The following is a 101820-nucleotide window of genomic DNA, read 5'->3' as shown; positions in this document are numbered from 1 at the left end:
GTTCAGTTGCTAAGTTGTGTCCGACTCTTTGCAATGCCATGGACTGCAGCACGCCAGGTTTCCCTGTCCTTCACTATCTTCTGGAGTTCACAGAAACTCATGTCCGCTGAACTGGTGATGCTATCGAACCATCTTATCCTCTGCCGCCCCCTTCTCTTTTTGCCTTCAATCTTTCCCAGCATCAAGGTCTTTTCCAATGAGTTGGTTCTTTGCATCAGGTGGCCAAAGTATTGGAGCTTCAGCGTCAGTCCTTCCAATGAATATTCAGGACCGAGTTCCTTTAGGATTAACTGGTTGGATCTCCTTGCAGTCCAAGGGAGTCAAGAGTCTTCTCCAACACCAAAGTTCAAAAGCATCAATTCTTCGGTGCTCAGCTTTCTTTATAGTCCAACTCTCACATCCATAAATGACTACTGGAAAAACCATAGCTTTGACTAGATGGACCTTTGTCAGCAAAGCGATAGCTCTGCTTTTTATTTTTATTTATTTATTTATCTTTAATTTTTACTTTACAATACTGTATTGGTTTTGCCATACATTGACGTGAATCCACCACGGGTGTACATGCGATCCCAATCATGAACCCCCCCCCACCTCCCTCTCTGCTTTTTAATATGCTGTTTAGGTCTTTCGTCCAAAGAAAAAGCGTCTTTTAATCTCATGGCTGCAGTCACCGTCCACAGTGATTTTGGAGCCCAAGAAAATAAAGCCTGTCACTGTTTCCATTGTTTCCCCATCTATTTGCCGTGCAGTGATGGGACTGAATGCCAGGATCTTAGTTTTTCTGAATGTTGAGTTTTTTAAACCAGCATTTTCACTCTCCTCTTTCAATTTCGTCAGGAGGCTTTTTAGTTCCTCTTAGCTTTCTGCCATCAGAGTGGTATTATCTGCATATCTGAGGTTATTAATATTTCTCCTTGTAACCTCAATTCCAGCTTGAGCTTCATTCAGCCCAGCATTTCACATGATGTATTCTGTATATAAGTTAAATAAGCAAGGTGACAATATACAGCCTTGGTGTACTCCTTTCCCAATTTTGAACCAGCTATTGTTCCATGTCCGGTTTTATTGCTTCTCGACCTTCAAACAGGTTTCTCAGGAGGCAGGTTAGGTGGTCAGGTATTCCCATCTCTTTAAGAATTTTCCAGTTTGTTGTGATCCACACAAAGGCTTTAGCATAATCAGTAAAGTGGAAGTAGTTGTTTTGTCTGAAATTCACTTGATGATCCAATGGATGTTGGCAATTTGATCTCTGGTTCCTCAGCCTTTTCTAAATTCAGCTAGTACATCTGGAAGTTCTCGGTTTACGTATTGTTGTAGCCTAACTTGATGGATTTTGAGCATTACCTTGCTAGAATGCAAAGCAATGAATGGTAGCTTGAGCATTCTTTGGCATTGTCCTTCTTTGAGATTGGAATGAAAACTGACCTTTTCCAGTCCTGTGGCCACTGCTGAGTTTTCCAAATTTGCTGGCATATTGAGTGCAGCACTTTCATAGCATCATCTTTTAGGATTTTAAACAGCTCAGCTGGAATTCCATCACCTCCACTAGCTTTGCTTGTAGTGATGCTTCCTAAGGCCCACTCAACTTCACCCTCCAGGATGTCTGGCTGTAGGTGAGTGAACACACCATCGTGGTTATCCGGGTCATTAAGGCCTTTCTTGTGTAGTTCTCCTGTGTATTCTTGCCACCTCTTCTTAAAATCTCTTCTGCTTCTGTTAGGTATTTGCCATTTCTGTCCTTTGTTGTGCCCATCTGTACAGGAAACACTCCCTCGATCTAATTTTCTTGCAGAGAGCTCTGGTCTGTCATTCTGCTGTTCTCTCTGTCTTTGCTACTCATTAGAGAAGCCTTTCTTATCTCTTCTTGCTTTTCTTTGGAACTCTGCAGTTGGCTATATCTTTCCCTTTCTCCTTTGCCTTTCACTTCTCTTCTCAGCTGTTTGTAAGGCCTCCACAGACAACCACTTTGCCTTCTTGCATTTGTTTTTCTTGGGGATGATTTTGTTCAGCACCTCCTGTACAGTGTTAGAAACCTCCATCCATAGTTTTCCAGGCACTCTGTCTACCAGATCTAATCCTTTGATCTATTTGTCACTTCTACTGTAAAATCATAAGGGGTTTGATTTAGGTCATACCTGAAAGGCCTAGTGGTTTTCCTTACTTTCTTCAACTTAAGTCTGCATTTTGCAATAAGGAGCTGATGATCTGAGTCAGGTCTTGTTTTTGCTGACTGTATAGAGCTTCTCTATTTTTGGTTGCAATGAGTATAATCAACCTTATTTCCGTATTGACCATCTGGTGATGTCCATGTGTAGAGTCATCTCTTGTGTTGTTGGAAGGTGTTTGCTATGACCAGTGTGTTCTCTGTTAGCCTTTGCCCTGCTTCATTTTGAACTCCAAGGCCAAAGTTAGCTGTTACTCCAGATATCTCCTGAGTTCCTACTTTTGTATTCCAGTCCTATGAAGAATCAGACATCTTTTTTTTGGTGTTAGTTCTAGAAGGTCCTTTAGGTCATCATAGAACCATTCATTCAACTTCAGCTTCTTCAGCATTAGTGGTTGGGGCACAGACTTGGATTACTGTGATATTGAATGGTTTGCTTTGGAAACGAACCAAAATCGTTCTGTTGTTTTTGAGATTGCACACGAGAACTGCATTTCAGACTCTTTTGTTGACTATGAGGGCTACTCCATTTCTTCTAAGGGATTCTTGCCCACAGTAGGAGATATAATGGTCATCTGAATTAAATTCGCCCATTCCTATTCATTTTAGTTCACTGATTCCTAAAATGACAGTGTTCAGTCTTGCCATCTCTTGTTTGACCACATCGTTTGCCTTGATTCATGGACCTAACATTCCAGGTTCCTATGCAATATTGTTCTTTACAGCATCGGACCTTGCCACATCCACACCCGGGCGTTGTTCCTGCTTTGGCTCCGCCTCTTCATTCTTTCTGGAGCTATTTCTCCACTCCTCTCCAGTGGCAGTAGCTACATTTTGATGAGGTCTAATTTGTCAGTTTTTCCTTTTATGGATTGTGCTTCTGATGTCATATCTACGGTTCCTTTACCTAGCTCTGGACATTAAAGATTCTCTATTTTTTCCTAAAGTTTTATATTTTACATGATAGATTTTGAGTTAATTTTTACATAACTTATGGGGATTTTAGGGGCTTCCCAGGTGGTACTAATGATAAAGAATCCGCCTGCCAATGCAGGAGATGTAAGAGGTGCCGTTAGATCCCTGAGTCGGAAAGAACCCCCAGAGTTGGAAATAAATGGCAACCTGCTGCAGTATTCTTGCCTGGGGAATCCTATGGACAGAGGAGCCTGATGGGCTACAGTCCATGGGGTCGCAAGGAGTTGGTCATGACTCAGCAACTGAAGACACAGACATACACACAAATGGTACCATATATTTTATTTTGGTTTTCATTTTTTGTTGAAAACTGGACATTTTAGCTAATATATTGTAGTAACTGTGGATTCTGATTCCCCACCCCCCTCAACCCCGAGGCTGATGTTATTGTTTCACTGTTAGTAAATAGCCTATACTCAATTTGTAGAAACTATCTTCTCCATGGTATGTAACCCATGATGTCTCTGCTCAGTTTAACTTATATTTTGTTTTTTTGTAAAATAAAACCTCCGAAGAGATTGCCCTTAGGTCTACATAGCACAGACGTCAGGCAATGCCCGGTTAGAGGTTCTGCTCAAACATCTTGACCTTTGCCTATAGCGCTGGGGGCAAGTGGGGAAGTCTATTCAAAATTCAGTGTGTTTTCAAGTCTATCCCAACTTCTGATACTTTCCAGGACAGACCTCGGGTCTCCCCCGTGTGTGTGCATGTGGCCTCCTGTTCTACCAGGGATGTGTGGAACCTCTGGTTTTTTCCAGGAGTTCCTTGGTAAATTTCTCTAGAGGCTGCCACCCACCCCAAGCTTTCTCCTTTCTTGTTCTATCAAGTTTGCTATTTTGCAAACAATGCCACTGAACAAGAGTTTTTCACCTTTCCCTCCAGAGCAAGCCCAACAATGAAGCTGCTAGCTTTTAAAGACACCTTCACCCTGGTAGCACTCTAAGGTAGGAATGAGGGAGAAAATGGAAGCAGCTCCAGGAAAAATGCTTCGTGTTCTTTCTGGAAGTGCAGCCATCTTTCCATACACAGTTGCATCTCAGTTTTTTTTACCTGCCTTGGGTCAACTTTCAGAGCCCTGAAGTGGTTGTCTTGACAATTTCATCCTATTTTACAGTTGCCCGACACTTTGCCAGAAATACTCAGACACCCTGAAACCTTTCTCACCCGTGGACACAGCTGAGGATGCACTGGGGACCCAGACTCCAACCTCCTAGCTTCAGCCCCAGTGGAAGAACCTGGCTTCCTAAGGTCGACCTCCTTCCGCTGGTGAGGGAAGACTCAGAAGCTTTCGGGTCGAACTCGCAGGACCAGAACTCAGTACATAACTATAATTAGCAGCCTCCGACATCACCCCCCCTGCAATCCAAGGCACCTGCTTCTATCAGTGGGCACTCACGATTGCAGATGAGTCCTAGCCTCTCCCTCCTCCATCAGAGCTCATGAGGAATGTCGACTTTCATATAGTTCAATGGACCAGATCACTAGTCAAGTTGCTCCATTAACCTTTAACTTTTCCAGGGATCAAAGTAGGGAGGGGTGAATAGGACAGTAGGTGGGGCTTGCGGGCTCAGCTCTGGTCTTGTTTCTCCCAACTCACCCCCAAGTGCTGGACTCCACGCCTCCACCGCTTTCTCTGCACGGTGGGATCTAAGTAAGAGGGCTGACTCCAGGCCTCCACAACTATAACATTTATCATCTATCTCTGCTGCTGACCAATGGAAGTCGCTCAGTCGTGTCTGACTCTTTGTGACTCAATAGACTGTAGCCAGACAGGCTCCTCTGTCCATGGAATTCACCAGGCAAGAATACTGGGTATTCTTGGGTAGCCATTCCCTTCTCCAGGGAATATTCCTGACCCACGGATTGAACCTGGGTCTCCCGCACTGCAGGCAGATGCTATAGGCTCCACATATTTTGATTCACTGAATCTTCACAACGCTAGGAAGTAGATGCTATTACTCCTCATTTTTACAGGTGAAAAAAATGAAGGCAGAGAGTGTAAGTTAAATTTGCCCAAGGCTTTCCAAGAGAAAAGTTGGCAGTGCCAGAATTTGAACCCAGACAATCCAATTCCTGATCCTAAACCCAGACTCCTAAACACAAGCTACTATCTGTTCACAATCTGGCCACTGCTATTGCTGGCACTAGAACAGGGCTTTTAAAATAGCAGGCTGCCTTCCTTGAAGTTGGCCATGCAATCGATTTAGTGGTTAAGCCCAGTTTTTCAATTAGATAGAAGAAACTAAAAATGTTAAATAGCAGTGCACGTCCTATGTGATAAGCATGGTTTTCATTTCATGAAATGTGTTATATATACTCGCTTTGCGCATCAGTTCTCATCAGATGATAGGAACCCGCTGCAAGGGCAGTACCGCTGTTGACGAAGACTAGAACTTGGGGGAGATCTCTTTGCTTTGCTAGCTCTCACCTACCAAACCAGAGGTGACCCACCAGCCTCACTCTTAGACACCACCCCTCCAACACACACTTCATTATAATGTTTACATTATACACTGTTCCACTGTTAATCTGCTCAGTCCTCACTATATTCAAGTGGCTACGGTTATCCTTACTTTACAGACAGGAAATGGACACGGAGAGATTAAACCACTCAGCCTAAGTGACACGGCCTGTTGTCCATTGGGGCCGGGGCTTAGCCCTGCCACACTGGCTCTGAGAACACCCTGCAGAGACCAGATGGCCCTAAGACATCTCCCTGCATAGACTGCGGGGCCGTCCCGGCAGCAGCCTGGAGGCTTGTCCTCTGGTGGGAAGACAGATCCCTGTGGGACTCCGTTCTCCACCCATCGTAAGCCAGGGTCCTGGGAGCAGTCTCTGCCCTCTGCCTGGAATGCCCCAGGCCAGCACTTCCTGCTCTGTGTGTGACTTCAAAGCATACCTCTTTTCAAGATGCCTCCTGTGATCACCACAGCTGAGGCATCACAGCCCTCATCCTCTGTCCCAAGAACCTTTATCTCATCACTGGCTGCCATTAGATCAGAAATATACTTCTGCGTTTATGCAATGTCTCCCCCACCAGAAGAGAGCACCCAGAGGGCAAGCATCTTGTCTGTGGGCTGCTGCGCCTCTAGTTCCTAGATGGACGACGGCACTTAAGAACCCCAGAAAAATGTGTTCTTGGGTGAGCAAGGGTCTGGAGTAAAGAGGGTAACATGGAAAGCAAGACCTAATCTCCTCACCCCCTGGACAAGACACTGTCAACTTGACGTCTGTTCTTGCAATGGTCAGACCGCTGCTGTTCATCCACCAGCAACACCTAGCTGGTATAAGGAGCTTGGGGCCTTCGGAGGGAAAACCAGATGGGCAAAGGTTTGTTCAAGACAGGAAGTAAGTTCACAAGCTGGACTGGACTCCGCAATGCACCTTGGGTCTGTGCATTCACTCTGCTTCTCCCGAAATCTGCAGAGACGGTCCTGAGTGTCTGAGACTCACCGGGACAAGGAGATGCTTATAAAAGCACTATCTCTAATGGACTTGTGGACTGGGTCTATGTCAGATTTTACAGATGATGAGAGAGGGAAGACGCAAGCCCTTATTCTCCAAGGGCTTCTGCACTGTGATGGAGAGGAGCCACCACAAAGCACGGCAAGCTGTGCTCTGCTCGCTAAAGAGAGGGCCAGGCGAAGGTGGCAGACACAAGCGCTCCCAACCATGCACCGGAGGCTGAGCCCTCCCTGCCTGCCACCTGCAGGGACTGAGGAAGGGCAGACCCACAGAACCCCAGTCTACCGGGAAAGGGGAAGAATTCACATCGGTGAGCACACTGCCCTTCACAGCTACAGGTAACTGCGGAGGATGCCTTTCCTGACAAAGCAGGGCTGGCCTGTGTGGTAGCTCTGTACCAGGGAGTCAGGACCAGCTCTGGTACCTCGGGACGAGAGCACACGGAGAGCGCGTGGGACTGAGACGGGTGTCTGTAAACCCCATCCCCATTCAAACACTCCTACTGCTATCTCTGCCTCCTTCCGGGCAGGAGTTGGGCAGGTCTGCGAGCACTTGTGGGTCCAGCACACTAAGGTTCTGTACTCTGGGGGAGAAGACCTGGGTGCTTGGTGGAGCCCGCTTGGTAGCTAATAGTGCCCGCCCCTCATCCTGACGACAGCTGACACTTAAGAACAGCTTGCACAACATCCCCACTGACTTATCGTGTATGTTTTTCCCTTAGAAAACACCCAGCAGACAGGAGGAAATGGAGACACAGCGAATAAATTCAGACGTTTTATTCTGGAAAGCACATGTGCACAGAGTTTCAACACAGAAAATTAACCTGGGAGTGAATGCCGGACAGATCGGCTACCATCATGCAGCAAGGTGAGTGACACGGACCCGCTGGCCCTCGGAACCCCACGGTGCCTGCAGGAGGGTGAAAAACCAGGAGACTGAACCCCGATACACTGCCCAAGAGAACGCAACACAAGTGGCAGGTTCCTAATGACGAGAAAAACTTACAAATAGAATCAAAACTGATTCAAGTCATACAGTGAAAGGACAAAAGGAAAAGGGAAAGAGATCAATATGATCTGAAACAACTGTTTTAATAGTAAGTTGCTGACCTTTTGTTGGACTCCAGTCCAAGATGCCTGAGGACGGGCCAGTGCTTCTGCACGGGGTCGCCCCTGGAGGGGAGACAGGCCCTGTCTACGACCCTCTTTTCATCCTGAGGTCCCCCGCCCTCCCAGTGAGAGACAGTGGAGGACAGGACCTTGTCTGCCCGTGCCCGGATAGTAACGGGTCCTCTGGACTGGCTGGGGGTCGGTGGACCCAGCACCCCTGGCATCCCCAGCCTGCCTTTGTACACCTGACTGGGTTTCTGTAAGATCTGAGATCACCTGCAAGGGGAGAATGCTGGGTTTTAATGTGTGTTTCTGTCCTGGCCTCGTGACAAGTCATACTGTCCAGGCATTTTTGGCACTTCCCTTCCTTGTGCCTAACAGAGTCCCTCCTCCCCTACCAGCAGATGCCAGCCAGTCCCTGTAATTAACACAAGGGTCATTAATATTAGCAACAAGCTGGACCCAACGAACCAGTGAAACTGACTTTTTTCACCTGTCTTCCTTTTATATTACTCTGCCAGTTAATAATCTATTCCTGTAACTCTACTTCCTTGGGATTTTATTAATTCAGTAGCAGCTTCATCTAAAGTCTGTTGGTCTTAATGATACTGATGTTTCTAAAGGCCAAGCAAATGGCTTTTTCTCAATCTCATCTTGTAAGTCTCAAAGTCTCTAAAGAGAAAACTAAATTAACTGGTTAGCTATGCATCAGGTAAGCAACTCATATCATTAAAAAAACGGATACACAAGTCTGATTATTGTGCTTGAAATGTACTAAAAGGAAAAAAAAAAGTATTAACATATCAAGTTACTATGATGATTATTTTAATAACCTTCAGTAAAAGCCCACAAATGTTTTCCATTCAAGAATGCCTGGGATAAAAAAAAAAAAAAAAACTTGGGATAAAATGTTCTAGGCCAATATATTTCAGACTGCAGGGCTGGTTCTAATTTAGAACTGACTACAGACCTGGAGTTAAGGGAAAGAAGTGCTGGCAGTCACACCCAAGACTGGTAACTGCCTTTTTGCTCTGTCACTGCTTGGGAGAACTCTCAGAAAACATTAATGACTGTAAGTCAGGAAGGCAAAAAGCTGTGAAGAAAAATGGTAATAACATAAGTGATAAAGGGCTAGAAAAGATGCACAACCGTCTTAAAATGAAAATGACTTGGAAGGAAAAAGGGATAAAATAAGTAGATCATCAGAACGTTATAAGAAAAAAAAATGCTTTTGGTTTTCCTGATAAACGGCAAATCAGAATCATTTTCCCTCAGATTTCACAGCCAACGTTTTCTTAATGTTGTACCTATAAGTTGCCATTTCCTTCCAAGTATGTTAACTGCATAAAAATGAAATACCTCCCATAAAACACCAGGGAAAGAAAAATCCACTACCTCCTCAAAGAAAACAAGAAACCCTTTCATGAATATTAGACCGAACCATCACCCTCTCCTTTCCTGTCATCTGCATTGCAGAAAAGAGAATGGCTCGTTTTCACTCTAGAGCCATTTGTACTTCATTTTTGAAGCCCTTTGGAGTGAGGAAGCTGTTTCAACTTTCATATTGGAGGTAAGGGACAGCAGAGAAGAAAAAGGACAGTGGAGCACTCTGAGCCAGCTCAAGTCAAACAAGACCAGACTCCTCACTGTCCACGTGGAAAATGAAACTTTGATCTTTACCAAGTAAGTGACTTTTAAATATTTAACTTTTTACTCAAGATAAAAGCACAAATCTCTCCTAACTAGAGTAGTATTAAAATGTGACTATTTTCTCTTCAAAGGGAAAAAGAGGGGGATTAAAAAAAAAAAACTTAGAAAGGTATGTTTCCTTGCAAGCAAAACAGAGAAAAAGATGTTATTGTTGTTACTATAATTATTAAGCCACAGACACATAAAATCCACAAACTGGATTGGGGTGGCTTTGGAAATGCAGTATATCAAAGGTGCAGACTGTTTTGAACATTCTGTACAGATCGCGCTGAGCAAGAACCAAAGGTAACCTCCCCCACGGCGGTGAAACGCCTCGGGCCCCGGGGAAAGACAGCAGGGCCTGCTCTGGCAGCGAGGTCGAGAGTCCTTGGGCGCCGCGTGGGCCATCCTGCCGAGTCCACAGGTGAGGCTGAAGGGTTCTGGCGGCACCCAGTGCGAAGCACGTGCATCACTGGACCAATTTCTGAATGGACTTTTATAAATATATACAAATCAGTTACAGGCACTTGAAATGTCTTTGGCTGGAATAACCCAACATTGCAAGATAATGTATTCACAGAGTGTCCAGGCCCAGGCTGGCTTCAGCAGGCGATGATTATGGTTCTTTCAGTCTCTCTCGAAAACGGCAGCTGTGGGATTAGGCGTCTGCCAGAGCCACCTAGGAGAGAGCAAGACGGCCAACCGGTCACGCAGCGATGAGCAGGTAACTCAGCCCCACCAGCTCTCCTACTGGGGGCCTGGGCCCAGCCCCAAACCCAGGGAGCCACGCGCACGCATCTGCCAGGCAGCGGAACGATTCAATGCTAAAAAGATCAAGCTCATCTAGGAGGTAATGAATAGAAATCAGCTGATCTCATGAAGCGCTGAGCTGAGATGGGGGCAAGTTTCAGCGCTCTGGGAAGTGACCAGCACACTGACCTCAGTGGAACGGAGGCAGCCCTCAGGGTTAGCTGTTCTCCAGCGGGGAACATTTTTTTTAAATACAGAATTTTTAAAGTAGTTTTTTAAAAAAATATTTTATTTGGCTGGACCAGGGCTCAATGGCAGCATGTGGGACCCAGTTCCCTGATCAGGGAGCGAACCCAGCACCCCTGCACCGGGAGTGCAGTCTAGCCACTGGGCTACCAGGGAAGTCCCTGATTTGTAATTTGTTGATGATCTAATTTTCATTTTGCTTGTTTTGTTTTTTGGCCACACGGTGTAGCACGTGGCATCTTAGTTCGCTGACCAGGACACTGGAAGGACAGAGTCCAGCAGCAGCTGGGACTTCTCGAGGGAAGTCCCTCCACTGGGGATGTGAGAACGGTTTTTTCCCACCAAAGACTTGGGTGTATGGTTGAAAATGCAACACTACATTATAGGCTGAGGGGCAATGGCTGCTGACAGGAACCAAGACTCACCCACAGTAAGTGGAAATAGGACTAACTAGGACTTTACCCAGAGACCTCTAGAGCAGTCCTGGGCCAGACCCACCCACCGCTCACCTTCTCGGGACAGAATTCAGGATTGCTCTGACGCAGTTTGCTGGGTCTGCCTTTGATAACCGCGTAGCAAAACATCGTTATCACCATCACAAAGAGGAAGTAACTGGTGTGCATGAGGTGCAGGTTTATTAACGAGCGGTCATCCTAAACAAAGAGAACCAACCAGAGACATCCACACTGAGTCACTGAGATTTTAAGGCTGGCTTCCTAAAATCAGGGGGCACAACCTCTAGGCTTGCCTCAGCGTTCCTTCTCACATGGGAACAGAAGGTTCTCTATCTTCTCAACGAGGAAAGCCGGAGCTTGTGGTGTTCCAGATACCACCCACACGCTCCCTTCCTAAACCAGTACTCTGCTCAAACTCCCCCCGGAGCCTTTAACCCCTGCCCTTCCCTTTATTTTCTTGTTCTCACAGCCCTCAAGCTGCACAGCTGACCCCCCCAAGTCAGTGTTCCTAACCCCTTGCTACTCCTCCCCAGGGAGGCTGCGGCCTTTCCCCACATCGATGAGCCCCTGGCTGCAAACGCCAGCCGTGACTCACGCCTTTGAGTGCCACAGGCAACCGGCCACCAGGCCCGGCCAGGTGTTGAGATCCCAGCCAGGCCTCCACTCCTGTTCCTTCTCACAGCTCCAGGCCTCCTCAGGCTCCATCCCATTTCATGTATCAGGGGGGCAGACCAGTCTTCCTGACACACTGCTTTACAAATTTCCTACAACCCAAACGCAGGCAGTGCTGGCCTCCTCCTCCGAGATCTCAACGCCTCAGTGCGGCCCAAAGGGCCTTCAGGAACCTGGCCCCTGCCCACCACACAGTCTCAGCTACACTGCTCACTCCTGCAGGCCCTGGTGTTCCAACGCCCACAACTTGATAAAAGTGAGACATAAGGAAAGAGAGGCACCAGGCAAGAAGAAAAGAAATCCACCTGGCATGGACTGACAGAGAGAAGAACATTTACAAAAATTCAGTGCAGTCTTTTAAAAGCGGGCTCCAGTCTGAGGAGCAAACAAAACCGGCAAATCTCCCACTAGCTCAGAGGACAGGGCCTCCCGCCGTCTTCCCTTTGTAACGTCAAAGCCCATGCAGGCGTCAGTCTCCAGCCAGTCCTCTCCTGTTTCCACCCGCCTGAGTCCCACACCGTGTCCTGCTGCTACTGCCACTGACCACAGGCGCTTCAGCGAGGGGCATGTGCAGGAGGAAGACGGACCAGCCTCTCCGGCAGCCCCTCGGAGTCAGGCACACAGCCGCAATCAATACATAACTGCTGCTGGACAAAGTGGACAACGAACAACAGAAGCAATTTCCTTAACCAAAGGGGTGGTGTGTTTTGGCAAGTCTCCAGCCTCCCCCAACCTGGCCTCCCTACCCAGCCGGACATCGAGAATGGCAGGAGCTAAGCTAACCCAAGAAAGGAGGTAAGCAGGGCCTGCTCTAAGTTTTGGGACACACACTGGCGCACAGGATTCTTCTCACTTACATCTGGGACAATAACTGTAAGCTTGGGGTTTAAAGCATGGTAGACTTTTCCAATGGCCCCCTTGTAACACCAGAAAGGGTTGTAGTCTTGAGCGTATTTTGTGTTGGCATCCCTGGCCGTGGTGAAGATCTTATACCAGAGCGTGGCGTTGCTGTAGGTGTCAGGAACGCAGTGCGGCGGCTGTCTGCAAGAGAAGGAGGCGAGACACAGCGCTGAGCAGGGCCTCTTGTGGGGAAGGAGAAATCGGAGACAGCTGTATTCTCTTGAGATAAGGCCTATTATGTTTTTAGTTCAGTGATTTTTTTTAAAATTAATAAACACGACAGAATAAGAACTAGGCACCAACACTTGAGAGTTTGGGTGTTAGATTTTTGCTTTTGGAAATCAATCCTAGGTCCTATCACCAGAAAGGAGTCACTCCTTGTAAGCCCATTTTCTCAAATAAGCTAAACTTTTAGTCACCACTGAAGTTCTCCATACAAACTTCTCTATCAGCTGTTACAACCAATAGCAAATAATGCTGAATTTGGCCTACAAACCTCCGAACATCTAAAACAGATTAATCCCAGGATAATTATCTGAAAAGGACTCAGCCTAAGATCCTTAAATAGGCTCCACCTTGTGTATTTCACGTATTTACAGATTACCTCCTTTACAGAGAAAGCAGAGGCAAGAACAGGCTTAAAGGCAAAGCAGTTAACACTGACAGGTGCTCAAAAAAAAATAAAAGAAGCAGAAGGTTCAGCAACAGTAACTATTTCATGGAAAATGAGGCTCAATTTGTACTATCAATTTAAAACGTAAGTCTTCCTGGATAATGGAGATGAACAAAATGCCGCTCAGAAGCCGTCATCACGGTCATCACGGTCACAGGATCAGCTCATATGCGTCTCTGCTGTGGCTTCTTCTACCAACAGGAAAGGAAGTCTAAAACCTGCAAACACAACCCGATGCTTTTACGACCTTACTGAAACACTAACCCTCTGATATCTATATGCAGAAGTTTTACCTCAGAAAAGCAAATTAAACTGAAATAATCCTATAGACAAGTCCCTGCAATGACAATTCCACAAGGTAATGCGACGCCAGCTGTCCTGAGAATTTGCTGCTAATGCATCCTAGTCAAGTTCACGGTAAACAGCTTCTCACATACATCCATGGGGGTCAGGGCGCACTTACACGGTGACGGGGAACACGCCGGGGTGAGCTGTGAGGGTCATGCAGGCTGTGAACACCACCTGCTCACAATGCCCGTGAAGGGCACAGTCGTCCGAGCTCCAGGATGTGGGCAGGGTGAAGGTAATGTTTATCTCCTCCTGGGCTTCCCTGCCTGGAAAGAGAAATCAGTGTTTTGGTAAATAAGGCAAGAAATCATACATTTATGATTCTCTGGGATTTGACTGAATCCTGAAATCAAACCCACCCAAGAATCCCATCAACCCAGGGAGGTGTGACCCCTGCCTTTGCGGGGTTTCGAGAATAACAGTGCTTGTTCCAAGCCAGACTCTGAGGCCTGCTCACTGGGCAGACCCACGGTGTGGCAAACACAGCCAGGCCGCTTTTGGCCGCCGCCTGGAGAGGCCACGCCAGGGCCCAGCCATGCCTGGGTGGGAAAGCTGGGGCTGCGTGAGTCCGCACCGTTGGCAGAGCGTATGTATTGCTTCACCCAGTGGACCACTATCCCATGAACAAGACCGAAGAAGTGTTACTGTAACCCTTTCACATATAAGCAGACTGAGGATCAGCAGGTTAGACCTAAGAAAGGTCATGGGACAGGTGAGAGATAAAGTGCAAATGAGCACCAAGGTATTAAACATCACAGCAAAAGAAAAAGGTCCACCTGCCCCGTGGAAAACCCAGCCGTTGCCCTTACCGCCTTACACGGGAACACCTCTCACCAGGAGCAGCCAGCAGGGGGCTGCCAGGCACTCCCCAGTTCCTTTAAGGACTTTAAAAGGTTCTTGGTAACCAAAGATGATTCTTCTGAGGCTCAAGTCTCTGGCACAAAGCCCCTCCTGACTATTCCAGCTCCCATGACTTCAACCTTCTCCTGATTCACCTACAGTCTGTCATGGGTTTAGTACTAGTCCAAGGGCAGCGCTCAATGTTCTACAGGTGTTTAATATTATTTAACAAGCATTTATACAGCATTTCCTGTCTGCCAGGAACTACTCTTGAGTGCCTGATGAATATTAACTTACGTTATGCTTGTCTCTTCCATATCCCAAAATTGCAAAGGGAAGAGACCAGATCTGGGACTTTTTCTAATTCCTAGCATTTAGCCCAGTGCATTAAAAAAAACAAACAAACAAACTTAAGACTAACAGCAATATCTGTAGTATGTACTGAAAACTCCAACATGATGAACCAGAATTTAAACAATCTGTGCTTAACAGACTCACAGATACAGAGAACAGACCTGTGCTTGCCTCTGCTAATCCCAAACTCCCAATCCTTCCCTCCCCTCCGGCAGACTATTAGATAGAACTGATAGACAACAAGGCCCTACTGCACAGTACAAGGAGCTACATTCACTATTCTGCGGCAAACCATAATGGGAAAGAATATGATGAAGTGTGTATCTCCACCTGAGTTACCCCGCTGTACAGCAGACACTAACACGACACTGTAAATCAACTGTACTTCAATCAAATTTAAAAAACACAAATTAAAAAATGTATTCAAAAATGTTAAGACCATAAATAGGCCTTATAGTTTCTTCCCAGTCTCCCACTTGCAAGCTTTCATTGAGCACCTACTGCATACCAAGCACCCGAGTAAGTGGAGATGCAGTACAAGTGCTTCCTCCCTGACTTTGTTGGTTCAAACTCAACAAAAGGGAGGACACACACCAAGACTCAGCAAGTTTGAGGAGGGAAACCGGACACTCAATACTCTGTGTGGTAACAGCTGTGGCCAGAGAAAGCCTGGGGAGCTGGCGGCCACTCCCGTACCCGACAGGCCGATCTGATGCCCGAGGATGGTGGAGTACAGATGGGTGACGTTGCGCGAGTACCCGCCGAAGGGTTTGAGTGGGTCCAGGGTGAGGGTGATGGCTACAGAGATGTTCAGTGGGCCCGCATCCTCCAGGGGCTGCGGGGACTGCGTGGACGTCCTGGCCTGGCCGCTGGTCACTGTGCTTTCCGGAGCTGCGGTGTCGTTTGTGAGATGCTTTAACGTTTCATTCTCTGAGACACACAAGTCCAAGTCATTAAACCGCAGGAGAAAAGTATTCCAGTCCTTTGGTAAAACGAAAGAGAAGCAAGGGTAAGGCGTCTGAGTGCCACCGGCGCCATGGCACAGTCACAGCCCGCGGTGTGGCGTCCGAGCCAGTGCTGCAGAGCGACGGCGCGGGCGCAGCCTGCAGCTTCCTGCGCGGGCGTAACTGTGAAAACTCCAAACACTCTCACATTCAAAATCTACAGCATGAACTCCTCATTGGCATGGCCTAGTAAATCAGCTGAGTTGAAACAACTCAGGAAAATATGTGAAGAGGAAAAAGGATACTATACTTACAGAAAATCATCTAGCCTCAGAATCAAATTTGAAAAGACGGCTTGAACAGAAGTAGTAAAACATTCAAAGTATTAATCTAAACTCATTTAGCAGTTACAACGAGCTATTTTTATCATTTTATTTCTAATTGGAGGATAACTGCTTTGCCACGCTGTGCTGGTTTCTGCCATACAAGAGTGTGAATGAGTCATAAGTATACACGTCCCCTCCTTCCTAAACCTCCCTCTCACACCCCCCACCCCTCTGGGTACCATTAGCTATTTTTTAAAAATAAAGGCTGCCTTAAAATATTTTCTTATAAGGTCACTTTTCTACACCGAGCTCTCTCTCTTGAGAACATGAAACTACAGTAAATACCCACCCTGGTGTTAATACTTTCTCCCCCTAGTCATGGACCCTGGGTGCCACTTTATGACAGAAACAATTTCAAAAGGGAGGAGAAAAGATGTTCTCAAGCTTCTCTTTATATCTGTACTGATGGTTTAAACTATAAACAGTTTTAAAACGGATACCAACATAGTAAATTATCCACCAGGGTGTTTTTTCATTTGAGCAGAAACTCAAAGATGAACTCAGGCTAGAATGGCAACAACAAATCAACCTAGGCTGTTCCACACTCCTTTCTCCCAAGTAACATTATCTACAGAAAGCTGCCAAATGTCAAGACAAACCAAATGCACATCCAGGAACTCTAACATTAATTAAAGATGCCATTCAAGTAATCCCCAAGTGGCCAAGTCGGCCTCTGCAGCCCCAGTGTATCAGAACTGGGCATTAGTAAGAGGGCAACCAGCAACTTCAAATTACACTCTCCCTGACACCTGAAAACTCAGCAGACCATTTAAGAACATTAGAGCTGAGAATGAACATTCTAGTCTCACCCTTTCATATTCCAGACATGAGCAAACTGAGACCCAGAGCAAAGTGGGGACTCTCCAACTCCAGCTGAGGTGAGAGCAGGCAGAATCAGAATTAAGTTTTCTGATTCAGTCACAAACTTTCCCTATCTACCCAGGCTCCTCATGTGAAAATAAAATCCCTAAATTAAATCATAAAGTTCTGCAGCGTCCTGCAGCTCTGCTTTCCTGCAGAGCTCGAGTCCATTTTGAACAGCTGGCCAAGGCCAAGATCAGGCTCCATTCTGCTTATCAAGGGCTAATTATCCAGGCTACATCTTAACCTCTGGCCCTGGCTGAGCATTCAACATGGACTTGAGCTTGGAGGGAGAGCAATGCCAGGATGCTGCAGAACTTTGGCTGTGGCTAGAATGTTCATTTTCAGCCCTAAAGACTCAGGCAGGGTCAGAAAAGGGAGAATTAAGCCAGCCAGTACGTCTCCTGGTAAGAAACTCTTTGGTAGGGTTTAGCGGGAGAAGTAGCTCAAGCTTGTTGCTCTGTGTCAGAGAAGGTGGTTCCTCTTGCCAAGATCATCTATAATCCAGAACGGCGCAGGGCACAGGAGCGAGTGCCATCCCCACCACTGAGCGGAGCTCTGCTCCATCACGAGGTGCACACACTGTGACAGCAACGCAATCCTGCCCCCACCCCCATCCCCACCAAGGAACACACCCAAGAAGACAAAGTGCAGGGGGCACTCACAGAAGCTACTGAGATGGAAACTAAGCTGTCCCAAAGGAAACTTATCCACCAGGAAATTCACCGTATCAGTGGTTCAGCATAATGTACACTTACTAACAGGTATACAGTCATTCACCCCTATCAAACGAGATTGCGGACACTACTGTTTTCTGATATGTAAGAACACGCTTTCTGGGGTGGGCAGGGGAGCTCTGTGCTGCATGGCTTGTGGGATTTTTGTTCTCCGACCAGAGACTGAACCCAGGCCCTTGGCATTCAAATCACTGAGTCAACCGCTGGACCCCTAGAGAATTTCCAAAAACATACAAAATCTGTATTATGACTGTTCAAAAACTATTACATACCTAGATTAGCAATTAAAGAGCAATGCCCAAATAATTCATTTAAACTGACCAAAAAACAAATCTATAAGGCAAGTTTGTAGATAACTAGAGTTTTCCTTGATAAGAGAAATGTATTTGGAAATAAAATCCTGCTTTCTAATATTTTACAATTCTTTCTTCCCAATTAAAAGGCTTTCAGTACAGTATGAAACTCCATGACAATATATGGTTTTAAAATAAATGCTTATGGTTTTTTTAAATTGCAATTAGCTAATTTAATGTGAATAGCAAAAAGTTAGTTCTCGAACTTCTTGACACAGACATTTTACAAATGCACTTTCTAAAATACATGCTTCAGCAGGATATAGGATGCTTGGGGCTGGTGCACTGGGATGACCCAGGGGATGGTACAGGGAGGGAGGTGGGAGAGGGGTTCAGAATGGGGAACACGTGTACACCCGTGGTGGATTCATGTTGATGTATGGCAAAACCAATACAATATTGTAAAGTAATTAGCCTCCAATTAAAATAAATAAATTTAAATTTAAAAAAATAATTAAAAAAAATAAAAGATAAAAAATAAAATATATGCTTCATTGCTGAAACAGTCTCACTAAAGCTGGTAGCATTATTTAAATCAATAATTATCTGACTAGGTTATTTCCTACCAAAGTGAGTCACTGCAAGATGGAAGACCAAAAATTCTCAATAAATATGACTCCTTCTCACTGGGATAAATAAGTCACAAACCAAAGAAAGGCAAGTGGAGAGCCAAAGGTGCTTCCCCACCCTACAAAGGCCCAGCCCACCCGAGAGGAGGACTGAGAGTTTACCGTACCTCTGCCATTTCTGGTGACTTGATCTCCTTGATTTTGAAGAAATAGCCCAAGGTCAGGAAAGCTATCGCCATGGCGCTGACACTGATCATGAACACCACCAGGGGGGGCCGGCTGCTGATGTACAGCTTCAGGTTCTCCAGGGGGCTGATGCTGAACATTATTCTGATCAGCTTCACCTGGAAGGAATTCATCAGCATCACTGACAGACTTGCCGAAAGAAAACAAACGACTCCCTTGTTTCTTTAATGGGGTTGGCGGGTGAGGAGGTCACACGTTATTGAACTTGAGAACTGTCTGATCATAATCCATTCAAAAAGACTAGAAGGGGGGGGGAAACAAACACTAAATATTAACTGTCATTATTTCCAAATGGTAGGATTTTGAAAGACAGACATTCTTTCGGTTGGAATTTTCTTAATTATTCTTTAAGGAACGTTTGCTACCTCCACGTTACTTAAGAAATCAGGTAAGTCAGTCAGTGACACGACACAAATACATGCCAACATGTACAAAAATAAGCTGAGGGTGCTCTCATTTCCTACCACCGAAGAGCGGAATTCTATTTATTCACGTTCCATCCTGTTCACCACCACACTCCTGCCCGTTCCAGCACCTGGCAGAGGCAAATCCTGAATTTCATCACTCCCCTGCTTAAAGCTGAGCCTTCCTGTCAAGGCCCACAGGGTGTCATGATCCAGAAGCCCCGCCAGCCTCGGTAACTCATCTCCACCAACATTCCCTCCCCCATTCACTGGGCGCTGGCCACACGCATCTTTCTCAGCAGCAGCTCTCAGTCTCTACAGGGAAGTCACCTGAACCTGCAGATCAGTCTTTAACGGTATTTGTCTTCCAGTCCCCGAACCTGGGGTGCCTCTCCACTGATTTATGTTCTCTTTATTTCAGTATTTTGCAGTTCTCAAAGCACATGTTTGCACTCCTTTTGCTAAACTTATTCCTATTTTATCCTTGGAATTTTTGAACATATCCTACCTGAAGACTTCTACCTCTGCCTCAAGTCCTTCCGCCTTAAATTTCCACATACTTGCTCTTCTTCAAAAGCAGGTCTCTGCTCAGTAGTCAGCTCCTCAGAGAGCCCCTCCGTGACTACCTCCACCCCCGATCTCCCAGAACCCCGCCTCAATTCCTTTCACACTGTTCAGTTAAATTTCTACTTGTTTACAGTCTTAGCATCCCTCTTTCGTGACTCCATGAGAGCAGAGACGCTGCCCATCTTGTTCACTGCTACAGCCCCGGCTCCCGGCCCCGATAACTGCAGAGGCACGTAATAAGTTCTTGTATGTATGATCAGGCGACAATACTAAAAACTATTTTTTAAATATGTGCCAGCTTTTAAAGTTGAGAGAGAAAAAGACGCATCAACAGCACCTAAGAACAAACAGCAACTACTTGCAACAAGCCAGGCTGCGTACCTGTTTTCACAAGGCTTTGACTCAACCTTCTGTTTTTGAGACATAATCTGTTGACCCAATCCACTGGTTTTACCTGCTGTGCACGATGCAACTGTATCATAGTTGAGTTATCTCGGGTTCTTCCCACTGTGTCACTCACAAAGGACACCTCAGCAGGCACAAGAGTGGTTCTAACACAAAGAGGTCACCAGTAGGCCCATCTGCAACCTGACTGTCAGACTCTCCGAGGAAGTTGTCCCAGTTTATACTCCTCTCCCCAGCCCCCTACCTGCAAGGAAAGCACTCGCTCCATTTCCCAACATTCATGCCAACATTTGATATTCTACGTGAAACTGTATCTCACCATTATTTTAAATTACATCTCCCTGAAAAGAGTATCTTTTTACTTCTTTATCAGCCATAAAGATTCTTTGTAGGTGAACTGCCTGAATCTTTGGCCATTCACCAGTAGGATGTTTGCCTATGTCTTATCAACATTCAAAAGTTTTTTGTTTTCGGATATTTTAGACACTGGACCTTTTTTCCAATTTTTTCTAAACATTATATATAACTACTCCAAGTCTGGGTTTTTCTTAAATATGGTTTATGGTATTTTTGGCCCTATGACAGGTTCTTAATTTTTTAATGGCTTTATTAAGATAAAATTCGCACACCATGTAATCCACTCATTTAAAGTATACAATTCAATTCATAGATTGGAAAACCATCACCATAATCAATTTTCAAACATTTTCATCGTTTTCTAAAGAAACCTCATATCCTCTAGCAGTAAATGTCTATTTGGGTCCACTTTCTTTTTCAACAGTTTTTTTTTTTTTAATTTTCTCTTAATCATCTTGTTGGATTGATTCAAAGATCATTTATACAACTACCATTGACAGTATCTTCTAAAAATTATGTTTTCCATTGTTATTAGTTTATACAGCAGCAATAGACTTTTGTATATTGATCTCAATTTCAGACACTTGGCTACAATCTTTCAAATTTGAATTAGACTGTAGCTTCTCTTGACAGTAACTCCACAAGCAGTAACAGAGTTTCTTTCCAACCCTTGTTTCATCTTTTTTTTTTCTCTTACTACTTTGACTAGAACCTTCAGTGAAATGAACAGAAGCAGCAATAATAGGAATCCTTGCCTCATTCTTGACTTTAAAGGAAATGCTTCTAACGCTTCACTAATAAATACGGTATATGTTAAAGATTTCTCACAGAAATTCCTCATCAGGTTAAGGAAGTACCCTCTATTTCAAGTTTGCAAAGAGAATTTCATTATAACTGTTACATTTTAATGAATGCTTTATCTGCAACCTCTGAATAATCAATTTTTCTCCTTTAATCTGTTAACATGAACTATGCTCATTGATTTTTTTCTCACGATTTATTTGCATTTCTTGAATAATATAATCATGACCTTTTAAAACTATATTGCTGACTTATGTACGCTAAATTTTACTCTGAATTTCCACATCTATTCACAAGTGAGATAAAAAAAATGATAAGCCAAAATCATTCTCTCCTTAGCTATATATACTCCCTGACTAGTATGGTTAGGTCATTCTAATATCATAGGATTAACTGACTGTGTTCACTCATTTATTTTCTAGAACAACATATGTAAGATATTTGCTTCTTTCTCTGGGAAGCTTGACAGAGTGAAAATCAGTTGGACATCACTTAGTCATGTCCAACTCTTTGCAACCCCATGGATTATACAGCCCTATTCTTTAGGCCAGAATACTGGAGTGAGGAGCCTTTCCCTTCCCCAGGGGATTTTCCCAACCCACAGATCAAACCCAGGTCTCCCGTCTTGCAGGCGGATTCTTTGAGTCACAAGCGAAGCCCCAAAGTTTGATAGACCTTGACCAAAAAAACATCTGGACTCGTTTTTTTAGTTTTGTATTTTGACGGGCTGTCTTAACTACTTACTCATGCTTTAAATAAGCTGGACTTCCCTGGTAGTCCAGTGGTTGGAATCTGCCTGCCAATGAAGAGGACACAGGTTCGATCCCTGGTCTGGGAAGATTCCACATGCCTTGGGACAACTAAACCCACGCGCCACAGCTATTTGAGCCCATGTGCTGCAACTACTGAAGCCCTCACACCCTAGAGCCCCCGTTCTGAACAAGAAGCCCTCGCACTGAAACGAGAGTAGCCTCTGCTCACTGCAATTAGAGAAAGCCCGCTTGTAGCAACAGAGACCCAGCACAGCCAAAAATAAATAAATAATTTTTTAAAAATCTATGTCTTCTATTTCTAGTAATTTTGATAAGACATATTATTCTAGCAAATTGCCCATGTTATACTGGTTTTTAACATTTCTGGCACAGTATTATCTTGTGATTTGTCTAATTTTTAATTGTGAAAGTGAAAGCATTAGTTGCTCAGTCATGTCTGAGTCTTTATGACCCCATGGACTGTAGCCCGCCAGGCTCCTCTGTCCATGGGATTCTCCAGGCAAGAATACTGGAGTGGGTAGCCATTCCATTCTCCAGGGGACCTTTCTGATCCGAGTCTCCTGCAATGCAGGCAGATCCTGTTCTGTCTGAGCCACCAGGGAAACCAGTATTATCTGGTGATTTGTTCAATTTTTACTTGTAGTCCTGTTCTTTTTCATTACAAATGTTGTGACGTGTTTGTCTTCTTCTCTCTCCTTTTAATCAGCCTTACCAGAGCTGTATTGTATTTGTGTTTTCAAAAAAAGCAGTATTTGGGTTTACAGATTACATCTAGATAATTTCTTTTCTTTTTTAGTACTTTCTCCATTTAAAAAAAAAATTATTTTTCTGCACTGGCCTTCTTTGGGTTAGCTCGGCTTGGTTTTTCTAACCTCTGCAGCTGGAATCTTATCTCAGATTTTTGTATTCATTTTTAGTGGAAGCATTTCAAAATGTAAACTTTCCTCAACCTTCTCATTTACCTGTATGACTTTCTCTCACCACTATCATCAATTTAATCCATCACCAAATCTTGTGGATTTTCTTCCCAAAATGTTATCTCGGATCTACCTGCTCTGCCCATCTTCTTAAGATGATGGAGACTGACACTGCATCCGTCCTCCACATGTCCCACCGCCCCAAGACCTCTGTATCTCAGCGCCCACTGACTACCCCTGTACTTAATACATTCTACAACATGTCGAAAACTGAACTAACCTGCACTCCTGCCCAATCTGACCCTTCCTCTTGCCCATCTCAACCTAGACCGTTGGAGAACATCCTAGACTACTGCTGCCCCATACCCAAGCAACTACTAAGCGCTACAGACTCTATTTCTTGGCTTCCCTGGCGGCCCAGTGGTTAAGAATCCACCTTGCAATGCAGGGGACACGAGTTTGATCCTTGGTCCAGGAAGATCCCACATGCTGTGGGGCAACTAAGCCCGTGTGCCACAACTGCTAAAGCCCGTGACCCTGGAGCCTGTGCTCCGCAACGAGAGAAGCCACTGCAGTGAGAAGGAGCCCGCGACGAGAGGGCGGCCGCTGCTGCACGGCTAGAGAGTGCCAGCAGGAGACAACGAAGACCCAGCACGGCCCAAAGTAAATGAATACTGAAAAAAAAGATTCTATTTCTTCAACGTCTCTTACTTCTGACTCTTCTTTTCCACACTCCTCTGATACTCCCCTTAGTTCAGGCCCTTATCATCTTCACTTGCTATTCTGAGTCTCAACTGGATCTTCCTGCAGTGGGTTAAATAATTCACCTTCCTGTGACTTTTTTCAAATGCAAATCTAATCTTGCCACTGCTTTATCTCAGAGCTCCAAATGACCTAGGAATAAAGTCCAAGTTCCTTATAATCACCATAAACTACGTCTTGTCTGCTTCTTAATGGTTGACTGCTGCTGCTAAGTTGCTTCGGTCGTGTCCGACTCTGTGCAACCCCATAGACCGCAGCCCACCAGGCTCCCCTGTCCCTGGGATTCTCCAGGCAGGAACACTGGATGGGGTTGCCATTTCCTTCTCCAATGCATGAAAGTGAAAAGTGAAAGTGAAGCTGCTCAGTCGTGTCCGACTCTTAGCGACCCCATGGACTGCAGCCTACCAGGCTCCTCCGTCCATGGGATTTGCCAGGCAAGAGTACTGGAGTGGGGTGCCGTTGCCTACAATTCCTAGAACACATTAGACAATACTACAGTTGCAGGCCTTTGAGTCCAGAGGTCCTCCTGACCGTCATACGCCATTTCTCACTACTTCAACTTCCCTCTTTCAAGTCCCGGCTGAAGGGTTACCTCATCCTATGAAACATTTCCCACCCCTAGCAGTCCCTCAGGGAGAAGTGACTTTCACCTTTATGTCCCCACTATACGCCAAAACCTTCTCACACAGAATGAAATACCTTACTGCAGCTGCCTGTGTACATGTCTACCCCAACCAAGCTGTAAGCCTCTTGCTGGTAGACACAACATCTTATTGTCTCTACTTTATCAATAGCTAAACACCAAGTAGGTAATTTTAAAATATAAGTTTATTAAATGAATCAAATGAATCCAGACTTACACTGAAAAATAAATTAGTAATTTCAGTAAGATTGCAGAATACAAGGCTGATATACAAAAGCCAGTTGCTCTTCTATGTTCCAACAAGGAACAAGCTGAGTTCGAAATTAAAAACCACAGTATCATTTATATTAGCACTCCCCTTGCCACATACTTAAGTATAAATCTAACAAATATGTACAAGGTCTATATGAGGAAAACTTCAAAACTCTCATGAACAAAATTAAAGAACTAAATAAATGGAGAGATGTTTCCTGTTCATCAATACAATGATTCAGTATGTCACGATGCCAGTTCCTCCCAACTCGACCTACAGATTCAACACAATCCCAATCAAAATCCCAGCAAACTATTTTGTGGGTATCAACAAACTTCCTCTCAGTTTATATCGAGAGGTAAAAAACCAAAACAGTTAATATTGAAGGAGAAGAACAAAGTGGGAGGGCTGACTCTACTTGACTTCAAGACTTTCTATTAAGCTACGTAATCAAGACGGTGTGGTACTGGCAAAAGAACAACTGGATCAATGAAACAGAACGGAGAACTCAGAAACAGACCAACATAAACACAGTCAGCTGATCTTCGACAAAGGACCAAAGTCAATACAATGACGCAGACAAGTCTTTCAACAAATACTGCGGGAACAACTGGACATACGCACGCCAAAACAGATGAATCTAGGCAGACTTTACACTCTCAACAAAAGCGAACTCAGAATGGATCACAGACCCGACAGTAAATGCGAAACTACAAAACTTCTAGCAGGTACACTGGGGAAAACCCTGAGTTTGGTGATGATTTTTTAGATAAGGATATCAAAAGCACCATTCATGAAAAAAGGAAGTGGTAAGCTAGACTTCATTAAAATGAAGGATTTCTGCTCTACAAAAGACACTGTCAAGAGAATGAGAAGACAAGCACAGACTGGGATAAAATATTTGCAGAAGACATCTGATAAAGGACTGTTCTCCAAAACGTGCAAAGAACCATTAAAACTCAACAACAAGAAAATAAACAACACAATTTAAAAATTAGCCAAAGTGCTTAACCGACATTTCAACAAAGATTTTTCAGGTGGCAAAGAAGCATATGAAAAGATGCTCTCACATATCATCAGGAAATGCAAATTAAAACAAGGTACCAGGACACATTTATTAGTAAGGCCAAAACTCAGAACACTGACAATACCAAATACTGTCAAGGATGCTGAGCAATAGAACTCTCTATTCATTAAACAGGCTTCAAACAACAAATGTTGGCAAGGATGTAGAGAAAAGGGAACTCTAGTAAACTGTTGGTGGGAATGTAAATTGATGCAGTCGTTATGGAAAACAGTACAGAGTTCCTCAAAAAACTAAAAATAGAACTACCAATATGATCCACCAATTCCACTCCTGGGTATATATCCGAAGAAAACAAAACTAATAATTAAAAAAGATACACACACCCCAATGTTCATAGCAGCACTGTTTACAATAGCCAGGACAGGGAAGCAACCTATGTTCTGAGTGTCCATCAACAGATGAACGAATAAAGGAAAATATTCCATATACATATAATGGATTATTACTCAGCTATGAAAAAGAATGAATCTTGACACTCGCAACAACACAGATGGACCTGGAGGGTCTTATATTTAGTGAAATAAGTCAGAGAAAGACAAATACTGTATTTTATCACTTATAGGTACAATCTAAAAAATGAAAGAAACAAATGAATATAACAAAACTGAAACAGACTCACAGATACACCAGACTAGTGGTTACCAGTGGGAAGAGAGAAGGGGAGAGGAGCAAAACAGCAGTAGAGGGTTAAGAGGCACAAATCACCATCTATGAATAAGCTACAAAGGTGTAATGGACAGTGTATAGGGTACAGCCAATATTTTATAAGACTTCTAAAGAGAGTGTAATCTATAAAAGTATTAAATCGCTATGTTGTACACCTAAAACTAATATTGTAAATCACCTATACTTCAATTAAAAAAATATTAGTAGGTTTCAGAAACAAAAATGTCAACAGTAAATCAGAGCTCCATTTATTAAGAAAACAATGAAATCTGAATTGCATATAAAATAATTAGGAACTATGCACCACCTGGAACTACAATAATGAAATATTTAGAAAAACAAAAAAATTTGAATTCCCTTCTAGATAAAGCTAGCATTAAAACCATATCACTCTAGAATATAAATAAACACACATATACATATAAACATGTATATATATCTCAACATAAATAACCACAAATTAGCAAGCAATGTCAACATACACCAATTTAATTAGAGCAAGTTCCAGAGGAGGCCTATTGGATTCACTTAAAAAGTAAAAGCATTTTTGTGGGTTTTTTAGTGAAATTATTAAAAGCCCAAATACCTCATAAAGTTAAAATTCCTTTCCACCATTTACAAGTGTTTTCAAAGATGAATTAACGAGCTAAACAAATTTATTTCCCCTGCAAAGAATTACAAGTAAATTTCCGTCATCCTCTCAACAGTAAATGTCTCACTTTTAATTAAAAATAAGGTAAGCTCTATGGGGAGGAGAAAGCACACCAGCTGACCTCCCTCCTACACTCGTGCATCCCAACCCCAAGTGCATCCCAACCCCAATCGGAGACGTTCACCAGGATAAAGATAAGAAATGACCTGGGCTCTGGACCCGCCTCTCTGCAAAGCCTAGGGAGGTAAAGCACTCAGAACAGTCAAGAGCCAACTTCCCAAGCGTGAGCGCACACAGCTAAAGTCCATCGATTCAGTACCTGGAGCTCTGAGACAAGCTCAATGACAACATTAAACACCAGGCTGCAGCTTTTAAGTAAGTAAGAGGCAATGCTGAGATTATCCTAGGGTTAACTCCAGCAAGCCACAAGTTAGGAGGTCCTCAAAAGGGGGAGAGAAGAGACTGCTACAAGCTTTCTGGATTCCAGCCTGGCCATGCATGCCAACAGCACTAAAGCTCAGCACACACTTACTTCTGTGATTCTGCCTCTAACAAGTTAACCTGAGAAAACCCTCCCTGCTGAAAACAAAGACTTAACTACTACGACAGTCTTCTCAGGAGTATATAAAATTTTAAGAACTGGAAAAGCAGATATCTAACAATAGTAGGGAAGTGGTTAAAGTATAACACAGCCCCAGTAGGAAAACTATGTAGCCACTAACACAGATCTAAAACACATAAAATGCGGTTATTTCAGGTTTTTAAAGCATGAGAGCTACACAAGCACCAATATGGGAAAAAAAAACACATAACACACCCTCAAATGTAAACAAGGGTGGTTACTTTTAGGTGGTGAGATTATATGTCTGTCTTTAACATTTCCATCATGAGAATGTATTTCTTTCTTTTATAATAATTTCTAACTAAAATTTACAAATGACTGTCAATTGACCCTGCTGGTCTCCTGGTCCAAATAAAATTTCACTAAACCTTAATTCCATTCATTCTCTTCATTAATAAAGGCAATAAACAAGAAAGAAAATTTGTTAAACCCACCTAGAGAGAAAAAAAAACCACACAAAACAGAAAACAGGACAGCTGTTTAATATGTTCTTGTGCTAAAGAAAGGCAAAGCTCAACTTGTGGCGATCTGTGTTTGGATTTGTGAGAGACGAAAACTAGAATCAGAACGTCGACTAGACTCCTCCAGACAACCCAGTGCCGCGCGCTCCTAGGGCAGGTGGTGCAGAGAGCCTCCCCAGACAAGCGGGGGCTCCTCCATCAGGGCAGAGGCTGGGAGAGCCTGGGGTTGCGATGGGGTGGCCTTGAGCTAAACAGGTGCCCAGGATGGTCAAAGGTCCTACAAGGCATAGGAGAAGAGTGTCAAGGAGGAGGAAGTATCAGCCAAATATTGCTGAGAAGTGACCCAGCATTAGCAGTAACAAAAGAAAGGGTCTCTGAGCTTCCTGGTGTTTTAGAAAGTACTCAGGTAAACTTGAGCTTGCATAAACACAATCCTCCCCCTGGAGAGATCACTGGGGATCCCTGAAATCTCACTCTAGTTGGGGGGATCAGGCCATTAAGAAATGATAACAGTTCACTGGTTCAATGAGAGGGAGGAAGGGCCGTGGGGGTCACGAGAAGTGAGGAAACCAACACATCCACAGGCAGAGAGCGAGCCAGTGAAAGAGGAAGGCCTCCCGAGGGAACCGTGAAGGCAGAAATAGATAAGTTAGCAATTATGATATTTTATTGGAAAGGAAGTAAATTAACACTCATCACGCTGATACGCAGTCCTCTGTGCATCTCTCTGCCCCTCTCCACAGCCCACATACTTTAAAGTACACCACGTGGCGACTTGTTCCAGTTTAAAACTAGAATCTCTGCACAGGACGGGGATTCCACACTCTCAGATGATATTTCCTAAACAGTTCCTGACTCATTTTAAGTTACACTAAACCACTACTTGTGACCCAGATCAAAAAGTGCACTTCACATGAACAACAAAACCACCATTTTATTAAACTGAATTTTTGACCTTAGGCTAAATGAGAAATTCCTTAAAACTCTCTTATAAAGTCACACCCTTTTCAAAGTTCTGAGGAGACTAGGAGTCAGGGAAGTGGTGCAAGAGCCCACAGGGGGACTGTGTGGGGAGGGTGAGGGAGGCAAGCTGGTTCTAACGCCCACTGCGGGAAATATGCTGGCCTTATGCTAAGAGAAAAGGCCAGGCAGTCACCTTGATGTGGGAGAGGCTCATCCTGAGTGTAAAAATTAAAGTAGCCTTCTCAAATATCCTGTGATGTTTAAGATAGTCAAAGGGCTTTAAGGCTGGTTGCTATAAACCCTAAGGCTAATAAAGAATATTAATGGATGCGATGCCGGATTATCTAAGACTCAGCAGAGATGAGGACACTGGCTCGTCTCACAGAAACTCAGGGCCATGTCAACACCCAGCTCTCCAGCACTGAGAAATCACCTCCCTCCTCCACAAAAAAAGTGAATACAGATGGAAAAGACCCTCAGAGAAGCAAATGCAGAGCAACAAAGTCTAAGAAAAACGTCAAGGTCTCCACAAAGGTCTCGACACTGAAGCCGAGGTCTGGGTCCCTATCACCTCCCGGTGGCAATGGACACCAAGGGCAACCCCACCTCCCAGCTGCCAGGACCTCCCTCTCCTGGCTGCTCTTCCTTCTCACTCTTCTTCAAAACTTGGGGTTCCCCCCTGGGCTCCGCTGGCCCGCTGCTCAAGGTGGACACACTCATTCACAGCTTCCTGTCAATTTCACCTACTTCTTCACTCCAGATGGAAACATCCATCTACTGGAACATTCCACATAGAGGACCCACAGGCACCTCGAACCACCCATCCAGGTCAAAGCCTATCCAAAGCCTCCACATCAGCTCCTCCTCGTAAAGAAGGCCAGCTCTCTACCCAGGGACCCCTGCCAGCCATTACACCCCAGCAGTTACCAGTTACCAGCCCCGCGGCTCCCACGGCTGCAGCGTCTCTCAGCAGTGGCTTTTCTCCAGCCCCACTGCCTCCTTCAGCCCAGCTGAACTCCAAACGCATCCTGCGCCTGTGGGCTCTCATTTCTGTGACGCCGTCTCTGCACACCTCCTCCCTCGGGCAGGACCTGGCGCTGGGAAGGTGCTCAACAGTAACATCTAACATTACCACCCACTTTGATGAGTGAAGCACGATGTTCTAAGAGTTCTGCACACATTTTATCCTCATGACATCTGTACTTTACAGATGAGGAAATTCAGGCATAAGGAAGTTGGCTAAGCTGCACGAAGTCCTAAATGAACCTGGATTCAAGTCCAGTTAGACTCCAGGGCCTGGACATTACCAAGTGCTCCACTGCCTCCCAGGAGATGTTACAGGTTTGAATACAGAGTCCACCCCATCAAATGAGATACACACTGAGTAGCAGTCATACAGCTTTGCAATTAAGACATCAACGGTGATATAAGCAGAAACCTCTCTCTTTAGGGGTTAAGGGTCATTTTTAATAGCCACCATTTAAAATGTGCTGGGGCTAGGCTCCGTGACAAGTGCTTTACATACATATTTCCTAATCCTCACGACACTGCTAAGTAAATATGCCTATCCTCATTTTACCCAAGAGGAAACGGAAATCAAAAGGGGTTAATTTATACAACGTTATATTACAAAAAAGTCACAGGAAGTACTCAATTAAGATTCTGACTTAATTCACCTGACCTCCAAACCTGTGCCACCAATCACAACACCAGGGTTGATAAGTAGGTTTCAAGTCAAATGCCTGATAGGAAAAAAAAAAAATGCACATACTACTGATAGTGTATTTTAGCTGACTTCAATATAAGCACAATTAAGACTGATTTTTTCTGAAGTTTAACACAGTTACCTTATTTCCCATCTCTTTAGCAAGGCAACTCCCACTTCAGCACTTTCACCAGGGTATGAAGCAAAGATGAGTGGAATACCGTGCCAATAGTTTCTTGTTGCTTAATTGAATACAACTTACAATGCAGAAGAGACTCTCAAAAACTTGTTTCACCCAACAAGTTTAAATGATCAAAAGGGAAAAAACAGAAAGCATAAAGTTTCAGTTGCTAAATGTGCATTTTAGGCAATAACAGTACTCAAATAAAGACAAAAGGAAAACAATGTGGGCTGATATAATTTCATGACTTATTTTCCAAAATTCAGACTTTGGTTGTATTTCTACTTACTTGTAACTACTTAATGCACTGCTCCGTTTTCAAAATCAAGACATAAAATCATGGGAATTTCCAACATGATCCCTCTTTTTAACAAATAAATTTATCTTTTTAGTCCCAAAATTGAAAATAACTCATCTCTTTGTTCTTAGTTTTTTTAACTGCTGACCTACTTAAAAACCAAACTGAGAGTATCTTTGGATTGAGATGTAATGATTTGGGGTTTAATTAACAGATACTTAAGAAAACAAATCATGCGTGATGACAAGATTAAATGAACACAACATGGAATCATAACATCTGAACACAGTGTAAAGACTGGGATATGTTCTGAAAACAGCATTTTAAAACAAATAGCACAAAATGGCAAATGACAGTACTCTGCAAACTATAACCATCAGACATTGCTCTACATTCCCCAGGTTTATAATTATACACAGAAAGAGTGGCATACCTCTGGTATGGAAAAGATAATTTAAGGATTTCTACATTTACCAAACAAATGCTAAATGGAAATTTAATATGCTAAAAACTCTTATCATCTTTCCTTCATTACCTTTTTTTCATTTTAATTGGAATGTCTCAGTGAAAAAAATTTTTTTAACTTTTCTTAAAAAATTCTAAAGCCCTCTCACAAGTCAGTATCACTTTGTAGCAGGTTAACAGTGACAAAAACATCCCATAGCTCTGCCATCCCTGTTAGGACCACTCTTTTTCAGACACTTGACTGTAACCAGGAGGAGACAGAGCAGTGGGGAGAGAGGGAAGAAGAGTCAAAAAGGAGGAGCAAAAAGTTAAGCTGGTCCCTGTGTGTTTAAAGAAAAGCTACGGCTGAAGCCAGTGAGGTCCTAAGACTAACCATAACATTCCAGGGTGTCCTGTTTGAACAGCCTCAACAGTTCTTCAACAACTGGGTGACAGAAACAAACAGCATCTCTGTGAAGTGAACTAAGTGTCCTTAAAAACACTAAGGTGATGGCTAAAAGTCCGCCATTTATCACTCGGCTGCAGCCAGAGTGGCAGAGATGTTACTAGATCTGTGCTCCCGCAAACTAAACACAGGCACATAAACCACTAGAGGACAGCAAATTTAATTTCCTGATTGTTAATACCAGACAGGAATTACAATCAGCATCTTTTCTCATTGTCTTTAAAATGAGTTAAGCACTGCTTCGTGTCATTGGCTGTTTAACAAAACAAGACACATACATCAAATGCAAACAATTCTCTGTATCCCAGAAAACCACCAGAAGTCAGACTCGGTAGCCTGTGTTTTTCTGAAGCAGAAAAGCATTCAACCCTTAACCAGCTGTCTCTGCGAATACTTCCAGTCACCTACTGCCTAGCCACCTAGACCGGGTGCCCTTCCACCAAAGGCCCAAGCTTTTTCATTTCCCAGAAAACCTAGAATGACCCAAACCTTCCCCATCCTTCAAGGTCCACCTCAAAAGTCACTTCCTTCAAGGTCCACCTCAAAAGTCACTTCCTTCAAGGTTATGTGGCAGCCAGGATGGGACGGAGCTAGAGGGAGAATGGATACATGTATATGTATGCCTGAGTCCCTTCACTGTTCCTCTGAAACTATCACAACATAGTTTGTTAATCAGCTGTACCACAACAAAAAAAATTAAAAAGTTTTTTTCAAAAAGTCACTTCCTTTAGGAAAGTTTTCCGATTCTAATCAAAAGGAAATCTCTAATAGCTGGTATCTCTATATGGCAATTAAGTCCTGCCCCGTTTTATCCCCCATCCCCTTCTCTAATTAAGTCCCTTGCCAGCAAAAACTATATTTGCACTTAGGTCTGTCTTGCTTCCCTGCAGCAGCTGCAGCTCCCGCTCCAACAGAGCAGGTGCGCTCCATCAGCATTTGTGATCCTAGAACCCGGACACCCTCCGCAGCCCTGATTCCAGTCCATCTCAATTAGGCCACAGAAATTCTTCCCCAACCTTTACTAGGAAGTCAACACACTGCCTCCTTACTCCTAGAGTAAACAGGCTTGGAGTCATAAAGTGTATCTCAGCTGTATAACAGGTCTATTTCCTTTGAGACTTCTTAGATGCAGTAAGGAGCAGGAAGGTGCTTTTATCATTCAAGCCTTAACGGAGAACTATCTACACATGGGATACAAAAAGCTCAGACTGCAAGCTCACCAAAAAGAGTGCTACAGGGACAAACCAACAGTCATCACCAACCCTGGGGTCGTGCCTCCCACTACGTCCCGGGAGGGCTCATCTTTGAGGCGGGAAAGTAGCAATTCAGCAACCACAAGCTTTCCTGCTTTCAGGCAGACCGCAAAGCAGCTCATCATTCAACACTCAGCCAAGGCTGTCATCGGCTGAGAACTAAACTACAGACACCGGATTCTTCAACAAAGGCCCCCTCACCAGCTGTCCACCGATTATGGTGTTTACACGGTTGAAAGCAGCACAACAGGCCTAGTCTTATTCCAGAGGGTGCCTATCAAGGGAACTAAAATTACCGGCCTCCAGATTACCTTGAAGCCACTCAATCTAGTTTATTAAAATATGAGTGAGGATGATAATCCACCCCCGCTCTGGATAGTTACCAAGCTTGACACACAAAAAAATACCACTAGTTCACGTCAAGTGTCTGCACATACGCAAGTCTCTCCCTCCCATCTTGAAATGTGTATCCTTCGCAAACGGAATAACGCAAACGCGACCCAAAGTCAACAAAGGCAAACTACCAACACGTTCCCCGTGCCAAATCCAAATTATCCAGGCCTCGGCTCCAGACGTGGGAAGTCCTGCCACCTCGAGGGCCTCCAGGGAACGCGGGCACCGGGGACGCGAGTGGACAAACCCCGGTGGCGGGCGACCCAGGCCGAGGCCACCAGCCTAGGCCGGACCAGGACCAACCCCCATCGGCAGCTGGAGCGGGCGCTGCAGCCCGAGACGTGAGGGCGAAACCCAGCCGATTCACCCCCTCCCGGCCCTCGTCAGCCCCGGCCGAGCCCTGACCCCCGCCCGCCCTGGCTCACCCCGCCCCGGTGGGCAGCGGCGCGCCCCGGGCCCGGCCGGGCCAGCTGCTCGCCGGACGCCCGCGGCCGCTCGGAGCTCACTAGCGGCGGCGCGCGGCCGGCCCGGGGCCGCTCGGCACCATTCTCCCCGCCGCGCCGGGGGCAGCGTCCGGCTCCGCGGGGCCGACGCGAGGACCAGAGGCCAGTCGGGCTCCCGCCGCCGCGACACGGTCTCGTCACCAGGTCCGGCTTCCGTGGTTTCCGGGTAGAAAAAAACGCCACGGCCAACGCCGCCTTGACCTCCGACACCTGGCGTCCGACGGCGGCGCGGCGGGGACAAGACTTCTCAGTCGCTGGAGGCGGAGGCCATGCTTCCTGGCTGGGTCACGTGGGGGGCTCGCACAGGAGTACGTGGTCTGCGTGCGTGCCAGCGTGGAGTGCGGGACGTTCTTTTGCGTGTTGTGTGTAAGAGTGGTGTGTAGTGAGAGTGATTGCGCGGAGTATGCATGAGTGGTCCGTGTTTGTTTGTGGTGCATACATGTTTGTGGATTTCTGTGTGTCCGTGCGCTTTTTGTACGAGGCTGCAGGCGGTGCATGTATATGATGTTTAGTGTTTGATGGGTGTGTGTGTAAAGTGTGTGCATGCGTGTAAATGGTGTGCGGGTGTGCGTGTGTCTGTGTGTCTCTCTGCTCCAGGATTAATCTCTGCTGATAAAAGTATCCCTTGCTGCAATCAAAATTATGAAATGAATTTGTAAAATAAATTGGCATTGTCCCGTAAACTTGAAGGTATACATTATTTCCGGAGAATGTTACCTTGGAGAAACACTTGCACGTCTGCACAAATTGACCTAGTAACGTTTATAGCACCACTATTTTTTTGTTCGTTATTTGTGTTGGTTGTTGTTGGGCTATAATTGCTTTATAGTGAATTAGGCATATGTATGCATACATATATCCCTTCCCTCTTGAGTCTCCCTCCCACCGCCCCACCTCAGACCACTATTTGTAATCACTAAGAATTAAGGGGAAGGGAGAAACAAATGCTCATACAGTCAAATGCAAGCCTGTAAACCTTAGGTATATTCATATATAATCAAATACAATACAAAAGAGCAGTGAAAATAATTGAAAACTGCTGACACAGCAAAGCTCAACTCAGGGAGCAAGTCACACAATGATATATTGAAGAATAATTCCATTGTAAAAAATTTCCAAACATGCTAATATAATGGACATGTTTAGAGATGCATACATAATTGATAGAACTCTGACAAAAAGCATGAGAAAAAGATGCACAGGACTTCCCTGGTGGCGCAGTAGGTAAGAATCTGCCTGCCAATGCAGGTGACACCGGTTTGATCCCTCGTCTGGGAAGATTAAGATTCCACATGCCACGTGGCAGCTAAGCCATAACTACGGAGGCTTTGCTCTAAAGCCTGAGAGCCTCAACTACTGAAATCTGCATGCTGCAACTGCTGAAGTCCATGCTCCACAACAAGAGAAACCACTGCAATGAGAAGCCTGTGCACTGCAATGAAGAGTAACCCCCGCTCACTGCAACTAGAGAAAGCTGGCACAAAGCAACGAAGACCCAGAACAACCAAAAATAAAATTAAATAAAAACTTTAAACAATCATTAAGAAAAAGATGCACAATCTTCAGGCTAAATGTTAAAATGCTGGACTGGGGGAAGAGTGCACAAGCCAATTCAAAGGTAATGGGAATGTTCCCTATCTTTAAAAGGGTTATGAGCACACAGCTATTTAACAAATTTAATTTATTGTTTATATTTTATTCATAACTTAAAATTTTTATTTTGTATCCACTAGATAGCTAATAAAAATGGAAAACACTGTGATTCACCATTGAACTAGAAAGTTGTTGAGTATGAAGATGGTTTATCATGTGACAAAGGCAGCAGAAGCTGCTAAGTATCTTAAAGTAGGTCAAACCTAGGAGATGCCGCTGTGAAGTCATTCAAGAGTCGTGAAACAGAATGACTGTACCCTGAAACACTTATCTTTGACCAAAGGTATTAATAGCTTTCAGCTGGCTTTCAAAAGAAGCTGCTTAACTTCCAGTAGAAAATAACTAAAACAAAGATATTTTAATCCTCAAGATTATACCTTCAACCTTAAAGATGGTAAAGTCAATCAAATTACAAGTGGAGGCTTTGACAAGCATGCCAATGCAAGCAATGAATAGCTACAAGTGGTCGTAGGTTCTTTAAATCAGCTGGTAAATATGAATTAAACTTAAGCCTGGATTGTGAAAGTGAACAGCAGTGTGGTAGGTCATTGTGTCAGGATAAATATATGCTGTTATAAATTAAAAATAAGTTATGTCAATTCTGTGCATTGAAGTCCAAAAAGAAATAAAAAACATTTTAACTCCACTATTTTCATACACACTTTTGTAATTCTTTTTCTGAAAAGCTGTCATTGAATCAATGAACATCTTACATTCAATGAAATATCAGAATCAATAAATAGTTGTTGCATAAGTGAAAGAAGAGTAAACATTTAATAAAAGAAGAAATATGAATTCCAACAGATAGAAAAGGATGTCATTGGTGATAATGATGGGGGACTCACTGAGGATAAACAATTTGCTGGGAGGGAAGGTAAATACCTCGGCTGCAGGAAGGAGGGCTGGAGACTCTGGTTGGAGGTGGGATTTTGGGTCTAGTCCTGGCTTTGCTGTTCACTGTGTGGATCCCGTTGAGTAAGTCACAAACACTCCGAACCTCAGGCTCTTCATTTCTAAGGTGGAGAAGATAACATCCACTTACTCAAGTCGAAGACCATAAAGAAAACTGAGCACTGAAGAATTGATGCTTTCAAACTGTGGTGTTGGAGAAGACTCTTGAGAGTCCCTTGGACTGCAAGGAGATCAAACCAGTCAATCCTAAAGGAAACCAACCCTGAATATTCATTAGAAGGACTGATGCTGAAGCTGAAGCTCCAATACTTTAGCCACTTGATGCAAAGAGCCAACTCACTGGAAAAGACCCTGATGCTGGGAAAGATTGAGGGCAGGAGAAAAAAGGGGTGGCAGAGGATGAGATGGCTGGATGGCATCACAGACGCAATGGACATGAGTTTCGGCAAACTCTGGGAGATGGTGAAGGACAGGAAAACCTGGCGTGCTGCAGTCCATGGGGTCACAAAAGAGTCAGACACAACTTAGCGACTGAACAACAACAAAAATCCTCCAAATGTTCTGTAAACTGTAAAATGCTGTCCAAAGATAAAATATGTGCTGTGACAGTTAACCATGGTAAGACCACAACAAACTTTAACTGTTCTGTGAAAGTTCAGGCAGGATCCCAACCTCTGATCATCATACTGATGAAATGTTGCTTTGTAACCCTTGGGTTCAAGGAGCTTTAGAATAGTTTATGTCAGCTTCTCAGCATTATTTATTGATAATAATCAGACTGATAATTTACACCTGGTCTTATTGAGGCCCCACAGCGGGCTCTGCCATTGAGGAATGTGCCTATGTGACCGGCAAGATCTTTAAAGGACTCTGCTTTGGGCTCCCTGTTCCAAAGTTTTCATGTACACATTGATGGTTCCTGATCCAAGAGAAAAAGTGATTTCTGTCTTGGTTCTTATAAAAAATGGACAATAGGACCTGGTCTTTCCAGACCTTTTGCTATGGAATAGCCTTTGACTATAATGCATGTCCTACTTTAACACTGTTGCTATTTATTTTTTTCCTGTAATAAACTGTAGCATTGCCCTACGAGTTGCCTGAGCAACTGAACCCTGTTAAGTGAAAGTGAAAGTCTCTCAGTCGTGTCCGACTCTTTGCGACCCCATGGACTATAGTCCATGGACTTCTCCAGGCCAGAATACTGGAGTGGGAAGCCTTTCCCTTCTCCAGGGGATCTTCCCAACCCAAGGATTGAACCCAGGTCTCCCACATTGCAGGCAGATTCTTCGCCAGCTGAGCCACAGGGAAGCCCCAAAACACTGGAGTGGGTAGCCTATCCCTTCTCCTTCTTAATTGCCACCATTCATGCGGCTGGTGTCTGAAGTAGGACTTATGGAAAGCCTCCTCATTCTTAATGGCTAAGGCATTATTTTAAAAGAAAAAGGATAGGACTTCCCTGGTGGTCCGGTGGTTAGGAACCTGCCTTGCAATGTAGGGGACTCGGATTCAATCCCTGGTCAGGGAAATAAGATCCCACATGCCACTGGGCAACTAACCCACGACTAGAGAGACCGGTCACTGCATGAGACAACAAAGATCCCGCAAGCTGCAGCTGAGGCCAGATGCGGCCAAATAATAAATAATAACAATAATAAATAAACAAACACAGCTCCTAAAAAAAGATAATTCTGATAAAGCAGATGAAAATGAACAAGCCATCCTTGGTTTGAAATAGCACAGATTTTGAAATGAGATACTTATTAATAATAAAACTATCCAGTGAAATCTGGAAATGAAAGAATCCAAATTCCAGGAGCTTAAATGGATCAGAAGGGAAATGCAAACCGATATCAAGTCAGCTACAAATTCAGTCCCATGGTTGCTGCTTTGAGCAGTAGCCAAATGAAAACAAGCTCAGAATCTCCATGGGTTGAGTTCTGCCCTCTCTGGCTGGCGCTATAGTTTTTGATGAATCAGCTAAGCCTGTGACACCCATGACGACTCAGAAGATAATTCAAGTGGGGCAAGATTAGAGTGGAGGGCAGGAAGCCATGGAAATAAGGGATTATTCAGTAAAGGAATGGAGACATTTTGTAGATCATCACAGACATCGTCCTAATAAACGTCTGTGGAAATGACCCTCTCAAGACCTTTGAAATTAGGTCTCTGTCCCTGCTTTGAAGTCTGCTAGCCAGAGGGGGAGTATCTGGGCCACTCCCACCCCATCGTCTGTTGGCTAATACCTTTGTGAGGATGGTTCATGAGGAAGCCCCTAGATAAACGGAATGGATAAAGAAAAGGATATCCAGAGAAGGGTGGGTAACTTTATTGCCCCTCCCTTTATCCACACAAACTGAGATGCCAAAACCCTGCAGGCGCAGCCAGGATTGGGCTATGTATATAATTATGGATCCGAGTCACCCAGGCTGTGATCAAAACCATAATGGAAGGAATCTCGCCAGCACTGGCACCATCTAATACTTTACTATTGAGTCCACGGAGAATGTGAAAGAAGCAGCCTTAAAGCCTTTATCCCAGTGACCCCATGGGGGATTTTTTTAAGTTACATGGGGTAGCCACTTAGGAAAACAGATTGGCAATTCTTCAAAAAGTTAAGCATTGAGTTTTTTTAAAAAATTTTTTATTTTTACTTTATTTTACTTTACAATACTATATTGGTTTTGCCATACATTGACATGAATCCACCATGGGTGTACATGCATTCCCAAACATGAACCCCCCTCCCACTTCCCTCCCCATAACATCTCTCTGGGTCATCACTGTGCACCAGCCCCAAGCAAGGCATTGAGTTTGTATTTGACCCTGTAATTCCACTCCTAGAGACTCAACAGAACGGAAGACACGTCGACACAAAAAGATGTACACAGATGTTGACAACAGCGATATCATAGACCAAAAGTGGAAACAGCTCAAATGTTCACCACATGATGAGTGGATAAACAAAATGGGCTATATCCATGCAATGGAATATTCAGTTCAGTTCAGTCCCTCACTTGTGTCCATCTCTTTGTGACCCCATGAACCACAGCACACCAGGCCTCCCTGTCCATCACCAACTCCCAGAGTCCACCCAAACCCATACCCATTGAGTTGATGATGCCATCCAACCATCTCCTCCTCTGTTTTCCCCTTCTCCTCCTGACCTCAATCTTTCCCAGCATCAGGGTCTTTTCAAATGAGTCAGCTCTTCGCATCAGGTGGCCAAAGGACTGGACTTTCAGCTTCAACATCAGTCCTTCCAATGAACACCCAGGACTGATCTCCTTTAGGATGGACTGGTTGGATCTCCTTGCAGTCCAAGGGTCTCAAGAGTCTTCTCCAACATAACAGTTCAAAAGCATCAATTCTTCAGGGCTCAGCTTTCTTTATAGTCCAACTCTCACATCCATACATGACTACTGGAAAAACCATAGCCTTGACTAGATGGACTTTTGTTGGCAAAGTAATGTCTCTGCTTTTGAATATGCTGTCTAGGTTGTCATAACTTTCCTTCCAAGGAGTAAGCGTCTTTTAATTTCATGGCTGCAATCACCATCTGCAGTGATTTTGGAGCCCCCCAAAATAAAGTCTGACACTGTTTCCAGTGTTTCCCCATCTATTTGCATGAAGTAATGGGACCGGATGCCATGATGTTAGTTTTCTGAAAGTTGAGCTTTAAGCCAACTTTTTCACTCTCCTCTTTCACTTTCATCAAAAGGCTCTTTAGTTCCTCTTCACTTTCTGCCAGAAGGGTGGTGTTGTCTGCATATCTGAGGTTATTGATATTTCTCCTGGCAATCTTGATTCCAGCTTGTGCTTCATCCAGCCCAGCGTTTCTCATGATGTACTCTGCATATAAGTTAAATAAGCGGGTGACAATATACAGCCTTGACGTACTCCTTTTCCTATTTGGAACCAGTCTGTTCCATGTACAGTTCTAACTGTTCCTTCCTGACCTGCATACAGGTTTCTCAAGAGGCAAGCAAGGTAGTCTAGTATTCCCATCTCTTTCAGAATTTTCCACAGTTGATTGTGATCCACACAGTCAAAGGCTTTGGCATAGTCAATAAAGCAGAAATAGATGTTTTTCTGGAACTCTCTTGCTTTTTCCATGATCCAGCAGATGTTGGCAATTTGATCTCTGGTTTCTCTGCCTTTTCTAAAACCAGCTTGAACATCTGGAAGTTCACAGTTCACATATTGCTGAAGCCTGGCTTGGAGACTTTGAGCATTACTTTACTAGCATGTGAGATGAGTGCAATTGTGCGGTAGATTGAGCATTCTTTGGCATTGCCTTTCTTTGGGATTGGAATGAAAACTGACTTTTCCAGTCCTGTGGCCACTGCTGAGTTTTCCAAATGTGCTGGCATATTGAGTGCAGCACTTTCACAGCATCATCTTTCAGGATTTGTAATAGCTCATCTGGAATTCCATCACCTTTACTAGCTTTGTTCATAGTGATGCTTTCTAAGGCCCACTTGACTTCACATTCCAGGATGTCTGGCTCTAGGTGAGTGATCACACCATTGTGATTGATCACACCATTGTGATCGGCTTGGTCATGAAGATCTTTCTCGTATAGTTCTTCTGTGTATTCTTGCCACCTCTTCTTAATATCTTCTGCTTCTGTTAGGTCCATTCTGTTAGGACCATTTCTGTCCTTTATCAAGTCCATCTTTGCATGAAATGTTCCCTTGGTGTCTCTAATTTTCTTGAAGAGATCTCTAGTCTTTCCCATTCTATTGTTTTCCTCTATTTCTTTGCATTGATCGCTGAGGAAGGCTTTCTTATCTCTTCTTGCTATTCTCTGGAACTCTATTCTTTGGAATTCTTTAAAAAATAAAAGTCTCATTAAATGTTGGAATATATGATTTTTTAAAAAGTACACTGTGCTGGTGTCTCCCTTATCACTATGCTCTTACAGTGAAACTAGGGTTAAAGGATGACAGAGAAACTTCAGAATCTTCCCTGCTATACCCCAGTTTATTGAACATTTTCATATTGAAAAAGTTTTCTTCTTCAATATCGGACCTGGTTGTCTCTGTGCTGGAACTATAGTTAAGGGCTCCAGAGGCTGGAATATTTCCTCACAAGATACCACTTCTATTAATTCAGACCTAACTGCAAGAATTCCAAATGATTGATGAAACTCACGGTCCTTTCCCCACACTCTGCCACACTGGAGCTGACAACAGAGAGTGTTTTGTTGCCTAGTAGTTTGGATAGATGCAGAGAAATACAACTGTCCCATCAGAACCTCAGAATGAAATGACGTGGAGGCCTGTCCGAGTCCCCTCCTGTTTCCATACAACTTGCCCAGTGGGGAACCAGAAGGTCCTGCTTCAAAGAGGGGGAAATGGATTGAAATTAATGATATATGGAAGAAGATGAGCTTGCTGCTGAAGGAGAGGGAGAGAATAAATTGTTGATAATGTGGATGCTTTTTGAGGAGCTTAGAACAAGGGAATAAATGTCTCTCAGTTCTGACTCACACAATCCGTGGGGGCAAAGTACATGTTTGCCAAAACCTTTTCCTCTTTTGAACAGCCAACAGAGTGATCTGACTGATGTGGAAAACAGTTTGGCCTCAGAAAGTTAAACATAGAATTATCGTTTGACCAACAAATCTCTTCTGAGCTACACACTCAAAAGAATTAAAGGCAGGAACTAAAACATCCTTGTGTAACAATGTTCACTGCACCATTATTTGCAAGAACTAAAAGGCAGTGAAACCCAAAAATCCACCAACAGGTGCATCAACAAAATGATATAAACATCAGTTCAGTTCAGTTCAGTTGCTCTGTCGTGTCCAACTCTTTGTGACCCCATGGACTGCAGCACGCCAGGCTTCCATGTCCATCACCAACTCCCTAAGCTTACTCAAATTCATGTCCATCAAGTCGGTGAGGCCATCCAACCATCTCATCCTCTGTCGTCCCCTTCTCCTCTTGCTTTCAATTTTTCCCAGCATCAGGGTCTTTTCAAATGTGTCAGCTCTTTGCATCAGGTGGCCAAAGGATTGGACTTTCAGCTTCAACATCAATCCTTCCAATGAACACCCAGAACTGATCTCCTTTAGGATGGACTCGTTGGATCTCCTTGCAGTTCAAGGGACTGTCAAGAGTCTTCTCCAACACCACAGTTCAAATGCATCAATTCTTCAGTGCTCAGCTTTCTTTATAGTCCAACTCTCACATCCACACATGACCACTGGAAAAACCACAGCCTCGACTAGACGGACCTTTGTTGACAATGTCTCTGCTTTATAATATGCTGTCTGAGTGAGTGAGTGGGTAAAGTTGCTCAGTCGTGTCCGACTCTTTGCGGACTGTAGCCCATCAGGATCCTCCATCCATGGGATTTTCCCGGCAAAAATACTAGAGTGGGTTGCCATTTCCTTCTCCAGGAGATCTTCCCAACCCAGGGATTGAACCCAGGTCTCCTGCATTGTAGGCAGATGCTTTACCGTCTGAGCCACAGTCTAGGTTGGTCATAACTTACCTTCCAAGGAGTAAGTGTCTTTTAATTTCATGGCTGCAATCACCATCTGCAGTGATTTTGGAGCCCAGAAAAATAGTCTGACACTGTTTCCACTGTTTTCCCATCTATTTGCCATGAAGTAATGGGACCGGATGCCATGATGTTAGTTTTCTGAAAGTTGAGCTTTAAGCCAATTTTTTCACTCTCCTCTTTCACTTTCATCAAGAAGTTCTTTAGTTCTTCTTCACTTTCTGCCATAAGGGTGGTGTCATCTGCATATCTGAGGTTATTGATATTTCTCCTGGCAATCTTGATTCCAGCTTGTGCTTCATCCAGCCCAGCATTTCTCATGATGTACTCTGCATATAAGTTAAATAAGCAGGGTGACAATATACAGCCTTAATGTACTCCTTGCCCTATTTGGAACCCATCTATTGTTCCATGTCCAGTTCTAACTGTTGCTTCTTGATCTGTGTACAGAATTCTCAGGAGGCAGGTAAGGTGGTCTGGCATTCCCGTCTCTTTAAGAATTTTCCACAGTTTGTTATGATCCACACAGTCAAAGGCTTGGCATGGCCAATAAAGCAGAAGTAGACGTTTTTCTGGAACTCTCTTGCTTTTTCCATGATCCAATGGATGCTGGCAATTTGATCTCTGCTTCCTCTCCCTTTCCTAAATCCAGCTTGAACATCTGGAATTTCATGGTTCATGTACTGTTGAAGCCCGGCTTGGAGAATTTTGAGCATTACTTTGCTAGTGTGTGAGACTGAGTGCCGTTATATGGTAGTTTGAGCATTCTTTGGCATTGCCTTTCTTTGGGGTTGGAATGAAAACTGACCTTTTCCAGTCCTGTGGCCCTTGCTGAGTTTTTCAAATTTGCTGGCATACTGAGTACAGCACTTTCACAGCATCATCTTTTAGGATTTGAAATAGGTCAACTGGAGTTCTATCACCTCCACTGGCTTTGTTAGTAGTGATGCTTTCTAAGGCCCACTTGACTGCATTTCAGGATGTCTGGCTCCAGGTGAGTGATCGCACCATCATGATTATCTGGGTCGTGAAGATCTTTTTTGTATAGTTCTGTTTTGTTGCCGCCTCTTCTGAGTATCTTCTGCTTCTGTTAGGTCCATACCATTTCTGTCCCTTATTGAGCCCATCTTTGCATGAAATGTTCCCTTGGCATCTTTAATTTTCTTGAAGAGATCTGTAGTCTTTCCCATTCTATTGTTTTCCTCTATTCCTTTGCACTGATCACTGAAGAAGTCTTTCTTATCTCTCCTTGCTATTCTTTGGAGCTCTGCATTCAAATGGGTATATCTTTCTTTTTTTCCTTTGCCTTTCACTTCTCTTCGTTTCTTAGCTATTTGTAAGGCCTCCTCAGACAACCATTTTGCCTTTTTGCATTTCTTTTTCTTGGGGATGGTCTTGATCACTGCCTCCTGTACAACTTCATGAACCTCAGTCCATAGTTCTTCAGGCACTCTGTCTATCAAATCTAATCCTGTGAATCTGTTTGTCACTTCCACTGTATCATCATAAGGGATTTGATTCAGGTCATACCTGAATGGTCTAGTGGTTTTCCTACTTTCTTCAATTTAAGTCTGACTTTTTAAAGTCTGATATATACACAGAATGGAATTTAATCTTAAAAAGGAAAGAAATTATGATACTTGCAACAGCAAGGATTAGCCTTGAAAACATTATGATCAATGAAATAAGTCAGAAACAAAAGATTATATAGTATGATTTCCCTTACACAAAGGAGCTAGAATAGGCAAATTGATTAGGACAGAAAGTGGAATAGAGGTTACTGGGAACTGTTGGGGTTGGGGAGTGAGGAGTTATGTTCAGTGGGTACCAATTTCTGCCTGGGATGATGAACAAACTCTAGAAATGTATAGTGGCACAACATTTGTGAATGTGCTTTAATGACACTGAATTGTACACTTGAAAATGGTCAATTTTATGTTACATACAGTCCACCAATTTTTTTTTTAAGTGAGCCGACAGCCTGGTACCTAGTGAACTTCTAGGCGTGGTCTATGTCCTCACAACAGACAAACAGGTGGAAGGTCTGACCACGTAACTGTCTGGACCAGGACAAACATGGCTATGCCTTCAGGTTCCCATTTCCTTTATTTATGTAAGTAGAGATGATCTATGTTCAGACATTTCTCTCATATCCAACTGAGGACACATGGGCCTTGTTGAGAGATTACTCTTGCTGGGAACCAATATCTGTCAAAGTACACGACCCAAGGAAAGAAGTCTGGTTATATTCCCAAGATGTTTTGAACCTGAAACAATAAGAGACAAAGCCTTAAACCTATATTCCCATGAGAAATAATATACGGTACATGAGAAAAGGTACATTTTATTGGGAGGGGCAAAAAAAAATCAGTGATAGATTACTTATGGTTTAATCAGTCAAAAGAAATACCCTCAAAAGCATAGATTGTTATTGATCAGGGAGGAAAAGAACTGTCAAATATTTAAAAAGTCTGTGCTGGTGGTACTGGATGGAGCAGCTGTCGGTTTCAGTGAATACCAACCCTCAAATGACTGCAAACACTGGGAATATGTGTGCACATCTAGATTCTCTACACGAACAGGTCCTGTTCCCAGGTGTTCTGTGCACATAGGGTGACAGCCTTTGGCTGCGATACCGTTCCTTACATTAACGGTGTTGCTATCTTGTACCCTTTTCATGAGATAAACTCTGGATTTGTAAGCATTGTCATATGGAATCCTGACCTTTGTGTGTCTTCAGCAATTCAAACCTGTTTACCATTGGGGTAGTTTTCCTGCATTAACAATCAGTCTCCTGATGGGGGCGCTGACAAGGACATAGCTCCTCTTTGGTACTCCCGCCCCTAAAACACAAGTCCTGTTGTTCAGTCGCTTAGTTGTATCTGACTCTTTGAGACCCCATGGACTGCAGCCAGGCTTCCCTGTCCTTCACTATCTCATGGAGTTTGGTCAAACTCATGTCCATTCAATCAATGTTGCCATCCAACCATCTCATCCTCTGTCGCCCCCTTCTCCTCCTGCCCTCAATCTTCCCCAGAATCAGAGTCTTTTCCAGTGAGTTGGCTCTTCACATCAGGTGGCCAAAGGATTGCAGCTTCAGCTTCAGCATCAGTCCTTCTAGTGAACACTCGCATCTAGTCACCATGAAATGATCAAACAAATCCCAGATGAGCGACGTTCTCTAAACATCAAGCCCACCCTCTACATATATATACCAATGTCATGAAAAACAAAACTCCTCATGTACACATTAAATTTCACAATCATCCTCATGTACACATTAAACATCCTACAGTTTTGTCAACTATGTCAATAAAGCTGAAAAAACATACCCAAACAAAATAAGGCTGGCAATTATTTAAAGACTAAAAAGACATGACCAACAAATGTGGTAATTAATCCTGCACATGAAACTGGATTTTACCAAAAAAAAAATCTATTAATTTGGTCTGTTTATTGCCTCAAAGTTAAATTTTCATTGTTATGTAAAACACTGTCCTTATTCTTAGGAGATATATATCTAATGTATTTAGGGATATAAAATTATGATATCTGCACCTAACAAGTACTGCAGCCAGAGTGGGAGGAGGGGCAGGGGAGAAAGAAAAAGAGGGAGGGCAAGAGAGAAAAAGCAAATGTGGCAAAATGTTAAGGATTAGATCAAGGAGAAGGGCATATAGGTTGTTCATTATTCTTCTAATATTTCTGTAGATTTGATATTTTTCAAAATAAAAAATTTCAGAGGAAAAACTAACAATCACTGTACTACATTAGACCAGAGGTCGACAAACTTCTGCAAAAAATATTGTAGGTTTTACAGGCCACAGGAACTCTATTCTAACTATTCATCTCTGCCACGTGGTATGAAAGCAACAGAATGAATGGGAGTGGCAGTGTACTGATAAAACTTTATTTACGAAAGCAGGGGGTGGACCAGATTTGGCTGCTGGTCATACTTTTTGACCCCTAATTTTGGCTGTGAGCAACTCAAGGCTGCACCCTAGGGTGGACTGGAAATTTATGGCTGGAATTGATAAAATTCTTAAAACATGAATCAAATACTGTAGCTTGAAATGCTATAATCCTAGTTGCCTAATAACAAAAACAGCCACACCCCATTTCAAACCTCTCCTCTTTTTCATCTTATCTCTAATAAAAACTCTTCAAATTTCATTATCTTCCTGAAGCCCCAAAACTCTTTCTTTACCAACCTCTCTCTTCTCAGTTCTCTGAGATCTTGGGGAGAGTTGATATAAAATGGTGCTTTGAAGTGGAGACTCTGTGGGAATGTAAAATGGTACAATTGCTATGAAAAACAGTATGGTAGCTCCCAAAAATTAACAAGAGACCCGCCATATGATCCAGCACTTCCAGGAATATATCCAACAGAACAGAATCAGGATGAATGGAAGTCTGCACTCTGTGTTCACTGCAACACTAGTCACAGTTGCTGAGAGGTGGGAAAAAACCTGAATGTCCAAGAGATGACTGGATAAAGAAAATGTGTATACATATGATGGAAAGTGACTCGGCCTTTAAAAAAAATAAGGAAATTCTGAGACTTCCCTGCTGGTCCAATGGTTAAGACTCTGTACTTCCACTGCAAGGGGCTTAAGTTTAATCTCTGGTTGGGGAACTAAAGACCCTGCATGCTGAGCAGCCTGGCCAAAATATTAAAAAATAATTAAGAGAATTTTTTGCAAGTTATTATATACGAGATGGATTAACAACAAGGTCCTACTCTATAGTACAGGGAACTGTATTCAACAACTTGTGATAAACCACAATGGAAAAGAATATGAAAAAAAATGTATATATATGCGTCTAACTGAATCACTCTGCTGTACAGTAGACATTAACACAGCATTATAAACCAACTATACTTCAATAAAATACATTTAGAAGATTTTTTTAAAGGAAATAAAAATTTTATTGCAGAATTCTGCAATATGAAACATGGATGGACCTTAAGGACATTAGGCTAAGTGAAATAAGCCAGCATGGAAAGACATGTACTGCCTAATTCCAGTTCCAGGAGGTATCTGAAATAGCCAAATTCACAAAATCAAAGATAGGAAATGGCGGTTACCAGGGGCTGGGGAAACGGGAGATGGGATTATTCATCAGTAGGCATAAAGTTTCAGTTAAACAAGATGAATAAGCTCTAGAGATCTGCTGTGCAACATTGTACCTAGAGCCAACAATCCTGTACAAAATTTAACCCAAAATTAAACACACAGAAAATTCAGAGGATAGCTCTCACATTAAGAGAATAGATCTCATTTTAAGTGTTCTTACCCTTGTAGCTCAGTCGGTAAAAAAATCCGCCTGCAGTGAAGGAGACCTGGGTTCAATCCCTGGGTTGGGAAGATCCCCTAAAGGAAATGGCAACCCACTCGAGTATACTTGCCTGGAAAATCTCATGGACAGAGGAGCCTGGTGGGCTGCAGTCCATGGGATCGCAAAGAGTCGGGCACAACTGAACGACTAACACTTACTTACCCCGATACAAAGTAAAAATAGAACAAGAAGAGTGCGGCTCTGGAGCTAGACAGCCAGGGTTTGAATCCCGGTTCCCCACTTCAGCTCTGTGATCTTGGGCAAGACACTCACATCTTGGTGCAGCAGCCTCATTTCTGTGCCTCGGAATAACAGTAATACTTCCCTGCAGGTTCCCTGAGAAGGCTCAATGCATGTCGTTGTGGGAAGCACTTAGCACAATGCCTAGCGTGTATATGCACTAATTAAGTCTACCTATTATTATTCCTGTTAGTCCAGGTTTATTAGGGCATCCCCTGTGGCTCAATGATAAAGAAGCCACCTGCCCATGCAGGAGACAAGGGTTCAATCCCTGGTCCAGGAAGATCCCACACACTGCGGAGCACACCAAACCCATGCACCTCAACTAAGGAGCCTGTGCTCTAGAGCCCAGGAGCCACAGCTACTGAGGCCCGCATGCCGCAACCACCGAAACCTGCGCACAGTAGAGCCCACGCTCCACAACGAGAAGCCACTACAATGAGAAGCCAGCTCACTGCAACTAGAGAAAAGCCCTCATGGCAATGAAGATTCAGCACAGCCCCTTACTTTATTGTAAGTAAGCTAAAGTCAAAGTCCAGGCCATGTTACCTTTTCACGGTCCCTCCAGCACCATTCTTCATATGTAGTCTGGGCTCCACATATATTTAGGGCAGAAAATTAGTACATTTTAAAGACGCTTCTGCAGACCACCTTGTCCAACCCCTCACTAATCAGTTCACCCAAATACCCACAAAGGGCTCATTTCAGAACGAGTCACTCTTACTTTGGGGAGGAGAAAGTTTCCACTTGAAATAGTGACCATGTCCATCCGCCCCTCTCATTTCCCAAATCAGGAGAAAAATGACCAAATGCCTCCCGCAACCCACCTCTCCACCACCCAGAGCAGATGCCACTGGAATTTCAGCTTAATTCCGACAACAGACTCATCCTAGTGCTTAGAGGAGAGGCCTCCACATTTAAGAATGCTTACCAGTGTTCTGGCTGCTACCTCAAATCCAAGAAACTAGCTTTCTTTCAGCTTCATTGACTTTTTACTAAGGGAGCAAGCGATTTTCTTCTGGCAGGGAAACCATTCGACAGGTGCATACTCCTGTGGAGGAAATTTAAGCCAGACACCTACCCCTGCAGACAACTCATTATTCTTTTAAAGCGGGGCAGGCCAGCCAAGAGCTTGATTCCACCCCTAGAGGTGGCATTCTGTATTGGCAACCACCGAGAGGTTGCCTGGGAAACCCTGCTCAGAGACAGCTGTGTCACTTTTAAAACAAACTTCTCCCTTTAAGAGCTAATGTGTGCTAATCCAATTCTGTCATGCAGTAGTTTGAAGCTTTTGTTTTTATACTCTGAGAATATTTTTTTTCTGTTTTCTGATGATAAAACTACCATGCCATTGTATAAAGTTAAGACCAAGGAAATACCAAAAAGGAAAATTAAAACCATCTATAACCCTCAAACCCAATGGTAATTACTGATGAGATTTTGTTTTTCTCTAGCACTGCTTGGAATTTTAAAACAGATTTGGAACTATGCTTAATACTGTATGAGGATAGCTTTCTGCATAATTATTCTCTAATTGAAACATCCCCCTCTACACAATTTAAACATTGAATTTTTAAACTTCTATACTTAATGTTTTTATATAACTTTTAAAACTACTTTCTTGGGCTTCCCCAATGGCTCAGAGGGTAAAGAATCCACTTGCAGAACTCAAACAGGGCTCTGTAACCACCTTAGATGGGTGGGATGAGGAGGGAAGGGGGAGGGAGGCTCAAAAGGAAGCAGACATAAGCATACCTATGGCTGATTCATGTTGATGTTTGGCAGACACCAACACAATATTGTAAAACAATTATCCTTCAACTTAAAAAATAAATTTAAAAAAAGAGAATCTGCCTGCAATGCAGAAGACACAGGAGACTCGGGTTCAGTCCATGGGTGGGGAAGATCCTCTGGAGGAGATGACAACTCACTCCAGTATTCTCACCTGAAAGATCCCATGGACAGAAGAGCCTGATTGGCTACAGTTCACAGGGTTGCAGAGCTGGACAAGATTGAGCGACTAAGCACAAGCACATTTTCTTAGCATTGCTAATTATAGAAATAGGGTTACTGTGCCATTAAAGTAAAAAGATTTTTAAGGCTCTTGACACACAGCCCTGATCTGCTGTCTGGAAATCTTATAATCTGCGCTTTCATCAGTGAGGCACATTTCTCTATACACTCATAAAGTGCTATTTCTGCCATAAGATGTTCACCTTTGCCAATGTGACAAAAAAAATTGTTACTGAATTACATTCTATTTCTTTGGTTACTAATGACGTTGAGTATTTTTCATCTGGTGTCCATTTAAAAAAATTTATGATCACTTTTTAACAAACTTTTATATATAATTGGCAGAGTGGTGAGTGCCATCGATGTTTCTGATCTCTCAAAGCACATCTCTTCATATTCAAAACTATGCAAGCAGGTGAAACGCCAAGAAAATCTAACATGTTGCGATGCTTTCTTAGTCACAAGAAATCTTGAACACTTCAGGGAAAACAAAGAACATTCCCAGATAAATCGCTGTCCATTTTTAAGTCTATATGGTGAACTGTTCACGTCCTTTGTAGTATTTTTAAACGTTCAAAGTTTTACAGTTCTTTATTTGAAAAAGTACTTAAATTTTTTTTTCATATTTGATTTGTCTTTCTTGTTTTTCTCCCAGCTTTATGGTGTATGCTCATTTTCATGTGACTCTCTGCCGCCTGCCAGGCTCCTCTGCCTATGGAATTCTCCAGACAATACTGGAGTGGGTGGCCATTTCCTTCTCCAGGGGATCTTCAGTCCAGGGATTGAACTGGACTTTTCTTGCACTGGTAGGTGGATTCTATACCACTGTACCAATTGGGAAGCCCAGCTTTATGGTGATATTGACATCTCACTGTTTAAGCTGTACATTTTGACTTCGTACAACATAAACATTGTGGAATGATTACCACAATATACTTGACACATTCATCACTTTACCTAATGACTTTCTCTTTCTGGTGAGAAATTTAACATCTACTATCTCACCAACTTTAAACAGTACTTACAGAAAGTTTTTGTTAAGTATTGAAAAAATATTTTCTTAAAACATTTACTTATTTGGCCGCACCAGATCTTAGTCACAGCACAATACGTGGGATCTTCTATCTTCACTGCAGCATGAAGGATCTTTAGTTGCAGCATGCAAACTCTTAGTTGCAGTATGTGGGATCTAGTTCCCTGACCAGGGATTGAACCCAGGTCCCTTGCTTTGGGAGCAAAGGACTCACCAGCTGGGAAGTCCTTCTTGTTCTTGATTTTAATTAATGTCTGTTTCATTTTTAAGTACGATAATGACTGCTGTGGTTTAAAAGGGAAACCTTTATAACATGAGAATATTAATACTGTCTATTTTCCTAAGATGAAGAACCAAAAATCGACCTATTGGGAAGAGGAATGGATTAGGAAACTTTATTGATAAGGGCTTCTGTTCCAGTCACATTTATAGTACATAAAATGCCAGTATTTTCTGGTTGAGAAAACAGAAACCCTGGCTATGATATTGATGCTGACTTAAAGAGAAACTGTAAGGCAAGAGTCCAAATAAGAATTCAACCAATATGAGACATGCTTAAAAAAAAAAAACACAGTTCAACAATTTACACACAGGTTAGAAGTCAAAAGAAGACAGCTTTTTTTGGGAGGCTGATATGCACATTTTATTTAATAAACATAATGTACAATGACTAGAAGAACGGTATATTCCCAGGAGAAGTAAGAGTGTGTATGTATACCTGGATTAGCACCTAGAAAGTACATAGAAAAGAAAAAAAGGGAAAACTCTCTACAAAGACCATCTGGGCCCAGGTTTCTATGAGCACATTCTCCAGACACTTGATGGTAATATTCCAAGTGAGCTTGGCGATCAGCTGACTCAGCTGATTGCTTCATGTCTTCAGTGCTTTAGGACAACAGATGTATCAATGTGATGCATTTTAGATGTTAATTTAAGAAAAGGGCAACAAGTTTTATACCCACCCTAGTTTTATTCCAAAACTATTGCACTACACATCTGTGGTACACCATGAGGAAGATACTTGAAACGCAAAGGAAGCTTTCTTAACTGCTTGTGTGATGTGATCTTGTGCAAAAATGGTGCCCTGGGAATTACAATTTCCCAGGTACTCCGAGAGTCTGCAGACATCACTGATAGGGAGGAGAATCACGATGGTGTATTTAGTTGTGAAAGGCTCCACCAGGATTAGAAAAGGCTCCACACTCCCAGGGACTGGAGAGCTTTACCGAATGAGCTCGGAGTTCACATTTCACTGTACATTTGGTGCCATTTTCTTTGGTTACGTCATATTAGCCATCAGGAGGAAAACGCCTTTGCTTACAAAGCAGATCAGCAGTCCCTAACTGGAGGCAGAACGGGAGACATTTGGCAATGTCTGGAGACGACTTTTCACAACTGGGGGGCTGCTACTGGTGTCTAGTGGGCATAGAGGCCAGGGACACCACTAAATACAATACACAAGGTGGCGCCCAAATAAAAATGTCCTCAGGCTCCGAACAGTACTGACGTTGAGAAACCCTGAAAGAGGCTTATGTGACATGTGACTGGACTGTCCATAAAGTCACAAGTACACTATGGAAGCAGAGATGCCCCTCTCCCTTGCCTCTGCATTTTAAAGCTCAGAGAGATGTTCCATCAGCTCTCACCTGCAGAGACCTGTTCTTTCCTGGCTTCTGACTCGGCCCCAGGGCAACTGCCCTGACCAAGAGCTCAGGGAACATTTGCTGAATGGAAGGAGGTCAGAGGCGCTGGAAGCACGGTTCAGCCTCCAGTCTGTACTGAACAGTAACTTCACAAGACTGAAAACGTGATTCAATGGGGTCACGTTCTCTGACTGAACAGGACCTCGAAGTCAGGGCTAACACATTGTTAAAGCTGGAGCCAACATTTCAGGGAGAGTATGTCTAAGTATTTCTGCATTCATTTTAGTGGGGCAAACCAAATAAAACAATGTTAAAAGGCAAATATTCAATATACTTCATTTCCAACCAAAAAAAAAAAAAAGAAACGGAGTTAACACATGAAATGCCATGCACAACAGACACCATTCCTTCTTTTTTTTTTTAACATATTTACAATTTTACATATTTACTTAGCAATATATCTTCTATCTTTACAATTATAAAATTATGTCAAACTGTAGGAACAGTGGTACCACATACATTTTTTGTAGCATTCGTTTTCTCCTTTAAAAGGCAATTATTTAACCAAATCCAAAAACACACTGAATGCCACAGAGGAAGCACATAGGAAAACCATGGAGAAAAAATAGATTTATAGACAAACTTTTCATACAAGCCTTAAATGAATCTATTTCAGTGACTCAATAAATAGTACTTTATTATTTACTAAGCCTCCCTTGACAGAAAAACAAAACAAAACGAACAAAACAATCCCCACAAACTGTACCTTTAAAAATGCTGATATTTCTAAGCAATTAAGTTATACTCTAGACCCCAATCAGTGGACTGCAGGAAGGGCTGGCTACAATTCAGGCTCAAATAAATACTATCTATGTTAAGTTTTCATCATCCTGCGTAAACTTGAGGTTGCAACGGTGGAGGAAGTTTATCATTTTCAACATTTTCAGAGTCAATAGCTGCTACAGATTGATTTGGGGGTCTAATTTCAAGTGGGTATTTCTCAACAATGTCTTGAACCTCTTTTGCGATTCCATCCGTCCAATCTATGAGGTCTTTCTCAAGTTTCTTGGCTTCATTCATAATCCTTTCCTGTCGTTCATTCAACTGAGACAGGAGGTCCAAATTCTTATACATCTGCTTCACACCTAAGCAAGCATCAGGAGACCAACTCTCAGATTCCTGCTTCCTGGGAGAAGTCTGGCCAGACATGTATCGATCAAAATCTTCCTGACTTAAATTCAAAGACTGAGCATCTAATTTCTCAATGAAAGCCACGGCACAGCACTATAAAAAGAAGAGAATGTCATTTATTATAGTTATATAGGAGAGCTACAAACATTCGAAGAGAAGGTAAAAAAAATCCTTTTATTACAAAGAATTTAAATAGAATCAAAACTTGACAAGATAATCTCATGAACCTCCATGGACTGCAGCTTCAAAAATTACCATGGCCATTCATGTTGTTTCCTTTATACTCCCATCTGCAATAATGCATTTCTTCCTTTAAAAAAAATTAAATCTAACTGCCAAGTTCACTGAGCCAGAAATTCAGTCCTCTCCTTGGGTGGTTCGAAGGTCCTAGGGTCTTGTACAGAATGAAATATATGAAGAGGTACCTTTAGTATTCATTCCACAATGGTTATCACAGAGCTTCCTGTGTGTTTCCTTGAAGTCACAGGTGCTCTGCTTCCCTGCCACGCTGTGGGGCAGAGGAATCACAGTGTGGCCTGGAGCTCCAGGGCCACGCCCCACAAGGCCCTTCCCTGCGGAGAGGCCTTCCCAGCTCTGCCATTGAGCTCTGCCACGGCCTGCCACTAAGCATGTCCGCAGGTACTTGTGTGCACACAGACCACTGGTCCTCAAGATACTTTAATGTCACAACAGTTAAAATAATGCACTTTGACACCAGACAATCTGAGTGAAATGTCACCTCTGTCAACTGACAGCCCAGAGCTGTGTGACCCTAGAAAAGTTACCTAAGCCCTCTGCGGTTCCCACATTTGTAAAATGAGGGAAATACCACCCAGATTTATTGTGAGAATTAAACAACATAGCACATGTCTCACAGGTCTGTAGTAAGCAATGAATAAATGGTAGCAATTATTAGCACAGAAATGCTGGGGGAAATGCTGAGTGACACAGACATCTTAGTTATACCCTCAACTAATTTTTTCTAGAAGGAGCACATACCATTTTCATACTTTTTTTTTTAATAAAGTATTTTCATGAGGAAAACATGAAAAACATCACAGGAGAAAATAGACAGCTCTCAGGATTTCTTTTCAGAAATTTGTTCACAGGATCTTACCTTGTTATTCATAAAAAAGCGAATCTCCTTAAAGAAGATTTAGCAAATCTATTTCAACAGCCTCATCTGACAAGAACGTGCCTGTCTGACCCTTACCCACCGGCTTACACTATGTGTGTGGAATCAGTGCAGCCTAGTTTCTGGAAAGAAGAGGCCTCTAAGATGGTTCTGACATTCCTGGTCTAGGCGAGTAGATACACAGTACTGCCACTAATGGAAACAGTACATAATGGAAAAGAAAGAAACATATTATGGTAAAGTGGCTTCAGTTTTGAACAGATTAAGTCTGAAGCATAATAAATTAGCTGGGAAGCTCAGAGTGAGGTCAAAACAGGTGACCTGCAGGTCATCATTACAGGTGACCAGCAGCGCTAGGACCAGAGGAGACGGTCTAGGGAGAGAGATGCACGGAGGACAGAGCCCCCAGGGAGTGACACATTCAAGGGGACAAGGAGGACACCAGGCCCACAAAGAGCCCAGGGAGATGGAGGGGAATCGTGGACGCTGAGGCACATGAGAAGTTCCAGAAGGAAGGCGTCACCAGGAGTGTTAAAGGAATGAAGTGAAGCAGAGTTCCTAAGGCATGTGGCAACTGGCCAATTTTTTACTTTTGCCACAGCGGTTGCACTGGGGCTGTGACTCTGAGTCTGGCAAGAAGAGGATGAAGAAAAAAGATGTGCACACAGTTAAGGCTGTGGGTCAGGGGGCCAGGAAGAGCTACAGAATGCAGGCGATTCAAGGATCCGTCTTTTTAGACAATTTACCAGAAATGCTTCCTTATGTAACCTGGCCTCCCCTCCCTACTTAATACCCTGAACAGCTTCCTGCACAGGAAACAAAGAACATAAGGTGTCTTGAGACTGAAATTCATGAATGAGACAATAAATCTAGTCTAACGCAAACAAGGAGAAGTCCAGCGGTCAGTAAAAGGAAGTATGTGGCTTCAGGCCTTAGATGTGTGTACCTCACAACTGTCCCGCCTAGTGTTAATTAGTACTGTAAAAAAACAGGAGCTGAAAATCACTGCACACCCTCTATGCATCGGCATCTCAGTATTCAGTTTTAAGAGGGAATTTGTAGAAATGAAACAAAAAATAAACATTAAGTCTTTTAATAAAGGAATCAGCCCAAGATCTCATTTATTCATGGTTAAAACAACCAAGTAAATGAGCGGCTCTTACAGCCGGGACTCCGGGGAGCGACAGCCAACAGCACCAAAGACACTCAACGCGGCCATCGTGTGTCCTGTAGGGGAACCACAATGGCTAAGTCCTGGGAGGTGGTATGTGTGCCTGGCCTGGTCACATGTGCTCTGTGATACCAAGCAAACATCCTCAGCTATGCTGACCCCTCAACTCCAGAGCACGAACACGTCACAGGCCTGTGAGAGCCCTGTCACATCCTTAAAATGAATACCTCTGGGTTCCTCTCCACAACACCAGCAAGTCAAGTCCTTACCAGATTGGTGAAATAGTAGCCATCCTCGCCCGTCATCAGTCGGCTTGGGTTGCAGAAGCGGGTGATGTACTGGATGTTGGACTGAAGGCGTGGGGGGTTGCCCTTCAAGACAATGTAGATGAGTGTGGGTAAGAAGTCATCGGCTGAAGCCGGCTCGTTCTTGGTGATCTTGATGGCATTGAAGATGTGCTTGCTGCACTTGGTGATGCAGGCCAACTTATCCCGGGGCACGCGCTTCGAATCCATCTCGATGATATCTACAAAGGAGAAGAGATGCTGCTTCCAGTGAGGAGACAGTTACATCAAAGAGGCGTCGGGATCATCGTATTTCGTCTCTTAAGTTACAGAGGTGCCCTCGCTAACCCCTTCTCCACTAGTTAACTTAGCGTATGAGAAAGCCTGCAACAACAGCAGACATTAGCTCACACTTGGGCACAGGTGCCCATCAGCCAGGCCCTACACTGCGTGCTCTACAAGCATAATCTCTCCATCCCCAGGGTATGCACGTGCACTATTAAGGGAGCTGAGGTTCAGAGAGGGTCAATGATTTGCCCAAGATTATACAATAAAAAGGCTCATAGCAGGGATCTGAAGCCAAGCCTATCTAAGTCTAAAGCGCATTCTTCAAGTCATGATGTAAAATGCTTATGAGCTCCCCAGAGAAATAAGCAGAGTTTTTGTTCCTTGTAAATACATCATAAAACTCAGTTCAGAAGGCCTCATTTGCATACAGCTTTTTAGAAGTGCGGCTATTTTACAAGGCATCTCTGAGCTGGTTATCAAAGTGCAAGCGGCTGAAATCCATCACACAGAGGTCCACAGTGGCCAATCCTCGTGGCATATAAATCTCCCACTAGCAACAAGTATCTAATAAGAACTTTATGACACTTATAACCTGCTGGGTAGCAGAGGGGATGAGCATAGGTATTATTTAATCTCATAAACAATACTTTATTTCTCTCAGAAGCAAAATTATTTCACTGCCCTTCACTACCAAGAAGTCCAACTAGCAGGCTCTTATAAGTTCACATTCTCTGTCACAAGGACTAGGAGGCAATGAGGAATGATCAAGTTTGAACTCTGCACTGTCAGAATCACACAAAAGGAGGGCAGGTGGGTGCCTCTGGACAGATACACCTCCTTACAGTCTAGAACACCATGAAAGAAAAGAGCTGAAGTGGTTTGACACCAATTTCTTGCCATTAGCAGAAATAAAAGTTTCAGATTTAGGTGGTTCGGTGGTACATGCCAGAGTTTTTTTTCTGCTCTCAGCTCTTATCCCCGGGGTCAGCTACCTGGCGAAGTTCTCACAGGACCACCAGCCGTGGAAGACTAACGTGTGGGAGACAGGAACACTGCACAGTGCTGAGACCTTATTTTAATTTACTCATACTTCCCCCGCCACTACTTACCTGTCTACTGTATGAATTATATAATTGTTTTATTGTTCAAATTTTTAATTCTGGGTTTTAATTACTGTTACTATGTCTCAGCCTATTTATTTTTCTTTTTCTATTTAAATACAACTTATTAACAAAAAGATTTGGGGGAATGTCCACATATATATATATATATATATATGTAATTTTTTTTTAACCATTTTCACCCTATTTAGCATTCTGCCTTTTACTGTTAGTTTTCATTCTCCATTTCAAACATTTAACCGTGTTCTCATTAATCTTTATTCCTTAAGTTTTAAAATAAATTAAAAGTGAATTACAGGCACATATTTTATTGTACTTCACAGATACTGCAGTTTTTTGTTTTTTTGTTTCTTTACAGATTGAAGGTTTGCAGCAACCTATGTTGAGTATCTCTCAGCACCATTTTTCCAACACCATTTGCTTATTAGTTACTCTCTGTCTCCGTGTCACATTTTGGTATTTCCTGCATATTTCAAACCTTTTCATTATTATTATATGTTACCATGATCTGAGATCTTTAATGTTACCATGGTAATTGCTTTGGCATTTTAAGCAATAAAGCCTTTTTAAAATAAGGTATGCATATTGCTCTTTAGACACAATGCTACTGCACACTGAAGAAACTACAGTACCATGTAATATAACTTATCAGCACTGGGAAACCAAAACGTCCGTGTGGCTCACTTTACCACAGTGTCTGTTTTATTGCAGTGATTGGGAACCAAACCCATAGAATCTCTGAGGCATGCCTATATTTTCTATCTGGACGCATTTGTAGCTGCCCTGCCAAGGAGCAAGGTCAGGAGTGTAAAATAGAAGAGAAGAAAAAGGAAAATAAAGGGGAAAACAAAACCCAAGGGACTTCTCCCACACTCTCCATCTGGTAGTGAACCCCACTCTTCCCAGTATCTTTGAGTCTGAGAAAAGTTTCTTTTTGCTTTTAGACCACCCATCCCCAGGAGCAGTTCCATGATTTCTGCTGCCCTGAAGTCTAAACTAGGAGATGTGGAAAGAAAAGTAAACAACGCAGGAAACACGACTGCATTAGCTGTTCCTCCAGTAAGGACTTCCCTTCCCAACCTGCCTGCTATGACTTACTTTTCAGAGTCCTCAGACACTGCTTTGTGTTTTCTGTTCAGGGCTTTTGAAAAAAGTGAAAGCATTAGTCTCTCAGTCATGTCCGACTCTTTGTGACCTCATGGACTGTGGCCTGCCCAGCTCCCTTGTCCATGGGATTCTGCAGGCAAGAATACTGGAGTGGATTGCTACTCCCTTCTCCAGGGGATCTTCCCAACCCAGGGATCGAACCCGGGTCTCCTGCACTGCAGGCCAATTCTTTACTGTCTAGCCACGAGGGGCCAGGAGGAAAGACAGGGCTGAGGGTGGGGACTCTATCTTAGCAGATGTCCAGACTTATCTTTAATGCGGTTTTGAAAGCAGAATAGGTGGTACTCCCAGGTCAGTCAAATTGGGTGCTAGTGACATTTTGGCCAGATGATTCTGCTGCAGGGACTGTCCTGCACACTGAAGGGTGTTCAGCAGCACTCGGGGGTTCTACCCACTAGACGACGGATGCCAATTCAAGTGGCACAGGCCTCAGTGCAGTGTATTTATAAACAAAAAGGACGGTCCTGATTAGAAGCAGACAGTGATTTAGAGAAAGTTCACTGATTATCTCCACATTTAAGACTATTGTTAGAGACTGTCCTTTTGAAGGCTGACAAGTTCATAGAGTAGGAAGAAAGTGATCATATCAGCTCTGGTCCTCAGAGGCAGAATGTGCCTGCTCTTGGACTGGCAAGAAGAGGGGGCTAAGATGAGACCGTAAGAAGGCTTTTAAAATTTTGTGGCTATACTTTTACTATCAAAAGATCTCTTCAAACTTAGATGCCAAGAGAGTAAAGTCCCACAGCTCAAATTCTGTTAACAAACTGCTAATATACTGACATCTACTTTCTTATTTTTATTTTTCAGTAAACAATGATTTGGCACTTGTAGTTTCTGGTTTTATAAGGTCTGTCCTGTGGCTTTTTAGAAAAGAGTCCCCAACATAAATTCCTGTGAAGTACTTTAAATGGAAACCAGTTGATCTTGAACTTACTAGTAAGAGTCTTTGGGGAAAACGTAAGTATACAGGCTTTACTTTCAATCTCTTATGGATATCCCCTGAGCAAAAGGCAGGGGTTGGGGTTGGGCCTTGACCCAAAATAGTCATTCATGGGACCCATGAGGAGCTTAGCAGAAAAGCTCTGAGCAACAAAGAGGACGGTATTTAGTGAGGACAATTAAACTCTACACAGGGAGTTACAGAAATTAATACATTTTATACCAAGAGCTGAAATGTGAAAAAGTACAAAGAGAAGCAGAACATGAGAAAGTGGAAGAATCATGTTAGCCAGAAGACAATTCAGTCCCTGAAGGGGCCTTGAAGCTAAGTTTCTGTAACGGCCTCACCTCCTTTCCAACCCTGATAATATCTTAAGCAAACCCTCATTTCTTACTGTAACTCGACTCTCTGGTTCTTATAACCAAAGGAGACTACTTAATGGCCCACCTCTAGCACTGCTAACATCAGCTGACACACTTTCCTTCCCAGTAGAATGTCATTAAAAATCTCTAAATTGGCAATCTCTTTCCAACTCTTCTCCTTAATTAAGGAGAAGTTGGGCAAGTTGGATGTCTTCTCCACCAGTTTTGTTTTAAAACTTTTGTGTTGCACTTCTGCTGGGTTATTCTTTGATTAAGAAACAGAAACATTAGGTGACTGGACCTGTCCAGAATGTAAGAGCCACACTGATTTAGGGCACTTCATTTACTTCTCCAACTAACCAGAAAAGAAACTCAAAGCACATCTCTGATTAACAACCAACTAGAAGCATCATTTTAATATATAATTCTAGCTTGGGGATAACCATGCCTCACCAATTTCATCCCTCAAAATTATTCTGATACATAAATGCAGTTGAGTTTTAAGAAATTTACCAAAAAAAAAAAAAAAAAAAGAAATTTACCTAGTTAACTTTAGTTTCAATGCTCAAGAAATAAGAAACAGTCATGGAAAATAAAGGGGGAGAGTGGTTTAGTTGCTGATCTGAAACCTAACACTCTTAAATCACTTTTTACCACATTCCAGTATAGCTTTGGCAATCTGCATTTTAGAAGTATTTTAGAAATACTATCTTTTTGCTCACTGATATAAGTACAGATTTATAAAGCAAAATGCTAACTTCAAGCGGAAAAGATCCAAATACAGAAGTTCTTAGTGTCACTGACCTGTAATTGCTTTCACCACCATATCAGACACTTCTGGAATTTCTTCATTAACAGGGACACAAAGCATCTGAGGTGTAACCCAGTGCAGGGCTCTACCGAGAGAAAGAGAGAGACAGTGAAAAAAAAGGTCCAAGGATGGACTGTAATCATTTATCATGGTATTTCCTCAGTGACAGAAAAAGATGGGGCACAGCTGGCTCATCAGGCAGTCCCAGCCCATGCACGTACTAGCAGCTCAGCTGATGTGCCAGGCAACTGGAATCCTACGATGAGGCTTCTCTTCTGCACTTATCACAAGAAAGCAGAAGACAATTTTTCCGGTTGAAATGAAATTGTACTACATTGGGAAAGCAATGGATATTTGAGAATGAAGATCTGGGAAGAACCTGCTGCTCCCTGTCCTCACTGCCCACCTTTTAGGCTCTGCCCTCGACTTCTGAAGCACACTAGAGCCCGAGTCAGAGATCATCAGGCGTGTGTCGCTTCCACCTGAACTACTGAGGTTTCTGGTCACATGGTAATTCCACTCGTGAAATTCTGCTGCCAACCCTCACCACCTGCTTGACTAATGCTCTCACCCTGCACCTCAGTCTAAAGCCCACCGAGTTACTTCTGACTTCATCCCTTATCTTCCCAAGATCAATTCCACACTTCCGATGAGACATCATCAAGTTCAGAGCTACCGATTACTAGCCCCGCTGTCTGGGAACCCCACTTGTGATCCGAGGCTCCCTCTCCTTCAGAAACGCCTCTTCAGGCTCAGGCCTGGCCCTGTTCCCACCTGTCAACGGCCTCTTTCCCCAGTGCTCTGCTGCCACTAGAATGCACAGCATGGGGACTCGCTTACTGGCCATGGAGCAGTGGGTGCGCTGCACAGTGTTAGCAACCAGGGCCAGTGGAACGATCCAGCAGGAATGGCTGAGTCACCCCTGGGAGTAACAAAGACAGACAATACACACTGCCTTTCTACGGATGTTCACAGCTTCCTGCCTGACAAGATAGTTAGTGCAGTGAAATGAGAACACAGTGAAATTTCCTCTTGTTCCTTGGAAATTCTGGAGATCTGAACAGTCTCAAATACCAGGCACAGTTCTCATCTAAAGCTGCCTGGATTCAAACAGATGCACAAGATGGAGACCTGAGTCTTCTCCTCTTGTCAGTTTGCCACATTCCTCTTCTTTCTGACATCACAAAGGAGTTTACATGCTAAGGATGGCAGACACCTTAGCCGTTACTTGCACCCAAGGTCTGAAACTCAAGGGCCCTGTTTTCTCGGATGTGTTCTTCCAACAGGAGGTAGTAAATACAACAAGGAAAAGCAGAACAACCAACTACCTGATCCTCTTCTGAATAGCAAGATCTTTCTTCTCATCATCAGTAGTTTCTGGACAGAACACGTATTTATAGAGACGAGTCATGATGTACTTTTCAATCTGATCCATTATCTTCTCAACTCTTTCTGGAGGCACTGAAATATTCAAAAGGATATTTGAATGAAGGATGAACAGTTGAAATGAAGAGTAATGTCTTCATAGTACTTTCAATGTAGCAGAAAACTAATTTAACAGAAATACATTAAAAACACTCAAACAAAAGTATAAGGTATTAAAAAATACTCTAAAAAAATTACCCTAACTTTTGGGGCTGCCTTTTACAGAATTCCTACTTCTAACTTAAGCTGTCTGGCAGGACCTAATAGGTGTACACCCTGCTTAATGAGAAGACCTTACCATGGTGCTACATTAGAAAAGCACTTGAAATTTCCAAGACTGGTATGTGCTGGCAAGACTCACTCTTTCACTTTTCAGAGGTCTACTATCTGACCTTAGAGGTCACTCTAAAGTAAACAAATGGGGCAGATTTCTCACCAAGATGGCAATTCTGAGATGGGGGTTTTATTTAGAAGCCTCCCAAGGGGTTTTACCTGTCTCTATTCCCAATGAAATTATGAAATATTGCTCAAGAAATTATCCAATTGCCTGATTATCTTGCAATGACATACATGGTGGTATTCAAAGATACTGCTAAGTATAAAACCAACTACCTGAATGTTATTGGAGTAAGCTACAGAACAGAGCAGGCAAACCAACAAAGACTTTTGAGAAAGAGAGAAACTACTAAGAGACTCAGCAGGAGGCCTGTGCAAATACCAGCAGTCCCTTGGAGGCGGGCTAACACAGGATTACCTTTTCCACGAGTCTGCATTCTTTCAGCCACATTCTGGTAAAAATCCTGAGTACACTCTGACTGCTCCTCAATGCTTAAGTCCTGAAACAAAGGGACAAAGAGGCTGCTAAGTAACTGAAAGATAAGGAGGAAAGCTCTAAATTTTACAAAACTTACTCCTTGAATTAATCCCAAAAGTATTTACAAATTCAATTACTGCTGTAGGGAAGAAAAGCCTGTCCTTTAATATTCTTTACCACATTCCATGACTTCTCATTTCTTTCTTCTGCAGACACATATTCTTACATGGGTATAATGCATATTTTTATAATTTACATGCATATGTACATTCTGACTTACCTAGTCTACTTAATCTTTTGATGCCTTTATAATATTCCATTATATTAGCCAATTTAACTATCTTCTACCACTGTGTGCCATGGATTCTTAACCTTTTTTCACTATATATTGCAGCTATAAACAACTGTGTGAAGATAGTTTATTTGGGGTTATTTCTTTGTGATTCATTTACAAAAGTGGCCTTAACTGCTTAAAAAACATGAACAACTTACTACAGTTCTAAATATCTGTTGCTAGACACAATCTTCAGAAACTCCAAGTACAGACATTAGCCATGTATGTGTGCTTATTTCTCCACAGCCCCTCCAACACTGAGCATCGTAATTTTTATTTAAGTTTTACTGATTTTACAGGTGTAACACATATATTAGTATTTATTCCCCACTTTCTTCCAAAGAATATTTGAAGTCTATATGAAAGATAAACCCAGCTCAGCGCAACCTAGAAAAATGAAGAAACAAGACAAAACATGGAGAGAAACAGAAAGTAGAGCTGGAAAGATAACACTAAAATGTCTTCCTTGAAGATACAGAAGTTAGTAAATTTTGTCTCCAAAATCAGGAATTTCTCCAAGGGTTCTCATGAAGATGTCATCATAGGAGGGCATGGATATGGCGCAAGACAAATTCCATAGGGCTGCTTCTCACAGACCACCTCTGCACGGGCAAATGACGTGGGTCAATAAAGCCCCGATGAAGCACACAGTCCCTGACGCCCTGGCTGATTCAGAAGAGATGGCCTGGGGCGAGGGACAGTGAGCAAACCTTGCCCACCTGCCTTCACAATGTCTCGTCCACCCTCCCTGGTTTGGGTTCTCATTACCTCTCCCCTGGAGTTCAGCTGCTCTTCCCACTTTTGATCTTTCTCTTTTCAACTGATCATCTTAGGTCACGATCTGGTCCTCACGTTCCCTGCTAGGTTTCCTATTGTTGAGAATCTGCATTTAGCTTTCCCGCCTCTCTAACAATGTAAAATTATTCTCTGTCCAGATTACTTCTGCTCCTCTCCAGTCCTCCAGAAGCTGCCCAAGGAAGTCCCACAGGGTCTCATTCAAGGCTCAGTCCCCGTCTCGCCTCCTCTGCGAAGATGTCCCCTCCATTCCCTTGGTCAAAATAACCTTGCAGGCCTTACAGCACTCAACAGCGCTCTGTCATACCTTAACTGTTGCACTCCTTAACTGCCTGAACGTTTAATACCATTAAACCCTTTTCCTGATTAAGAACAATTTTCAACAGTTCCAAGTTTAGCTCCTCTCTATAGATGAAATAAGTACCTTAATCTGTTTTCTTCTAATGTTTTTCATTCTTAGCTATTTTATTTGGTGGGCATGTAAGGTTCATATCAAACACAGACCTTAAATAATCTGCACACAAACTTCCCTGTCTTCTTCAGCAGCAATTAGTAAAAAGCAATCCTGTTCCCCCTTGTTTTTCTAATTCTCATATAATTTGCTCCTGAGAAACTGAATTTATTTCTGGAATCCCTGGTTTATTTCACCATTCTCTCTCTTTTCTCTCTATATATGAAAATCATATCTAGTTGTGGTAACTTTCATTTTAGTATATTCTGAAGTGTCTGCTATATTTAGAAACTTCCCCTCCCAAACTCCTGCTACCTTTTACTAGAATAAACAACGTAACATTGTAATTTAATATTTTAAGTGTTCATACTGACCTGAAAGGTATTTGTAAATTTATCTTTTTGTTTTCCTCAGTTAGATCCAAGATATCTGTACTTCCTCAGCTAAATCCAAGATAAAATCCAGAAACAGTCTTTTAATTCTTTGAATAAACTTCTGTATTAGATTAAGTTATCATTTAATATTTAATCTTTTTATCGCTATCATCTTTAAAAACTGCTCTTTTTTAAAAGTCTGCTAGGCTCTCTAGCTTTCTATCTCTGGCATCTTGTACTGTAACTGAATTTTGTGGATTTATCTCACCATGTTGCTAAATTTATCTCTATTGGTATTCTGTTTTTTCTCAGATTTTCCGATAAGATTACTTCCCCCCAATTTCCAGAAAATTATATTTCTATTCATTCTGAAAACATTTATTACATGGCTAATAGAATTCTAGCCACTGTACCAGGCAATTACATAAAAAATAACATTCTCAGAGAGCATTCAGATTGAACAGGAAGACTGAATGCAAATAATTTAGTACTTTCTGCAACAGATTATCTCCTTAGGTAGCTCAGAGGAAGAGACAGACAATAAACTAATTTATAATGTATAACATGGCTAACTTTCATTTGCATCAAATCTTAACAGTAAGAACACATTTCATTCTTAAGACTATTACCAGTACTCACTCCTAACTAGAAACTATGGCCTCCCTTTAAAGGCCTAAATGGCCTGTTTTATAGGTGGCAATAGATCACCTAATTCCTCCCCCAGCTCCACACAATCGTTATAATTTTGTTACAGTTCAGAAAACTCCATTTTCTATTTCTACTGCACAGATTTACACTTTAGCACAGTGTTTATTTTGCAATGTGAATTAACCTGCCACTCTGTTTTCTTATCCTGCTTTAGATTCTTCAGAGGACTTACCACAGTTGTATATTATAAATTAGTTTATTGCCTATCTCCTGCACTAAAATGTCAGTTCCCGGAGGGTACTATTTACTTTTGCGTCCTTGGAGGCTACAACAGAGCCAGGCATAGAAAGAAAGAATGCAAGGGGACATGCCTATGGCTGATTCACGCTGATGTAAGGCAGAAACCAACACAATATTGTAGAGCAATTATCCTCCAATTAAAAATAAATAACTTTTTAAAAAAAGAATGCAAGTGGCCATTTATTACTACTCTTTATACTATTGTAAAGACACAGGGAAACAGTTCTTTGTTGATCTCTCTTATTTCTGCATCTTGTGAGGAGACACTGGCAGCCTTTGTTCTGCACCCTTTTCCAGGATAGCTGTATAGTGGACAGGCCGTGAAAACAGGGGTAGGGCCCAACTCAAGTGAAAGGGTAGGCTGTTCACTGTCTAATATAATAAGGTTTCTTTCTGGAGCAAAAGTCAGGCAGGCTCACAGCCCTATAGAAGATCCTCTTCTTTAGCCTAACTCACTGCCTGTACAGGGATTACCTGGTTGATATACTCTGGCCACTGCTAATGCTGTCATAAACTGGCTTCTTTTTTTTTTCTGACCCAGGAAGCTTGTCTTCTGCCAGTATTCATGGAATTATGAAAGTGAAAGCATTAGTTGCTCAGTCGTGTTCAACTCTTTGCAACCCCATTGACTGTAGCCCTCCAGGCTCTTATGTTCATGGAATTCTGCAAGCAAGAATACTGGAGAGGATAGCCATTCCCTTCTCCAGGGGATCTTCTCGACCCAGGGATCAAACATGGGTCTCCTGCATTGCAGATGGATTCTTTACCACCTGAGCCACCAGGGAAGACCACGAAACTATGGCAGGCTAACTTTTAACTTGCAAGCAGATTACATCTCAGATCCTTCAAAGTTCTTCCCAAAGGAGCTAAGTGACACAACAGCATGTTTGTGCTGGTAAATTCTTTCAGGTTTTATAAAATTCCAAAAGGTTTTTCATAATTTTCTAAGAAAAAGCACAGTCTAGTAGTGTAAATTACTTCTTTTCTTTAAGCATTCTTTAACCAATCCCTGGGATAGTCTTTTCTATAATGTCTGTATAAAGCCATTTTATTTCCTAAAAAAAAAAAATGTCTGGCTGAAGTCTTTTTTCCACCTCTAGCTTTCAAAATCTTTGCCTATTTCCTTAATTATGTTTTGTGTATTTTATCTTTTGAAACTAGATCTCCATGACCTATTTTCTAGATTAAGTTTCTTTTGTACTACAGTTAACTGTTTGATCTACTTAGGTTTTAACTTAACTTTTAATGTTCATTTGTATCACTAGACTCTGCTGCCTTCAACAATTTTCTTTTCCAGGAAACTAAACATATTAGGGCTTTACGCCTTCTATATACATGTTTAATTTTAAGTTTTAAAGTATGTCGCCAAGCATGTAGTCCTCACATTTTAAGATAATCCACCTTACAAGAGAATATACCCTGTGGTCTTGAAGCTAGCTGATTTTTGTCAAATTCAATTACTGGCAAAATGAAGGTGGTAAGCACTGCCAAGGCACGTGAGTTCACTTCCTCACTCTAAGGAAAAGCCAGTAGTAGTCAGTCACTTCCAGGAGCTAGATAGTTACTAACGACAAACTACTCAAATGCGCTTTTCACAAACATTGCCACGTAATTTTTCAGCAAGAGAAATGTTTAGACTTTTGCCTTTGCTTCAGTGAATGAAATGTGTAAGGGTTAAGTGTTCCAGTAACTCACATTCTGAGACAGAAGGGACAGTGCAGTTGGAGGACCAGGTAGCCAAATTCTGCAGAATTCCCAAAGATGTTACATTCATTTAAAACACTGAGGGCACCAGAGTTTGAGCACATAAAATGTTATTCATGACACTCAGGGGTCCAGTAGTGTCCTGCCAGTGACTTCTGCAAGTACCTGATATTACTAAACATACAGTCTTAAAAATCAATGAACAGACTCCTGAATTAGAGTTCACTGATGCAACTGTACATTTAGCCATTGGCTACCTGAGTTTTCCAACAAGGTTTAGGAAAAGATCAAAAGTATTCACAGATGAGTAAAGTGAACCAGGCTTTTCAAGCAGTATAGCACTAGTTTTTTAAAAAAAATCTCTTTAAGCATTACTTTGCAATACTTCAGTGTGTGGGAATTATGCAGGTGCTGAATGAAATTTTAGCCTAAAGAGGTACATTTTGGGGATGAGGAATTATTTTTAAAAACTCTCAGTGCAGATATAAAGTATGTCCTGATAAACATAAAATGGCTGAAAAAAATTTTAATGCAATTCTGAAACTACTTAATTTTTCTGGACTCGACCTCTATGTGGAAAAAAGGTTGCTCATCACTGGCATACTCTAGGAGTGGAGAAGATAGGAACGAAGAGGAAAAAGGTGTGGGCAAGAGTGGTTCACTGTTGAAACTATGGGTTAGAAATTACAGGGTAAAGACACACTTGGAGAGGACACAAGCTGTTATCCAAGTGACCCTGGATAAGTCACTCATCCTCACTGGCTCTCAACTTCCCTACCTGTACAATAAATGGACAGAAGTTGCTAAGGTCCTTTTCAATGTCTAAATTTTAGCTTTCGCTTCTCTACCTGAGCAAGGACAGGAAAATTAAAAATCAAAATACAAAACCAAACCAAACCAAAAAAAAAAAAATCCTAAATGATTATTCTTGGTCTAATGATTATTACTTAAGAGTTCAAGGTCTACTATGACCCTCTTGGCAGCTTACTATTTATAAGGTGACAAGTTAGGAAGGCTTATTACTAAAGGACACAGTATAAGTGGCTTTGATGCCAGACTTTCCACATGAAGATGATCCAAATACCATTGAGTTGCAGTGGAAAAGTATTAGCCTTAGAGTCATGTTTAACTTGGTTCAGTGACATTTCTCAGGTAAGTGACAACATTTCTGGATCTTTATTTTCTCAGTTGGAAATTGACAAAGTTTCACTAGATTATCTCTAAGACCTTTCCTAAAACCAAAACTCTACATTTCTAGGTGGTTCTCAACCTACCCTTTTGTAATGCATTGCTTCCAAAAACAGCTTGGTCTGCTTATAGATTTCTTGGCCTGTCTTGTGGAAGGTCTTGAGAAATTCTATGAACTCTTTAGACACTCTATCCGTTTCAATGCTGGTTTGCCGGTTTATGGAAGGACTGGGAGCTTTTGCTTCCTGAATTTCTGCTGGGAAAATTAAACATAGTAAGTTTCATTACACGAAGATCCATGCATGGAATTACTTTAAGTACCTAACCTTAGATTATTTAAATTATGCTAAATCAAAGTTAAACTTGAATTTAAGTTATTTTATGTTTAAATATTTGGATTCTCCTTGTTTGTTTAATCGCTAAGTCATGTCTGACTCTTTTACAACCCCATGAACTGTAGCCCACTAGGCTCCTCTGTCCCTGGGATTTCCCAGGCAAGTATACTGGAGTGGGTTGCCATTTCCTTCTCCAGGGGATCTTCCCAACCCAGGAATCAAACCCCTGTCCCTGCACTGTAGGCAGATTCTTTACCCCTGAGCCAGCAGGGAAGCCCATGCACCCAGTAACACAGCTTTAAAACACATGAAACATAAACTAAAGAGAAGAAATTTAAAAATCCATAATTTTAATAAGAGAGTTATTAAAGGTAATCCCCTCTTGGTAATCAATATTATAGGTAATACAAAAAAGTCAATAAGGACAGAATACCTGAACAATGCTATCAGACAACTTGAATTAATTGATATTTATAGAACACTCCACCCAACAAAAACAGAATACACATGCAATCTGACAAACTAACAGTGGTAATAGTTTACATACAGCAAATGCTTATTATGTGCTAAGTACTTTTCCAACGCTTTGTTGTATAATCCTCACAACTCTATAAGCTAAGGCTTGAGAACGTTAATTAACTTGAATGATGCTGCAGCTATTTAAGTGGCACAAGCTGGAATCTGAACCCAGGACTCTGTGCCTTAACTCTGTAGCCTGAGCTCCTTACTATGCAGTATCTGCCTCAGCATGTCAGAGTGGACTGAGGACTCTTTCCAGGGGACACCATGCCCTGAGACTCTGCGGATCTGTAAGCCAGCCAAGGGCAGGGAAACTCTAGCCATCTCTTTTATTGCCTTACTTGTGCACACTCTCTCCCTTCAACAAATACTATTTTCCAAAGACAGATGATTTTGATTTTTAAAAAATACTCTTTCAAAATGCTAATGAAAGTAAAGATACTCTGTATGATACTATAATGGTAAATACATATTATTATACAATTGTCCAAATCAACCGAATGTACAATGCCAAGAATGAATCCTTATATAAACTACATACTTCTGAAAGTCATGTGTCAATGTAGGTTCAGCAACTGTAACACAAATGGCCCACTCTGGTGGGGGATGCTGATGCTGGAGGAGACTGTGCATGTGTGAAGGCATAGCACATATGGGAAATCTCTGCATCATCCTTTCAATTTTATGTGAACCTAAAACTACTTTAAAAAAACTTAAAAGAAAAAAAAAGATGAACTGCATTCACCAGTTATGAATTAGTATGTGCATGCATGCTAAGTCACTTCAGTTGTGTCTGACTCTTTGTGACTCTATGGATCACAGCTCACCAGAATCCTCTGTCCATGGAATTCTCCCAAAGAATCCCTTTCTACCCATTATCTAGAGTCACAAAATTTTAACATTTTGCTCCATGTCTGTGTGCAATTTTTTCTAAATTTTTTCAGAGTAGATGGTATGTATCATGTTCTTTATCCCTTAGTTTGAGTATTTCTTAGCAACAAGGATATTCTGTTGCTAACTATAGTTACTGAAAAATTAGCATTTTTTTTTTAAACACAGGATCAAACTGAGGGTCACACAAACTGAGGAGACTGGTCATACAGTCCCTTCTAACCTGGAAATGTGTCTTTGTTTTTTTCATGACACTGACAATTTTGAAGAATACGAGCCAGTTATTTTTACTGAATGTACCTCAACTTGTGTTTCTCTACTGTTGCCTCATGACTAGATGTCAGGTTATAAATTTTCAGCTTAAATATTACGTAATTGATATTGTGTTCTTCTCAAATTATCATATCCAGAGGCACAGAAGGTCCATTTCCCATGTTGTAATACAGCTATCATTTCTTTATTTGTAATCAGTAAATAAGCTGTGGGAGTTAACCTGAATCATGGTTCACAACTTGTTCCTCAGGAAACTCCCTCCTCTCACCCTAGATTCAGCATCCACTGGTGAAACCTGTCTGAACCAGTTCCTACCAGGATAACTATAAAATGGTGATTTTTCTGTCTCCATCACTCCTATATTTGTTAGTCAACATTCTATGGTAAGCAAGAGTTTTCTTCCCTTCTTCATTTATCTATTTTATTAGTTGGATGGACTAATGGATTGTTGTTTTATTCATCTGCAGTCCATTTATATCTTTATTTGTTTTGATATCCAAATTTGGTCAGTGGGAACCCATTCAAGCTGACCTCTGGGTGTTTGACATGTCCCCAACATTTCTGAGGGGCCCTCCTTTCCCAGCTCCAGTTCCAGAATCAGTCAATTCTCCAAGGAACCCGAATTCACTTCAGTGTAGGATAGTATTTAGAATCTAAGGTCTAAGCAGAAAGATTGGCATTTTAATTCTAAAAAAAAAAGGACAGCCTTCCTTAATCCCTCCTTAGAGCATAACTTTTAGATTATTTGTAAAAGATGAACACAAGATTCTACTCAGGGTGACATTTATTTGACCGCTAAAGAAAAAGAGCATTTTAGAATGTATGAGCAAGTATTTCAACTTGGCTGACCCACTGTGATTTACTCTAAACTACAGCTCACTCAACCCTGCTTTGGAGATTAAAAAACTGAAAGTAAATTCTCTGAGTCTTTACAGTCAAACTGTCCCATTAATCTTCTCTGAAGACACAGCCAACTCTAACAGGAAGTTAAAATATTTTTCAAATCCCTTAGAAGGTTATTTGTGTTCTACGTACCACCAACCTGCCCTGGCTTAAGAGCTTTCTTTTGTACCACCAAGAGAAGCAAGTAAAATGTCAAGAGCAAGGACATCTTGTATTAACAAGGTGAAATAAAGAACACAGAACATAAAAGGCCTATTGTAGTTGACTCAATAAATGAAAACTGCACTTAGTATAGGCTAACTTCATCCACATGCAAAGGCCAAAAAAATAATCACCCTGAAATGTAGAGTTCATTTAGCAGAGTTACATAAGCAATCTGTGAAACAAAGATCCAACAGCATCTTCTTTTCTAATACACACACATCAATTTTTTCCCCAACACTCTGAAGTCTTTCTCATCACATGCTTTCTACAGACATAAAACAGCTAAAGATTAAAAAAAAAAAACTATCATTCTAAAGAAATTTTAAAAATTACAAACTATTTCACATGCAAGTTTTTAAGATTAAAAATCACCTGAAATTTTTCTTTTAAAGTACAAATCTTCCTTTCATAATACAATGTATACTGTATAGAAGCTCCTAGGACATGATTTTTAAAAGTGCCAAGTATAGTCATAAATATGTGTGACTATTATGCACTTATCTATCTACATAGATACAGACACAGATATAGTTATAGGTGAACACATACATATTTGAGGTCAAGGGATATAAGGGGAAAAAGCTTAACCAGGACTTAAAGGAGACCTGAGCTCTAATACAGCAACTCATTATATGACCTTGGGTAAATCAGTTCACCTTATGGGCTTTCATACTGTCATCTGTAAAATGTGACAGAGCTGATGATTTTATAATTCTTTACTATTTCACTTGTTGTCATATATCATTTCACCAGACATCTATAAATGCATAAGGTTAATCAGACTTCCCCAAAACAGGAAACAGAATGCAAACTAAACAGGAAAGAATGGCTTTGATCAATACCTCCGAGTTCCTTACCAGCAGGTTTTCCTATCAAAAAAACAACATGCATTTAAAAATAGCTAACATGTATTGGACACCTACTATGTGTGTCAGGTACTGCGCTAAAACTCTGTACACACATTAGCTCATTTACTCCTCAAGACATGTCAATGACAGGTATTACTATCCCTCAGAATAGACAGGGCTTAAAGAGATCAGCCTGCTTAAGGTCACACAGCTAGCAAACTGCAAAGCTGAGGCTCAAACCAGGGTGACTCCAAAGTATACACTTTTAATCACCCTACTACACTACCTCCTCATAAATAAATCATGAACCAAATACATTCTTATCAAACACATCTAATCTGTAACAAGTATTGATTATTCCCCCTTCTTACTGCTGTAGAGAAAACTGCTGACAGAGGGCCAAGCAAGAACAATTCCAAATGGATCATGTGAATGAAAAGATGGTTTAAAGGTTTGCGTTTATTAAAGAGAAGTGCTGTATTTTTGGATAAACAATCGTTCCTTCTAATAAACAAAAAACAATAGTCATTAAATCTGAAAAGATTAGCAAAGATCTTTAGCTGTGATACTATTATTTCCCTTCCTGCAGGCAGACCAAAAACCTAACAACAATTATCCCAGGTTGGGGTGGAGGGAGTGGAGGGAAGTGTCCAAGAGAACGGCTCTCTGACAGCATCAGTGTTGGTTATCAACACAGAGGTAGAGAGACTAAGGTCTAACAAGAGACATTCTTTCTTGCTTCCTGCTGGGTCATTTCAACTAGCTTATCAGCTCACAGGGAGAACAAGTGTGACTTTAGCGAGAATTTTCCTGCTGGTTATAATGTGGAATTTTAAACAGTAGGATGAAAAAGGTCAAGCACATACAAAAGTGAGCCTTTCCTACATGTTCTCTAAATAGTATTTCCTATCTAGACACAAGCTGCCTCTCAAGCTTTCAGAAAACTTCTCTTTTAGACAACTTTAAGATAACTTGAAACAGTCATTTCTGATAAGGTATGGATAGTGAAGATATTAAAAACAAAGGAGAATAAACCAATATTCAAAAATTGAAGGCACAAAAAATAGAACATAAAAGCAGATACAATGGGTATAAATTTTATAAACAAAACTATATGTTTCAACTATCTTTATTCCTCTGATAAAGTAAAAATAAGTTTTCTTAAACACAATGTCCTCCAACCAATGAGATTTCATTTGTCATCTGCACCTCCAACCCAACATCTCAAGTCTGCGATGATATCTCTGAATGCTTACAGAATTAATAAAGCTGAGCTCACACACATTCTGTGTCTCATTGGACACAAAAGGAAAAAGAGAATCAGAAAAATTACCCTTCTTTGCTCCAACCCGGGATGAAGCACTGAAGAATTTCTTCACTGTGGTAACCTTGCGGGTCTTCTCATTGGTTTTCTTCTCTTCAAACTTGGAAAAAGTGAGGGATTGGGCCCCTTGGCTGCTCTGACTGCTGGCAAAGGCCTCTTCTTCCTCCCGCTGCAGTCTGTAATTCAACAAGAGATTTTTCCTTGCATCTACAGGTAACAACTCAAAGAACTGGGAGCTAAAACGTTCAGAATTAGAGGTTAAATACCAAAGAGGTCTGAGGTCTCTGACAGCAAACTATCCTATGTGCCACTACAAACTTCAAAAGGGACTTCCTCTGTGGATCAAGTTCATTCAGCAGCTGTCTGAGGATTACACAAAAGAAATACAGTCTAGTCCTCTTCCCTGACAACCTCAAGGGTGGAAGAAAGAAAGAGCTAAGTCAATAACTACCACATAATGCGACAGCGCCTACAGTAGACAGCAAAACCCTAGTGCTATGAGAATACAGGGGGGAAAAACCTAAATCTGCTGGAAGAGTCCAAGGTTTTTTGTTTTAAATTTATTTTGTTCTTTTTGCCTGTGCCAGGTCTTTGTTACTACTATGTGCAGGCTTTCTTTAGTTGCAACAAGCAGCGGCTACTCTCTAGTTGTGGTACACGGGCTTTTCACTGCAGTGGTTTCTCCTTTTGCAGAGCATGCAGGGCATAGGCTTCAACAGCCAGGGTACACAGGGTTAGATGCCCCACTGCATGTGCAGTCTTCCCAGATGAGGGATTGAACCCGCATCCCCTGCACTGGCAGACAGATTATTAGCCACTGGACCACCAGGGAAGTCCCAAGAAAGTCTTTATAATGATATTCAGGCCAGTCTTAGAAGGATCAAGAGGATTCCAAGTGAAAGAGCATTCCAGAAAGAAGGTACTACTACAAATGAGAAGGATGTCACTTGCGTTGAGGACCACGTTCATTCAATGTAGTCAGGTCACTGACGACGTGATGGACTCTGATGTTGGATGTACAGGTAGGCGCCAGGTGGTAAGAAACCTTGCCTGCCAAGCCTGCTATAATCCTGGACTTCATCATGTGGTAGGGAATCAAGAAAAGACTATAATCCAATACCATCATCTGATCTGTGCTTTAAACATAATGCAGGTAGCTGTGTGACACCTGGAGGGGCAGACAGACTAGGGACAGAGACAGTAATTAAGAACAGAGTACACAGATTTAAGAGAGAGAAATAAGAACCTGGAAACAGGAGAGGATGGAATTCAAAAGGCCCTCTGAGCTGAAATAAGCAGAACATGCTCAATTAGTTGCAACCAGTGTGTGGGGGGGAAGGAGAAATTTAGAGTGACTGATGTCTTTTAGTCAACTGAATAAAGAGTGATGTCATTAACTGGATACAAGAGGAGGGACAGGAGGAACTGCTGGGAGTGGGGATGAGAGTAAATAAAAGCAAGAAATCTGGCCTTGGGCCAGCTGAATTTGAGGTATTCATAACAAATCTCAAAAGTTATCCATAGAACTATGATTCACAACGTGTGATTCCTCAGATAGCAGCGTCAGCATCACCTGGGAACAATCTAAATCTACCAAACCTGGTGGTCCAGCAGTGTTATTCATGGCATTTTATTAGCTCCTATGCTCACTAGACATTCTATGTTTTAATTTTTATCATAGTCATTTTCCTGGACAATACTAACAAATGCCATTTTTTAAGGAAAAGTTAAACTTCTGTACTTTCAGGATCATGGATACAAATCAACAGGTTTCTACTATTGTGTGCTTATCACTGTGCCAGATGTCATGCTGGGTATATTAAAAGAATGAGGAAAATAATGCTTGATCAAAGTCATAAGCCAAGCCCTGAGCACTCATATCTATAACCTCACTTAATCTTCACCATGAAGTATGCTTATCTTCATTCAAAGGAGCTAACTGTCTATGTCAGAGAACGAAGACTTAACTCATCCCAAACACAAAACAATTAAAAGTTAAGACAAAGTGAAGAAATCACTGAAAGCTATTCATTAAGTGGTAAATGAAAGAAAATATCCATTTCTCTTAAAATTAAGCTGACTTGCTTAATTAGCTCAAAACAGAAGAGAAAAATGTATTCTGCCAAGCTGTGTATCCAGTTACATCATTGTCTAAACACCCCAAGTTAAGTCCTTTTACCGCTCTGCCAGTTCCCAATCCTCCTGAATCTGCTTCTGCCTGGCTTTGTGATACTCCTCTCTCCAGCACTTGGAGCAGAAACCCTGCCAAGCAGGGTTGCCGTAGTAACCACATCCTTTCTTGCATAGCAGCTCTGACTGATCCACATGAATTCCTCGGCGTTCAGACTTAAGGCTCATCTTCCTCCTGCTAATCAAAGAGCAAACAAGAAAGTGCTGTTGAAAATGAATTCACTGTCATTCTGCTCACAGCAAAGCAAATAAGAAAAAAAAAATGAATGAGTTTATCAACTTCATGCTGTAAGAGAAAGAAGGGGAGGAAGAGGGGAAAAGAAGGTTTCAGTATGGCAAATTCCTGTCATACTAAAGAACAAACTTCTTATTCCTGCCCAATAATAAAGCATACTTTAAGAAAGGACTGATTGGATTAAATACCTAAACATAAATCATGAAACTATAAAACTCCTAGAACAAAATATAGGAGGAAAACTTTACAACACTGGATTTAGTGACAATTTCTTGGAATATGACACCAAAAGCATAATAAACGAGCAAAAACAGACAAATGGGACTATATCAAACTTAAAAACTTCTGCACAGAAAAGCAATCAACAGAGTGAAAAGGCAACCTATGGAATGGGATAAAATATTTGCAAACCATTTATCTGATAAGAGCTTAATATTCAGAATATGTAAAGAACTAAAACTCAACAACAATAAAAATCCAATTAAAAATCAGCAAAGGCTGTGAACAGACAATTCCCCAAAGAAGATATGTGTGTTAGTGTTAGTTGCTCAGCCGTGTCCAACTTTTTGCGGCCCCATGGACTGTAGCCAACCAGGCTCCTCTGTCCATAGAATTCTCCAGGCAAGAATACTGGAGTGGGCTGCCATTTCCTTCTCTGGGGGATCTTCCTGACCCAGGGATTGAACCCGGGTCTCCTGCATTGCAGGCAGATTCTTGGCCATCTGAGCCATGGGGAATACAAACAGCCAACTAACATGTGAAAAGATGTTTAACATCACTAATTACTAGGTAAATGCAAACCCAAACCACAATGACATATCACCACATGCCTGTCAGAATGGCTACCATCAAAAAGAACACAAACAACAAGTGCTGACAAGGGTGTAAAGAAATTGGAACCCTTGTGTACAGTTGGTGGGAAGGTAAAATGACACAGTCACTGCGGCAAACAGTATGGAGAGTCCTAAAAAAATCAGAAATAAAATTATCATATGATCCAGCAATCTCACTTCTGGGTATATTCCCCAAAGAACTGAAAACAGGATCTTGAAGAGATATCTGCACACTCATGCTCACTGAGCATTATTCATAGTAGCCAAGAGCTAGAAGCAATCTAAATATCCATCCAGGGATGAATGGATAAACACAGGATGAATGGATGAAGAAATGTGGTATACACAATGGAATATTATTCAGCCTCCAAAAGGGAAGAAATTCTATCATATGCTACAACATGGATGAAGTTTGAGGACATTATGTCAAGTACAATTAGTCAATCACAAAAAGACAAATCAAAGACATGATCCCACCTACATGAGCTATCTAAGTAAGTCAGACTCTTCAAACCGGAAAGTAGAATGGTTGTTGCCAGGGGGTAGGGGGAGGGAGGCAAAGAGGAGTTGCTGTTCCATGGAAGAGACTTTCAGTTTTGCTAGACAAAAAGGTTCTAGAGATCTGTTGCACAAAGTACCCAGAGTTAACACTTCTGTATTATACATTTTGAAAATGGTTAAGATGGGGCTTCCCTGGAAGCACAGTAATAAAGAATCTGCCTGCCAATGCAGGGGACATGGGTTCGATCCCTGGTCCAGGAAGAGCCCACATGTGGCGGGACAGCTAAGCCCAACTACTACAGCTACTGAAGCCCGTGCACCCTAAAGCCGAGCTTCGCCACAAGAGAAACCACTGCACAGAGAAGCCCGTGCACCACAGCTAAAGAGGCAGGCACTAGGCATTACTCCTGAGGACTCTCAAAGGCAAAAGGGAGGAGGGGAATTACGGAAGAAGACCAGAACTCACTGTATCACTGAACCCCCGTCAGGTTACCCTTTCTCCCCTCCAGTATCACCAAGTCAACCCAGACATGAACGCCAGGGCACAGAGAGAACTCCTTCAGTTCTGGCTCAAAGAATGAGAATAGGAACTCCTAACACTGAGAGGAAATATGAAAATCCCTCCATTTTCTTGTTTTTTTCCCCCTTCTCTTGAGCCACTGCCAATCATACGATGTCCACAGAAGCGACTGGAATGAGAGACTGTGGGAGCTACCCTCTGAGCAAGGGGGTACTCATTTTTCCCTCTCTCGACTCTCCCAGACAGTGATGGGAGTACAAGATAGAACAGGGCAACTACTTCCACAGCTTTCCACCCAGAAGAGAGAAGACAAGCCCCGAGGGAACTTAAAAAACACAGAAGGAATCACTGAGGCGAATTCAAGAGAGCAAGCTGTGAACACCCTAGCCCATGCATGCACACATAGGTCTGATGCTATTCAGGACCAAAGACCAAAAACCACACTAACAGAGACCACTGCACAAGGCTTCAGACTGGCACCACCAAGAAACAGGGTGAAACAGCACTGGGGAGCCTCTGAAAAGTGAACTGACACGGGAACCACGGCTCACAGAAGCAGGGTTGGAACCAGCAGCCTGAACTTGTTAGCAAAACTAAAAACACTTGCTCTGCAAATGACACTGCGAGAAAAATGAAAATACAAACTACAGACTGGGAGAAAATACTGGCCAATCATATATCTGACAAAGGACTTGCACCCAGGATATGTATAACTCTCAAAACTCAACAGAAAGGAAAACCATCTGATTTTTTTTTAATGGGCAAAAGACTTGAACAGACTTATCCAAAGAAGAGAAACACACAGGAGATGATTCTCCATGGTTTCTCACATTTCTGTACAAGGGGCCTTTGTAATTAAGACTATCTCTTCAAGAAGGTTTGCATATCTAACATTCTCAGAAGGAAGTAATCACTGCTTCCCTTCAGAGCAGAAGACAAGTTTGTTTACTCTCAAGTAAAATAGAATATTACATTCCAGGTCAAAAGTCAGGTGGCTTTGTTTGCTGCCCATTGTTAATAATTTGAGTTCCTTAAGCTTAGGTTCCTCGGCTGTGACACCAGCCCTGTGGGGCTTGGGACCAAAGGTAGCCCACGTGAGATGAAGCTTATTTTATTTATGTCCTGTGAATAATGAACTCCTTTGTCTTCGACTCCAGAGTCTCATGACTTCTGCCAGCATCTATGAAACTGGCAGGCTAACTGGTTACATTTCAGAAGGTAAGAACCCATGTCAGTCACATCACCTTGACAACGTGGCAGCTAAGCACATGAAAAGTAGTTCAACATTATCATCCGTCAGAGAAATGCAAATTGAAATCACCATGAGACATCAATTCACACATACTAGAAAGGCTAAAACTAAGGCCAATACCAAGTGGAAGCAAGGATGCGGAGCAACTAGAACCCTCCTGCTGCTGCTGCTAAGTCGCTTTATGACCAGTTAAAAAATGGAAACAACCAAAATATCCTTCAGTAGATGAATGAATGAACAAACTGTGTAGTACATCCATGCAATGGAATGCTACTTAGAAAAAAAAAGTAAGTGATGCTATACCAAACAACTTGGGATGAATTCCCAAATGCTTTATGCTGAGTGAATGAAGCCAGTTTAAAAAATTTATTTACTGTATAATCAGTGTGTTAGAAACTGATGTTAGGGCAGGAGTCTATAAATGAACAGCACAAAAAATTTTTTTAGAGGTAATAGAACTGTACTGAGATATATTATGGAGGTGTTTACATAAATCTTTTTTTTTTTTCTGGCTTCCCAGGCAGCTCAGTGATAAAGAAACCACCTGTCAATGCAATGAGCCACAGAAATGCAGGTTAGATCCCTGGGTTGGGAAGATGCCCTGGAGAAGAAAATGGCAACCCAGTCCAGTATTCTTGCCTGGGAAATCCCATGGACAGCAGAGCCTGGCAGGCTATAGGGTCCCAAGAGTCAGACATGACTTGGCAGCTAACCCATCACCACCAGCAAGGACAGACAGGATTTAGATTTATCGTACTTATCATTTAGTAAATGAGGCTGAGCTAGAAAGAAGGTTAACCAAGTCTAGTCAAGATTCTAGAATGTTAAATTGAGAAATTTTAAAGACTATCTACTTTCTTCTATTATAATACAGATAAAGACACTGAGACTGCAAACCTATAATCTGTTCAGTCAAAAAGGATGACCCAGAGAGATGTTATGGGGAGGGAGGTGGAGTGGGGTTCACGTTTGGGAACGCATGTACACCCGTGGTGGATTCATGTCAATGTACGGCAAAACCAATACAGTATTATAAAGTAAAAAAAAAAAAAAAAAAAGGTAGTAAGTAGCAGGGACATCACAAAAGCCTAAACTTGTACTATGTCCTGAGTTCCATCAAACTATTTTGAGAGCCTGAGCTAAACTCATCATCATCACCCTGCGGTCCTTCAATTTCAAGAGAAGTAGGCAAAAAGAAATATCTACTTTTTTCCTTACATTGATTCAGTAAGCTTAGAAGTTTTTATACTACAAAGACGATAGCACAGCTGTCTGTTACTAAAATGAACATATTTAAGGGAGGCTACCTAACATAGGTGTCAGCAACTTCCCCTTCCTTGGGGAAGTGTTCCCCAAATGTAAATCTCTAAATCTACTGGTTGCCATGTTTGTGTACGTGCAGCTCCCCTCCCTCCAACTTCAGGGCCACAGTTGATGGAACCAGAGGGAGATACGTGACCCAAAATGAAGTTCTGGAAATGAGACTGAGTCTGGATTGTTCTTCTGAATGATGGAGAAGCTGAGGCAGGACCACCTTCCAACAAGCGGTCTGAGTACCAGGATAATCAATCTGCAGACTGAAATAGACACACAAGAAGCAGCAGAGAAAAGAGGTAGAAGGAAAATATTCTCTAGGTCCCGAGGGGCTTCCATTTCTCAGTTCCAACCCTTTGCTAAGGTTTGGCTGCTTGCCTATCTTCAGATTCTGAAACACACCCCTTGATCCCTGACTGCTTTTTCCTTTTGTCAACTCCAGTACAGCCTATTTGCACCCAAAGACTTGCCCAAGTACTATGCTAGAGCTCAAAAAATGTAACTGTGAAGACTACTTCACATATACTAAGGGCTCAACAGGTTAACATGAAAACAACAATAATAGCTATGAGTCTATGAAGACCAACTTGATGTATACATGAGAACATGGAGACCGGTCAAATATGCACTCAAATCCCAGCTCTGCAATGTGACTTTGGACAAAATATTTCTGAAACTTCCATTCATACCCCTCTGTCCAACTTCTGCGCCTACCGTTCTCTACCTTTTCACAATCTAAGCCTCACAGGCCTTGTGCTCCCGTGACGTTCACTCTGTTGTTAACCTGTGATTATGCTATCTCAGATGACCAAAAAAAAACCCAAAACTTTCCAGATAATTAAGATTACTAATCAGTTGACCTTGAAACAGAGATGATCTTGATTTTCCAGGTGTACCTAACATAAGCACATGAACCTTAAACGCTGAAGACAGGAACCCAGAAGAGTCAAAACAATCTTGAAAAAGAATGTAGGAAGACGTAAGTTACCAATTTCAAAACTTACTACAAATCCATGATAATCAAAACAGCATGGAACTGGCACAAGGACAGACACATGGATCAATGGGATAGAACTGAGTCCAGAAATAAACTCACCAAAATATGGTCACAACTATCAAATGGAAGAGTCTTCTCAACAAATGATGCTGAGATACCACGCATATAGAATGAGGTCAGACCTTTGCCTTATACCATACACAGAAATTAAAAATTGATTAAAGAGCTACATGCAGGGACTACCTTGGTGGTCCAGTAGCTGAGACTCTGTGCTCCCAATGCAAGGGGCCCAGGTTCAATCCTCAGTCAGGGAACTAGATCCCGTGTGCCACAATTAAGGGTTGGCACGTGCAACTAAAGATCCCACATGCTGCAACAAAGACTGAAGATCCCATGTGCCACAATTAAGAACCAGTGCAGCCAAAATAAAGAAATAAGTGAACAAATTTATTTTCAAAAAAGACCTAAATGCAAAAACAAAAACTCTTGAGAAAAAGCATAGGTAAAATTTCATAATTTTAAATTTGGCAAAGATTCTTAGATGACACCAAAAGCATAAACAAAAGAAAAGATAGACAAATTGTACCTTATGAGAACTAAAAGCTTCTATGTTTCCACGGACCCCATCAAGGGAGTGAAAAGACAACCCACAGAATGGGAGAAAATATTTGCAAATCATGAATCTGATAATGTGTATCCAGAATATATAAGGAACTGTTACAACTCAATATTTTAAAAGATAAATACTCCAGCTATCAAAATGGGTAAAAAAGCTGAATAGACACTTCTTCAAGGAAGACATACCAATGGTCAATAAGCACATTAAATGACTTCTGACATCATTAGTAATTAGGAAAACGAAAAACCACTTCACACTCAATTAGATGGCTAGTATTAAAAAGCGAGATAATAACAACTGTTGATAAGTATGTGGAGAAACCGAAACATTCATACACTGCTGATGGGAATGTAAAATGGTGCAGCTGCTTTTGGAAACCATCTGACAGTTTCTCAAATGATTGTAATTAGAGTTACTGAGCAATTCCACTCCAAGGTATATGCCCAAGAGAAATGAACACATATGTCCACATAAAAACCTGTATATGAATGTTTATGTCAGCAATTCCCATAATAGTCTAATGATGTTGAAACAACCCAAATGTCCACCAACTGATAAATTGACGAAATGTAGTATATTCACACAATGAAGTATCAATATTATTCGGCCATGAAGAGGAATTAAGTACTTGACACACGCCACAACAGGACTAACCTTGAAAACATTTGCTAACTGAAAGAGCCAGTCATTAAAAGACAACACACTATATGATCCCATTCGTATGAATGTTCAGAACAGGGAAGTCTGGAGAGAAAGCAGAATAATGGTTGCTTTAGAACTCAGGGGGAGAGAGAGAGAGAAAATGAAAAAAGGAGATAGCTAAAGGGCATGGAGTTTCTTTCTGAGGTGATGAAAATGTTCTAAAGTTGGTGTGGTCAAGGCTGCTTTTGAATTGTGCTCTTTAAATGGGTGAATCCTATGGTATGTAAACTGTATTTCAAGAAAACTGTTTTTAAAATATAAAGCAGAAGAGGAGGACAGAGAAGTCAAAGAGAGTCAAAGAACCCTTCTTGGGTTTGAGGAGAAATATAAGAAATGTGGGTGGCTTCTAGAAGCTGAGAAAGACCCCTGGCTGACAACCAAGGAAATTACAACCTCGGTCATAAAACTTTATTGAACTCAATTCTACCAACATTTGAGTATGCCTAGAAGCAGATTCTCCCCAGAACCTCCAGGTAAGAGCCCAGATCACATGACATCTTAATTCTGACCTCTTGAGAACCTTCACAGAGCACCAGCTGAGCTGGCCAGGAGTTCTGACTTACAGAACTTTGGGTGCTGTTTTAAGCTGCTGAGTTTGTGGTAATTCATTATGGCAACAACAGAAAGCTAATATAGGACTCCTTTCAAGTTCTCTCTTCTGGGGACCTTTGCAAGTATGTTCTAATGCCTAGAAGCTGTGACTCTGTTCATTAGGTAATTTCCCTCTCATCAGTTAGGTCTCAGCTTTCACTCTTTCTAAAGTAGTACCTACCCCAACCAACCCAAACCTCACCTCCACCCCCGGCCCACAATTATTTCTCCATATCCTATTTCTAACAAGGGAGGGTAAGGAAAGGTATGCAGAAGAGTTAACCAAGCAGGCCTGAGCTGCTCAAATCATGCACGCTCTCATTTTCAGAAGGGCCTGCTCGTGTGGCTGAGTCTTGGCCAGCTCCTGGGAACCGAGGTCTTAGGAGTGCCCTTCCAGACTAACTGGTAAGGGTGTTCTGTGTGCTTGGAGTCTTGATCCACATTGTGCCAACCTGTCTGAACAGTTTGTGCAGACTGTGCACTGTATGCTGTGTGCTGTGCAAGGTCCGGTGAATACTGCTTTCTTTCTGGGGGTCAGTCATAAAGGTGCTTGTGCCTGTGTGACCAGCCTCCAATAAAAACCCTGGAATCTTAGTCTTACGCGAACTTCCCCAACAGAAAACTTCACACCTGGTGCTAGAGTTTGCTGCTGAGGGATTAAAAGCATCCTGTCAAGCACTGGGAGACAGCTTTTGGAAGCTCACGTCTGGTATCCTCCAAATTCTGCTCAACGCACTGTTTTCCTTCATCGATCCCGTTTCACTGTTTCCTTTCACTGTAATAAAACAACCAGCAATACAGGAGTTCTTCAAGTGCTTCTGTGAATTACAAGACCTGGGGAGCAGTCCTAGGGTCTACCCATACAGGATGTGATTACAAAGGGGTAGCATAAGGGAGCTCTTAGTAATAGTTCAGTATTTTGACTGTAGTGGTGGTTATAGGAATCTACGTATGTAATAAAATGGCATAGAACTATAATACACATTAAAGATGTCAACTTACTACAACTGTACTACAGCTAGCTATGTAAGACATAACCACTGGGGCAAACTAGGTGAAAAGAATACAGGACCTCTCTAGATTATTTTTGCAACTTCCTGTTAATCTGTAATTTCAAATTAAAACCAAAAAAAATTCCACTTAAAATCTATTAAATAAAAACACCTATGACTGAACAGGGAAGCCTGGCGTGCTGCAGTCCATGGGGTCACAAAGAGTCGGACACGACTGGGCGACTGAACAACAACATGATTGAACCAATGTGTATCAGACAGTTGTACATAGCACTTAGATCACTTCTGTTACTAAGTATGGAAAACAAAGCAAGCAAGTAAGCCACCAAAAAGAACGTACATCCCATGATCTGAAGGTTGTGCAGTGGTAATGAAGCTGTTCTGATGGGCAAAGCACGTACAGTCAGCACACTCAGGTTAGACATCAGAGCTACAGAGACCCCATACCCTCTTCAGCTAGGGAGAAACACAGGGGATCAATTCTGAGACTCAGTTCTGTCTTTCCTGGGCAGAAAGACCTATCCCTTCCCAGACGGGCCACAACCCAGAGGTAAGCTACCATCAGTACTGCACCCAGGAGGGAGGTCAGGGGGACCACACCCAGCTCCTTTCTGAGCTCTGCACACCAACAAGTAGACTTTTACTGAGCAACCTAGGCATAGAAAATGCGTAATTCAACTGGCCTACTCATACCAGGGAGGATGGAGCAAGAATGATCTCTACTGCTGAGACAGCCAAGACTGCTGTGAGTTCTGCCACAGGGCTGGGACTCTGGACTGAGGTATCCTGAAAAGAGCCAGGAGTCGAGTCCACAGATGTGTGTCTGTTCTTCCTTAAGGCTCTGCATGCAAACCAGGTTCATTTCATAAAACCAAACCAAAAAATACTCTGTAGATCTGAGTAGCTTCCCACTATCTTCCTTGTGAGAGGCCTGCTTCCTTTTCTTAGGTTCAATGTCTTGTCCTCACAGATCATTCCTCTGGGATTTACAGAAAACATCCAATCAACTCTACTAAAACAATAAACTATCCTTGAACCTCAGTTAAGAAACGGAATTTAAAGTTAAGCTTTTCCCCTTAAATTTGTTTTGTTTTTCTAGTTACAGAACTAAAAGATGGTTACTCTGAAAAACCTAAGATATATACACCCATAGAAAATAAAGAAAACATTACTCCAAGACAGTCACTATGTTCTCATAGTGCTTTCTCTACTCATCATGACCTCATTTATTTATTCAACAAATATTTACATACTGATTTATACTATGTGACAGGCACTTAGGATACAAATAAAAGTAAAAATAATGTTTCAGTTCTCATAGCACTTACTGTCTAGAAAATGTGACTATATACCTAAAAGCCCTGAAAGAAGAAATGAAAACACTATGAACATTGAGGAATTAATTTTAAAATTACTAAATTTCATAAAAGAATTTTTATTTATATGAAAAAGCTATATTTGTGTACATGAAATCTATAAAACTCTTATAATAACCTAACTATAAATTAGGAAATATAAAGAGATCTCATTCCCAATAGTATCAAAATGTTAAAACTTCTAGGAACTAGTTTAATAAGAAAATTAGGGACTTTCCCTGGAGGTGCAGTGGTTAAGACTCTGTGCTTTCACTGTGTGTGTGTAGGGGGGGTGGATGGGTTGGGGGGAGTCAATCCCTGCTTGAGGAACTAATATCCTGCATGTCGCACGGCTTGCTGTGTGTGTGTGTGTGTGTGTGTAATAAAAGTAATTATTTATCTGCATAAAAATACTGGGATATAGAGAAGCCTTAAGTAGTTGGCAAGACATACCAAGACACAGTATGAGAAAATTAAATATTTTATAAATGAGCAAATGTTTCCAAATTTTTAAGTTTTCTATAAATAACAATAAAATTCCAAAAGACTCTTTTGAACTTGACAAAATTATTCCATATTTGGGGACTTCCCAGCAGTTAGGACTCCACGTTTCCACCGTCCACTACACAGGGTGAGCGACAAATCCTCGTCAGGGAACGAAGATTCTACATACCAAATAACACAGTCAAAAAAAAATTCCATGTTCTATCAGCAATAATACATAGGCAAGAATTTTTTTAAATATTCTAAATTAATTCATTTACTGAATTTTAATTTCCTGCAAACTAGTTGAAACAGTGTGAACTTAGGAACAGAACTAGCACAGTTGAATTCACAAATGAATTACTAAAATTACATAATTTATTACTAATATAATATAATATTTAATATATTCTATGCCTCTAATATAATAATTAGAGGAAGGAGAAGGGAAGAATGTTCAATAAACAATGTTGGAATTACTGGTCAGCAATCTAGCACTCCCCAAAGTTAACTACAGGTACCATAAAGAGTTAAAGTTCTTTAAAGACAAGTGAAAAAATAGAAAGAACTAAAATTAAGTATTTATGAAACTTCTAAAGACGTGAGGGCTATCTAAGCTTACAAGCTGCAGGAGAAATCAGAAAGGAAACAGATTTGAAGAACTAAAGTGAAACATCTACCTAGTTTTTAAAAGGTCCCATCTTAGAACCAAAATACAAAGGCAAATAAGAGACCAGGAAGACTATTTTAAGTAAAGAGGATAAGAGAGTATTTTATCATATTTATAAATTATATTAATAAAATTTATAAATCTCAGGATTTGAGCAGACCATTCGCAAAATGGAAATAGCTTCCTAGGAACAAACATGGAATATCAAAGGGTGTATGCCTTGTCAACTTTGATTTATATCCCCAAACTGGTCTTACAAAAAGGTCATACCTATTTACATTCCCACCTACAATGATCTACTTTGCCAAAAACTCATAAAAGCTACATTATTAGTCTTTAATCGCTGCCAATCTGAGAGGCAAAAAAGGAGAAGCAGTTCTTGTTTTAACATATATGCCCTTAAATTTACCATCTTTATAGATATTTATTGGTCATTAGCATGCTTTCTCTGAAGAATTAAACTGTTCCTGTTCTTTGCTCATTTTCTCTGACATCTTTTTTCCTTTAACAGGCGCTCTTTTTATGTCCTCTTTTAGTCCTTGACATTACATGTTATCAAGATACTATAAGTTTAATCAAAGACTGTATACACGTTTCACTGACTTTCATAGCATGAAATACACTGCCTCCAAAATGAATGTGAATGTCACACAGAGAATTAGTGGCAGAGTTCCAATGTTAAATACAACAAGACAAAGTATCCAAACACCCAAATAATTTCAAACGATAATCAACCCCATGGAGTATAATGTAGTTTATGTTGTTGAAATGAGCAGAGCCAGCAGAGCAGCATTCTTAAGGAATGAATTCCAGGCAACAATCTTCTATTGTACTATCACACCCTCGTCAGTGAAGTGAAATTAGGACTCCAATCTGAGCGTGCCATTCCCGAGGTGAGTAACTCAAAATTAAACGCAAAATAACCTGGCTGCTCAGTCTACTTCTACCAGGCTCCATCCCTTCTTCTTCCACAGAAGCAGCCATTTCTCAGCTGGTCAATAAAAAAAGTAACAGCAAACTACAATACATAAAGGTGGCTTCAGTGATCAAAGGGTTTTAGCTTTGCTGCAGCCATTTCATCCTTTGCCAGTTGCTATCACTGGACTAGACATAAATGTATCTATGAGATAAGAGAAGTACAAAAAACAACTGCCTGGAATGAAATGTATTTATTCAGACTTGTTAGAGGGCTCAGTCAAACAAATATTTGTATTATATTCTAAGCTTGTGAGAAAAATGCCTTGTTGTGTAAGAATAAATTAAACTGCAGAAACTTTCAAAAGCTGCTAAAACCATCCCATCTGCTATAGGTTGAATTGTGACCTCCCAAAAGACAGGTTGGACCCCAATAATGTGAATGTGACTAGATTTGGAAACAATGTCTTTGCAAATGTAATTAACATGAAGTCATACTGGATTAGAGTGGGCCCTAAATCCAATGACTGGTATCCTTACAGAAGGCCCTGGGAGAGACAGAAACACGCAGAGGCCACGTGGCCACAGAGGCAGAGACTGGAAGAACATAGCTACAAGCCAAGAAACTCCAAGGCCTGCAGCAACCATCTTCCCTACAGCCTTGGGAGAGAGCACCGCCCTTGCTTTTGGACGTCTAGCCTCCAGAACTACAAAAAAAACACATTAATTTCTGTTGTTTTAAGCACCTAGTTTGTGGTAATTTGTTACAGTAGTCCTGTAAACCAATTACAACTGTTGTAAATTCCAAAAATAATTGAAAGAAATGAGTCTTTCACTAGTTGACACAGACCTGTGGATCCACAGCATCAACTCCTCTTTACAAATAGGCTGATCACACATCCCAGTTAATGAGAATAGTCCTGGCATAAAAGCATCCCTTTGGCTCTCAACAGTGACCTGTTTTTGATAACAAGGTACACAGTCATCCTATTCATGAACAAGTCTAGAACACCCTTCTGTTCATCTGCCTTCAAATCCCACCCTATTTCAAATGTCTGACTCCCCTTTCCCCACCGACAGAATAATTCCATCTCTCGGGCTCCTGTAGCATTTTCTTAAAGATTCATTTACTTATTTGTTGGCTGTGTCAGGTTTTAGTTGCGGCACATGGGATCTTCGCTGCAGGCTCTTTGGCTGCAGCACAAGGACGCTTCAGCTGCGGTGCACCAGCTCCGCTGTTCCGCGGCAGCATGTGGGGTCTCAGTTCCCTGACCAAGGAGCAAACCCAAGTCCCCGGCACTGCAAGCCAGATTCTCAACCAGGGAAGTCTCCCTAGAGCATTTTATAACTACAGCTATTACAACACTCATGTTCTATGACATTTACTTGCTAACTTGTCCATTCCATGTGTGTAGACAACACAGTACCAGGAACACAATGAGTATTCAATAGGTACCTTCTAGATTTATTAAATGATTTATTCGTAAGACTCACAAAGTACTTGCTTAGAGAGTTTTCTTCCCCTTTTGTCCCATGTGAAAATTTTTTTTAAAAAAGAAAATCTCAACTAAAATGGGTATCAGGAAGGCTTGTAAAGGGAGCTCTCATGTGCTACTACTACTCTCATCATCCTCATCATCAATTACCTCAGACAGGAAGACATCAATTACCCTTTGGGAAAGGCGTCAGTTACTGACTGCAACAGGAAGAGATGTACCTTGTACTCCCACACAGGAAGTACACTACTTTATTACGTCAGCAGGAGAAAGACTTCCTTCTTTCCCAGCAACCGGCCAGCCAAAAGAAATGCTGTAGCTCAACCAATGAGAAGCTAGGATTACCTGAGCTTTTACTTTCCTCCAATGAACTTTCATTTTTCCTTACTGATGATGACTTCCTTTCCTGTCCCCCCTTCTTACCATAGAAGCCTTCCATGTTGTGTAACCTCTCAAAGTATCTCTTTGTCGGAAGAGATGCTGCCTGATTGATGAATCATTTGATAAAGCCAATTAGATCTTCATTTACTCAGCTAAATTTTGGTTTTAACACCCCTATATACTCTAGCGTTGAACTGTAGGAGGTAGGAGAAACTTAAACAGCCAAACAACTAACTCATAAGGCAGTGGTTCTCATATTTTAGCATGCATAAGTATCATGCTTGGAAGACTTGTTACAACATGGATTCAGGTGGTCTGGGGGTAGGGAGGGCCTGAGAATTTGCATTCTTAACAAGTTTCCAGGTGATGTGGCTAGCGGCTCCTTGAAAACCACTGCTCTAAATTAAAGTAACTTTCCCTGATGGCTCAGACAATAAAGAATCTGCCTGCATCGTGAGAGACCCAGGTTTGATCTCCGGGTTGGGAGGATCCCCTGGAGAAAGGAATGGCTACCTGCTCCAGTATTCTTGCCTGGAGAATTCCACGGACAGAGCCTGGCTATAAAGTAAGCACCACAATTATGAAAAGATTAATTTATTCTTATAACTTCATTCCTAGCGGGAAACTCTTTCCTGAATATGACAAAGTAGCTTGTGGCAGACCAACATTGCTGCTGAGCATTAGGAAAGTCAGCAACATTTTAAAAACCAATGTTTAAATGCATCAGAAAGCAGCTGAAGCAACCAAGACTAGAAGGCTCTGGATTCTGGAAAAAGGGAGGAACTGTAGAGAATCCAAATGAGGTACTGATGATTCTTGGGCAAAAAGCTGAGAATCAAGACTTTCCTTCTGCAGAGGAACCATGAGAGTTTTTGGTAGAGATGAAAAGCAAGACTCCACGGGTCAAGATCCCAGTGAAAGAGGAGAGTTGAAGAACCAGGCCTGACAAAAGGCTGGCCTTCTCCTGAAGATATTTACCAAATTCTGCAGTTGCACAAGAAGGCTTCAAAACAAAACTAAAAGCCCCTGAAAATCAAGAGTAGAGTTTTCAACAATCTCACTGCTCTCTGCAAAGATTAGAGCAGAGAAGCTACCAGGAGGGATTCCTGTGAATTTATGAGAGTATCAGTTGGAAGCCCTGGATGGCTGGCTACTTGCTAACATTAAAGGCAAACAGCATTAAAGACAAACTAGAGAGAATCCCTGCCGTACCAAACCGGCAGCACAGCCTCAACCATCAGCTCAGTCCCTAACAGGATTAGGTGATGAGCCCCTACTCTACCTGACTAGCAAAAAGGATGAGGGATTTCCCTCTGAAAAAGAGCAGCAGCATCTGGAACTTCATTTTATTCATAACGCTCAGCATTCCTATAACTGAAAACCAAAAGGAAAAAACAGAAACAGATGTTCAGATAATCTAGACACTGAAGTTAACAGAAAGACTTTTAAATAACGATGGCTTAAATTTAAATTTCCTATTTTAAAAAACAGGGGAAGAAAGAGGAAAGAACATATAAAAAGAAGAATTTCAACTGAGAACTGGAATCTATAAGAATCAAATTGAAATTCTAGATCTGAAAAGTATCTTAACTAAAACTAAGAATTCAAAGGGTAGATTTAGGCACAGATCAAGGACCTCCCTGGTGGTCCAGTGGTTAAGACTCCACACTTGCACTGCAGCAGACACGGGCTCGATCCCTGGTGGGGGAACAAAGATCCTCCATGCCACATGGTGTGGCCAAAAAAAGGAAAAGGAGATCGGGGAACACTGTGTGAAAGTCTACCAGGTGTGTAACTAGAGGGTAGAAGTAATACTAAGAGGAAAGAATGAAAGTTTCCAAACATAGTAACAATTACACCAATAGACTAACTATTCTAATTTAAAGACTAAAATTGTCAGACTAAACAAATAAAAAACTAAATCTAACTTCATGATGCTTTTCTAGGATAAAGAAGGTTGGAACATATAAGGATAGAAAAAAAGATACAGCATGCAACATTCATCAAGAGAAAGCAAAGAAAGCTATACTGGTATCAAAGTAGACTTTAAGGCAAAAAGCACTACTAATGATTCCAGGATAACAGTGTCAAGCCACCAAGAAAATTTTTTTTCTTTTTATTTTTTTAAAGAAAATTCTAATGTGAGCCAAGCAGTTAGAAATTAGTCATCACTGGGAGCTAAGAACACACTGGCTGAAACCAATTTTGTTTAGGAAATCTATGACAGCTCAAAGAAGGACAGAACTACAAAGTAACATGGAGCTTAAATACCAGTCTTCTTTGCAATACAATAAAACCCACATATGTACCTTATGGTGAGTTCTGAAATGCTTACACAAAATGTTAAAATCACTTTAAAATCACGAAATAACAGCTAGACAGTTGAAGACAACACACACACACACACACACACACACACACACACACACAGAAAAGGCAATGTACTGAAAAGGTAAAAATTCTTCTTTAGGGAAACAGCCTACAACCTCTCACGGGTAACATCAACAACAAAATCTGCCTGCAATCTGTCCTCAAGCACATGTAAGAATAAAAGTAGGCTCCTGAAATGAACTTATTTACAAAACAGAAATAGTCACAGATGTAGAAAACAAACTTACTGTTACCAGGGGGGAGAAGAGGAGAGGGATAAACTGGGAGGTTGGGACCTACATACACACATATTATAAAACAGGTAACCAACAAGGACCTACGGTATAGCACAGGGCACTCTGTTCAGTACTCTGTAATGGCCTATATGGGAAAAGAAATTGAAAACTGATTCGCTTTGCTGTACACTTGAAACTAGCACAACACTGTAAATCAACTATATGTCAATAAAAGATAAGACAAAGGGGCTTCTCTGGTGGCCCAGCAGTTAAGAATCCTGCCTGGCAACACAAGGGACACGGGTTTGATCCCTGGTTTGGGAAGATCCCACATGCTGCAGGGCAGTTAAGCCTATGCACCACAACTGCTGCTGCTGCTGCTGCTGCTAAGTCGCTTCAGTCGTGTCCGACTCTGTGCGACCCCAAAAGATGGCAGCCCACCAGGCTTTCCCATCCCTGGGATTCTCCAGGCAAGAACACTGGAGTGGGTTGCCATTTCCTTCTCCAACGCATGAAAGTGAAAAGTGAAAGTGAAGTCGCTCAGTCATGTCCGACTCTTCGTGACCCCATGGACTGCAGCCCACCAGGCTCCTCCGTCCATGGGATTTTCCAGGCAAGAGGACTGGAGTGGGGTGCCATCGCCTTCTCCAATGCACCACAACTACTGAAGCCCAATGCCTCAAACCTGGGCTCTGCAACAGAAGCAGCCACGGCAATGGAAGCCCAAGCCTACAACTAGAGTAGCCCCCCACTCTCCACAACTACAGAATGCCCACCTGCAGCAATGAAGACCCAGCACAGCCATAAATAAAATTTTTTAAAAAATAAAATGAAAGTAGGCTTTGGGAGAAAGTGGTGTCTCCATACAGCTGACATTCAGAGGACTTAAATATTGAATTGCAATATTGTCTTTCATCAGACATTCTATTTCCTGGAGCAGGTGTTCTGTAAACATCACATGATGTTCTATAAAGGTATCAGCAGCTAGCATATGGTATGAAAATACTTTGCCATCTGATTATTGCTCATAAATGATATTTAAGACGTGTCCATTCACAACTATACTACATTTGAAACTCCAGACAAATGACATCTACACACTTATCACACTACTGTACCAACCACAAAGGCTAATTAATTTCTATAAATAAAAATGTAATCCAATTCACTAAGTAAAAGCCAAGCATATTACTTCCTAATACATTAATTATAATGGATTTTGGACACTGTTTCATCAGCCTACTTTTTTTTGTTGTTGTTTTCACAATTTTATTTTGTATTCTTCTTATAATATCCTATTCAAAGCTTAGGTCACTAGCCCAACTAATTTTTCAGGAACCTATTTAACTACAATGACAAAAGTGCTATGGAAATGCAATTAAGGAAACACCATGTTACGTAACTATATTTAGACAAGGACAGTTCCACCCATTGTTTACTAACAAGGATGAATAAGGATGTTCTCTACTCTTCAGTTCCGTAGGCTAGGTCACAATTTACAATATCCTGGAGGAACTATATTACCATACTTCAAAATAAAATGATGTGAAATTAAACTGGAATAGTCTCAATATGAAAACTCACAATAAATAATGGTTTACTTATCTGTACAACTCTAAAATGCAATACAATTCCTAAAAGATTAATAATGCATAACAATATCATAACAATAATAACACCTCACAATATCACTATAAAAGTATAACCTAAATGTGTCCTAAATTGTAGCAGTGGGATCACCAGCTAAAGTTTTACTCTAAAATATAAATATAGACCTCTCTTTCCAGAATGGCACACTATCTTTAGAATTATATAATCGTGGTTTTCCTGCTCTCGAGACAAATTTATAACAAATAAAAAAAAAAGAAAAAGTATACGCATTTCAGATACACACAAACGCATAAAATAATATTCCCATTTCTCTAATCCTGACAGATGCCTAGAAGGCGTATTTTTTCCCAGCTGTACAGACTATGGAACTTGCAGCTCTCAGCTCATTTTCTGGATGAAGGTTCAGAATGGTTCAAGGCCCTTTTGCAGGGATGGGTTATAATACTTGCCAATGTGTTTACCTCTACTGAGTGTATCGTGTAGCCCCACCTGCGGGCCCAGACTAGCCCACCTCAAGTGTTACAGTAGGGTCACAGATGTGGACCACTCAGTCTGTCAGATTACTGAAGTTAAATTTTACATAAATTCAAATCTCCATCACTTCTTGTATGACCTGGAACAAGTTACTGCTCTGAATCACATTTCTTTATATTTTCTTTTAAGAAAGGGAATAAAGAAGAAGGACGACACTGTGACAATGCATGTAAAGAGCTTGTAATCAGCACATGCCTGGCTCATGCTAGCACTTGGTAAGTTTGAACTAATTACTTAAAAGGTCAACTTTTTAGCTTGAGGAAAAGGCAGATATATTATTTTACTGGACACTACACCTAGGATGAGCCGAGTGGATTGATTCCCTTCTTAATATAAATTTTATGCCTGGACTTTACAAGCCAATGCTCTCTGTGTTGAAGCTAACACCCCGAACCTACTTCCAGCAATGAGTCTTGGTACTCATTGGTATTTCCTCAGCTTATCTACGTGTGGAGGCAAGGTAACTTTTATTTAAATATTTATCCTTGGCAGTCTCCTCCATTTTCGTACCCTCCATGATAAAGCATGCCTGATAAAAATATAGCTCTGTGATTAACCAACAACACAAAAAATATATGTACTCAAAGAACTTGTCAGGAAGCACAAACCCAAACCTCACTGCTGATAAATTAATAAAAAAAGCTCATCCTTAAATTAAATCAGTCTCAGGAGCTGAGTGCTTAGTCCACATTTTTTTTGCCAGGACCAGAACTGCTTTTACTGAATTATGTTTTGATCTTATGTCATTAACCTACACAATGAAGCAATGGGGAATTTTACTAAAAAACAAAGTAAAACACAGCACAGCCCTCTGAAATGCATGCTACTTAAGGATGTAGTTAAGGAGTTTCTCAGAACAAGGAATCTTTGGGAATCCAAAGCAGAAGTCGGGTCTTATCTTATGGTCAGTGAACCATGTAACTGATTACATTTCTTTCTGAACTGGCTACTAAAAAGCAGTCAAATTTGGGGCCCTCTAACAAATACTTAAGACTTCAGTCCAAGTACTTTGTGTACAGATCTCAATTCTGTTTCCACCTTCATTTTCCTCCCACAGTCCTGAATTCATCACCTTTTTCTGTTTTCAACAGTTAGTTGTACATCTCTTTGCAAGTCATTATGAATCCTTTTGGGAACAAGGTGTGATATAAGCAAATGATATGCCCCACTTAAAAAAAAAACAGACCACAAGAAGATATTTTCTTCCATTAATAAACATTTATGAGCTCAATTTCTAGAGGCATTATCTTTCTTGAGCTCCCAAAGAACAAAAGCAAGTGTTATAACCAACGTTATATTTAAAGTTAGGAAAGTCTAACTAACGACAGAGGAACTATCAAAATAAGACACTTTCATTATGTATTTTTAACTGGGGTGCACAAAGAAATTTGCAAATATATCCCCTGTAAAAATCCCCCCAAAGTCATTTTAAAAATACAGATGAAATCACAAATGCAGGTGTATTTGCATATTTACTCCGAATGAGAACTGAACCAGCTAGCTTCAAAAATTATTTATAAAATTTCTATCTGGCTCCTTCCGGGCTGCCCTCTGCCTAGCACAGGGGATGCTGCCAACCAGTGTGAAACAGCATGGAATTTAGAGCCATAAATGCTCTTGCTACATTCTTGCTTCAGGGATTTCAGAAATCTCATTGCCAACATTTGAAGAAAACAAAAAGCTTAAGACACTCTTAGTGGGTAAAATTTTATTCTATCATGCACTCACACTTAGCATTCTGATCATAACTTCTAACTATAAATGTATCTAATGAACTGAGCATAATTATAGTCCTTCACCCACCTAGTGACCGTAAACAAGTGAGCTATGCTACCAGAGATGAAAAAAAATGTTTTACTACATAATAAAAATTACGCTTCCTATCCCACCAACAGTAACTTTAGCAACAACAGGAATCTCATGGGGTAACTTGAAAGCAGCAGCATAAAGTACAGCATTTTCTTAAGGCATGTTAGGAGCTTTATCCAAATAACAAACAGATAAAATAAGAGCTGCATAATGGTACGTGGGAAAAAGATGAGTCAACTATTATTGTTTTTCCTAAGTGTTTACTCAACAACACTTTAGATTATTTCAAGGCATTTCAGTCAAACAAACAATATATATAATGTTTCCACAATTCTTTAGGACAAAAATGAACATTTAATATGACTTTCAAAATGCCTGGCCTCTGTTGTGAAACTTTTTTTTAGGGTCAGCGCTGGGTTAAGAAGCCACTTAATAGCATTTCTATTCTAAGTCACAGAACAGACAAGTATGTTACACAGACATCTCCAATATTTTAGGCATGGGTCATCTCTGCTGGAGATGTCTACTTTGCAACCAATATAAACACATGTGCCAAAAGTAAAACTTGCATTGTCAAGACAGAAATTCTGTTTCTAGCCAAAGACTGACAAAAGTAAATAAAAACAAGATCTTAGTTCTTCTATTTGTAGCTATCTAAATAAATAAGGATTATTTTTTTTTCACTGAAAATCAACATCAGAAATCCATGATGTCTCAAGTCCTCCAGGAACACTCGGTGAATGCCTGACTTGAATTGAGATGCAAAGAGATAAAAGCAGAATTCCTGTTTATGGAAGTGTACGGATAAGCAAGGTCAGACGCACTCAATTAGTAAATGAACAGACAATTCCATTCAAACACTCAAAACACAAGCTAGCGCAGAATCAAGCACGTTCCTGATCTGCCTGTAAGACGGACATAAAAATTCCAAGTTAACCAGGCAAATAAAATAACCCGCCTCAAAATCCTTCCCTGGTTCTGTCACCGTCAGAGAAAAGGCCCAAGAAACTCCAGCATCTCTGTCCCTCTCTCTGCACTTTTTCCCTTTTAAAAAACCACCTCCTGGGGAGTTACTCTCCTCTCCTCCTTTAGCTGCCCCACCCCCACATTCCCACGACCCCTAAAATTCTCACCCCACCTCGTCAGTCTGAATAGTACTCATTCTTCAGGACATTTCCGGAAATATTCCCAGGTACCTCCCTCCACACCCCGCAGTCCTTCGGGGCACCTGGGGTGTGGTCCCCACCCCACCCCGCCCCTACTCTTAGCTCACTCTGCTCACCACACTGTATCTCCGCTGTCCCCCTCTCCTGAAGTAGCTAACTTCTAGAGAGAAGAAAATGATTGCTGGGGAGGTCCATAAATGTTCAAATCCTGAACACTTCTTAATCTTCCACCTAAGAACCAGTAACTCTTAAAATTATCGTTATCATTAAATGGATTAAATCAAAATCTTCGGGCATCTCTGGAAAGCTTTCTTGGTACAACTATTTTAATTAGTAACTTTAATAGACTTTTTTGAGTTTGCTTTGCCGTTCTAGATTTACAGAAAAAAAAAAAAAGGTACGACTATTTTTACACACAAAACACAAAACTCTCCAGATCCAAAAAACTACCTCCCAGGTGATGCTGTAAACTCATTCTGACAAATGTTCCTGACACCTAATCAATCTCACGGCTAGGCGAGGCCCGGCGCCCACTGACACATTTCCCAACCACAGGGCTTGGTCACTGGCGCTGAGACATCACCAGCAGGCTCTGACCTACTCTCTTCCCCTCTGCCAACTAAACTTCCGTGATGGGCATCTCCTCCCAGACAGTTTGGAAGCAGGGACTTCTCCTAAAAACCCAGGCCCACAACTTCGCCCTCAACCACAGGGCCAAAGTTAGGGCTAGTCTTCAGTCCCCGCGCTGGAAGCATTCTCCCAGCTCCGGGACCTTTCCCTCTCCAATACCGACGAGGCTCCCTTAAGTACCTGGCGCCCCTGACAGGCCGGGCTGCGACGGGGTCCCCCAGGGGCCCAGGGCACTACCCACCCGGGAACCACCACAGGTGTCCCTCGGTACTCCGGCAACTGGACAGTGAGGAGGGAGCCGGCCGGAGGGCAGCCATCCCGCGAGGGGTGGACGGTGGCAGAAGGCGGCCAGGAGCCAGACGCGCGTCTGCCCGTCGGAGTTGGGCCGGGCCGCAGAGAACTTGGCGACGAGCGCCCGAAACGGGCAGTCCGAGCACAGCAGAGGATGAAGGGGGCCGACGACTACTGGGACCGCCCAGGGCCGCGCCGCCGGCCCCGGGGCTGAGACGGAGGGCGGCAAGAGACACCGGAGCGAGACGGCCCCAGCCAGGTGGACAGCCCAGACCAATGACCCAGCACCCCCTCGCCGGGACGGCGCCCGCCCGAGCCAAGAACCGCGCCGCCCTCGCCCCCAACCCGTCTGCCCCGTACCTCGCCTGCGGCTCCACCGACGTCAGGTCAGCCGCTCTCCGCGCGTCGCTAGAAGAGGTGGCCGGTATTCGTCCACAACCCGCCCTCACGCCGGCCCTCCCTCTCGCAGCCCCGCCCCCGGCGCCGCGAACGCACGCCACGCACGCACGCGCGCACGTCACTTCCGGGGCTTCGGCGCTAGCCGAGAGGACGCGGGTTTCCGTAGGAATCCGCTATGGGTGGAGATGGCGTGGATTCCTGCAGCCGCAAAGCCTAAAGGCGAGGGGAAGGAGACGGCTTCGACGCTGATCCCGGGGCGCTGATCTGGAGCGTTCGGGAGCCGGCGGAGAAGCCGGTGTTTCCTTGTCTTTTTCTAGGAGTAGGCGGAGGACGACGCTGCCCGTATGACACAGCTCCTCCCATTCTTAGCTTGGAAAGGGAGGCGGCGGCTGCCAAGGCTCTCGGAGAGCAGTTTGGGCCCGTAGATGGTTCCAGGCCGCAGGACAAGAGGCTGCCTGAGAAACTCATGAATCCCACCGCTTCACCCGGATCTTAGGATTTTTAAAGTTCTTGAGTTAAAGGACCTTAACGAAAGTGGTTGATATAGAAACCAGTTTTACAGCTGAGCGTAACTGAGTTCCAGGAGTTAAAAAGTTAACCAGTGTCTCGCTATCGGTGGTCGAGTCATAAATGGAATCCAGTTCTCCGTGATTCCCATTTCAGGAATGTTGGAGACAGCAGCTGCCTCTGTATTCTGGATGCCATCTATGGCACAAAGTGCAACCACGACTGGGGGAAAAAAAAAAAACAGGGAAAGAAAAAAGAGAAAATGCAATACGGTGTCTGGGGGGGAGATCTCGATTGGAATCCCAGGTTTGCTAAATGCTGCCTCAGTGATCTCAGACAGGTTCCCTAATGTCTCAGTTTTTGCTCATTATTTATAAAATGGAGATTGGTTCTTCCTCAGATTACTCCTAAATGCTGGAGGGTAGTAGAATATGCCACCCCAAAATATGCTTCATTGGCATAAGGATTATTCTGAGAAAGAGACACAGAGAAGCCCTGAAAACCAACTAGAGGTTAACCTTTCGTAAGGGAATCGTACATTTATAAAAGTGTCTCCCACTCTGTACCTAGCAGAGGTGTCCTCTGCTACACTCAATACATCACTAGAGACTCATCAATGGAGAAGACACTGGCTTAAACTGTATAACAGACTTTTAAGCTTGTTTTTCTTCCCCTAGTCACCTCCATAAGTAGTCTCCACCCTCCCCTCGCACCGCCCCCCCAACATCTTTCCTCGTTTGT

The 101820-nt window shown here is 42.1% G+C and overlaps 2 protein-coding genes across 10 annotated transcripts; both read right to left on the bottom strand.

The window, feature by feature from the left end:
* Positions 1 to 7368: 7368 nt before the first annotated feature.
* Positions 7369 to 50115, bottom strand: TMEM248 (transmembrane protein 248). 2 transcript variants are annotated; one of them, XM_069569835.1, is made up of 8 exons: positions 49902 to 50115; positions 36851 to 36981; positions 18661 to 18837; positions 15340 to 15625; positions 13565 to 13715; positions 12386 to 12569; positions 10911 to 11054; positions 7369 to 10084 (listed from the first exon to the last, which is right to left on the bottom strand). In XM_069569835.1, exons 3-8 carry the CDS (start codon positions 18817 to 18819, stop codon positions 10064 to 10066), a joined length of 945 nt encoding a protein of 314 aa, XP_069425936.1. In that variant the 5' UTR covers positions 18820 to 18837; positions 36851 to 36981; positions 49902 to 50115; the 3' UTR covers positions 7369 to 10063. The 2 variants fall into 2 exon arrangements, with proteins under 2 accessions (XP_069425936.1, XP_069425934.1); XM_069569833.1 differs by lacking the exons at positions 36851 to 36981; positions 49902 to 50115 and adding an exon at positions 34238 to 34625.
* A 2517-nt stretch (positions 50116 to 52632) lies between these two features.
* Positions 52633 to 100939, bottom strand: RABGEF1 (RAB guanine nucleotide exchange factor 1). 8 transcript variants are annotated; one of them, XM_069569827.1, is made up of 9 exons: positions 100534 to 100939; positions 77639 to 77827; positions 75469 to 75635; positions 70249 to 70418; positions 64309 to 64390; positions 63458 to 63590; positions 62123 to 62214; positions 57426 to 57682; positions 52633 to 54943 (listed from the first exon to the last, which is right to left on the bottom strand). In XM_069569827.1, the coding sequence occupies exons 2-9, from the start codon at positions 77815 to 77817 to the stop codon at positions 54545 to 54547; spliced, it is 1479 nt and encodes a 492-aa protein (XP_069425928.1). In that variant the 5' UTR covers positions 77818 to 77827; positions 100534 to 100939; the 3' UTR covers positions 52633 to 54544. The 8 variants fall into 8 exon arrangements, with proteins under 8 accessions (XP_069425928.1, XP_069425931.1, XP_069425929.1 ...); XM_069569830.1 differs by having other exon boundaries at positions 70249 to 70415; positions 100534 to 100654; XM_069569828.1 differs by having other exon boundaries at positions 77639 to 77824; positions 100534 to 100654.
* Positions 100940 to 101820: the final 881 nt, after the last annotated feature.

The sequence above is a fragment of the Ovis canadensis genome, chromosome 24 (genome assembly GCF_042477335.2).
Source record: "Ovis canadensis isolate MfBH-ARS-UI-01 breed Bighorn chromosome 24, ARS-UI_OviCan_v2, whole genome shotgun sequence".
Classification (NCBI taxonomy): Eukaryota; Metazoa; Chordata; class Mammalia; order Artiodactyla; family Bovidae; genus Ovis; species Ovis canadensis.
The sequence above is the reverse complement of the archived record's forward strand: the minus strand, read 5'-3'. Positions and strand labels throughout refer to the sequence as shown.

Coding starts and splice junctions, on each gene's coding strand:
- TMEM248 (XM_069569835.1), bottom strand. CDS start 18,819: ATGTTCAGCATCAGCCCCCTGGAGAACCTGAAGCTGTACATCAGCAGC. Junction 15,626..18,660: donor AGTCACCAGAAATGGCAGAG/GTACGGTAAACT, acceptor GTTTTACCAAAG/GACTGGAATACTTTTCTCCT. Junction 13,716..15,339: donor GCATCAGATCGGCCTGTCGG/GTACGGGAGTGG, acceptor TTCTCTTTCCAG/GCAGGGAAGCCCAGGAGGAG.
- RABGEF1 (XM_069569827.1), bottom strand. CDS start 77,817: ATGAGCCTTAAGTCTGAACGCCGAGGAATTCATGTGGATCAGTCAGAG. Junction 75,636..77,638: donor GATTGGGAACTGGCAGAGCG/GTAAAAGGACTT, acceptor GTTGAATTACAG/ACTGCAGCGGGAGGAAGAAG. Junction 70,419..75,468: donor CCGGGTTGGAGCAAAGAAGG/GTAATTTTTCTG, acceptor TAATTTTCCCAG/CAGAAATTCAGGAAGCAAAA.